The sequence below is a fragment of the Podarcis melisellensis genome (genome assembly GCF_964234715.1).
Source record: "Podarcis melisellensis genome assembly, chromosome: 4".
Lineage (NCBI taxonomy): Eukaryota > Metazoa > Chordata > Lepidosauria > Squamata > Lacertidae > Podarcis > Podarcis melisellensis.
Window position 1 is genome coordinate 85248137 of NC_138531.1, and position 144179 is coordinate 85392315.

The 144179-nt window shown below is 43.3% G+C and overlaps 3 protein-coding genes and 2 long non-coding RNA genes across 13 annotated transcripts in view; 2 read left to right on the plus strand and 3 right to left on the minus strand.

The window, feature by feature from the left end:
* Window positions 1-17790: 17790 nt before the first annotated feature.
* On the minus strand, window positions 17791-101226 carry YAP1 (Yes1 associated transcriptional regulator). 8 transcript variants are annotated; one of them, XM_081909917.1, is made up of 9 exons: window positions 100455-101216; window positions 93164-93408; window positions 65534-65649; window positions 61066-61179; window positions 48270-48463; window positions 46033-46080; window positions 25433-25563; window positions 21896-22008; window positions 17791-21333 (listed from the first exon to the last, which is right to left on the minus strand). In XM_081909917.1, the coding sequence occupies exons 1-9, from the start codon at window positions 100779-100781 to the stop codon at window positions 21095-21097; spliced, it is 1527 nt and encodes a 508-aa protein (XP_081766043.1). In that variant the 5' UTR covers window positions 100782-101216; the 3' UTR covers window positions 17791-21094. The 8 variants fall into 8 exon arrangements, with proteins under 8 accessions (XP_081766043.1, XP_081766044.1, XP_081766047.1 ...); XM_081909918.1 differs by having other exon boundaries at window positions 48282-48463; window positions 100455-101205; XM_081909921.1 differs by lacking the exon at window positions 61066-61179 and having other exon boundaries at window positions 100455-101224.
* LOC309369385 lies at window positions 60391-66496 on the plus strand. The gene is made up of 2 exons (XR_014168077.1): window positions 60391-60653; window positions 65537-66496. It is a non-coding gene; the product is annotated as an uncharacterized lncRNA (long non-coding RNA).
* Window positions 101227-104890: 3664 nt separating the features above from the next.
* CFAP300 (cilia and flagella associated protein 300) lies at window positions 104891-116104 on the minus strand. Its single transcript, XM_081910128.1, has 7 exons — window positions 115952-116104; window positions 115491-115572; window positions 114278-114350; window positions 112796-112962; window positions 111049-111221; window positions 110192-110258; window positions 104891-105358 (listed from the first exon to the last, which is right to left on the minus strand). Exons 1-7 carry the CDS (start codon window positions 116062-116064, stop codon window positions 105227-105229), a joined length of 807 nt encoding a protein of 268 aa, XP_081766254.1. The 5' UTR covers window positions 116065-116104; the 3' UTR covers window positions 104891-105226.
* On the plus strand, window positions 105366-109725 carry LOC309369391. Its single transcript, XR_014168084.1, has 2 exons — window positions 105366-105850; window positions 109195-109725. It is a non-coding gene; the product is annotated as an uncharacterized lncRNA (long non-coding RNA).
* A 15508-nt stretch (window positions 116105-131612) lies between the features above and the next one.
* Window positions 131613-144179, minus strand: part of CEP126 (centrosomal protein 126) — a 24873-nt gene continuing 12306 nt past the window's right edge. The window contains exons 6-12 of one of the 2 annotated variants that reach the window (XM_081909594.1): window positions 143038-144179; window positions 140613-140774; window positions 137251-137375; window positions 136603-136690; window positions 135426-135635; window positions 134028-134092; window positions 131613-131843 (exon numbers count right to left, since the gene is read on the minus strand). The exon at window positions 143038-144179 is cut by the window's right edge and continues 857 nt beyond it. In XM_081909594.1, the coding sequence (XP_081765720.1) occupies window positions 131748-131843; window positions 134028-134092; window positions 135426-135635; window positions 136603-136690; window positions 137251-137375; window positions 140613-140774; window positions 143038-144179 (1888 nt within the window). In that variant the 3' untranslated portion in view covers window positions 131613-131747. The remainder of the gene's footprint in view (window positions 131844-134027; window positions 134093-135425; window positions 135636-136602; window positions 136691-137250; window positions 137376-140612; window positions 140775-143037) is intronic. The other variant, XM_081909595.1, reaches the window with a different exon arrangement.

Below are 144179 nucleotides of genomic sequence, written 5' to 3' on the forward strand. Positions count from 1 at the left end.
TCTGGGAGAGGAGTCACATATTTTCGTTAAAAGTTCTTTGATAATTTTGGGGGTGATGCCATCTAGACCTGGCGATTTCTCAGTTTTTATTTTGTCTGTTAGGTCTAGAGCTTCATCTCTTGTGACTACACTGCCTCAGTTCCTCAGATTCCCCTCCTGCAAAAATTAATTCAGTTAGTTGTTAAGACAGATGCAAAGAATTTGTTAAGCTTCTCTGCAATCTCCTTTAGCACAGGTTTGACTCCCTTATCATCCAAAGGTCCAACTATCTCCTTAGACTGTCTCCTCCTTTTTGTTTGCATCCATCTGTCTCGAGAGAGATAATGGAGTGCGCTTCTAGAAGTGAAGTCAGACCACTGCATTAACGGCACCAAACTGACGTCCCTGGGGTCCAAAGGAAAACAGAGCAATACATTTCGTACTAGCTTGGTTGCAGGAGTTGCAGGAAGGAGGTTTGCAAGGCGCCATCCAACTGTCTTAAGGACTCCACTCTGGATTTGTGTAGGGTTTACTTCTTAGCCTTTTCTTGTGAAGATATCCCACAAGACAGTGGAGCGGAAGGTCTCCTGCTACTAGTATATTTAATGAACATCTTGTTGCTGGTCTTAATGCGGTTCTGCTCTCCTTTTTTTAAAAGAAGATGTATAGGACTAATCTTTTTTAAAAACAACAACTACAGTATATGCCATGGGGAAAATTAACACCTTCAGACAAAGAGGGATATTTATTTAGGTTTATTCATAGGGAGTTGGGCAAATACATCCTTACATGGGTTTAACCTCACAACATTCTTGTGAGGAAATGTAAACTGGGGGGTCTACTTTGGTCTATGCTGTGAGCCTGAGCTTGGGTCTCCTTGGCATACTGTAGCTTCCATGATGACAAATAAAGGTGATAATGGCTGCTAAAGCTTTCTCTGGACTTTTTGATGAGCAAACTCTGACTTGGCCAAAAAATTAATTTTGACCAAGTGGAAATTATTTGGTCTACTGTCTCCTCCCTCATCAAAGTTAGTCAAAGCTGATGAGTATATTTTTAGTGAACTTTTGTGAAGCATATCAATTGCAGCCTTCTCCATTTTAACAGTTTCCTTACATTTTAAGAGCAATGCAAACTGTCCCTGCAGCTCAAACACATTTGTAGGTGGTTTTTGTTCAACAGTGAATAGGTTTCCTTAATTGAAAAAATATATAATTTTCCTGTCAATTTTTATTTTTATCATGCAGGAAATGTATGACAAACATAAGGCAGATTTATACATTTTCCAGACACCTTCCTTCCATGACATTTAACAATATGATTAGATGGTGATGTCACTTAGGAACTGGGTTGGGAAAAGGAATTGAATACACAATTGCATCCTGTACATTTCAAGCCACACCTATACAGACCCACCCACATCATTCAGGAAATTGTGTTTCATAAAAGGACAGCATGATACTTACACATTCAGCAAATGGGACAAAAAGTCCATGTGGGCAAAAAGGATGCATTGGTAAAATGTTAATTGAGTAATCTGGTAATCAGTTTTGCGGATCTAGCATACACGTAGATATGGCAGTGAAAATCCACCATAATGATTCCTCTGCACATTCTGCATGTCTACAATAGCATTAATTTAATAATCTACCCAAGGAAATAAGTGAACCAAATGCTATCTGTTAGTTTCGTTTCACAAATAATGACTTCAGGCTGAGGAGAAACTGAAACTAACATTATGTAATCAGTTCAGGGGACAGAAAAGAAGTGCTGATGTTGAATCATGGCAATTCTTTTCCCTTTCTCTTTGGTTTAAGTCATTCTAAAACGGCTGCTTATAAAAGGGCTACCATTCAATTGATGTAGGGATAATTAGATTCTTTGTGGCGAAATGCCCCAGAGCTTTTTGACTAAACCTTCATTAGTAGATCCAAGTAACAAGATAAGTACATATTTCTACATAAAGTGTATATTTCTTTGTGATTATACTTAAAAGACACACACAGAGAATGCTCTATAGCTTCCCCTTGTTACATCAGTAATAAAATAAACAGGGTTCGGTTAGGAGACTTTCAGGTAGTTTGCTTCTGTATAGTAAGACAAATGTCAGATACCTTAATGCTAAGTCACCAAAGATAGCCACAGCCTTATCCATGATAACTATGGCTGGGAAGTTGCTCTCAGCATAGAAATGTACATGCATACTTGACCATATGGAAGAAAAACGTCAACCTTTGTATGTTGCTGACCTCATTGCTCTCAAGGTTTTTGCATCTCACTTTAGAAAATGCAAACGGAAAACTTGATAAGCTGTTGTAAGTCTCTTGAGCCAGGCTTGGATCAAACATCACTGGCTCATAAAACACTACCTCAAAGGAGAGGCAAGCTTCTAAATCCCCTGAAATCTTTGCTTCAGATAAAAATCCAAGCCAGAGGATTCTACTCATCCCTACCAGCACTCACCGTCCCCAACTCCTCAAACTCTGCTGTTCCCTGTCAAGCATGCTGCTACCCAGTGTGTCATGTGTGGGGGGGGGGAGAGATGGAGGGGCATAGGTGCCAAATCTAGGGGGGCAGGGTCACTTGCCACCCTTAATCTTTTTTTTCCTGGTGACTCAGCACCCTTAATATTTTCTCCCCAACCTGCACGCCTTCCCGCCTCCCTTCCTCAGTCTGCTGCCTCATAGTTGGATGCCACATGCCTGGGCAGCGGCCATAGAAGAGGTGGGCACCCAGCTGGAGGGAGGCAGCTGACCGAGGGAGGGAGGCTGAATGAGTGCCCTGGCCATGCTGCCAATGCCCACACTGCCACTGACCCCTATGTTTTGTTCAAGTTGGCTTCACTGGTGAGGGGCAGGCCTTCCTCTAACAGCTCATCACAGCAATAACTTCCTAGTATCTCCTGTGCAGCCTCTCTGTGTGTGCTTGCCATTCCCACCACTACTTAACAGGGCAGGGGAGAGACAGAGAATGCGTGTGTGTGTGTGTGTCCATGTGAGAAAGGATTAGCAGGGAGGAATTTTGTCAAGAGCTGGAGTGGATGGGTGACAGCATTTTCTGAAATCCCCAGATTGACTTGAGGAAACAATGGGAGTTTCTTTCTGTATCATTTCCAAGTTAATCCAAGGAGGGATTTGGAGAGCTTGCTCCTCTCTACTCAAAGCCACTTTATGCCAATTTAATTATTAGGGATTCCCACCAAGAATCCACTGGTGGGGCTGCTTCAAATTCTTTGTTAGAGATCCCTAGTCATCTGAGAGAACTACCATTGTCAAGGTTCCCTCAACAAGTTTAGACAAGACATTTAAAACAAGTTTACGCTTCTATGGTAAATAAACCCTGAACCGCAATCTCCTGGCTGCCTTTTGTATGTTGACAGATTCTCCATTTGTCTGGTAACACAAAGGTGGTTGGAGTTTGTGAGGGTAAAAACTCCCTTCTTTGTTTATAGCAATGCTAAGGAAATGTCCAGTCCTTCTTGGACTGGACTGGTTCCAGAAAACTCTTTGTCGGCAATTTGTTAAGGTCCTTCCACGTAATGAGTTTCCAGCACAACTCACAAGTTATTTATTTCTTGTACCCAACCAATGTTGTAGTAACATTAGATTTTCAGAGCAACGGATTTCTGAGATAGCTCTTTTTATTTGGTGCGTGGCAGGAACATGAATCTAGACTTCCCCCCCCCCCCAACATAATGGCATACTTCTCCATGTGTAGATATGCACACCCACACAGATCTGTAGCGCTTAGAAAGTCCTAGTACAAGAGAACTCAGCTAGCACTAAAAAAAAAGTGGAGACTGAAGCAACACCCCATAATTTTGTAAAATGCAGTATTTTTATTAACAGGCCATTGGGCTATGATCATTCAAAGGCAAGTACCGCACAAAGTCTAAAATATAGTAGGCGTGTGTTTTGAAAACAGATGGAAAAGGCTTCTAGTTACAAAACAGAACAGCAAGTTTACACAATTAAGGAAAATGATATATATTCGAAGAGAAATATGTACTAAATCCCAAGGACAGAATGTTCCTTGCTGCCATGGGCTTGGGAGGGGGGGGACTTTGGGTATTTCTTTTACACAATATTGACAAAGTTCACGAGGGCAGAGGAGAGTCTCGTTGGAAGTTCATATGTGTCGGAAATCTGATAAACATCTTAGAAAGATGGCCATCCCTGTACAAACTCCTGGTGATAAGAGTGGAAGCAAACCTGGAAAGAATTCAATGACTTCTGCCTGTTTGACAGAACTCCCCTTCCTCCCTGCCCCCCACTCTGCTCTGGATGGTTGGGGCGCAGAGTGTGTAGGGAGATTCCTCTAGAATGCAGGGGTGGGAGCAGGGAGGGCAAACAGGCAGAAGTCATTGAGTTAATGGGATTTTGCGGTTATTTTCTGCCTAGCATTCGAGATAAGAAAACTGAGGAAGTCGATACCAAGAGGTACATCCTGGCTACTCGGGGTATTCCCTGATAGTAGTATTAACAGAATTAGGAGTGTCTGCCATTAAAGGGGAAGGGGAACAGAGCCATTAACCAAAGCGAGGCAGCTGCTTCAGGCACCAGATGGAAGTGGGGATAGTGGAAGCATTTTCACCTTGTTCCTCCTGAGGCCATGTGGCATGACAGACTTTTTGCCCTGAGGTGTGGTGCAGGATGCTGAGGTGTGGTGCAGGATGCTGCCCCGTTGCTGGTGCGGAAGTAAGGTTTAACTACTAGGCAGGTCAGTTTCTGTATCTGTTTAGGGGGCAGGATGTAACATCCTTTGCCTCAGGCAGCAAAACATGTTGTGTCAAAAACTCTGGCAAAGGAGAGAAAAGAGCAGGGAGTACTTGCATTTGGAGCCAGGTACTGGTAGTTGATAGGACGTGGGTGGCGCTGTGGTCTAAACCACAGGGCCTAGGACTTGCCGATCAGAAGGTCAGTGGTTTGAATCCCCGTGACGGGGTGAGCTCCCGTTGCTCGGTCCCTGCTCCTGCCCACCTAGCAGTTCGAAAGCACATCAAAGTGCAAGTAGATAAATAGGTACCGCTCCGGAGGGAAGGTAAATGGCGTTTCCATGCGCTGCTCTGGTCATGCTGGCCACATGACCCGGAAGCTGTACGCCGGCTCCCTCGGCCAATAAAGCAAGATGAGCGCCACAACCCCAGAGTCATTCGCGACTGGACCTAAGGGTCAGGGGTCCCTTTACCTTTACTGGTAGTTGATAGGGATGGGGCTTACTGACCCAGCTCTTGTCTAATTTGTACCTCAGAGTTTCTAGTCCTTATGCCAGGAAGGATAGTCTCCAATCACCCTCCAGATTTTGCTCTGCTTTTCTTGAAAAGGGATGCAATCTTTCAATCTGTTCCAATCTTTCACTCATTGGTTAATCGAGGGTGTGTGTGTGTGTGTGTGTTTCAATTGGTCAAAAATAACCCATCATCATGAGACCAAAGACTCTCTTGTCTTTTTTCTGTGTGGCTAAACTGATCCTTGAAAGGTCGGTTTCAACTTTAAAACAGGGTGTGGATGTGCATTTTATGGCGCCAGGAAGGGTCTGCACTATACTGCTTTGTTTTAGCACCACCGTGTGGTGTGAAAGAATAAAAGGAAAAGGAAATTGCTGGCTAAGATGACTTTACCATTTAGAACATGAAACTTGAAACCAAGAGTCACTGTGTCATAAGAAGAAAAACAGGTTCTCCTTCTTCTTTGGCGATCAAGTAAGATTGTCTTCCATGAGCACGGTCTTAACAGTGAGTCCATAAGTGACTGTGGAGGCTAATTCTGGATCCACACGTCCTTCCACAGTGGGGACCTAGGTTTTCGAGTGGGAGTTGATCATGGTGAGGGTTTGACAAATGTGCCTTTCTCTTAGCTCATTGCTCCTTTTCACCCTGAGTTTGAATGTCTTCAAAGTCCATGACACCTTTGGTAAAGGCTGTTCTCCTACTGGAGCACTCACAGGCCAGTGGTTCCCTGTTATCAGTGCTTATACCACATTTTTAAAGATTTGCCTTGAGAGTGTCTTTAAACCTCTTTTGTTGTCCATCGGTATTTCATTTTCCATTCTTAAGTTGGGAATAGAGTAGTTGTTTTGGAAGATGATAATCAGGCATCCAAACAACATGACCAGTCAAATGAAGTTGATGTTGCTAAGTATAGGTTACTCCTCAATGAGATCCATCCCCACAATGGTAAGGTGATTTGAAGACAGATCAAAAGAGATTGTCAGGTGCAGATAGTAGCTTACTATCACAAGTGTTTCACCCTTTTGCTAAGCAGACAGGAACAGGATGACCAAAGATAAGCAAGGTAAGAATTAGGTAGGAAAAACTGGATTATAGAAATTGTAAGGTAAAGGTAAAGGGACCCCTGACCATTAGGTCCAGTCGTGGCTGACTCTGGGGTTGCAGCGCTCATCTTGCTTTACTGGCCGAGGGAGCCGGCGTTTGTCCGCAGACAGCTTCTGGGTCATGTGGCCAGCATGACTAAGCCACTTCTGGCGAACCAGAGCAGCACACGGAAATGCCGTTTACCTTCCCGCCGGAGCGGTACCTATTTATCTACTTGAACTTTGACATGCTTTCAAACTGCTGGGTTGGCAGGAGCTGGGACTGAGCAACGGGAGCTCACCCTGTTGCGGGGATTCGAACTGCTGACCTTCTGATCGGCAAGTCCTAGGCTCTGTGGTTTAACCCACAGTGCCACCCACGTCCCCAATAGGAATCACTCATTTCACAGCCCCCTCCCATATACACTGGCATGACTTGGCAAAAAGATATTTAAAAAACTAGGCTCAACGGCTAATTAGCTCTCCTAGCTCATTGGGACTCTGCACACTTTCACTTTACTTTAGGGATAGGTATACTTTCTTCCCCCCTTCTAGTGAGGGTTTATGGCAAAATTGTCATGCCTATGCTTCTGTAGGTCTTTAGAATAGTTAGGGAATCTTTTACTCTTTAATCAAGGTGTGTATGTATAGTAATTTGTTACCTGCTTAGACTGTAACTTTGCTTTCTAAAGCAGCATTTTTATATATTCTGTTCCATTTTCTATAATAAACCAAGCTTTCTTTATTTGTGTGAGAGCTTCTTGTGGGCATAAGATTAAGGGTTAACACGCATCCATAACAAGCGCCTGTCATAACGCCAGCAAAAGATCCTAAACCTCTCAGCAGTGTTTATATGAACATACACGGGGGTTGGCTGTGCACAGGTGAGTCTAGGTACACACTCGTAACAGCCATAGACAATTGTTCCTGGATGCTACTCGGAGAATCTCCTCTCCCCTAATGCAGGTCTTCCTCAAGTATCTGAGGAAGCTAAATAAATTCCACCACCCAACAAATCATGCTACCTTCAGGATCAGAAATGGCATTCCTTTGAATACTAGTTACTGAACAGCGTCATTCCTTCATGTGCAGCTTCTGGGCTAGTTGACCACTGTGGCAAACAATATTGAACTAAATAAGCACCTTATCTGATCCAGCAGCTTAGCCCTTTAGGATTCTGCTTTCAGTTTCTGTTTTGAAGGTGAAGGAGAGTTGGGCAAATGTATTCCCTCAACGTCTTTCTCATAATCAGGGCCATAGCTGTCAACCTTCCCTTTTTTTTTTTGCGGGAAATTCCCTTATTCCAGCACCGTTTCCCGCTGCTTTCCGCTGCTATCTCGGATTGTTAGATATCCCATAGACTGTCCCCGGGACAGGTGAGGCTGCTGATCCCTTATTTTCGAGGCTGCTGATCCCTTATTTTCAAGGCTGCTGATACCTTATTTTCAAATCTGAAAGTTGACGGCTATGATCAGGGCACATTGACAAGAGAAAGGGCTTACAGTGCCATCCTCTGCATGCTTGCTCAGAAATGAGCGTTCAGTGCAGCTTGATCCCCAGTTAGTATGGTCAGGGTGCAATATTTAATATAATGGGACTTCAGAGTAGATACAGCTGGGATTGCACCGTTAAACTGGTAGGGAGTCTCCACATTAAAAAAAAAAATGTTTAAAAGGTGGTAGTATTTAGTATTTAGAGCTGGACCATAAAGGCGGGTGATCGCCGAAGAATTGATGCTTTTGAATTATGGTGCTGGAGGAGACTCTTGAGAGTCCCATGGACTGCAAGATCAAACCTATCCATTCTGAAGGAAATCAGCCCTGAGTGCTCACTGGAAGGACAGATCCTGAAGCTGAGGCTCCAATACCTTGGTCACCTCATGAGAAGAGAAGACTCCCTGGAGAAGACCCTGATGATGGGAAAGATTGAAGGCACAAGGAGAAGGGGACAACAGAGGACAAGATGGTTGGACAGTGTTCTTGAAGCTACGAACATGAGTTTGACCAAACTGCAGGAGGCAGTGGAACACAGGAGTGCCTGGCGTGCTCTGGTCCATGGCGTCATGAAGAGTCAGACACAACTAAACAACAAGTATTTATGCTGTCATCAGTACCCAGGATCCAAAGATTAACAATGTGACTTCCTTCTTGCGTGGACCACTTTTCTAAGTACTACACATAGGAAAAGCAGATAATGTACCTTGTGAACTGCTCTGAGATCTTCAGAGGAAGAAATAATGATAAAACACTTTAAAGACCTACTTTCTGCATTTTCCCTCTCATCATTCTTACTTACCTTCGTTCCCTATGCAATGGCTTTCCATGCAAACAGCCTGCCGCTGCTCTGATTCATTCAGCAATTTCACAAGCCTGTGTGACCTTCGAGCGCCCAATCCTCCCTTGGGAACCAGCTGATTAAAGAGAAGAGTGACTGATTGTGTTCCTACCCAGCTGTCTCCCAGGAACGAGAAAGACAATGTAGGAGAGGACTGAGCACAATATTGCCATTGTTAAAACTTGCCCAACTGTAGCAGTGGCTTCTCAGGATATAAATGGTTGCAAGTTTCCTTAATATTCTCTATAATGATCTTTGAGAGATTAAAGGCCAGAACATGACTGGCTGCACCACCAAGCAAGAATTCAGAAGGGTGCTTGAACAGCCACTGTGCAGGTGGAAATATCATAAGCAGCGATGCTATGAGCCTATCAAGATCATCACACAGGTGCCACAGAATGGGGTATTAGACATCAAGACTAATAGCCAGTGCTGTCAGTAGCCGCATTAGGTAACACACTAGTTCAGTGTTGGATAGATGGTGGCAGAACAGGAGATACCGGACGTTTTCTCATTCCAGCACTCAACTCCCAGCTGAGTTCAATTCCAGGATCAGCTCAGTTGAGGAGAAAAGCACCTCAAGGATAGTGTTTTTTTTACAACCCTTGGTAATTTCAAAACTGGATTGCTGCAATATACCCTAGGTGAAACTTCCCTTGTGGAAAATGCAGCTGGATGGGTCTATCAGCAAAGTTCTATACTGGCTGCCGATTCTCTTACCAGGTCAAGTTTAAGATGTTACTATTGGTTTGCTAGCAATTCATGGATCGCCTTACCCCATATAGTGGTACCTCAGGTTACATACGCTTCAGGTTACAGACTCCGCTAATCCAGAAATAGTGCTTCAGGTTAAGAAATTTGCTTCAGTTTGAGAACAGAAATCATGCTCCAGCGGTGCAGCGGCAGCAGGAGGCCCCATTAGCTAAAGTGGTGCTTCAGGTTAAGAACAGTTTCAGGTTAAGAACAGACCTCCAGAACGAATTAAGTACTTAACCACAGGTACCACTATACACGGCTGTTTGATCATTTCAGTCTGCAGAACTTGCAATTTTTTACAAGTGTGACACTATCTCTGTCAAGAGTTTGCGATGGGCTGCCCCATTTTTGCGGCAGGACCTGAGCTCTAAAAATCCCTGACTGTTGACATTAGGCATTACTATGCTCTTTCAGACACCTGTTAAAAGTCTCTAATCACCCTCCCTAATTAAAGCCCAAATTTAATCTATCGGAAACAAGTAACATGACACACTCACCAACGGTTCTCCTATGAAAATAGGGACATCTCATTCCATAATGATAATTTTACTATTTATACCCCACACATCTTACTGGGTTGCCCCAGCCACTCTGGGCAACTTCCAACATATGAAAACATAATAAAACATTCAACTTTAAAAACACACCAAAAACCTTCCCTATACAGGATTGCCTTCAAACAGCTCAGGGGTCGAATAACTCCATACCCACCAACATTTATCCAATGAAAGTAGGGAAAATAGGAAAAGCAGGACATTCAGGGATCAAATCAGAAACTGGGATGGCTTCTCTAAATCAGGGACATCCCTGGAAAATAGGGGCACTTGGAGGGTTTGCCATTACCACTCCACAATTTCTTGTACAGTATTGGCAAAAACTTTTCATGTGATTTAAGTTATATCCCCACACAACAAAAAAGGCAATTACCAGGCATGGTTTGCAATGTGCCAGCCAGGCCTAGAAGCCTTAGTTGCTCCTCTGTGTGAAATGTACACGCGTATGCACCAGCTGTGTGTGTTGCGTTTGCACTGGTACACAGAATAGTCTAGTTTATGGGATGGCGGGGGCAGTGGGCAGACGATCAGTCAGTCACACTTTTGGTGTGTGCGCTTGCCCCATTTTCAAGGTGTTGTTTCATCAGCTTAAAAGGTCAAGGGATAGCTAAGGTGGAAGAAACAAGGATATGAAATACGAATCCATGCCTAGGACAGGGTTTGCCAAACTTTTTGGACCGGAGGGCACATTTGGGATTTTTGAGAAAGTGCTGTGGGTGCCAGGCATAAAATGGCTGCCCTGGGGTGTGTGGCATAGCACGAAATGGCTCCCCTTTTCTGAGTCAGACCTTTGGTCCACCTAGCTCAGTGTTATCTACCTGGACTGGCAACAGCTCTTCATGGTTTGACAGGGGACATTCCCAGCCCTATTGGGGTCAAAACAGGTGTTATGTATTGAAGTTCTCACCCTGGCCACCAGGAGTATCATGTATATAGTTTTCACTCAGGTCCACGTCAGTTATTTTAGGCGGGAAGCCCTGGGTTGTTGTTGCTACAATGTTGACAGCCGGCTGCCTATAAAAGCAGGCCGGCTGAGCTGTTCAGTTCTGTCCCAGCTTACAAATAAAGAGCTGCTTTGGAGAAATCGCTGTGTTGTCTGCTATGTCTACCCACTATTCAACAACAGGGACCTTCTGCATGCTAAGCAGATGCCCTCAAGTTCTTTTTGTGGGCTTTCCTGCTGGGCCTCTGAGGGAACAGGAAGCTGTCCTAGATCGGCCTTTAGAACGATCCAATAGGGCTTTTCTTATCTTTTTACATAAGAACCTAAGGAGAGCTTCCTGGATCAGGCCCAGGGCCTATCTAGTCCAGCATCCTGTTCTCACAGTGGCCAACAAGATCCCTGTTGGAAACCCTACATCTTCTGAAGGCACACTAAGGGGTGCAGTACGTCTTAGGAGCTTGGTTAATAATAATAATAATAATAATAATTATAATAATAATATCTTTATTGTCATTGCCCCTTCTCGGGTATCAATTATAGTGGTACCTCGGGTTACAGATGCTTCAGGGTACAGACACTTCAGGTTACAGACTCCGCTAACCCAGAAATAGTACCTCGGGTTAAGAACTTTGCTTCAGGATGAGAACAGAAATCGCACAGCAGCAGCGGGAGGCCCCATTAGCAAAAGTGGTACCTCAGGTTAAGAACAGTTTCAGGTTAAGAATGGACCTCTAGAACAAATTAAGTTCTTAACTAGAGGTACCACTGTATAGGTTTGGGAGACACTTGACACAAATAAAACCTAATCAGTTCAGTGGGAAAGGAGGAAAGTTTGTTTAAAGTGGCAGCCTGTCTGAAAAAAGCAGTAGCACTAACAGCTATGCCTGGTTAGGCCAACGTGCCCAGACCTGAAGTTTCACCTTTGGCTGTTTGTTCATGGAACGTTTGGTTCACAAAAGTATATCTGAAGGGAAGGGCGTCCTCCTGAAATATGTTGTTGCCCATCTCCTTTTGTCAGCTGTGCAAGAAGGGGAAAAGCAAATAAATGGAAACATAGCTCAGTAGGCGGCTCAGAGGGTTAATGTGCCTTAAAACCGCTTTGGGCAAAGGCCTGCCTGGCAAAATCAAAAACAGGCTGAGCATGTCTTTAAAGCACAACGCAGGTGTCAACAAACCCATGTAGGGGTTTGTGGACAAGCTGAGAGCCTAATGACCCTTTTGGCCTTCCACCATCTAAGTGTCCTCCCAGATGGCTTTGCACATTAATTCATTGCAATAGGTGCCTGCAATCTGAACGAGGATGTTGCAGACCACGGCTTTATCAAATTCCCAGTTTCTCCTGCTCTGTGAATCCAACCTGCTGTTGCCTGGTCTCTGGCTAGGTGCATAACTTCCTGTTGCGCATCCCTGCCCCATCTGAAAAAATAAATCTGTTGTACCTGTTCCACTGGAAGACAACCAAGCTTTCTTACACAGTGACAATACCTACAGAACCCAGCCCTTTCCTGGATTTGTGGTTTCTAGAACAAATGTGTTTCAAGTCAAGAGGAAAATGCACTTACTGCAGTATAGCTTCCTGAAACTTCGTACTACAGGGATGTCAACCAGTGGCCCTCTAGCTCCCCTGTTGATGGGAACTGGAGCCTAAAAACAAAGAAACCAAGCCTTATGAGGAACGGTTTAGGGAATTGGGTATGTTTAACCTGGAAAAGAGGAGACTCAGAGGAGATATGATAGCCATCTTCAAATATAACCTTCCTTGGAGGTTTTTAAGCAGAGGTTGGATGGCCATCTGCCATGGATGCTTTGGTTGAAATTCCTGCATTGCAGGGGGTTGGATTAGAGGATCCTTGGGGTCTCTTCCAACTCATTTTATGATTCTGTGAACATCTGGAGGGCTCCAGCTCTGCCTTAACAGGACGTGTGAGAAGCAGCCCTTTTCTAGCTGAAGTGGCTCCTTGGGTCACTTGGTGGGACCTTCTATCTCCATCAGTGACATATAACAACAACAACAACAACAACAACAACAACAATTTATTATTTATACCCCGCCCATCTGGCTGAGTTTCCCCAGCCACTCTGGGCGGCTTCCAATCAAGTGTTAAAAACAATACATTAAATATTAAAAACTCTCCTAAACAGGGCTGCCTTCAGATGCCTTTTAAGGAGAAGATAGCTGCTTACTTCCTTCACATCTGAAGGGAGGGCGTTCCACAGGGCGGGCGCCACTACCAAGAAGGCCCTCTGTCTGGTTCCCTGTAACCTCACTTCTTGCAATGAGGGAACCGCCAGAAGGCCCTCAGCGCTGGATCTCAGTGTCCGGGCTGAACGATGGGAGTGGAGACGCTCCCTCAGGTATACAGGACCAACACCATTTAGGGCTTTAAAGGTCAGCACCAACACTTTGAATTGTGCTCGGAAACATACTGGGAGCCAATGCAGATCTCTCAGGACCAGTGTATATAATATAATCTTGCCATGTAATCAATGGCAACCAACCCTGATGGCTTTGTTCTGCCTCCACCATTGGAGGCAGAATGCTCCTGAATACCTGGACCCGCAGGTGTGCAGAGTTCTGTTGTGCTCAGGTCCCATTTGCAGACTTCCTAGAAGAACAGGACAAGATGGACCGCTGGCCTGATCCCACAGGCTCCTTCTTATTTCGTATGTCATACTTCAAGCTGCATTTTCCATGGGTTCCCCTCCTCCCAGTCAGAACACAACGAAGCAGAGCACACCCTAAAAGGCAGTGTGCTTTTTGACAAAATCTCTCCCGCTATAAATCTGGAAGCCTTCTTGGTACACGGCACGGCCGTCCACTTGAAAAAGCCACACATGCTTGTTGTGTGTGTTGAAATTTTTTAATAGCCCCACACTTCTTGCCAGGCCTGTCAGCGAAGCAGCAAGTTTTACAACTCTGTTGCTGTGCAACCAGATAGATGTCAGCTTGCTAGTGTGCTCTGTTTTGTCTGAACCAGAATTCTTGGCAGAGGCTGTCTGGCCGCCCCATCCCAAATTCAGCCTTGAGCTTCTTTGGTCGAAGCGCCTCTGGATAGGCGCTTCCAAAGCAGGAAGGACCTCATAGGAGGCGGGGAGTGGGGGGATGGGGAGTGCCAGTAAAGAGGTCCAGAGTAACTAGGTTTCCACAAGAGCTGCTCTGTGCCAGCATGTGGAACATCAGCCTAGTCGACATCTGGCCTGCAGGTGCCAGGCACCTCTGAAAACAGAATCACTTGATAAACCAAACATCTGGAAGTCTCCCTAGAAAAACATCTGCATCTCCAAACACAGTCATCTCTCTCTCCCCCCCCCCTTAATAGTTATGTTAAAACCCAATTCAAATGCGGCAAAGGAAGTCAGGAATGCAGAAGAAAGAGCATCTCACATTTTTCTTTTAAAAGTTACAAATTCTGTGCCTAGAATTCATGGTGCTATGTCATTTGCATACATGTAGTTATCATATAGTTCTTATTCATAATTTGAAGCCATGGGGAAGAATGGGGGGGAGGGTTTGAGGAAGCGGATCCTATGTGGAAATATTTTTTAAACTTCTTTCTCAATTGCTTTCCAAGGCTGGAAACTTCCCAAGGCAGTTTTCAATAATAAAAGCAAACATACCATTTCGTAGAATAGTAGAATTGCAGAGTTGGAAGGAATCTCAGCTAAAACAGACATGACAGATGGCCACCCAACCTCTGCTTATAAAAGCATTCCAAATACCGTATATTGTTGTTATTGCTATATTTAGATTAATACAATATAATACAATGCCAAACACTGAACATTTGAAGTGAAATAGCCTGTTTAAAAGGTAAGGTAGCTACTGAAAAATGCATTTACGAACTTAGCCAAGTCCCCAAAATGTAGGAAGATAGGAAGCTGCCTTACACTGATTCAAACTGTTGGTTCACCTGTCTCACGATTTTCTACACTGGCTGGAAACCAGAGTTTGAGAAGTCCTGATTAAGATTGACAGGCAACGGCCCTGCAGGGTTTCAGGCAGGGGTCTCTCCTAGTCCTATATGGAGTTAAGTTAAACCAGGATGAACCCAGGAGAAGCATGTGAAATTAACAGCCAGATAAAACAAATAGGTCACAACTGATGGAGCCAGTTGTATAATACCTCTAGATATGACAAATAAAAACAGAACAAGGAATGATTGCAGAAACCTTACAGGACAGACATTACTCAGATAGGGCACATCCTAAGTGATTATGTAGCGCAAGTAATGCTTCTGAGCTGGGCATCTCTAAAACTGCCCACAGGAGCAAGAGCAGAGGTATTCCTTTTGCTGCAGATGTGTTTACTTTGAGATTTCAAACAGGGGTGTGGTCAACAGACTAAGGACTTGGGAGAGGCACTTTTTTCATGCTGCTTCTTATTCCAAGTTAATGAAAACAAATGTCACCATAATCTAGGGTGTTAGTCATGCAATTGTCGACAGTTTTATTTAGCCCCGATAAGGTTTCAAGTTATTTAGGGCCTTCCTGCAACTCAGCCGAATGTCCCGCTCCCCTCAAAAAACACACCAATATCAAGGCTGATGTCATAAACGTGATGGTCAACCACGTAAGGTTTCAATATGACAAATTCTGAAAAGAAAAAAATAGATCTTAGATATTGTCTAATCTAACGGTCTCCAAGAGCTGGAAATCCACTGCAGCAACATCCCTGAAAGGCAGACATCCAACCTTTGCTTTAAAAAAATCTCTAAAGGCAGTGGCAGTCAGTCCTACTATTGAAGCAGCACATACTGTCAAGAAGTTGTTCTTCGCAGTACTGAAGAGTTGGAAGGGACCCTGTCTAATTCCTTTTTATTGTAAAAGTTACTGCTCACAATGCTGGAAAATTGGGCAGGGTGGGAGTGGGGGAATCCCCATACTGGAAAAGGCCCAAAACAGGCGCTGCACAGGAGATGGTCAATGTTTGTAGCTGCAGGTGGTGGTCTGCTCTGCAGTCCGTGGTCCAAGGAGACAAAACAAGCCAGCTCCACAATGCATTGGGCTGCAGGCTTGCACACAAACCATATGCCTGGCTGCCTGCGGCAGGTAAGGATTTCCCCCAGCAAGGATGAGAGGAAACTTTTCGAGCCGCTGGCTACTCTTTTCTGGTAATAAAGAGCTAACCCAAGTGGATTGTGTTTTGGTCAAAGGCAAGGTGCCAGTTCCTGAAAGCTGAAGATGCGGGGAGAGGAGTCTTGTGCTCAGGTTCTGCTCATGGGTTTTCCACGGGCATCTAGTTGACCACCGTGCGAACAGGCTGCTAGACTAGAAGGGCCACTGGCCTGATCCTGCAAACCTCTTCTTACATTCTTATTTGCAAAGCTACTTGGAGCTATGTAGCATTGAGGGCTTCACATGGGCTGTAGCACACCACTTCAAGGATCCCGCCATGTACCACTAAGCATATGAACATATTACATATAATATTCAAAAGAACTGCAAGATTGAAGTGGGGAATAATTTAATACTACAAGTATTTAATAATAATAATAATAATAATAATAATAATAATAATATTTATTGTCATATTAAGTATTGTCATATTAAGTATATTTAAGTATTATATATACAAGTATTACACACACACACAAATTGTTGTAACCGGCTCTTGGGCTTTCTGATGAAGGGCAGGTAAGAACTCAAAATAATTATGATTATCAGCCTTCCTGGATCAAGCAGTCTAGTCCAGGACTACATTCCAACAGTAGTCAACCAGATGCCAATGGGAAACCAGAAAGCAACACGTGAGTGTAACTGTCCTCTCCCGACTTGCGAGTCCGTCAGCAACCGGTATTCAGAGTAAACCACCAATATGAGAAAATACAGCGGACGCTCGGGTTGTGAACATGATCCGTGCGGGAAGCACATTTGCAACTTGCAGCGCCATGTCTGCGCACGCACGGGTTGCGATTCTGCACAAGTGTCGAAACACAGAAGTAACCCATTCCGGTACTTCCAGGTTTGGCACAGTGTGCAACCCGAAATCGCGCAACCCGAAGCGCCTGTAACCCGAGGTATGACTGGATACATGTGTCCCAGGTATTAAGCGTTCTGAGGAACACTGACACAGACTGAGAATTGGTAATTAAAAAGGGAACGCTAGACTGCCCATGCTTGAAGATCTGAAGTCTTCCTCCAAAACCATTCCCTATTGAAACTATGTAATGCAATAAAGGAGAGGACTTATTCAGTGGTGGCAACCTGCTTTCCAGCTGCTTCCCCTTATTAATTTCAGTAGTGCAGTTTTAGAGCTTTTTGTTGTTTAGTGCCATGGAATCTATTGAATTTAAAGTATGATATAAAAAAATACAAGCAAAACTGGGAAACGCGCTAAACATTGTTTAATGCCCCCCCCAAACGATGTTACGAACATCGTAACCCTTGGACTGAAATATGGTCTTCTGCTGACTTTGCTGGTATCTGCTGTTCACACCACACGGTATGAGGAAAATTCCGAACACGGCACATATGCGCTGCTAGACGAGGATGGTTTCGGGGGGGGGGGGGATCTTAATTTTCTTTTCCTCTCCCCCCAATAAAATACCTTTATTTGTTGCAAAGTTGATTTCTGCCACCTGTGGAGAAAACATTGGCATAACGGCCAGAGTTTTACTTGTCCTTGGTCAAAGAGACCTTATCCAAAGACTTGCATGTGTGCATGTACTGCCCTCCCCCCCCCCCCCAGCTAATGAGGCTGGGCTGGCTGATTGTACAATATAAAAATGGTGACTGCCAGCAAACAGTTTATAGAATTTGACAAACATGGATATGTAAAATTTGATTGCATTTTTATTTAAAAAAGTATTAAACGTCTAACGATTCTGCATTAGCTGTAAAGACCTGGTACAAAATTCCTCGTGCCTCTGCATTACGGTATGTTTAAATGTGGAAAAACCAAACAAGACACTGTAAGCGCAAAGTATATATTTATATCATGTAAAACAAAAAAGCAATGGGGAAAAAACGTATTACATAAAAGAAAATGTAACAGAATTTACTACGGTACCTAACAGAGGCATGCTCTATAAAGAAAATATAACATTCATAACTTTATATATATTTGCAAAAGTTGAGTTTCAGAGTTCTCTAATAGAAAACATTTTAAAATATGGAAGTTTTTCACCCTAAAGTGTCGTTTTAGACACGCACACGCACACCTGCATCTTGTATAAAAAAAATCCCACTATGATTGCAAGTGAAGTCGTTTTAATATGGATTCTCCAGATGTGCAAAAACTAAGTTACCGTTAATCACTCCAAAATTGTCTTTTCACCTTTTGCATTGCTTGAGCTCCAACACTGATTGGTACAATTTTTGATCCATATGATTTATAGAAACAGTACACATTCCAAAGAAGTTATGCTGTCAGACATACACAAGAATTCATAAGCTTCCATTGCAATCTGAACATAACTGTACTTTAAAAAAATCTCGAAGCTATAAAGTTAGGACAGTGATCTGTTTAAATATATACACCAATCAATACAAAATACTACTCATAACACTTTTCTTACTTCCTTTCTCTTTCTTTCTTTCTGTATTTCAATACACACACAAAAGCTAAGCCACTCTGTCAAGTGATCAATCTGAACAAAAATCTAGACTGGCTTGTTTTTCTTCTCCTGTTAACGGTACAAATAATCTCTAAGGCACATTTCCCATCGAATGAAGAGGCTTATAAGGTAACTTGCGTTAAGTACTACATAAACGGTTTAGTGTTAAGAGAAATTCAAGAATTCCCAGTTTTATGTCGGTACCTCTCCAGCAGTGCTACTCGAATACAGTATAAGCTGTGTAGTGTATGTACAGCAAGGAAAAAAATAATAATTAAAAAGTTCCAACCTTAAAGCTGTGACCAAGAAAAGCAAACAGAAACTGTTTCTGTGCACTTCTATGCAATACCCAGGATAGGAATTCAGCAATTTCTACTTGAGGCTCAAAACAGATATAAGTGGTCCTCCAATATCTGGATATAAATGAGCTCACCGAAAAGCAGGAACGCTCAATGTCCAACTTCTCTTCATTTATACAACTGCTAAAGTCCAATTATATTTTGTGTCAGTTTGCCTTTTGAAAGGATCTTTGGAAAAATGTGGGGAGACTAGGAATAAAGGAATCCTCTTAATGGGAGTGTGATGTGTTCTTACAACTATGTCACAAGTAATGACTTAGGAGTTAACATGATGTTGCGGAAGGGAGCCATTGAGCCTCTTGGCCAAAGCTTCGCTTTTAGGTTTCATCCCACACGTCAGCTAGGGAGTGGGATATAATGAACCTAGGAGATATTGCTGACATTAAAACTTAACACGCAAAGTTTCAGCCTGAACGGTCTTTTGATGGCCAGGTTATAAACCCTTGAAAATAAGGACAATGAATGAATGGGAATGTTGAAAGATCCAGATGGTACTAGCTGGTGCCAACGCATTACGGAAAAAACCAAAACTTCATAGCTTATACTGTAACATTGATTCATGCTCATTTTGTTCACTTAAAAATACTCTTTGGAAAACGTCACAATTCCTACAATCAACTTCGAGGACAATCATTTCTGGTAAAAATAGTTCATGGTTTCAAGATGTACTCGGCTCCTCGACTTCAGTGCTAATCTCTACTACTAAGATACACTACTACTTGCTCACATTACAATCTAACACATATCTTTACAATCTTCTATATGCACCATGGGCTTATTCGTCAGTATGCTTCTGAATGCACCTTAACTTTTAGTGTTCATGTTGCTAGTGTTGTAAACTCAAGATGACAGTGCAGGTGATATCATAAAACTAACTATACGAAAGCATCTCAGTTTTTATCCATCAGGGACTTTAGAATCTCAAGCCACCAATTTCATCAACATTTTAAAAAGCTCTCTCAAAAATGGCAAGAGCTGTCCCGTGATGAAGAACCATAGTATACTTTTTTTTTTTTTGCTGTGTTTAAAACTCATGATATAAAAGCCATACAGGTTGGTCACTTTTAAGCGGTAGTCCTAAAAACATTTTGATGGATGTAAATTCCTCTGAAATTATTGGCGCGAATAAGCGTATTTAGGAATAGTGTTCAGTAGGAGTTCCAACTTTTAAAATTTGCTTTGAATTCTGGTACAGGCACAAAAGATAAGCCACCGGTCCTTTAGTCTAATAATACATTCAAAGCTATCTTTTAAAAAGTTATAAGCAAAACATAGAACTATAGATATTCACTGGCTATCTGGCTATACTAGTTAGGTATAAAAAAAGTCAACCATTTCAGACTTAAATAAGACTAGGTGAAGTCAGGAAATTTAGTTTTCATTATTTAAAAATATGAAACAAAAACCACAAAACTGAAAACAGTTAACTTCTTAACCTACTGCTATATATATATATTTAAAAAGAAGGCCTAGAATTTGAAAAAAAGCTAAAATAAGAGGCAACAATCAAGATTCTAATGATTTTTTGTGTAAAATGAATCAATTATGGTGCCATAAAATGTGAACAAGCTAATAAAGAGAACTTTTAAGTAGATAATGATGGGCTTAATCCAATAGAAAAATCACTGCTGTGCATATTTCATTCCTTTCAACGTTGATCAAGCAGCCATAGTGTCTGATGGACTGTGCCCAATAGTAAGATCTCGGCCTTCTTCTGATCCTTATCTCCAAATCCGTATTGACTTCTATTCCATCAGATACATCATTTTTGGCTTACTGGACCAGTAAGTCATGTTTGGGTTTTTTTGCAGCTTGCCACAGGCAAAAGAGCAAAACTCCAAGCAAAGCATAGCCAGCTGCAAGAAGGGATGTGCAGAGTTGAATTCATAAAACATCTGCATTATTAGATAAAAGGGCATACAAAACAGATAGCAGGACAAAAGGAATGGCAGTCATCATCCAAAACAGGGCCCTCGCCACTTTCCCATCCTTCCCTCTCTCCATTATGACCATGTGGAACAGTAGTTGCAACAGCAAAAAAAAAAAAAAAGAGGATAAAACAAAACATCTAATTCTTCAGAGTCAACTGTGAAAGAGGTCAGCAGTAAAACAGCAGCGTTTGGACAAGGAGGAACAAAACATTGGATGAAAAAGAATCTGGAGTATTTTGTTCATTTACTTGTTTTCCTCTCTGATCATAAGCCAAGAAGCCGTTGCCGTACAGGCTTGTTTTCAACATCAGGTACGTGTCTTATCTCCTTAGATCCTTCCAAGATTTCAAACTCCATCTCCCTGAGGCCCCTATAACCAGGTAAGAAAACTTTCTTTATCTAGCTTGGTGGCTGCCAATACGGATTCCATGTCATTAAGGATGTCGGAACTCAAAGCCTCCTGTAGGCTTGGCATCAGTTCCTCTCCTTCTATATTCATTGCATCTCCTTCCAGCGTCCCAAGGTCCACGTTTGTCCCGGGAATGGCTTCAAGGTAATCTGGAAAGCGGTTCTGGTGGGAGGGTATGTTGCTTTGGTTGATAGTGTCACCTGGATGCAGAACGAATGCAAAACAGGAACATCACATTCACCGAAAGAATGATATCCCGCTTTATCACTAGCCGAAGGAGTCTCAAAGCAGTTAACATTCTCCTTTCCCTTCCTCCCCCACCAACAAACACTCTGTGAGGTGAGTGGGGCTGAGAGACTTCAGAGAAGTGTGACTAGCCCAAGGTCACCCAGCAGCTGCATGTGGAGGAGTGCTTAAAAAATATTTTTAAAATATTTAAGCAAACAAACAAAAGCTAGAAGCAAGATTACCTACTGTAAACCTCCAGCAAAGGGTCAACCCACCTCCCTCCAAGGCAACTGCTAATTAATTAAACTGCTCTTATCATTAAAAACTTTTACATGTTCAACTGAAGCCCACCCTCCTGTAACTTCAACCCATTGGATCTTGTCCCCTGGAACAGGGCAGGGCAATGGCATAAGAGAATTCTGACATTACCTAGAAGTGCAGTTTTTTCTCTCTCTTTCTCTGTTACTAGTCAGGCACGCTACCAAAATTGGAAAAAAAATCTCAAAATTTTGATTAGAAGGAAAGAATGCAAACCTGTATCCATTTCATCGACACTGTTGAGGAAGTCATCTGGAGTTCTGGGGACGCTGTAACTGCTCATGCTAAGGCCACTGTCTGTGCTCTCATCTCTCGAGTGGTAAGTTCCACTGTAAAAGGGAAATCATCTTAGTTTTATTTTTTATTTTTTATAATAATGTTTAATGATTTTCAAAACATATGACATACAACAAACAACAACAAAAGAAAACACATATATCTCAAAAAACAAAAACATACAAATAAAATTGACTTCCCCATACCTCCCTTCTACCGCATCCTTATTTTTCCATTTTTTTAGCAACCCTTAAATCAATTTTTCTAATTAACTCTCTTTTGGATTTTCTTAAGCTTAACATTTACAGCTGTAATTCTCTGTTTCTTACCCCTTAACATCTTATCAATCCACAATTTTACAACAATTTTTAAGATATACTTTAAATTTTCCCCAGTCCTCCTCCACTGTCTCTTTCCTCTGGTCGCGGATTCTGCCGGTCATCTCTGCCAATCCCATATATTCCGTCACCTTCGTCTGCCATTCTTCTAGAGTAGGTAGTTCTTGCAATCATCTTAGTTTTAACCAAGAACACTGAAGCACTCATTACCCCAAAGCATAAAGGCAAGTTTAATTCTTCTCACGTTTTTTAAAAAAAGACATTAGAAAAAAAAAGAAGTTTCTTTGGCTTCTCGGTTCTACACATAATATTCAATCCTGCAACAACAAAAGCACATGTATCCGTGCCTAAATCTAACCCTGAGAAGGGTTCTAGTTACAGGTAGGTAGCCATGCTGGTCTGCCGCAGTTGAAACAAAATTAAAAAGTTCCTTCCAGTAGCACCTTAGAGACCAACTGAGTTGGTTATTGGTATGAGCTTTCGTGTGCATGCATACTTCTTCAGATACACTGAAGCAGAAGTCAGCAGACCCTTATAGATAGTGAGAGGGTGGTGAGGGGTGTTACTCAGAAGGGTGGTGGGAATGGGTGATTGGCAGATAGCTGTGGTAAACCTGTTGACGACTGTTAACAACTGCAATTGGTCTTACAGGAAAAAGCAAGGGGGGAGATGGCTAAAAATAGCTTTATCATGTATAATGAGATAAGAATCCAATGTCTCTATTCAGACCAGGTCTCTCCATGGTTTTAAGTTTGTTAATAAGTTGCAATTCAGTAACTTCTCTTTCCAGTCTATTTCTGAAATTCTTTTGTAATAAGGCAGCTACTTTGAGAGCTTGTATAGAATGTCCTGGGAGATTCAAGTGTTCTCCTACTAGTTTCTCTGTCTTGTGAATCCTGATGTCAGATTTATGTCCATTTTTCCTTTGGCGGGTTTGGCCTGTTTATCCAATATAGAGAGCTGAAGGGCACTGTTGGTATTTGATGGCATACACAATGTTAGAAGATGAGCAATTAAATAGTCCTGAGATGGTATGTTTGATGTAGTTGGAGCCAGTAATGGTGTTGTCCAGGTGTATGTGGCAGCAAAGTTGGCATCTGGGTTTATTGCAGGCTCTGGTACCAGTGTCCATGTTAAGTCTGGTTGTTGTTGTATTGTGGGTGAGGAGTTGTTTAAGATTGGGTGGCAATGAAAGGTCTTCCTCCCAGAGAAGGGGAAATGTGTTTGGTAATTGTTGTGGGGACACAGGTCTCTTCCTGGGATCCTTAGGATATGCCAGCACTTTATGTATTTCCCTAAAAAATAATTGATATTTCACATATTCCAGACCTAAGTAGCACCCCCTCCAATTTAAAAAAAAGTTCCCAAATGTATGTATAACACACTTGAGACATGCGGAACACAGATTTCAAGTAACAAAAAGGCAGGTCCCTACAGGCCTGCACCAGACTCTCGGAATGCTCAGGCTTCAGGATGCTGTAGCAGAAGGAAAATGAGACCAAGTCAGTGTGGCTTGGGAGTTATTTAACAAAGTGATTCTACTAGTGCAAGGCCTTTAGGCTCCCCTTCCCTCTCATTTCCCATTCTTCCCCTAAATCTGTTCTGGGTTCCTCCCGCTTTCTGGTGCAGATAGGGGGACATGCGCGGAGAAGATGGACGGGAAGTTCTGTTGTGCACCCAAACGTCCTTGCACTGGTGGAAGCATTTGGTCGGATGCCAGCCGAGAAGTGGGCAATGTGCTTACTTTTGCTGCATAGAGCGGACAGAGCCAGTCTGCTGGGATACCCCCTCCCACAGGACTCTAAAGAACATATTGTGAGGCTGCCACAACTCAGTGTAGCCCCACTTACAGTGATGGAATGTGAAAAGCTGCCCAAAAGCCAAGCGGGAGAAGGAAGGAGTAGGAGAAAAGCATGCCATTCCATCCTACATCTCCCAACTTTCAAATCCTTGCTTAGAGCCACCTGACAAGAGAGAGGGAGGGAGGGAGGGAGGGAGGGAGGGAGGGAGGGAAAGGAGGTGGCAGAAAGAGAGAGAGAAAAGGGAAGACTCAACATCTCTTCGTAGAAAAAAAGGTCTGCTATCCCTGAACTAAATAATGCAAAAATGGCTTGTAGACCTTTCAACACACACATGAAATGCTGTAAGCTACAATATCCACATTTATGCTCTGGAGTTATTGACCATAGCAGGAGTACATTGTAACATAGACCAGCGACAGAAAGTCTGCATTTTCAGTCGTAATAAATATAATCTGCACATCCTGTGTGTGGGAAGGAAGATTAAGGCAACAATTTACACTGTCCTGGCATCTGGTACTGGCAACGTCCTATAGTCAATGAAATCGATTAGGCTGTTGAGACACCAGGAAGTTCTACTGAAATATATGCAAATGTGGTTATGACTGAGAAAACTTAAATCAGGCCTGTGAATGTCATGTCCTCGGTGTAAGACATCAGGAGAAAACTTATATACATATATTCCCAGTTTTTCTGAGCTCCTGAAATCTATATATTTACCATTTTCAAGCATATCTTTGCAACAATGAGGGCTAGGAACATTTTTAAAAAATTAGATGCACAAAACAGTTCACAAGGATCTATCTGAACAGGCTGCACAAATGAATGCCCCAAAAAAACCCTGTTAGCCTGTAAGCTCTGCAACTTGATATGTAAAAACCTTATCACTGTTTCCTCTGTAAATGCTACAAAAGATAAAAATAGAACCAGGGCTGCTGCAGAAACTCCTTAAAGTGAGCCCAACGTTAGATTTCATTGCTAAACTTTTGAAAAGCTTTTCTGAGTCAGTAATTCTAAACGGCTGTTCATCAATTGACTTGCACCGGGGCAAACATGTTATGACTTTGAAGACGAACCCTTCCTACAAGTCTGAACAGTTGACTTCCTCCCGCAGGAGACAGCTTTTAATCCTCAACTTAAAAAACAAAGCAAAACAAAACAAAATCTGGACTTTCCATTTAAGGAAAGATTCATTTACAGCTGTGGTTCTTGGAAAAGACAGATGTTCCAAACAGACAATTACATGCACCAAACAGAATCTTCTCTCTCTCTCTCTCTCTCTCTCTCTTTTTTTTTTTTTTTGCAAAGCAAAACCACCAATTGTAGTTACAGCTACTAACCTGTTAAGAAAAGGATCCGAACTATTTGTGGTCATTGTTCTCAGTTCTTGAGACATTCCAGGAGAGGACACTGGATTTTGCGGAACTCCATCCTGTTCCATGCTGGGAAGCTGACTGCGAAGAGCCAATTCCTGCCGACCAAGTTGTAGCCGCGTTAGTATATTCTGTGTACAAAGTTCAAAATCCATCGGCACCACTAAAGAACAGGCAAGAACAGGCATCCACACTACGCACAACCAGAAGGCTGCCCATTTCACCTTTGTTTCACATTGTCCCAGCACACATTTTAATGCAAATCCTGCAATAACAATAACAATTATGATTTTATTAATTATATGCCGCCCATCTGACTGGGTTGTCCCAGCCACTCTGGGCATACCTATGTAAGACTACAAATACAATTCCTCCCTCTAGTCTACAATTCTGCATCTTGTCTCAGAGCTGCATTTGGTTCAGAGCTACACATACATATTCCAAGTAAATCTGATGCAAATTGCCAAGGGAAGGCAAGGAGATGGAACTGTGGAGTCAACAGGTTCTAACGACACAAAATACGGTTTAGCAGTGGAGGCACAGATTCATTATGATTTATTCACTTCCATAGGCATGTCTGCCTATTTAGCCAATGGCAGGCAGGCAGGCTGCGGCACTAGCACAACCCTTTCCCTTAAAGAGGAGATATTTCCAGGGGGCTCTGAGTAATTTTTTTCTCTGAAAAAAAATTTGGTAGGCCATGAGTTTGAGAACCTCAGCCCTAGCCACTCATTGAATGGCTATGTTATAGGAGCCTGGAAGTTAAAATTGCTGGGGTTCTGGTTTAATAATTCCCACTTGAAACAAATGTGGAAAATTTCAAGAGCAGCAGCAGTAGCTTCAGATGTTGCTCAGTGATTTTCTAACACCAATTCCTAATGTGTACAATATCCTCTGTTTTTAGTATTTTCGGGAAGGGGTCGGATCTTAGGCCGCAGTACTCATTATTCTGGGAGAAACTGAACTCAGTGGGGCTTACTTCTGAGTAGACATATATAGAATTGCACTGCTGGGAAATGTATGGTACGTTTTTATTTCAATACAGTACTTTAAAAGCATATTGGAAAGGTTCAGATTTTTGTCCTTGTTTCAAAAATATATACTATTCTATATATAAAAAGAACTGAAAAAAAACCTGGCTGAAAACTATTTTTATTTCTTCATTGCTTTAAAAAAAAAACTATGTCAAACTTTTCTAACGGCCCTTGGGAAAGAAAGAGACTTAACACTCATTGTTAGTACAAAATTCTAATTTTGGATATTGAAAAATGAGCCAAAACAATCCATCAACCCCTTAGAGAAGCTACTCTTAAAATGAGGTTAGCTTTTTGAAAACTATCCAGTTGGTCTCTTAAAGGCATTTAGCTGTCTGTTTTCCTCTCTCTAAAGAGTCAGAAGGTCTACATAACTTCACTGCTAGTCCCTAAATGTGAAATCCTTAGCTTGGTTTTAAAAAAGGAGGGGAATCAAGCGTCTTCTAAACATTTCCTTCACTCAAAATTTCATTATCTGGCATTCCACAGTTCTGGCTTCTTGTACATTCATTAATAGATGCTACAAAAATCTGCACAAATGTCACAAGTAAAATACTTCACAGGATCAAATCCCCATGCTTCCCTCAAGCTCAGCCATTAAATAAGCAAGTGTTTGGCAGTGGGCAATGATAAAGCCCCATCTGAGCCACACCAGGAACCAAATTAGAACTCTGGGAAAAAATCTACCCCAACAGCGAAGAAGTGAGCCTTCAAAATATGACTTGCTGTTTGTTTTTGGGGTAGCTGACAAATCCAATTCAAACCCTCCCCCCTTCATATTTGCTTTAAAGGGTGGAATGCATTGCATATATAACAACTGCTATTTTTTAAAGTCCCTATCTTAGTAATTAATATGTGTGATTCCATTAAACTACTGTACTGTATCTTCCTCAGTTTGTCGGTGTCTAGTTTCACTCAGTTTTTCCAGTTCAATTTAATCAAAGGTTTTTCTATAGCCACTTCTGCATAGAAAGAAGGTAGGCGAAGTCAAATTTCCAAATAATGTGTCTGAAAGATTTTGGCTGCTGGAACATTTGCTAAAAGGGTTCTCTATTACAGTAACTCTGGATTCTTTAATGGTGCTGTTGTATATAAACGAACAAATCATTTACTGCGCAGCCAAAAACCAGGATTTACCATTCCCAAAATAGTTTTCCAATATTGGTTGTGCTTTTTACATGCTCCACCATAGGTGGAGAGGAAAAATCACATCGGGCAGCCTGACATTTCCAGCATCAGAAAACAGTGGTATGATGTAGCCTATTAAGTTTTGATGGCATCGGATACCATCTATATAACACTTTTATATTTAACTTCTCTCGTAGTGAAGGAGACATTCTATCCAAAGCATTTATGGCAATGAACACATAATTTATATCATTCCCATAAATGCTCTGGAATCACAATTCTTAAATCTTTGTAGCACTGGATATTAAAAATTACTGCTCATGTTTGCAAATTCATAAACATACTTTCTAGGACTTAAGCAAGCTCCTTACATTTCCATTCCTAGTAACTTTTCACAATGGGGCACTGGACACAACCCATAGTGAGTTTTGCAGGAAGTGATCTCAAAAGCTGGCAGGAACCTCTTATATGGTTCTATTGCCATATTCTCTGCAGGAACAAGGATGCAAAAACCAAATGCAAAACATTTTTCTATCAGCATATAGCAACATATAAATTCTCACCATCAAGACAAATAACAGGTGATATTAGACGGGCTTTAACAATAAGCGGTCTTCGCAAAACTTAATAAAAACATCATCAACAACAATTTCCCTTGCTTATCCTTCACCATAGGGTCCCGGGGCGAGTTACAAAAACAACACAGAAATGCAAGTTTAAAATCAGTTAAAACAATTTACAACCAGAAGGAGAGATCCTAAAATCTCTGTTGTCATAGACCAGGATCAAGTCGTGCATCTTAGAATCATGCAACAAAAGCTGTACAATGAAGTTGCCAGACGTACCTTTGAGAGGAGAGATCTCCACTCCTTGTGGGCTTCTACAGAGAATGCCCTGGGCTACCAACCCCTCTACTTCGAGGGAACTCAGCGGAAGAGGTGGTCTTTCAAATATTTGGGGGCTATGTCTTTAGGCTATGCAACACTAATTAATTTGAGGATGTTGAACTGGACCCAGAAACAAACTGGTAAACTATTATAGATGTTTTGAAACAAGTTATAATAACAATAATTTATTATTTATACCCCACCCATCTGGCTGGGTTTCCCCAGCCACTCTGGGCGGCTTCCAACAAAATATTAAAAATACAATAAAACATCGGACATTAAAAACTTCCCTAAAGAGTTATGCAAGTTCTAAATGGGGTCCGAGCTCGTAATCTCGAATTTTGGATCAGCTGAAATTTCCGAGTCATTGTCCTGGGCAGCCTCAAAGGGAGTGTGCTGCAACAATCTGATGTGGAAGTTGCCATTGCATGGAATACTGTGGCCAAGTCACTTCTGTCCAAAGACAACCTAGCTAGTGAACCAGCTGTAGATGGAAATAGGCACCCCCAACTAGTGACAATGTTCGAACGATACAAGTCCCTTCATGCTAGTAGGAACCTGTTCCTTCAAGGGGAGCGCGACCCTATCCAGAACAAGCAGTCTACCCAACCTTTCAGACTCAAGAACGTGGAAAATGTAACAACCTCTTCCTTATCAAGATTCAGATTCAATCTGCTCTATTCAATAATTATCCAACAGGTGTGCAAGGAAGGGAGCTTTTCCTCTCAGAAATAGCCTCTGCAGAGGGGGGAAAGTGCTGAAAGCCTACTTCTCAACAGGAAGTGATCTAGATTCCACCTTGGTTGAAGGACTGGCCAAATGCGTGTTCTAGAGAAGTTTATACTCTATTCTGTCAAAGGAATCGTGAGATCACACAACAGAATAAAGAAATTGCATATGGAATTGCTTTACAGAAATTGCATATGGAATTGCTATGTTTATCACGGCATACAGAATGCTAACCAATTCTATAAATAAGCCAACTCTAGGTATGTATCAAACTTTATTTTACTTTTTATGTGTCTGAATGCCGCAAGGAATACAGTTGCCAAAAATGAATGGAATCTTCCAAATTACTTTCAGCAGAACTGCAGAAGACTCTCATTTCCCATAGAATTGGATTATTTAAATTTGATCCAAAATAAATTCACCCCACTAATGCCCCTAAATTTCTTTAATGCTTTTTTCTAAGCCAGGCACCCCAAAACTTGGCCCTCCAGATGTTTTGGGACTACAACTCCCATCGTCCCTAGCTAACAGGACCAGTGGTCAGGGATGATGGGAACTGTAGTCCCAAAACATCTGAAGGGCGAGTTTGGGGGTGCCTGTTCTAAGCAGGGGCTCCTCTCTCATACTGGGGGCCTATTTGCCCTGAAAGCAGCTGAACAGAGTTTCAGGGTTTGTCTGCATTTGAAAACTAGCAGATTATTTCAGAGAAGGACTAAGGTTCAAGAAATGAGGCCTGGATTCTACAGGATCATGTTCAGCCACACCCTTTTCCAGCATCACTGGGCTAGTTCCCAAGTCTTACGACAACAAGCCAGTGATGGGCTAGTGCTAAAAAAAACTGCTCATACCAATAGTCTACTCACATGGCCAGTAAAAGCACTTTTCATTTGAAAGAAGCTCTGACCTCACAAGCCAGTTTGCAGCTTCCATGTTTACACACTGCTCATGCCAGGTAGTTTAGCACATGTCAGCCACGGGCATTTTCTCTACATCTTCATCCATGCAGACAGAATGCTAACAACTTCTTGCAAAACTACAATCAGTGGTGAAGTCCTAAGACTTTCTCCTGAAACAAAGAGGGTGACCCACTTTGGTGTCATGGTGCAAATACTTCACAGATGCGGAGTATATACTTGAAGCTAAATTTCCACTTAAACACACAGCTGCTCCCTTGAAGCCCAGTTTTTCATTCAAACAAAAAAAGTGTTCCTGGCTTTTGAAAATATTTTTAATAAATCAAGTGTTTCAGATTTAAACACGAGGGACTGAACATAACTTATGGACAGAAAAATAAAAGAACTCGGCAAAAGCTAAAGAATCCCACAACAGTATCAGTTCCTAAATTCTCTTGATTTCATCACACCACATGTATTCAAAATCCTAGACACGTTTCCTCTATGTTTTAATTTACTCCATATCACACACCTTACCTGTTCCATTGTAATTTGTTACTGGCATGTTTCCTGTTTTCCATCACAAGAGAATCAATAAAAATCACATATATGTGAAAAATTAATAGCCACAATAGCTACAACAATTAGGGTGGATTTGCTTTTCCAGTGAAAGCTAACCAAACTCGGAGCTGGTGCAGAATCTTGACTTAGTCATAGCACCAAACTATGTTTGTGCTTTGAGGAGGTGAGTGCTCCTTCACGTCCCCCACTCCTGGCAAATACATAATTCAAGCGTTTAGAAAAAATGCCAACCTATGGTTTGCCTCAAGCCAGGCCAGGAGCACGGAGTCACCACACGCAAGCAAAGGAAGCGTGAGGCTTCTCAAAAGATTGCACACATACCACCAAATTATGGTTTGGCAGCACATGAGAACAATGTGAAGCTTGCTTACCCATGAAAATAGCTGCTTATGTGAATGGACTAACATGGCAGGAGGGGATTCATGAAACAGCGCAGCTTCTCTTGAGCAGTTAGAAAATACATTGCCTGCAAATAATTGCTCACACAAGTGATCTGCTCTGTGTGTTTTTCCAGTCACAGGAGGAGGAATAACAATCTACCAGGAGTCTTTCTGTAGTTATACTATTCACATGAATGGACCATTCACATGAAACAGGCCGTAGTTAACTTCTGCCCATTTCACAATGTATACATGCTTGTGTCAGTCAACATCCTGCTTTGAAGCTAGCTACATAGGACTCACTTTCTCCCTGGGGGGAAAAAGAGAGAAGAGAGCCTTGTTTATTTTTCTGAAGCACTACCTGTACTTAGCCATTTCTCTCTCTCCCTCCAGAAAATAACTTCTTAGTGTTAGATTGCATCAAGCAACTCCTTCATCAGTTCTGAACAGCCTAAAAACTGCTCAGCAACCCAGAATGAATAGTATGTGCTTCTGAGGTCTGGCAAAGGCTTTGAGCCACATTGGGAGAAGATGGAACACCATGACATCTGACTCATAATCACTCACTCACACACTTATTAAAGCTTTATTATTATTATTTCACCGGGAAACTGAACACAGAAGGACTCAGTTTTGAACTGAAGTCCTGAGTGAACACACAACCTCACTATTCACAACACCACATGCAATATATGCAAACATATTGGGTGGAATATGGATAGACTTCAGGTCTGGGCTTTGGCGCATTCGCTCCAGGTCCATGGTTTTAGTAACAAGTAAAATTTGCCTAGTCTGCAGGCCCACAGCCAGATGCAGGCAAGCAAACAGCATTTCAATAAAAAGGTTGTCAGAAAGAAGTCCAAACACTTTAAGATAGATGTCGACCCATACTGGTTTTTACAAATGTGAATTCCTCCTTTCAACTAACCTTGGTTAAAAGCGTCAGCTACTTCACAACAGGACAGACAAAAGGGAATTACTTTTTCACACAGCACATTAGATTATGAGTGGCTGTGTGTTATGATGATTTTGCTATGAGAGGCAGTTGGTGGGGAACGTGACCAAAATACTACTATTGCACTTGTGGGCTTCCCACAGGCTCCCAAATTGCCACACTAGGAACAGAATGCATGGCTAGACGGGCCTTTGAATTCATCCCAGAACAGCTGTCACCTTCCATTTGAAGCACATTATTACAGGGCAGGCGATGGCGTCAATGTCGTTTAGTCCAAGAGCTAAGCTACATATTATGCAAATCGATGTGGTGGAGTCCTTCCCGGATTGTACTACTTTATAGACTGCAGGTAGGATATCGTATTTTACAGCTTTAAATGAGCTGCCGCCGAATTGCCCATTACATCCAAACTGGCCAACTGGTTTATTCTTGGGAGTACATACCAAGATATGAAAAAAGGATCAGGTAGGGTCTGTTGCTGATCTGCATCTCCAGCAATAAACATATTTTAGACCATACACTTTCTTAAAAGTGGTGTGAGTTTAACACAACTGATATATAACACTGGGCAACAATTTTTTACTTTTTGAATGTTGTCTAGATTTCTACAACTGATTTAGGGTATTTTTGCACTGCTGAATCAGGAAATGGCATCCGTTTCTCTCCATCAGGTCAGGTTTTTATGCTATGTTGATTTGAAAAAAAATCAGATCTTGTGACAAAATCAATTACATTTTTGTGGCATTATCAGCTGATTTTTGTCAACACATATCATCCTAAATATGTTTTTAAGAGAAAAAAAATGTTTTTCCAACAACATATATTGATTACCTGATAGAAACATTGATTCCTGTAAACTGAATGGTGGGCATTCATAAAGGTAAGTACATGTAAATTGCATGTTGCTTCACCATTTTTCAAACTTCAGGGCTTGAACTTCTGTTTCTTGGAACTCCTGGAATGCTCAGCGGCAGGGAGGTCTCTCTTCAGAGTCCAACAGTAGTCAGCCATCGTGACTGCGTCCCAGCAACCCTGATACCTGGTCTCCATCTCTTTCATGTCTTGATGGAATCTCTCCCACTGCTCGTCACTCATTGAACCCAGGTTCTCAGGAAACCGGTCCATATGTGAAAATAGGTAGTGCATCTTGACGCTCATGTTGCAGCCCAGGTTTCTGAAAGCAGTCAGCATGTTGTTGACAAGTTCTGCGTAGTTTCTGGCCTTATTGTTGCCAAGAAAGTTCTTCACTACCAGAACAAATGCCTTCCACACTTCCAGTTCCACTTCGTTCATTGAGTTTCCGAACTCTGGATCTCTGATGAGCTGACGGATCTGAGGACCATCAAAGATGCCAGCTTTCAACTTCTCCATGGTCAATCCTGGAAAAGCCTGGCACAAGTAAGTGAAGCAGTCACCATCCTTGTCCAGAGTCTTGGAGAACTGCTTGATTAAGCCGAGCTTGATGTGCAGTGGTGGGAAGAGTATTCTGTCTCTGTCCACCAGAGGGTCGTTGATGACGTTCCTTTTTCTGCAAGGCACCAATTCCTCCCGCACAGGCCAGTCCTTCTTCCTGTAATGCTGAGCACGGTCCCTACTTTCCCACATGCACAGAAAACATGGGCCAGACTGTTGTCCCAACAAAAAGTTCACCATCTTCAGGTCAACACAAATAAACCACTTATGCTGATCATAACCAATTTTCTCCAGCACATACTTCACCCCTTCATAGTTCTCCTTCAGTGTACTCAAGTGAGCCAGGGGTTTTGATCCCCCAACTTTATGCTGTGCCGCACCAATTTATGGAAGATTTCGAGGTTTTATGACTTCAAACTGATCCCTTTTCGACATAATCACCCAGAACTATTGAACCTGAATACTTCTTGTCATTAAAATAATCATTTCCAATCAAAACAATTATTCGACATGGCATTTTACCCCCACCAACTTCTTCTAAAATGCTCCACACAAGCGTACATGTGAACGAAAATGTAAAAAAAGACCATAACTCAAAAACTTGACCTGATTGAGCAAAATCAATGTGATTTTTGGATTCAGCGCATCAGATTCGACCTAAATCACCTGAAAAAACGCAGACAACAAATTTGTTGTTGACCAGTGTAATCTTTCTGTATTGCATTGTTTTCCTTGATAGCTATTTTCAGTCATATGGAAGAGCCTGTTTTACACACATTATTATTATTCCCCTCCCCAAAAGGACCGTCCTCTTAAGGGCACATTTTAGCCATTTTGTTTCAAGGCTCAGTAGCAAGCACAAAAGGCTGCAAGCAAGGCAGCATGCAAATGTAATAGTATGATAGTAAGCCCTGCTTAGATCCTGATCGCTGCATCACCTTGCTTGTATAGACTGACAAAACATGGACTAAAATGCAATCCCACTGATGATGTACAATCCAGGACAGACTAGCATAGATTAGCAGAATGCATAATGGTCCTCAGCTAATACATTTGGATTCCTCTCCATCCACTGCATGTTGCAAGCATTTTGATACGGTAGACTGTAAAAAAAAAGTGGGGGGTGAGGCTTATATTGGAGATAACTTGAGAGCTATTAAGGTAAGCAGGCCAAGCAACTGCAAGTAGAGCACAAAATCTTCAGGTCACTAACCAAACTGATGTAAGAAGAGAAGAAGAAGAGTTTGGATTTGATATCCCGCCTTTCACTCCCTTTAAGGAGTCTCAAAGCGGCTCACAATCTCCTTTCCCTTCCTCCCCCACAACAGACACTCTGTGAGGTGAGTGGGGCTGAGAGACTTCAGGGAAGTGTGACTGGCCCAAGGTCACCCAGCAGCTGCATGTGGAGGAGCGGAGACGCGAACCCGGTTCCCCAGATAACGAGACTACCGCTCTTAACCACTACACCACACTGGCCCTCCTTCAGAGAGTGTGGCAAGGAGTGAGTTTACTTTCACTGTAAAAACAACCACCACTCTACACGATGACTTCCACTTTAAGATTTGACACTGTGTGCTGCAACCCAGATTCTATCCCAGGCGGGTATTTTTACTGGGGTGCAAAACTGACTTCACTCTTCTAGCTGTGGCAGCCCTCAGAGTAAATGTGTGCCAAGCCTACACCAACCCATTTCCATTCGTTTGAGGTCAATGTGCACGAGCCCAATAGCTTAAAAACGGAAAAAAAATTATTTCTGCAAATTAATGGCATACATTAACGTGGGAGGGGAAGTGAATCACCGATTTTATAACACTAGGCAAGGACAGGCACCATCAAAACAGGCTGCTGCAGAAGAGGTGGTGCTCTGTTTCAACGTTTTAAAGAATCAGCATTGGGTTATTTTGCCCATCTGCTTGCCCTAAGGTAGGATATCTTACTTACCTAAGCATTCAGCAGACACCTGCCAGCTCAGCCTGTTTTTTCTTTAAAACTTTCAAGGAAAGGTGCTTCCTCCAACTTACCTGGGCAATTAATTTTGTTGCCGCCCCCACCCAGCTTTTGTTTGAACCTTTAAAAAATCGATCCCCCTACAGTTTCAAAGTTACTTCTTGACCCATACGACCAGTGGAATGGATTAACAGTTGTTTTAGAGTTGTCTAACCTTAAAAAAAAATTAAACAAACCCTGTCAACATGCTTCTTTAAGACTTCTTTAGGGAAAATATTTGCTGGAATTCATAACTTGCCAAAACCTCTGTATGCTGCTTGTGGGTTTCCTCTGCGTTCTTTCAAACAACTTTCTTCGATTAGCCAGAATGGGTCATACAAGAACCAAGTACTTACGGCAGTATTACTTTCCTGTTGATCCAGGTAAGAAGATATAAGGAGCACTAAGAGGGAGAAGGGATTGGACCACTTTGGCTCCCGACACATGAAGCTGGGTAGGGAAACTCATGACTAACTTATTAAAATGGGTAATCATTTGTGTAAGATTACGTACCGTATTTTTCGTCCCATAGGACGCTCCGTCCCATAGGACGCACCTAGTTTTTTTGAGGGGAAATAAAGGGGAAAAAAATTCCTTTATTTCCCCCCAAAAAACCAGGTCGGGGAAACCGAACCAGGTCGAGGAACAGCGGGATGGCGGCGCTGCGCCTCCCTGCTGTCCCCTGAGCTTGTGGGGCTGGCCGATGTCTGCCCGGCGCGAGGGGCGCTCTGTTTCAGGGCGCCTTTTGCGCCGGGCGGCAGGCTGCTATCCGCAGCATGCGGAGCCCTGCGGGGAACTCCTGTAGGGCTCCCCACGCTGCGGATGTCTGCCCGGTACGGCAGGCTATCCGCAGCGTGGGGAGCCCTGCGGGCTGCTTAGGCTGCGGATGCGTTCCCGAAGCGCCGGGCGCTCTGCTTTCAGCGCACCCGGCGCTCCGGGAAGCAGGCTGCTATCCGCAGCCTAGACAGCCCTGACGGAACTCCCGCAGGGCTGCCTAGGCTGCGGATGTCTTCCTGAAGCCTGGAGAGCGAGAGGGGTCGGTGCGCACCGACCCCTCTCGCTCTCCAAGCTTCAGTGAAAGCCTGTATTTGCCCCATAGGATGCACCCAGATTTCCCCTTCATTTTTGGAGGGGAAAAAGTGTGTCCTATAGGGTGAAAAATACGGTAACTTGAGGGGTAGTCATTGTGGTGCCTCCCTTTCCCGATGTTGCTGGACTACAACTCCCATCATCCAAATTTCAAGATATAATACAATAACAGTGAAAATGCTATTAAAATCATTATATGGATGTGCCATTTCCTGTCTTCAAATTCACAGACAATGAAGCTTATGGATCACTGGTGGCCCAGGGTTCAAGATTTCAGAACCTCTGACCTATTTTTTCCCCATGCAATATGCTTCCTCCCCTTCTCATGGACAGATGATGAAGACTATCCTGTGACATGAGAACTAGACTTCTTGTGTTGACATAGTAGAAGAGGATGGCTTGACTTTGTGGCAGTTTGAATAAAGCACACGGCAGAATTCCTACCTTTCCAAGGAAAATATAATATAAGCAGTTAAGTTAAAAAATAAATAAATCTTGGGTTTATGGTAAAGCTTGTGTCAGGGTTTCTGGGAGAGAGGAGGAGATGACAGAGGAGACGGAGAGCGAGTGGGAGGAGGGGCAGAAGGATGAGGAAGAAGATGACGGAATTCTGAGGGAATCCACGAGTCTGAGCAGCGAGTCAGAGGATTCTCAAAAGGGGGTTACCTTAATCAAGCAAAAGGGAGGAGAAGGGAGAAGCGGAGAGGAGCCCAGTGGAAGACAGACGCAGCAAGAGGCGTCTCAGCCGGAACGGAGTAAAGGGGGTGGAGTCGTCAGCCTCTCGGAGGGAGCAGGATTAGGAGAGAACAGAGAAAGGGGGTTGGAGCAAGGTGTTCAGCCGGAAAGGGTGGAGAGCAGAACAAGGGGTGGTGTAGCGGTCGAAAGAAAGGTCAGCAGCAACGTACGCGCGCCAAGTTCAAACGTAGAGGCGCGCGGAAGTGGAGAGAGCTCAGGGGAGGAGCCCGGCCCTAAAGCCAGAAGGAGGGGGGAAGAGGCGGCAGAGGATTCAGCCTCAGGCGAGTCACGGAGAGAGGGAACCCAGGGGGGCAGGAAGACCCTGCGGAAAAGAAAGGAGAGGAAGAGGTGGTCTAGAGCCAGGCTATTAAGTTGGTGTGGAAGAGGGGAGGAGTCAGAGGGGACTTCAGCGGTCTAACGTGACAGACGTACGGCCACGATGCTGAACTGTACGAGAAGCAGAAATCTTCAATAAACTTTTCCTGTAAATAAACTGCAACGGAGTGAGGTCTCTTGTGAGCTGGGACCCGTCCTGGGTGGCCGTGACAGTAAGTCCCCTCTCTGAAAGCAAAAAAATTTTTTTGCGAAGCTCACGAACGGGAGCAGCCATGAGCGCTGAGGAGCAGCTGGTTGCACTGCGGGATCAGGTTACCGCTCTCACATCGGCAGTCATTGCTTCGCAGAAGAAGAATGACGACTTGGAGAAGACGTGCCAGGATTTGCAGGCAAGGTGGGAACACGCGGACAGGGCGGGGGCCCCAGGTTCCAGAGCGGAGGGCATTGCGCTTGGACGGAGGGGGGGTGCCCTGGTTCCGCATTTTAATGGCAACTTGCAAGACTATCCCAATTTCAGAGCGGACGTCGTATATGCACTGCATTTACTCCGTCACGATTTTAAAGATGAGGAGGAGAAAGTGGGGTTCATTGTTTCGCACCTGCATGGGGAGGCCAGGGCTTGGCTACGCAATCTGTGGCGCGAAGATGGACCGGCCCGTCGCAATTCAACTGCGTTCATCAAAGCGATGGATTCTTGTTTTCAATCCTCTGTGGATGTGGACATTGCGCGCCGTCAAATGCACGGGTTGAGGCAGGGGAAAGCGACTGTGCGCCAATACCACTCTAAATTTTTTGCATTGCTCACCGCCTTAGATTGGCCAAAGGACAGTAAGCCGGTCAGAGATCTTTTTTGGGAGGGATTGAGCCCCCCCATCAAGGATGAGATCGCTAGGGGGGACAGACCCCAGACCCTAGAAGACGTGGTGCAACGGGCTTTAGCTATTGGAATTCGACATGAGGGACGTCCGTGGCACGAGGAGGACGGGCCCCAAGCGCGTGCGCAAGCGAGGACTCTCCCTTTTGTGCACAGGGATTTCAGCCGTGCGCACCCCTCGCCAATGGGGAAGGACAGCGAGGAGCCGATGGAGATTGGTGGTGCTAGGGCTCAGAAGCCGTCCCAGAGCCCTGTCCCTGGTGCAGCCAAAGCGAAGCCTCCTAGAGGAACCAGGAAGTGTTACATCTGTGACAGTGCGCACCATATGGCGAAAGAGTGCCCCCAGAGGCTCCAGAAGCACACTGCAGCACTGGCAACTGTAACAGCAGAGGTGCAACCAGGGGAGCAGCTTCAGGGAAACGACAGTGCCTGGCTGGAAGCAGAGCTACTGGGGCTCAGCCAGGCGGATCTGTAGACAAGCCCCCAGCATCACTGCAGAGCGTGGACCCTTTGCCTCCCAGACCGGCAGTTCTGCTCACAGCAACACTCCAGTTGCCTGATGGGAGACTCCTCGAGGTTCCAATAACGATCGATTCGGGAAGCAACGCCGACTTCGTGGGACTGCAGTTCGTTAAGCAGCACAACATGGCGCTCCTGCCTGCAACGACGCCTCTAAACGTGGTCACGGTAGACGGCAGGAAGTTGCTGGGGGGGCAAGTGGTGCAGCAAACCCCTCCCATGATGATGCAGATTGGCAACCATCGAGAACTTATTAGTTTCAATGTCACCCACTTATCGGACACACCCATCGTGTTAGGCATGAGTTGGCTGGAGAGGCACAGTCCCGCGGTTGCGTGGTACCAGCGGCAGATCACCTTTTGTTCATCGTATTGTGCTCAGCATTGCTTTCAGACCGATCAGGGAGGAGAAGCCGAGCAGCAGTTGCATCTGGGTATGGTGCAAACAGTGCCTCACAAGTACCAGGACTTCTTGGAGGTTTTCTGTGAGAAGGAAGCTGACAAGTTGCCGCCTCACAGACCTTACGACTGCGCGATTGATTTAGTGCCAGGGGCGCAACTGCCTGCTGCCAAGCTGTACTCCATGTCGGAAGACGAGATGCAAGAGCTTCGGGAGTTCATAGACCATAACCTCAAGCGAGGTTTCATCCAGGAATCTAAAGCAGCGGGTGGCAGCCCTGTGTTCTTTGTGAAGAAGAAAAACACGCCCCAAAAAAGGCTTATAGTGGATTACAGGTTCATAAACAGCTTGACTAAGCCCAAGGCTTTCCCCATGCCCAAGATTGACGACCTTTTAGCGACCGTCAGGAGGGGCAAGATTTTCACCAAGCTGGACCTACGTGGAGCTTACAATCTCATCCGCATCCGGAAAGGAGATGAGTGGAAGACCGCCATGTTCACCCCTCTGGGCACATACGAATACAGAGTCATGCCTTTCGGTCTCCAAAATGGCAGCCACGTTTTTCAAGCATTTATGCACCACGTGCTAGCAGGTCTCCTCTACAAGAAGTGTGTCTGCTTTCTCGACGATATCCTGATTTTCTCGGAATCGCCGGAGGATCACGATAAGGACGTGAGGGAGGTCCTGCAGAGGCTGAAGGACCACAGGCTGTACGCCAAGTTGGAAAAATGCCAGTTTGATGTCAGAGAGGTTGATTTCCTTGGCTACAAGTTGTCCGACGAGGGACTGGCCATGGACAGGGCTAAGGTTCAAGCGCTGTTGGACTGGAAAAGCCCTCGAAATCGGAAAGAGGTCCAGAGGTTCATCGGCTTTGCCAATTTTTACCGCAAGTTTATTAAAGGTTTTGCGAACGCGACGGCGGCTATCACTGACACCCTCAGTTCCAAGAAGAAGAAGTTCGTCTGGACCGAACAAGCGGAGCGGTCCTTCCGGACGCTTAAAGGTCTTTTCGCCTCCGAAGAGCAGCTGCTCCACGTGAATCCCGGCAGACCCATGCGGGTAGAGACCGATGCGTCAGACAGAGCGGTTGGGGCCGTTCTTTTGCAAGAGGATTCACAAGGCAACTGGAGACCGGGTGCGTTCTACTCCCGGAAGCTCAGCAAGACGGAGCGCAATTATACCATATGGGACAGGGAGTTGTTGGCCATTCATGCAGCTTTCAAAGCGTGGCGACACTTCTTAATAGGAGCCAAGCACACGGTGCAAGTCCGCACGGATCACAAGAACTTAGAGTATTGGCGGACGGCTAAGTTACAGACCCAGCGACACATGCGCTGGGCGGAGTTCTTTGCGGATTTCGACTTCAAAATAGAATACATCCCAGGAGACTCCAATGTTATTGCAGACGCGCTGTCCCGAAAGCCGCAATACTTGGAGGAAGCAGCTCCAATCGCAGCAAAGCACATTTTCGCACCGCAGGCGTGGACGTGCGCTACCATCGCAGTCGACCTGGACGCGGTGCGACGCGCGTTGCAAAGGGATCAGTTTGCACAGTCCAAGATGGAGGAGCTACGCGGAGGGTCGCGAGACAACGATGAGTTCCAATTGCAAGATGGACTTTTGACTCGTAAGGGTGCCCTTTACGTGCCCACCGACGATCTTCGAGCCAAGGTTCTGCAACAATTGCATGACGCCCCTAGTGCAGGCCATTTCGGCAAAGAGAAGACGATGGAGTTGGTGGCTAGAGACTTTTGGTGGCCCCAGATGAGAGGAGAGGTGGCGGACTACGTCGCCAGGTGTGATATCTGCCAGAGGTCCAAACCAGTGCACCAGAAGCAGGCGGGATTGCTAGAACCGCTGGAGACACCGCAGCAACCGTGGGAGAGGGTAGCGTTGGACTTTGTTACGGACCTGCCCAGCTCCAGAGGTAAGACGGCGGTGTTAGTGGTGGTGGACTTGTTCACCAAGATGGCGCATTTCATCCCTTGTGCCAAGGTGGCGACGGCAGAACAGACCGCAAAGCTCTTCATCGATCACGTCTTCAGAGTGCATGGACTTCCGCAGTCCGTCTTGTCCGACAGGGGGCGCCAGTTTGTTTCCACTTTCTGGCGAAAGCTTCTGGGCATCTTGCACGTCAAAATCAACCTGACATCGGCGAGACATCCACAAACCAACGGTCAAGCGGAGAGGGTCAACGCGATCATGCAGCAGTACCTGCGGTGCTACGCCAACCAGCGACCTGCGGCGTGGGTGGACTATCTGCCGATGGCTGAATTCGCCTACAACAACACGAAACACGCATCCACCGGGGTGACGCCTTTCTTCGCGAACAATGGCCGTCATCCCAGAACCTTCCCGAGATTTGCGGCACCAGGAGGGGGGGGGCCTCAAGATGCCGACCAGTTTGCAGCGGAGTTGCAAGAGGTGCACGAGGAGCTGCGGAGACATTTGGAGCTGGCAAAACAGGCGTATAAGGTGCAGGCCGATAAGCACAGGAGGGCGGGAGAGGACATCCAGAGTGGGGACTGGGTGTGGTTAGCAGCCCACGCGATGCCGGCCAGGTCATTGGCCAAGAAGAAGTTAGGACACAGGCAGCTAGGGCCATATCAAGTTGAGGCTAAGATCAATCCGGTGGCTTTTCGTCTAGCCCTTCCGGAGGGTTCCAGGGTGCACCCGGTCTTTCATAGGTCGGTGCTCACTCCCTACAAAACCCCACACAGGTTTCAAGAGTCAGGAGCACTCCCAGAGCCACGTAGGAGGGCGCCTGAGGGGGGGGAATCGCCAAGACCAGAACCTCTTAACGAGGTCACAGAGATACTGGACTCGAGATGGGGGGAGGAGGGAGTTGAATATTTTCTAGCCAGGGAAGGCACTCCGGCCTCTGCCAATAGCTGGGTGCCGGGTTACGCGTTGGACGAACCCCTGTTGAAGGAAGAGTTCCATGCACTTTTTCCGCACAAGCCCATGCCCGAGGAGTATTTTGATGATTGGCTTTTCACGCCCACTTTGTCAGACAGCACGTTCGAGGGTTTCTCCTCACCCGAGGGCCATACGCCCGAAACAAGCCCGACCAGGGATCCGAGACTGGGGGGGGAGGAGACAGGCCCTTGTTGGTGGGTGGATCAGCCAAGGGAGGCATGGAGTCAGAGATGGATGGTAGGTCCTTGGCAGGCAGCGCCAGGAGAAGCAGTGATGGAGGAAGAGACTGTGAGGTCTGTGGGTGGGGAACCCGAGTTCGAACACACATATACGGAGATGACAGAGGAGAACGTTGAAGTGGACAACTTGTATCCTGAACCGACCCCGGAAGAACCACGTTTTCCTCAACCTGCACCCGGCGAGCGGGAGGGGGGAAGGGGGGGCTTCGAGGGGGGGATGGATGTCAGGGTTTCTGGGAGAGAGGAGGAGATGACAGAGGAGACGGAGAGCGAGTGGGAGGAGGGGCAGAAGGATGAGGAAGAAGATGACGGAATTCTGAGGGAATCCACGAGTCTGAGCAGCGAGTCAGAGGATTCTCAAAAGGGGGTTACCTTAATCAAGCAAAAGGGAGGAGAAGGGAGAAGCGGAGAGGAGCCCAGTGGAAGACAGACGCAGCAAGAGGCGTCTCAGCCGGAACGGAGTAAAGGGGGTGGAGTCGTCAGCCTCTCGGAGGGAGCAGGATTAGGAGAGAACAGAGAAAGGGGGTTGGAGCAAGGTGTTCAGCCGGAAAGGGTGGAGAGCAGAACAAGGGGTGGTGTAGCGGTCGAAAGAAAGGTCAGCAGCAACGTACGCGCGCCAAGTTCAAACGTAGAGGCGCGCGGAAGTGGAGAGAGCTCAGGGGAGGAGCCCGGCCCTAAAGCCAGAAGGAGGGGGGAAGAGGCGGCAGAGGATTCAGCCTCAGGCGAGTCACGGAGAGAGGGAACCCAGGGGGGCAGGAAGACCCTGCGGAAAAGAAAGGAGAGGAAGAGGTGGTCTAGAGCCAGGCTATTAAGTTGGTGTGGAAGAGGGGAGGAGTCAGAGGGGACTTCAGCGGTCTAACGTGACAGACGTACGGCCACGATGCTGAACTGTACGAGAAGCAGAAATCTTCAATAAACTTTTCCTGTAAATAAACTGCAACGGAGTGAGGTCTCTTGTGAGCTGGGACCCGTCCTGGGTGGCCGTGACAGCTTGGATCCAACAGATTTGATTCTCACACACATTCTGAAAAGGATGCCAAAATGTGCAAACCGCAGGAGTTGAAAGCCCTGACAAATGTATTCGAAGGCAAGCAATTTGCTCATGAAGCCAAACTTGAGAAGATGGAAGAAATTACAGAGCCACTAAAAGGTACAGAACTGAGAATGGAGGTGGCAAGGACAGAACACAGCAGACAACACAGTGTAGTTTTGCTTTGGTTTCTGTCACTTGTCTGTTACACCGAAGAGAGGAATTTATCAAAAGGTTCTCTCAAGCAATTTCAAGCGCACCTTTAAATATAAAAGCTGAAAGTTTCATTAGCTAGGACCAATATATGGAACATACAGCCTACTGGGATCAATGTTTCATGTCTTGCAGCTTTAAAAACAACTGCAAATATGAAAGGTATATTAAGAGTTCTGCTAAAAAGGAATACTTTGCAGGAGAAAGAACTCACGTGGATCAAATTTTCTTTTCCAATCACGATTTAATCAATCACTCTACGGAGCTAGGAAGTATTTCTTCTCAGATGAGACAATTTTGGATGTTGTGATCTTCCTTTCTTCTATATCACCTTGTTCACAATCTTATCAAGAACTTAGCAGGATTCTAAACATATCTCTAACTTCTGGTACCGCTTACAGCACACAGAGAGATAACCTATCAATTCTATGATTCTATCATGGCCATTATTGCATAGTGGATCTTGTACTGGATAGCTTAATATATGAATTCCAACAGGAGAGGAAGCTGCGCTTCAGATCTTGAAGTGGCTCTGAAAATGTTAGTCCAAAATCTTTTTAAACACAAAATGCTAAATCAACAGGATCTCACTAAAATGTAGAAATTGGAGTCAGCACCACTAAGAATTGGAGTCACAAACAGAAGCAATGCTGAGCAAAACATAGCTCTAAAACCAACAGAAATATCAGGCTGATTCTAATAAAAGCAAAAAACCTGATAAAGGGTATCAGCGTTGCTATGTTTTTATGTGAAACAGCTTTGTCCCAATTCTCACAGTGAAAGAAGGAAGAAAATATCGTGCACTTTGCTTAGTGATGCTCCTAAGCTTTACAAGAGCCTGCCATAGGAAGTTTAAATTGGCCAAATCCAACAGCTTGCCCTGACAAAGCAAATGAATGACAGTCAGTCATGAGTTTCTGATAGAAGGCAGCTCTGAGTGTACAAGCTCTGGTGGTATCAACTTCCAAGCAATAAAGGCCTTGGTAGATTCTCCAGAGCTACCAGATGAATTTATTGAGCCAGATTCTACTATTTACTAGAATCGGATTATTAAAAACAGCATGGGGTGAGTAAAGAATAGTACTGAGGTTGAGTATGTTGTTCTGCACACAGAAAAACAAAACTTCATTGCCTGACGGCAGAGCAAAGCCCATAAACTGATGAGATAAAAACAAACTACTGGGTTGAAGCAGCAAGCCAAACTGAGTTGGAATGCCATGTGATGACACATACAAGTTCATGAAGACAAAACCAGTGTGCTGTAGCAGATGGAATGTTGGCCTGGGCCAAGGAGATCAGAGTTTAAAACCCAGCTCAACTATGAAGCAAAGCAAATGACGTTGGTGAAGCCACTAACTCCCAGCTCCATATTTCTGAGAATTTTTTGTTTAAGGGACAACCACATCTATGTCATCCTGAGCTCCTTAGAACGAGGGCACTTCTATGATGAACAGAACAAAGTTTTCAAGAGTTCAGCTTGCATGATGTTGTGTCGCCTTGCTCCTGCTGTAGCCTATTAAAAAATAGCTTTACTCAAGGCTCTGCGGCCACCGCAAGAAGGTAAAAGATTCCAGGCCTGCATCAAGCTGATGTTACATCCTTTTCACTGAGCAGCTAAATTATGAGGCATCTCAGCTGCCACAAAGGATTTTTGAGAGATATCAGATTTGTATAGCAAATCTAAAAATGAGGGGAAAGGCTGTTAAAATAAAAGCACCTACCAATCTTGATATTTAGTTCAGCTTACTCAATAACTGAAGTTTTATGGCTGTGTGTCAATGTTGAGGTGAAAGGAGCTAGAACACTGTTAGAGGAGGAAGATTTGCAAGACTGACTGGGAGTCATATTGAATAGTACTGATGCAACACAGACTCTTGAAGTTGGAACAGAAATCTTGTCTTTTCTTCCTACTGGAACATTTTAAGAGTGCTGAGGTCTCAAGTACCCAAAAGAGAACTTTACAGCAATACAGCTTTGTTTTCAGCATTATTCCTGGCAGTGAGAAATGCTATCTGGGAATCACAGCATCATGTTTGAGAAAAACACAGAGCAAGCAAGACGGTGTATTTTATTAAGCCAACTAGAGCTCCTTTTTCAGGCATGCTGAGGTTACTGGCAGGCTGTGGTTCATAAAATACAAACAGCTTCATATAGCCCAAGCACCTTGTACAGCTGATCTAAGTTAAAAAATGTTTCTTATCTTGCTGAAACATTTGTAGGAGCCTACCTGACGTTTTGGAGAATTTGCTGTGCTGGGATTGATATTCCGCAATGCCTAAGAGTAAAAGAAATAAGATGGGTAAGCATTACTCCTTTTTTCTTTTCTTTTCTGCTGAGCGTGGTTGGGGTAGCTAGGCTGATTTGACAAACACATCACTCTCTTAGCATTCTGACGAGGCAAGTTCCTGAGACAGCCAAAGATGACAAAAGGGTAAGGGAGTTAAGAACTGACAAAAGCTGCTGCATAATGGAACAAGACGCTTAGGGGTGCTTACAGAGCACACGAACACATGTCATTTAACAGATAGGGGACATCAAGGTAGAGAACACGGTCTGGCCTGAAGTTAGTCAACTTCTCAAGAGGAAGTTACCAAAGAAGAAATCCAAAATTAGAAGCTTTATCTAAAAGCATGCTGGCACGGCGGCATATGAATTTGTTTGAGGATTAATAGCAAAGCAGTTATAGGAAAAGCTTAGACTATTTCAGCTGAAAAGACCCTTCTTTTTAACTTGTCCAGAGAAAAGTCATCATCAGTTTTGTTTTTAAGGAAGTGACACACATTCTGCAATAATCCAGTTTACACAAAGTAGTTGTGCCTGCAAATATTCCTTTGGTGCAGAATGTAGTGCGAGAGTTAGACTCCAGAATAAGGTCAGTTAAAGCAAGAGGCGATGAAGTCAAAAGCCTGAGGAAGTGATCTCCCAAGAGCATGAAAATATTTCATGATGCAGGACCCATCACCCAAAGGGGAAAAGAAGTTTAAAGAGGTTAGGATGTCTGCGATGCCCCATAACCTTCACAAAAGGTGATGCCAGACATTTGAGACAAGGAGCTAATCAATAATTAGCAAAAGATCTAGGACAGGAAGCGCTGATTGAGAGCGACAGTTCTAGAAGGTAAGCTTAATTGTCTCTTTGGGGTTCATGCCTCCAGGGTTATTTTTAAAAAAGAAAAGCAAAAGCAGCAATCAGCCTACAACCACATTGGGAAAACCATTAAAAGCTAATTAAAACTGAAGTGAAAACACTCACAGTTTGCTTTTAAGAAAGTTAGGCTCTTGAGAATAGCTTGCAACATACACGTTGCCTAATGTGGATGAATTCTCCCAGCCCATCCTTCTGTCTCGTAAATCACAGCGAAGCTGTACATAATGGGATGCGTGTGTACCATTGGCACACTCACATCAAGAATCTTTATCCAATGCCAATATTTAGCAAAATGCTAGTGACAAATTTCACATTTGCTTAGGGGGCCAGGGGTGGCAGGGATGAAGCGGTTGCTCTTAGATGGGTACTGTGAAGTAAATCCATGATGCCCAAATCATGAATCCAGTGACAGAGTTCATAACCTGGAGTTCTCATGAATGGTTGATTTTGTCAAATCGCAACTCATAATTAACTCACCACTACAAGATGTGATGATGGAAACAGGTATAGATGACTTCTTTTTTTACAAAAAGGTGGGGCAAACTCTGAAGACGTGTCTATCAATGGCTATAAGCTACGGGAGCTAAAGGAAACCTCCATGTACAGAGGCGCTATACCTCCAAAAACAAGGATGCTAGGGACAGTTAACAAGGCCAGTATCTTCATGCCTTGCCTGCGAACTTTCAGAAGAACTTGGTTGGTTGCTGATGGAAACAAAGCAGTGGACTAAATAGCCCTACAGCCCAACTGCAGTTCATATGTCCTTATGGACCACTTTATTTTTACAGACACTGTGGGGAGCATTTTAACTACAAAGGAGTTGGGAGGCCTCAGCTCAACAAGGCCAATTCCATTTTACAGGCTCCGTCCTCTGTGAAGCTGGAGAACTCGATAGGAACAATTTTTCCATGCAGAGCATTAATAGCTTTTGCAAAGCATCCCAGCAGGTTGCAGTCCATGTGGCAGTATTTTAAGTGCTGAAAAGAGCGCCAATGCTAGGAAGCATTGCAGGAGAGGTGAGAAGGGAGGAACCCACCTTGCAACAGACGTATTCTGAAGAGGCAATTGACCCTGAGATACATTCACAGCTGTGATGGTCCTGTCTGCTTGCAGCAATGTCACTTTGCTTGGGCAATTTAGTGGAGGAAACCTTCCTTAGAGTGCATAGGTCTGAATGCTTACCTTCCACACGAAAACAAGGTACCTCTTCCTTCCTCCAAACTATTGATGCTTGCTGGAACTAGAAGTGGATGAGCACAGCGCCACCCACACATGCACAAGCAGCCATTTATGTTAGAGTGGAAGCGCTTGTCTAACCTGCGGCCTCACCTGCCGAAGCAGTTCTTGGTGTTTCAGCCGCAACCTCTCTTTTTCCATCTGCAGTTGCTGTAGCCTCATCTGCTGCTGTTGATTGGAGTTGCTGCCCCCCAGAACTCCACCAGGCGGACTTTGGGGGGCTATTGGGGGTGGCTGCTTCACGGGAGCACTTTGGCTGATTCTCTGGCTCATAGCTGTGGAGGCAAGAAATAGGGCAGGCGTTTTAAAAAGCAACTTGAAAGCCGCAGTTCAGAAAGCTATCCATTTGTGTTTCCAAGGTAGACATCCAAACTCGTAAAGTGGTACCTCGGGTCTACGAACAGCCCTGTTAACAAAATATTCAGGAAACGAACTCCACAAAACCAGAAGTAGGTGTTCTGGTTAGCAAACTTTGCCTCGGAAGACGAATGGAAGCCGAATGGTGGAAGGGCACCGGCGGCGGGAGGCCTTGGTCTAAGAACGCTTTGGTTTAAGAACAGACTTCTGGAACGAATTAAGTTCATAAACCGAGATACCACTGTACATTATTATGGCCCAAAATGTGATTGTGTAACAGGTTTCATGGATCATTCTGGCATAAAGGTATAAAATAAGTAGTGGCGAGTTTCATTTCAAAATTTCATTTCAAAATGGCAGACGCCACAGGCAAAGATATGGCTCAACTCAAGATTGTTGCTTATTTCTACTTGAGGCTGCTTAGATTCTGAAGAGGTGTGCATGCACACAAAAGCTCATACCAATAACAAACTTAGTTGGTCTCTAAGGTGCTACTGGAAGGAATTTTTTTATTTTGTTTCGACTACAGCAGACCAACATAGCTACCTACCTGTTACTAGATTCTGACAATTAGGCTTGACAAGGCTTGCTTCATTACTTTATCTATAAAGTCTCTACCCCTAATAGCTGCCCGCAGTTGAATACATTCATGTAGATCTGTGGTGAGCTCTGATAGAGCAATATTTGCAGTACCCCTATTCATTCATTCATTTTTGCTTTCTACCCATCTAGTCATTTCTACCCTTTTCTAAATTCCAGTGCTACTGAAAACAGCTGTTGTCGGAAGAGTTCCAGTTATAAACTGCACAAGCAATTTATGTGCAGTTTATTCAGAGTGCGGAACCAGGGTTTTCTTGGTGATAAAAATATTGTAGGAGATCTATCTCAGTCCATAACTTTCCAGTACGCATTTATTGTGGGTTTTTTATATATACTGAGATGTTTCAAGTACACAGTATATATTTATTATATTTCTATATCTCCCCATAACCACTGGGCAGCATACATAAAATGCTAAACATGGTTTTAAAAACTAAAACATTTAATTCTACTACAGAAGAAGTGTTGTGGGCTGTTTTCTATTTTATTTATGCTGTCCATTCTCTGAATGAACTGACAGGCCACTTAAGACTCTAGATTAACTTTCGTATCTCAGATATGTATAATTGAAGTAAACACTGAAGCACCATTCACGGCATCATCCCAAAAATATCAGCCTTATGGTTGATCTAAATCCAAACTTTGAGGAAGGTGTTCAACAGAATGGAGCATTGTAGTACATTTTCTCATCACATCTAATGTCAGAAGTTTAAAAGGAAGAAGATTTGCAATTATGGGTGGCAAATGGTAAATATAAGATGATTCTGAGATGAAATAATCTGAATTTAAAGCAGCCTCTCACTTGTTAGTATGCATTAACTCAGAGAGCCTCTGTTCTGAACACCTAGACATTGTAACTAGAATGCTTGTGTACCTTTCCCCGTTTCATTTTCTTTTGCGTTAAATCATGGGCAAATTGTATACAATTGCTGCGTGCTATAATCACAAGCAGAGGTGGAAATGGAAAAGGACGAAATGTAAAACTTAGGAATCAACAGCACAAAATAAATTCCTGTTTGAAAATACAAATATGTCTTTTTTTAAAAAAAGAGAGCGAGAGAGATAGAGAGAGAGAGAGAAAGGAAAAGGAAAAGAAATGCTTTTTGAATGTCACAATGCTGAAGAAAAGGACAAATCCTAAAACAACTCAGTCTTGGGTTGTGTTTTGGGATGCACCCACACCCAGAACTTTTACCAACCAGGGATCACAGAACTGAAGTCTTCTCTTAGCTGATAGAGACAATGGATTTAGATAATCCAGCAAACTTCACAGTGAATTCCACAACAGGAGGCCCTGCACTGCTTGAAAAGCCAATTCTGAAATGAGGGGGAAGTTAAAAACTAGTTGCTCATACTGTACAAAGAGTGGGCTCTTTAAAAATAAAAAATAAATAAAAGCCTCAATATGCATGTCCAACTTTCCTTGTGTGCATCAAAAGCAGTTGTTAAAATCATGGTCATAAGACAGTTTTATTTTGATGTATTTTAAGTATTTGGTGATCCAAATCTCTCCCTATTGCTGAGAACAACCATCTTCCCATATATTTTCAACCAGAACAGTCTAATAAAAGGGGAGAACAAACTGAATTCAGAACAGCGACGGCCTGGAAGACAGAAAGCAGGACGCCGAGATGACAGTTCCTCCCTAGGGAGGCTCACTTCACAATTTGGTTTACATCAAGAGCTCTCAAAGTCAGTTTAAACCAACCAAGCACTTGGGCAGCAAGGCTGCTATTCCGATTACACGTTTTAGCCAACTGGGCTGCTCCTAGGTCATAGAAACAAAATACATTTGACGATAAATATAGGCTCATGTAGAAATTGTGCCAGTTTCCATTTCGGTTGTAAATAGACAGCCATCGGCCAGCTCCACTGGGCTGTAGATCAAACCCAGGCTATTTATAGGCATGTGGCAAAAAATAACCAAACACTTTCAATTCCTTGAACATATTCTCAGCCAGTTCCAAGACGCTCAAATGATTAGCATTTAAGAGCGCAATTCCTCCAGGAAAGATCTCCTACAAGAGGCAAAATAAAAAGCAACAGGGTGAGAGTGGGGGGCTGGAGGGCACACGGGTACTTCTTGGCCCTGCCTCTGTAATTCATAAAATGGAAGGAGAGGGCTGCCATGATTTTATGAAAAAAGGCAATGTCCCCAACACCTTCGTGGTGCAGAAGGGACACGTTGCTTAAAAAAACCCAAAAACACCCTGAACGAATATATCCAGGCTTATCTGAAATCTACCAGGGTTCAGTCTGCAAATGGAGCACATAAAGAAAAATTATACAGCTAGCCAGGGCAATTAAATAGCTAACCATGGGTCCAGCTTTGGAAAACACTTTTGTTTGTGCTATTAAACATCCTACACTTGGCAAGCAACACTTTTTATTGGGGCAGGGGGATAATCTATGACCAATCAAAGGAAGAGATGTTGCACGGCAAAGCCCATACAAATAAAGGCTTAGCTGTGCAACCTTCATAAAGGTAAAGGTAAAGGGACCCCTTACTGTAAGGTCCAGTAGCGGACGACTCTGGGGTTGCAACGCTCATCTCGCTTTACTGGCCGAGGGAGCCAGCATACAGCTTCCGAGTCATGTGGCCAGCATGACTAAGCCGCTTCTGGCGAACCAGAGCAGCACACGGATACACTGTTTACCTTCCGGCCAGATTGGTACCTATTTATCTACTTGCACTGCGTGCTTTCGAACTGCTAGGTTGGCAGGAGCAGGGACCGAGCAATGGGAGCTCACCCCGTTGCAGGGATTTGAACCACCGACCTTCTGATCGGCAAGTCCTAGGCTCTGTGGTTTAACCCACTGCGCCACCCACGTCCCTATTAAAAACTAATTTCAAGTTTTTACGTACCTTCAACTCCACTTTGGAGGTTCGAGAAAGACATCTAATGATCTTTAAATATTTAGCTCATTTTTAAAGTCTGCCCAGACGGAGAAGGTGGGGGGGATTTAACCAGCTTCCTGTTCCTTACTTTCATGGGTATCAAGGAAGCATTTAACTATGAGGCTCAACACCCACAAATGGGGCAAGTAACAAAGACCTCACAGGCAGACGAGGAACAAAAATGTCTTTATTTCAAAGAGGAAAGAGAGGGATTTAGGAGGAAAGAGGGATTTGGAGCAAGGAATGAGGGGAACAGCATTTTATAACACATACCATTTAGCTACATTGTTTTTCTTAACGATCACACTTTAGTAAGTTAACGTTTTAGGACAGAATACAGTCTCTTCAGTTTTTCTACTCTACATCTGCAACTTGGATGAAGTTTTAAGAATGTTCTATAATCAGTAGGACTCAAGATACTAGTAATACCCCACCCCTTTCTTTCTCAAAAGCAAGGACTGTGTCGTTCTTGGTCGTATTGATTGGTTATCTTTACAGAGAGTGGGACAAAGGGAATGCAAACTTTTATTTTATTTATTCAATTCCTATACCACCCTTTGTCAGAAGATCACCATATTTAAGACTATTAATATTCTCTGCAATGCAAAATTCAGCAATATCTTGCATTTAATGCAGGCTGCATTTGCTCCTTTCAAAAATATGGAGCAAACGTAGGCAGGACCCTGGCATTTTTGCTTCTTTTACATAAGGCTCTCACTGTTTGTATAAATCAAGTAAGAACTGGTCCCCTTGTATTCTCCACAAAGGAAGAATAATAGAAGTTATGACTAAGCTGTTTAACTTTGAAGTGTCAGCATAGTACACCAACTTCAATTGGCAAATCTGCAATTTTATTTTGCATTACAAGTATACTATAACTTTCCATTAACTTTGTTTTCATCCTCACATATGAACTGTGCATGGAACCAAGAGCAATTAAAATGGAGGGGAACTCTTTTGTATAGTATTTCTGGGCCTGAAGTTTGCAAGTGCCTTTGTGCATTCATTATGTTTAAACAATACCTTAAACAACATTTTTTGCTTTTGAGGGCAAGCCTGACCCAATGCAACTGTTCAATCCTTTGCACTGTGGTAGGAAGCAGCTTGGATGGGTGGAAGTCTCCCTCTGTCCAGCCCCAAACCTTTGTCCATAGAGTAATGCTAGCATCTCTACTCCAGGTGCAAGATGGTGGAAGAAGCAATGATTTCCATTGCAAGCCAAAAGCTCCTGAACAAGGCATTTGGGAGGCAGGGAGGGGCTGATCTGGCCCTGGATCCAGAGCCAGCTGCACTGGCATAATTTGACAGCACTGAGTCCAATCCATACCTGATTGCCAGGCCAACACTAGCTTTGGTGCAGCTGAGTAGGGTTTTGCTTCACTCACTTTTCACACCAGCTGATGTGAGTGGCAGGACCAAGATGCAGCTACACCATTCTCACACACACACACACACACACACACACACTGCTGCCCAGCTGGGATTAGGATTAATACCGTGTGACACGGAGCTACTTCTTAATTTGGGGAACTTGAAAGCACCAATTTTGTAAGTGTCAACTCCCTCTTGCATCCTTTGAACCACAAGCCGTACAGTCGTACCTTGGTTGTCGAACGGAATCCATTCCAGAAGTCCGTTCAACTTCCGAAAACCAGGGCATGGCTTCCGATTCGCTGCTGGAGCTTCCTGCACTCGATCGGAAGCCGCGGAAGCAGCGTCGGATGATCAGCTTCCAAAAACACTTGCAAACCGAAATACTCACTTCCGGGTTTGCGGTGTTCAGGAGCCAAAACGGATGAGTACGAAGGCATTCAACAACCAAGGTACAACTGTACTTTAGAGGTACTGTTCTCTGAATGTGAAGTACTCCTGTTGAACGATGAGGGGTGTTTTCCTGTTCTGAGTACGTGGTTCTAGTCACATGCTGCCAAACACGCATGCTTGCCACTTCCCTATGGTTAGATTCTACTCCAACGCATAGCTGTCAACTTTCAGATTTGAAAATAAGGGATCAGCAGCCTCATCTGTCCCAGGGACAGTCTATGGGATATCTAACAATCCAGGATAGCAGCGGGAAGCAGCAGGAAATGGCGCTGGAATAAGGGAATTTCCCGCAAAAAAAGGGAAGGTTGACAGCTATGCTCCAATAATGTCTTGAGATAGCAACAGGCTGATCATGCAGGTACAACTCATGCCCATGTATCCTAGTCTCTGACGTTGTGCACGTACCATAAGCATGATTCCTTCCTTCAAGGAGCAGGATGGGATCCAAGACAAAAGGAATTATCAGTTGTGCTTTTCTGGTAATGAGAAGCCTGGCCTTGCTCCACTCACCTTCTGGGCCCTCAAATTGTCATGAGAATTGAGCAAGTGTTACCTCTTTGTTCACCCTACCTAGTTATACTTCAAGAGGCTCACGTCTGCTGCTACTTCACTTGGAGAGGCTTCCTATAAAGACCACATATACTGTAAAATGGAGAGGTTGCATCTTTCTCCAGCCAATGTGTCAAGAATTTATAAAGAAGGTCACTAAATTTTGAACGGTTTATGTAAGACTACCTACCTAAACAGCTGAAAGGGTGAACAGCTGAATCAAAAAGAAGCTGGAATGTGTAAACAAGATGCTTCAATTAATTACCAGTGCTTGTATTCCAGTGAGAACAATACAGGGAAATGAGGACCACTTCGTGATCCCACAAGTTGGCAAGGAAGGGAAATTCCTTGGTGGCCGAGTCTCAGTGTGTTTGATTTCTTTTGTTCCAAAATGCCTGAACAATTGGGCACATGCTACTTGCTTGCTTTATTTATTTCTTTCTGCATCTTATGTAGTAATAGAAGCTTCCTGTGGATGAGGGTTAATTTCTGAGTTTTGCTCAGAAATTACATTTATTGCTCCTCCTTGGTGCTTTGTTTTCAGTGTTCACAATGGAAAGCAGACTGCAATGAGAGTCCATCTATTCTTGTGAAAAAAACATTTTGAAGCCTCCTAAATCACTGAGTTGTTTGTTTTTTTAAAAAATCTACTTTTAGCCTAGAGTTGCTAAAAACACATTTCTTAAAAGGGAGGAGTGTGAAACAGGGCATTTTGGTACCTCAGATGGAAAACCCACATTCCCCTCAACTTAAACATGGTGCTCAGTTTACGAAGCAATTCATCTGCATGCTCTGAACTGGAAAGAACAACAGATGAACCAACACACAGTTGTTCATTTCAGCGGGTTTTGTACTGGACATCTATTCTACAGTTACATCTGCAGAACTCCATACCATAGGTCACATCATCCAAGCGTCAACCAATCACCAGCAGCAGATTATTATTATTTTTGTATTGGGGGGGTGGGATTATCATGGGGAGATCCTGATCTGTGAAAATTGATTCTGTTTGATATGTGGGAAGGAAAGTTAAGATTCAAACCACTAATTTTGGATTTTCATATGCGCTGTGAGCCAGAAGGGGAAAAGGTCAGGCGAGAGAAGGGTGCGAGCAGAACAAATTCCCTTGGCACAGACATTTGAAAACTGAAACGCAGCCATCACTACCACGTAGAACTTAGAATGTTTCAAGGAAGCCTCCTTTCTCTGTTCAATAGCAGACTGTCTCCCATTTGCCATCGCCCTCAATCAAAGAAGCCCACATGCTTGTGCTTCTCTTTCCCCTTCCCCCTTCAGCCGAGCTCTTTAACTGAAAAGGCCTGGAACAGATTAAAAGTTCAACCACAGAATAATTTATTTTTTTTAAAAAAAATCTTCTGGCGTGTAGTCAAGTCTGTCTGCACTATGCATACACACTGGGCCCAAAAAGGGAAACTATGCAGTGAAAAAATAAAACAGCTGTATGCCTCTCTTTTTTGGATACTGAAGCTTTTGAGTTTAACTGATGCAGCGCTTCACATCTTAGGAAATGATGGAATGCTTAAGACAAGTAGTTGCACTGCTCGGAGTGAGGAGACACCACTATTCACAGCAGATTGAGTGTGTTTTTTTCCAGCTTGTGACCTTTGCTCTAGCTCCTTATTCCAGATAGCCTTTAACAACCCTTGCAAGTAAGAGGTGGGGGGCAGGCGGGGAGAGACAGAGATCAATGCATGGGGGAAAGGAGCAAAAAACGAAACACCCCCCCCAACCCTTTCCTTCTCAGATCATCAACACATGGCCCAGACATGACACTTTGCAGATCACTCGTTCCTGGGAGAAGCAGAGGTTGCCTCGACCCTACCAAACATGGTTTGGTTCTCACAGTAACACAGTTCTAAGAGCTGCAGCTCTAAAATCATTTTGGCATGATCACCAAAAAATATTTCTGAGCTGCCAGTACTCAGTGTAGTGATGGGCAAGTAGCCATTCAGTGTGCCTAAATAGCAACATGCTTGGTCATGATTTCTTCCAGGTAACCAGGCAAGGAAAGTTTTGCAACCTAACAGTTGGTTCCTCTTCTGCTGCCTTTCAGGTCACTGCTGAGCAACACAGCGTGGACCAATTTAAAATTACAAGGCTATTTAAATCAAATCACAGGGAAAGGGGCCAATTCATATCAAGTTCCCCATCTTTTGAATCATCTATTTCTTGAACAACTATGAATTTTAATTGGTTACTAATACAGTTAAAACCTATCTGCTTGCCACTAAACAGAACATTTTACTACATAGGCGCACTGTTAACAGTTGTTCTGTTACAAAGCCCACTAAAGATATAAATCCATTAAGAGGAGTAATTGTGAAATTACGAGTTTCCGTTTGGCTTTATATACACATCCAGGCACTAAACAAGATCATTTACAGTTAAGTGCTCCAAACTTCCCAGAAGTAATGGCTGGTAATATTTTCATGGTATGGAAAGTGTCCATGCTAGTCTACATTTTCAGTTCACACAATAAATTATTCCACTTTGGAGCTAGCTATTTTAGTGCTTGACCTTAGGACAATTTTTTTAAAATTTTTTGCCTCAGGTTCATCTTTTGAATAAAAAATAATCAGGCTTTTAACTCAGTGTATCTAGTAAGGCATACTTTCTGCAGGGAAGTGATCTGGGGTGTTGCAGAGTGTAATACAGGCATAGGCAAACTCGGCCCTCCAGATGTTTTGGGACTACAACTCCCGTCATCCCTGACCACTGGTCCTGCTAGCTAGGGATGATGGGAGTTGTAGTTCCAAAACATCTGGAGGGCTGAGTTTGCCTATGCCTGGTATAATACCCTGAAGCACAAATGTTGTCATTCGTGAATATAATAAAAGGGGAACAAAGTACAGTACAAAAAAAGCTTTACTGCATCTGTGAGCAAGCACCCTGCTTTTGAAATTAAATAGCTCTGAAAGCTTTTGCAACATACAAAGCTGCCTAAAACTTGACAAGTTATTTCTAATTCCTAGCTGACATTCACTCTTCAAGACGTACAGCCAGTTTAACTATAACTGCAATTATTCAACCGGCCTACAAAGACCTTCCAAGTGACACAAGCCAATGGCAATGGTGGAACAAAAAATGGTTTTCTGACCACTATCTTCATTCCACCTCCATAAACACCCTAACAAACCATCACCAAACAATCACAGGTACCAATCAGATTACAGCTCCTCCTATACAGCCATCCTGTGAAATCATAGCATTTCTGGAGAGTGTGATGCTTGGTATGTGAATTCTCAAGGGTATCAGCTTATTTAAAAAGAAAAATGAAAGTGATGTGGCATGAGCCTTCAATGGTTTAAGATTTCCAGCAGGGGTGGTGGACAGAAAAATGCATACCATGATGTTTTTGATACTCTTTCCCCATACTATGCAATGCCATTTCAGGAGTGGAGGGGGCATTAGCACCCTTTCCCCTCCCTTGTTCTCCCCATTTCTTCTATCTGGCAATAAAGCGGTTAGGCTGAGGCTGCCAGGCAATCCTGCACTTGACCTCCAGTAGCGCTGAACTATCTACAACAGAGCAGGACGGCTTTGGGTGCGTGGGAAAGGAGAAAGACATCTCTTCTTCCTTCCCTGCTGCTGAATGGTCCTCTTCCCCTAAGTTCTTAGACATCACTGCAATGTTGCTGCTTTATCCTAGCTGGAACTCTGAACATTGTACTATTTCATTGTGGTTCATCACTTTTTCTTAAGTTGCATAGCACCTCAAATTTACTAGCTGTTTTGGCAGTCTGGTGTCAGAATACCTCTCATACTCAACTGGCCCAAGATCTAAAGATGAAGAACAGGAAACAAATAAACAAACAAACAGGGCAGGGCACTAGTATGGTGTCTCACTGACGAACTCTTGAGCTCCCTGATCTTTTGCAATCCTCAGCCTTCTTCCTCTCCACAAACAAAATAGGGCTGTTAAACTTTTTGCCTTAGTTAACTGTATCATGAAGAGTCAGAAGGCGTATTTAGCGCTGAAAGGTGCAATTCTAACCCTACTTACCCGGGAGCAAGCCCCATTGAATTCAATGGGACTTACCACTGCGCGGCATGGTTAGGATTTTGCTGTAAAACATTAACACACAAATACAAGGAGTGAGATCTAATACAGGAAAAACAAGAGCTGTCGAGTCTTCCAGCAGTGTGCACTTGTGAAGTTAATGCACCTCCCTGAAGAGGCCCACAGCTGTTGATAGGTCAAAAGCCCTGTGGAGCTTCAAAGCCTTTTGTACACCTTCAGTCTGACCTACTCAGTGATCTGCACATTATTTTCGTTTCACTGCACTAAGGCCAAGACAAAACTTCAGAAGCCACAAGTATCTACTTTCTTGCCAGTATCACGCCTCTTGTGTGGTGCTTTATAAGGACATCTGTACAGGTATAACATTCTAAAATAAAGAACCAACCAACAGAGTTACTGCATTTTTAAAGAGTATCTTAACTTCACATATCCTGCTTTCCTTTACAGAAATACCCAGCAGCTTCCCTAAGAATCCAATATCCCTTCCAAGTACCAATGAGGCAGAGACATGTTCAGCTTTAGCAGTGTGGCATCACCACAAGCCTTCAGCAGAGCATTCACTGGCCCTAGCTGTCTATCACACATTAGTGGTCCTGTGCATCCATATTTAACATTATTTTCTCTTATCCAATATTATTATATCCTTACTAACCAAAAGAAATTAATAAACAGGTACCCAAATAAGCCTATATAGTATTTCGTGGAGAAGTTTCCATTAAGGCCCAAACAAGTGTTTTAAAAGACAACATGCCCATTTTTAGCATTCTTTTTTTTGGTGGGGGGGTGGAAATATTGTTTATATGAATTCCAACCATTTTCAAAACTGCAATCCTAAATACTTACTAGTGAGTAAATCCCACTGGACACAGTAGGGCTTTCTTCTGAGTAAACACGCACAAGATTTTTCTGTGTGTGAAACTGAAAAGTTTACTTTCAAGTCATTAGAAACCGCTCCTTCAGGAAGCTGGTTCCAAGTTTTGATTTCCCAATAAGCTACAGGAAGATAGAAAATGAAACCAAAAGGATCACACACAAATTCTAAAGGAATTGACGTGTGGGGGGGTATCCAAAAGGTGGCGCTTTGCCCTGGATCTTAGGCAGGTCAATCGAAAAATCATGTTTTTGTAAGAAAAAGATCAACAACTTTTGGGGTGTCCTGGCTTTTACTTTTTCAAATATGGCAGCTCTATAAATGGCCTATATAAAATTGATCACCAAAAAGCATGGTCGCAAACATGGTTTGCAGTCCTGTTACCCACCCACTCCCTTCCACTCCCCAGCCCCTGACAAATAATCCCTTATTCACCAAGTATTTCAGCATCCTTCACAGCTGTTCAGCCACCATGCATTGTAAAAGGGCATAACTGGATCTCTCAACCATGCCAACAGATAAGAAGAGACAACACTCATGTCTTGCTAGATTTGGAACAAACATTACAGTGCACCCAATTCTTTGCTATAAACAAGTTTCCAAAGCTTTATGCATTATGTATCTGCTAAGGGGTTCTTCCCATTGAACATTACAGCAAACTATAGTGCAAGGTTTATAACAATGCAAGTTATTAAACAAGTCTTGCTGGCATAGCAAAGAAAAAACAATGATGATTTTATATTAATGCAGACAATTATATGGCAAGTACTTCTACTGCCAAGTAAACCCATGAGTGCAACAAAAACTGGAAACCCTTAAGACAAAGATCCTATAAAATCCTGAACCTTGGCATTAAAGCGGTTTTCACCTGTAATCTAACCTTGGATGCAAACAACTGGCTGAGGCACTGTGACATCACAGAATGTTCACAACAGTCCTACTTGCTGAGAAGGGAGAGTCACGTGCTTGCAATGTTGTTGCTGTGTAAGGAGTGGAAAACCAGCCATGGAAAAGCAAATGCATGCATTGATTAGCATAAGGGACTGAATCAGAGGTGCTTGGAAGATCAAGTCCTGAGAAATTGAGGGGGATTTACTTCAAGGAAAAGTAAAGGCTGAAAAGCTGAAGTGGAAAGAGGACTCATGAGGCAGATCAGCTGTCCCTAATCCTTTTAGTGTATAAAGCGAGTGTAGATAGAAGCTTGGAGACCAAGCCATGAACTAGAATAATTCTGGGTCAAATTGTTTCCCTGAACTAAGCAGACTAAGCCCTCTATGGACATCATTAGGCTAACCTTACAGAATCGTTATAACAATTGTCAGCGTAAGTAAAGCATGTCAAACACTGTAAATATGCAACATATTATTCAAGGAGCCTACAATACAAGAATCTGAGGAAGGGGTGGGAAGGAGGCTGCAGAAAACTCAAATGTGGGGGGCTGGCGGTGTCAATGAGAGGAGGACACTGGGGGGAAATCTATCCCACTGCCTAGGGACGGGCGTGTTATGTGTTAACAGTGGGCAGAGGCACAAGACAGTTAAAGAGACATGAGGTACGGAGATAGGTGGGGGTGAATTTTAGAAATTAATCTGAAATACTTAGCCAAGTCTTTGGCTACAGGTAGCCAGTAAAAAGGGAAAAAATATATGTTATATTTACCTAAGTACAAAAGTGTCTTAAGGGAGGGGAAACAAAAAAAAAAAAAAAGAGAGTCTTAAGTGAGAGGAACTTTTACCAAAGCGTGGGTCAAGCCTTGGATCTAGCCAAGATGTGGTCTTGTTCTTATGGTTTATGTAGTAAATTTCTCCATCCTGGGTCATGGCTTGTTCCCATCCATCAGGGAGCGGGCCTGTAACACAGAAGGAAGCAATTCATAGTAGGCTCTGCTTTGCCCCTACTGAAAAAGTTAGCCAAAAATGATTTACACAGCACACATGAAACTAATAGTTTCAGTCTCTAGTAGCTCTGGAGGTGTGGGGGACAGAGAAAGATGCTGTGTTATAGTAACACATTTGTTTCGCGCATCTGGAGTGAAAAATCTCTACCCCAGAGTTCACCCTATTTTTTATTTGCTCAAAATTTGCCCTATTCCCAAGATTTAACGCAGGTGGTGGTAAATACACATGCAGGAGACCAGTCTCTGGGCCCAAAGTCCTTATAGTCCGTATGTATAAAGCAACTATTTCTGTCTTTGTTTCTCCTTTATCACCTTTTAGGAGCAGCTGAACATTCAATATTCCAGAAGCGTTTAGGATCTACTTTTGGCTTCCTTTGTGTCCTTGTTTAGTTTTTCTAAACGATTCTCCATATGTTGCACTTCATTTTTAAAGAATGTGAGGTGGCTGGCAATTTGTGGAGTCATTAGGAGGGTTGCAAAAAGTGTTACGACACTGTAGCAGGCAGGCTATTAGGAGCTCCTGTATTTTCTCCTGGACTCAGTGCGGGCCAGTATGGGCCATACTAAGATGGACTTGGGCTGAGTAGACCACAGTCATAGACTCACTAGATAAGATGCCCTGCCAGATACTTTCTCTGTTACTATCTATAGAATGGAAACAGTGATACCCACTTCTTTCAGGACTGACAAGAGCATAGATGAACAAGAAACCGTGATGCATTTTGTACACTAAAATAACTATGTAGACTGTTAATCATAGAAGCATTTGTTTATTGGCGGGAAACAGCAATGCTCTATTTTTCTTCACTGTCCCATCTTAATGAGCAGTGAGCTAATGTTCAGCATCAAAACATCACAGAAGCACAACATGCTCCACTTATCTCCAATGCAAATTCCAAATACGCCCATTAATTATGTAAATGTATGCATATGAAGTAGAAAGTGAAGAGGGTTAACTAATAGGCTTTCAGTGTTGCTCATCCACTGAGCAGAGAGAATGAAGTCTTAAGTTAGGAAGGACCACCCAAGATAGCACATATGGAGAGATTTGAAGAGTACGTTAAAGAGGAAAGTTTATTAGTAATACATTACGCTGCCTTTCCACAACACTCAAAAGGAAGGGGGTAAAAATGGTATTTCACAATAACTCAGATACAGCCATGCCCATCATCTTTGCACCTCCAGTTCTTATCCTCCCTCAGCAGCCTGAAGGTTCCCTTCTCTCTTTCCTCTTATTATCCATTGCTGCCTTTTATGCCCTGAAATCCCTCCCAGATTTTCTAGTGTCATCTACTTCCCTTCAAAATCTACATTGTCCATGAAGCTGTTCTTGACCCTCCATTCACCCGGTTTCAACAAAATCTAAGTACCTGTTCTTCCCCATGTTTTAGACTGTCAAGAAACATCTGGATGAGAGGATCCAGTAAGGCATGTCAAATTTGAAGGCTGTAGGAAATGGGGTTCTGCAAGGAACTCCACTGGGACCAGTGCTTTCTAACTTGCTTTAAAAAGGATTCGGAATTAGGAGTTTGCAGTGAAGTAATCAAGTTTGATGATGATGCTATGGCTTTGTACTACTACTTCCATCATTGGAAGCAGTATGCCTCTGAAAGCCAACTGCTAGGAATTGCAAGTGAGAAAAGTGCTGTTGCTGTCATGTCCTGCTTGTGGGCCTCCCATAGGTCTCTGAACACCAACCTCTGGGGATCATGAAATGTAGCGGGCTATCACACTCATATACCACTTGTTGGCTTTCCATGGGCATCTGGTTAGACACTGTGAGAACAGAATTCGGAACTAAATTAGCTCTTGGTTTAATTCAGCTGGCTCTTCTTATATCCCCCTGTTCTCTTTCAGCTGTCAACTCTTGGACTGAAAGCCACCCGGGCCAGCACCTATTTTAGCTCATGCTGCAAAGCACTATGTACATGGACAGGAAGTATTCTAGCAATCAGGATTTCTCGTTATTTTTATTTTTAAAAGATAATGGCCAGGCCAAGATTACTTAATAAGTTGCATTGCTAAGGATGAATTCGAACACATCCAGTATTTTATCCTGGACACTCCACCAAGATTTCCACAGTGCATACATTGTAAAAACTCCCACCTTCTTCAAAAAATGCATAGGTGTGTAATAAAAGAAGGCACAGGGAAACAGAAACGTAGCAGAAACATGGTTTGCTCCTGTTCCACTTTCAAAGCAGCATAAATCCCTTGCATAAATAGCGTAGGGCCGTAGGCAAAGCAGAAAGTATGCCACGAAATTTGAAAACAAGTTATATTTATGCCAGCTTTTACTAGACCAGACCCAATGGTGGGTGTCTACCAACAGGAGTTTGCAAGTGCAGGAGGTATCACTGGCTGCTGTAATATTGCCCATTTTTGCCACAAATTCTGCTCGTTGCAAGTGGAGACGCAGAATCACACTGCAGAAAATGAGTGGACTACATTTTGTCATTGTGGTTGCAGCTACATCTGGGGTAGTTTAACACTGTTACGACTCCTGTCCCCTCCCATTCATCCCAATACCCATGTGTCATACTCTTTCCATGTTCTTTGATACTTGTAAGTATGTCACTCCAGGCAAACCACTTAGTAGCTATCATTATTAACCCAAGGAATTAGCAATATGCATTACTGTACACACACAGACAGACTCAAGACTACAATGAAGCCTTTTAGAAGCATCACCACTTCCTAACTGAGGGCTTTGAAATGGAAGAAAAATCATAACTTTGCTGCCCCCTCCCCGCCCCACCTTTTGAGGGATAGAGTAATTGACTGTTTCTCGATTTGATCTTTTGTTGTGGCTGCAAATGTGCCTCCCCTGCCACCACACAATCAAACACAGTACCAAATGTGAACCTCTCCTCTTTTCTAACAGATCCATGGAGTCATTGCAGTAGTTCTCCCCCAAAAAACTTCCAGTTTCTCTCTCATCCATGCCCAACTTCCCACTTCAATCATCACATGAAAAATTGCAACCACCATTATTACTTTTGGTAAACTACAAAAATTAAAGCTGCAGAAAGTGACGATTCCTACATAACCTGAGCTCTTAAAAGTCACCATCCAATGTTATGTGATCCATTTGTAATCTTTATTAAAGCCATGCAATTTCACATCTGAGAAGCCAGGTGTTCAAGTTCTAAAAATGCAGTTGTGTAACTCAATAATATACAAAATAATAGGTAGCACAGAATTCAGAGCTACAGTACCCGAGAGCTTGTTTAGATTAGGGATGGCGAACCTAAGGCCCTCCAAATATTGCTGGACTACAACTCTCATTGTTTCTGTCTATTGGCTTGCTCAGTGGGTCTGATGGGAACTGGAGTCCAACAACATCTAGAGGCCAATTGGTTTCCCACCCTTAGTTTAGATAAAGCAAGAAGTGGGTATACAATAAGAAAAACAATAGCTTTGCTCTGTCTTTCCAACAAAGAATCAGCAAGGCACAGGGAACTCATCTTAACACTGCACCTATGTACAATCACCACAACTGTTCCCCATCTGGCATTCAGACAGCTGAAGGACTAGCATAGGTTAAGGGCATGGCACATGCATGGCACATGTCTCAAGAGTTTAGAGCAGATTTCCCACTTCAGTGAACCTCCATGAATTGGAAAGTGACAGAAAGTGCAACAGGAGGGAGCCAGACCTGGCATTTTAATTAGTGCCATGTTTTAAAGTAATGCCTGTAGAGGAGGACCATTGGCTTTTTTTGAATGAGAGATCGAATGTCATAGGCAAGAATGGGTTGTGCAGTTACTGAGCCACTTCCCAAAAAAGGGATTGAACAAAGCAGTGTTGACTTTTTCAAAAGGTTTTGCATGAGCCAAATGTTAGGAAAAACACCATGAAATCACACCAGATAGGAGAGAAATACATCATGATTGTAATAAAAATGAAGGCAGAAAAAGGCAGAAAAGATTTAAGAGGACGAAAGAGAAAAACAAGAGAAGGGGTTATGTTGACTAACATGTAGTAACTAGAGCAGCATATGAACTTTGATACTGTTTAAAAGCAGACTTGAATATTTCAAAAGAAACAGTTGCATCTCACGTCTCTATCTTGGAAGTACAGTGGGTCCCTTGTTAATTATACAAATCTGTATTATTTTTAATTGGGTGTTCTACCTCCTCGGTGGAAGAACCAGTATATAGCAATTATATGGGACATAAACTATTTAGGAATTGAAGTATATGTAGTAATAACAGACTGCAATTCAGCAATGCAGAATTTTTCACTGTGAAATACTAAACTGCTTGACGCAACTTCATTGAAGATTTTGTTGAATTCTCCTTACCAGTTGCTGAATTCATGATGCTCTGTTGCACCGGAGGACTTGTGGGAGCTGTAACATTCATCTGAGAAAGGAGGGCCTTCCTTGGATCCTGCCATGTTGTTGTCTGATCAATGTGACTGAGGCAAAACAGAACGAGGAATTTAGACAACATGCTATTGCAATACTCAAGGTTACAAGTAACTGGAAAAGGAAGCACCAAAACACGAGGCCACACAAAAGGAGTATCAGATGATTTGTTCTTCACAAAGAATAGCCCCAATCATTGGAGGCATGGGCTAGCATCTAAAAAAACTGCATAGTTCAACATACCCAACAGGCGTTTGGCTTAAGTGCTCCACCAACAGCAGGTACCCATGGCACATAATGAACTGTTTTTGAAACAGGAGCATCTTGTAATACAAATTTGTGGTATGGCATGGGAGGGTCTGCTGTTTAAAGGCCAGAAACAATCTCACAGGAAAGTCTGCAAGAGGGGCATGTCTAAAGTGGCTCTTCAGACCTCCGCCATATCATGTTGGTCTGCTTTCAAACAATACAGGTTCCAGCTGCTTTGGCGTTAGGACAAAAATTGTCAGGGGAGTCGGCTAAAACTAGAGGGCTACACAGGAGACAGGATCAATTCTGAATGCAGTCAGCTGAGGGTTGACCATCTTTGACATGTTTCCATGCTTCCAATGGTAACTGGGGGTATAATTAACATTCTTATATAAAAAGATTTTTCCAAATATAAATTTAACCATGATGGGGGGGGGGGGCAAGTAACTGTTTATAGATATGTGTCCAAAAAGAACAGTATTATTTCAGATGGCACAAAAACCTAACTATTTTCACTGTGGCAGGGGGAGGCTAGTCACATTTCACCTAAATATTAGTAATGTTTTGTTGTTATGCAACTGCCCAATTACAATGAATCTGCTACCAACAAGGCAAGCTAACTCATGCATAAAAGTAGCTTTCTCCCAACCCGCCTTTAAAGTGTGTTTTTACTACCTGCTTCATTTCCACTTCCTCAAATCTGCTTACTCAGAATTCCAGGAACACAAACAGCAGAGAAATGCACTTGGGATTAGATATCAGACTGCTCTAATGAGCCAGTTGTCATTCTTTGGAACATGTGTGTGCCTGTTGCATCACAGGCAACGCGCCTGAGAAGGCCAGGAAAAGATGACACTAGTGTACACAGACACAAACTAAGTTTCATTTCCTTGCCTCCATTCTCTCTCTCTCTACACACACACACACACACACACACACCTTTTTTTTCCTTTTGTCTAATCAGCATAAGCTTTCTTTCACCAAATGCTTTTGGGCCAATAGTAACGCTGCTGCAACCCACAGTCCTCTGTTCCATTTAGTACATTTCTGATTTTTAGCCATTTTGGGCACACATTTTAAGTAAGCCCCACAGGAGTGGAAACAAGACAGCATGGTTCTTCTTGAACTTTTTTGTGCTTTAGATAACCATTTTAGTTTGTAGTGGTTTGCAGACAAGCACATTTATTTATATCATTGGTTTTCAGCCAGTATGCCATGGCACTTTGGGGTGCCTGAATGGTGGTCAGGGGTGCCGCGGTAAACACTGGCCTCTGTCCCTCTTTCTTTCCTTCCCTCCCTCCTCTGATGCCCTCTTTAGTCTCTGCCTCCCAAAGGCTTGCATGGCTGTTTGTTGCAGCAGCCCTGGCTACAAGCTCCCCAGGCCTCTGGGGCTGGCCAGGGGGTGCTTCCCAGGCCCCTGTGGGGCAGTGTGAGGAGGCACCTCTCTTTGGGGTAAGGGGGGCAGCTCAGAGACCAGGGGCGGCAGCTGCGGCTGCCCAGAGGACTCCCAAGGAGAGGGGAGAGGAGGCTGAGGGAACACTCCACAAGAGAGGGTGTTCAAAGAAGGGTGAGGGGCTGCCAGCTCTGCAGGCAAGGGGTGACATAACTGGGCTCCTGAGCCCCACAGGGATGCCACAGAAAGAATGTAGATTGTCAAGGGAGGCGTGAACTCAAAAAGGTTGAAAAGCTCCGATTTATATTATTACTGCCACAGAAAGGCCACTCAAAAGTTGTTCATGTATTGAACACACTGATAAACAAAAAGTACAAGCACAATTAGGTAGGGTAGTGGGCATGTTTGTGCACATCTGGCAACAGATAGATTTGTCAGACAAGTCACTGCTACTCAGAGCCAAAAACTATCCTGGCCAAAACTTTCAGATTTACTTATTTATTTAGCTATTTCAACATGGTCATGCAGACTTCTGAGTGCACAATGATCTTTCTTAGTTCAGCTTTAGATAATTTCATGTTTAAGTCTTCATGAAAAGGGAGTGCCGAAAGTTTTAGATTATTTTTCCAATCCTCTTTTAATAAACATCCATTAAAATAACAACTAATCCCCGCCCGCCCTTCTCTCTCACACACACAGTGGAAAAAGAAGCGCAGATCACAATAAAGCTTTTGAAAAAATAATACTAAAAAGTTAGAGCAGCTGATGAAGCTAACGTACATTTGTGGCAAAACGTATCAGCAATTTCTCCCTGATCCTCTAGAGCCAAATTAAATATTTTGGACTGCCTGCTTTGTGCTGTTTACAAAGAGTTTGGCTCCCACTCCTTTAGTAAAGACTGTTCTTCAGAGGCAAATCTCTGGCTCCCTACTCGGCTTATGTCTCATGTTACAGTTTCCATAACCAACTTCTTTTAGAGAGGAAAGAACAGAGCATTGAGAGGTTAAGAAGTTTCATGACTTTTGAAACAACACATTTATTCAGCAAGCAAGAAATAAGTGCTAGGTAGTGGGCCTTAAAACACACTCGGAAGAGATGACAAGAAATGCATAGGGAGAAAAGCAGGCATATACTGTACTCAAGCTATCGTTTACCACTATTTCTAACAACTGAAGAGTCTTGTGGAACCTTGAAGACTAACAAATTGTTTTTGGCATAAGGTTCCATGGACTCAATCCCACTTCATCAGATGCAGGCTTGAGTCCATGGAAGCTTATGCTATAATAAATAAAAAGGTAAAGGGACCCCTGACCATTAGGTCCAGTCGTGACCAACTCTGGGGTTGCTGCGCTCATCTTGCTTTATTGGCTGAGGGAGCCGGTGTAAAGCTTCTGGGTCATGTGGCCAGCATGACTAAGCCGCTTCTGGCGAACCGGAGCAGCGCACGGAAACGCCATTTACCTTCCCACCGGAGTGGTACCTCTTTATCTACTTGCACTTTGATGTGCTTTCGAACTGCTAGATTGGCAGGAGCAGGGACCGAGCAACGAGAGCTCACCCCGTCGCGGGGATTTGAACCGCCAACCTTCTGATTGGCAAGTCCTAGTACTCTGTGGTTTAACCCACAGCTCCACCTGCGTCCCTTCGCTATAATAAACAGGTTAGTCTTTAAGGGGTGACATTAGACTTTTTATTGGTTTTGCTACAAGAGACTCCCAGATAAGTTGTAGGGGTACCTCTGCAGCTAACTGCACCGGCTTCTCCCCTTTACAATGCTTTGTTGGGCAAATCAGGTTTCAGTAAACAGCATGGAGGTCAACTACGAAACAGTACAAGTAGCTATGCTCAAAATATTGACCAGATTAACTGGGTTCTCTAGTTCCTGAATAGTAACCATCTCTTATCAAAACGAGGGACACGAGTGGTGCTGTGGTCTAAACCTCTGAGCCTCTTGGGCTTGCCGATCGGTCAGCGGTTCGAATCCCCGTGACGGGGTGAGCTCCCGTTGCTTGGTCACAGCTCCTGCCAACCTAGCAGTTCGAAACTGCAAGTAGATAAATAGGTACCACTCTGGCAGGAAGGTAAACAGCGTCTTCGTGTGCTGCTCTGGTTTCGCCAGAAGCAGCTTAGTCATGCTAGCCACATGACCAGGAAAAACTGTCTGCGGACAAACGTCAGCTCCCTTGACTAGTAAAGCGAGATGAGCACCACAACCCCAGAGTCGTTCGCGACTGGACTTAAGTGTCAGGGGTCCTTTACCTTTACCGTATCTAAAGGTCCATTCTCAACTGACCTTTATTCCAACCATATTACTATTTGTTTATTTTTTTGGTAACATCGTTTTTATTCATTTTCATCTTTAAACTATCAACACGGATACACACACACACACACACACACACAAAACCACACACATTAGAGTGTTTGACATGCAACAAGTACCATATATACTCAAGTATAAGCCAACCCGAATATAAGCCAAGGAACCTAATTTTAGCACAAAAAACTGAGAAAACCTATCGACACAAGTATAAGCTAGTTCACCACACCACAAACCTGGTGGTGGCAGCAGCGGCGGAGGAAGAACAAGCAGCCCAAAAGGGCTGCTTTCGGGCTGCTCATTCTGACGCCGCCCACCTCGTCCCTCCGCCGCTGCCTCTGCCTCTCGCAAGAGCAGGCATAGGAAGAGGCACAGCGCAGAACAGCTCCTGTGCCTGCTCTTGCGAGAGGCGGGCGGCAACGGTGGGACCAGCGGCGAAAAAGGGCTCCTCTTGGGCCACTCGTCCCTCCGCCGCCGCCCACCTCACTCGAGTATAAGCTGAGGGGGGCTTTTTCAGCATAAAAAATGTGCTGAAAAAGTCAGCTTGTGTACATGAGTATATACGGTACATAGAATTAAAAACAAAAATGAAGCAAGAACACTCAGATAAACATTTCTGAATAAATCAACAAAGTTGTGTCAAAAGTGTAGATAACCAAAATTATTAGTCACTACATACAGTGGTACCTTGGGTTACAAACACCTCGGGTTACAAACACCTCGGGTTACAGACTCTGCTAACCCACAAGTAGTACCTTGGGTTAAGAACTTTGCCCCAGGATGAGAACTGAAACCACTTGGTGGCAGCGCGGTAGCAGCGCAGCGACAGGCCCCATTAGCTAAAGAGGTACCTCAGGTTAAGAACAGTTTCAGGTTAAGAACAGACCTCCAGAACGAATTAAGTTCGTAACCAGAAGTACCACTGTGCAGTATTTGAAATGATGTTTTGTAATATGTATTGCTTAGCTTGGTGACCATAAGTAAAAGTTATTTTGTATCAGTAACAATGAGAATTTATAGGAATGGGGAGGGTACTGTTTTACCATATCCCTTGTTATTTGTATAATCAATAGTCACACCAGACTACATAAAAATGGCCGTGTTTCTTTTGGCCTCTTGCTACGTCCAGTTTTTTGCTGCTACAGCCTGCAAACAAAGAGATAAGGGGGGGGGAGGAGGAGAAAAGCTTGGGGTGCATGCTGATGATAAGCACCCACTCCCCACCTCTGCACACTGTGTTCACCTCTGGTCTGTCATTAACAAAATATTTAAATAAAGAGACTAACTCACTGAGATGATTTTTCATCTCCTATTCCAGCTCCTCCTAGTCCTCTCTCTCTCACACACACACACATTGTTTAGGCAAGGCCGTAACAAAATTATGCAAGTGTAAAAGCAAGCTGCAGCCTGACTCACTCACTTTCTTAAAAAAATGTGCAGAGGACTGGAAAACGCTGCAACTTGAATTGGTTGGGGGCACTGATTATCTCTTTGCTAAACTTTTGTGACCTTCTGAATGTTAACAATTGGTGGAGGCAGGAGAAAAAGGATTAGCAGAGGAGTGTAGCTCCAAGCAAGTGGACTACAGTATTTTTTCCCCTGGTTGTCCTGCCACGCCTCTCCCTCCCCCCCCCCCCCCCGCTGCCAGAGGTGGGACTTAGCAACACACACCGATTGCTCTTTGAATGCTTATTGGCCAGAAACTAAAAACTGGTCCCAGAGATACAGAGCTGATTTTATCAATGAACCTGTGAGGTAGTGGAGGCAGGGGAATCAGCAAGAGTGTTGCTTCTGGCTGGCAGACTAGCCAGTCTTGTTTGATGTAAAGATTCACTTACCCTGAGAGTGGAAAAAAATAAACAAGGGTGGGCGAGAGGCAGGAGGGACTGAGCTCTTCTGTCCTTGGGGTTCTGGGATTTCAGGGGTAGCTGTGCCCACTTGCCCAAGCTGACCACCCATCCTTGGCCAGAAGAATGCCATCTCCGCACTTTCTTCTGACCACAATACTGGAGAAAACCAGAGGGTGCTGACTCTTCATCCTTGGAGGTTTTTAAGTAGAGGTTGGGTGGCCATCTGTCATGGATGCTCTAGCTGAGATTCCTGCATTGCAGGGGGCTGGACTGGATGACCCTCAGGGTCCCTTCCAACTCTACATTTCTATGATTCCATGATTGTAGGAAGCCTTTCTCTGAGTCTCCCTCTGCCCACCTATATGTGTGACAGAGTATCACTTCTTTTCATATCCCAATTGATTTCTTCATAAATGCTTACCCCTTTGTATTATTCCTCCTCTTGCTTGGAGCAGAAAATTCTGGGGAAGATTAGGGCACACAACCACTTCTACAATCAAAGTTGCATTGCTGTGTCAGGGGAGATATGCCACCTGTTGCATTCCACAGCCCGGCAGTTCTTTTTCCTGTATATGAATCCTTTGTATTGTGGGTTTTTGTTTTTAACCCAATGACCCCATTTCCCTTTATGGAAACAAGCAAGCAGTATAGGCTGAATCCATGAAGCAGAACGCTGCAAAAGATGGCTTTGACAACAGAATAGTTTTTTAGCTCAACTCCGGCTCTCCTTAATTTTCTCACCAGCAGTCAATTCAAAATAATGCAATGGCAAGGCTGGCATTTAAAATGCTCAGCAGGCTGACTGCTCAGATTTATGGCCCACTTACCAAGCCTATGTTTGTTGTGAAATTGTTATTTATAAAGTCACATGCTAGGGCTTGTTCCCAAGCTTGCTAAACCTACACGCTTAATTGACTCTCCGGACAATGCTTTATTGTCAGCTAATCTTTCCACAGTTCCTCACACAAAAATGTATGATCTCTTGTTTGGGTTACGCTGTTTGCATGTTCACTCTTGTCTATTTTCAGAATTGTCAACACAAAGTTGCAACTCATTACAGTGAAAATATATGAATGAAAGACTACAATTATTAATGCCACAGCCAATAGGCAGGAAGTCAGTTTTTATCACACTACCAAATGTAGCAAAATAGACATTGAGGAATTCTCAACCGAAAGTTCATTGACGTATTGATAAGCACACCCCTCTATCTAGAGTTGTGAATATCTGGAAGCAAAGATTAAACAATTACACTTTAAATATTTACTATGCCTAGAACAGGAAAGGCATCACCTTTAAAATAGCTTGGAAATCATTACCCTATTTATAACCAGGGTAGTAAACCTAGGTTCACAAGGGCAAAATGAAGAAACTTATCTATGGCACAATTCCAACTAAAGTTAAGCACTAATGGGCTCTTTTCCCTCTCCAAGAACTAATGATTAACAAGTTGCATATTTATTACTTCATTGTTATTGGTTGTTTTTTTAAAAAAATAAAAGTTCATTTTCCCCCAAACTACATTAGAACAAACATGCCATTTTTGTAAAAATAATAATAATTGGAAATAACAAGAATTTAAACTGTTGTTATTGTCACTGGGTGGGGGCATCTCAATAACTCAGAAAGACTGTACATTCACAGCTCCTGGGATGGCCTTGGGACCTTAAATGTAATTCTGCCTTTCTTTACCAAGAGTTCAGGGAATGTCGATACCTGCAGCACACACAGCTAGGGATAGATAAACTGTATTTGCAGGATCACGGGCCGCGCTGATACACTTGGCAGAGAACAGGAACAAGGCAGTCTGAAGTCATAGCAGTTTGCAGCCAACTGGGGGTCAAGCCAGGAAAAGAGAGATGACAAGGGGCGAAATGAGAGCAAAGGAGAATAGTGACTGGGCTGCAGGAACGAGCACAAATGTAAGAGAAATAACTGGACTGGCAGAAGGTGTGCTGAGTAAAGCAACCAACAGGTAGATGCAGCACAACAAGGAGAAATCAGAAGTGAGCTTAAAAGGAGGATCCTGCATCAGAGGCCAGAACAATAGGTAGCAATAGCAAGGAGATGATGACTCCTTGAATCAAACTTGAGCACTTGTCTTACTGGTCCACAAGTTTCATAAGAATAGAAAGAAATGCCACAACCACTTCAATTAGTGTATTGCAATGAGTACTTGGGCACAACGTCACCCAGTTTTCCCTGAGTCAGCTTGAGGAACAATGAACAGACATTCTCTTTGCCACCTTCAGGATTGCCCAGTTAATAAGACTTCCTAGCAAGCAATTGATCCTCCCGTTTCCCTAGTCAATCTGGACTCAGGGAAGGGACTGAGATTTCTGGGACATGGTGATACGTGATGGATTTCCAAGGCACAACCTGCATCAGGGAATCCTAGTGTCTCCATATACTCCTTCTTCAGGGTATCACTGCCCCGAAAGAGGAAGGAATTGATGCCGCACAGGGCCTCCCAACTCCAGCAGGCATAGAATGCTGGATGCATGCAACGTGATGAATTAGTTCTGGAAATGGGACAGGGGAAACTGCTTTAAATGATTTTAAAAAAAACAAACTTACACCAGTTACCATTAAGGCACTTCAATTTTAAAAAAATCATTGCAAGTCAGGTTACATGCATACCCATTAACCCTGCACATAGATGAAGCCATGAATTGTCAGACAATTTTGCTTTTTCATACAAGAGAAATGCCTGGCGTTCTCTGGTCCACGGGGTCATGCAAGTCAGGTTACATGCATACCCATTAACCCTGCACATAGATGAAGCCATGAATTGTCAGACAATTTTGCTTTTTCATACAAGAGAAATGCCTGGCGTTCTCTGGTCCATGGGGTCATGCAAGTCAGGTTACATGCATACCCATTAACCCTGCACATAGATGAAGCCATGAATTGTCAGACAATTTTGCTTTTTCATGCAAGAGAAATGCCTGGCGTTCTCTGGTCCATGGGGTCACAAAGAGTCAGACACGACTAAACGACTAAACAACAACAACAACAAGAGAAAGAAGGGTGGAGCAAAATGTCTCTTGACTAATGTCAGATCCACGCCAAGGGCCAAATAAGGGAAGCACATCCCTGTTGGGTCTGCTGGACTCCTCAGTAGAGTTTAATACAATTGACCATGGTAACCTTCTGAATCACTTGGGCTAGGATAAGCTTCAGGCACAACATTATTCAGTTCTAGTACTTCTTTGCAGGTCTTTTCCAGGGCATGCTGCTGGAGGGGTCCCGTTTGATGCCACTGACACCCCACAAGGACCAGTTCTGTTCCTCATGCTTCTTAACATTCCCAGTGGAGAGGAATTGTACAGGGATCTGGGCTGTGTTGTCAATGTGCGAATAACTCCTGGGCAAGGCTTTTTTCAGCCAGAACTCACCGGAACTGAGTTCCGGCACCTCTTTGGTGTGTTCCGGCACCCCGTCGCTGGGGGCTGCATGCCAGAAGAGGCGGGTAGCATGGTGCTCTGTGCTGAACAATGGAGGCTGCAGTCATCAAGGCACTTTGTGTTGTGCGGAGGGTGCTGCAGGAGGCATGGTGATCATTGTGGCATTGCTGAGGTGGCACAAGCAGGCAAAGAAGAGAAGCTTTTTTAGGGGCGATCTCAACAACTTTGGCACCTCTTTTTCTAGGGGGGAAAAAAGCCCTGCTCCTCAGGGAGTTCAGTCAGTAGAGCATGAGACTCTTAATCTCAGGGCCATGCGTTGAAGCCCCACATTGGGCAAATGATTCCTGCACTGCAAGGGTTCGGACTGAATGACCCTTACGGTCCCTTCCAACGGTATACAATTCTACGACATGCACCTCTTTTTCTCCATCAGATATCAGGGAACCTGCCAAAGGCCATCTGGAGGTGGTAACAGACTCAAGGTGGGGTGAAGTTTAATCCAGAAAAGGTGCTCCTTTTGAAGACAAATGCAAGACTTTGGAATAAGGATTCAGCCTGTTTTGGATGGGGCAGCACGTGTGGCATGTGTGGCAAGTGGGTGCCTTGAAGAGAGAAACTGTTCATGCATGCCTGTCCCTGCCAAACTTCCTGAAAGTAGTAGCAACAGCATGATGGGAAACCCAGTACACTCTGCTCAGAGAAGAAACATCTCCTGCTTTGCAACCACATAGTCACAAATTACCACACCAAAATTTACTTCAGCTTTTCAAAGTTCAGCAATTAAATAAGCAAGGTTAACTAGAGAAAGTGGTCATGCACATCCTTATTTGGACAAGCCCAACAGTAACATTTGACTTATTAAGATCATAGGGTCAATTGACAAGTATGACCAGTCATGAATACTGCTGTACAGAAGACAAAATCCAACACCCTTCAGCTCAGTAAGCCTGGTTTGTGTTGCATATTTGTTTCAGAAGGTATATTCAGACACACGCAGCTATATGCAATGCCCATATGCCCATATAAAAGATTGTGTGTACTCTATGTGTTTGCCGAAACAGCTAAATCTTGCCTACACATACACACTTCAACATGCACATGCCCCTTAATGTTCTGTTCTTTAACCTCAGAATTGGTGGTAAATATTGCAGAAGTTGGGTATGTAGGTGTAGATATGTTTACATGTAACAGCAAAGCGCAGGGAGACAAGACCACTTCCACTGCCTCAGATTCAACGTAAACAGTTTATAGTTTATGTGCCTACTCTACAGAAGTTAATAAGCAACACCATGAAGCTGTGTGCATGCACACACACACACTGCAAAAAGCTACAAACTGCAAGGTTTACTGAATTTAAATATTTAGTTTGCTTTTCATATAGTAAAAATGGAATGTAAACTTTGTGTTTTGTTTAGTCTTTCTAGAACAAGAGCACCATTAATTCAGCCTTACCTTTTGGGGGGAGCGCATATATATATATATATATATATGCAGGTTTTGGTGTCCTCGGGTGTCTTCCCGTGTAAAAGTTGGGGTGTCTAGGCGACGTTTCGACGAGGTCTCACTCGTCATCTTCAGGCTGGTGCTTTCGGCTTCTTGTTACTGGAACAGAGCTCTGTTCCAGTAACAAGAAGCCGAAAGCACCAGCCTGAAGATGACGAGTGAGACCTCGTCGAAACGTCGCCTAGACACCCCAACTTTTACACGGGAAGACACCCGAGGACACCAAAACCTGCATTCCTGTACCCGTGAAAATCTACGAAAGCAAATATATATATATATATATATATATATATATAGTAACTTGCAGAGTGGAAAGAAAGCAACTTATGATAATTAGGATGCATTTATATTATTGTAAAACAACCTGAAAACTTTGTTATTAGCCTACATGTAAATACTGTAAATATTTTTTAACTTGATGTAACTGATACGGTTGCTCCTCCAATAGGAAGAGTTCTAGTAAGATGCCAAAGCCTTGGGCAGTTTACCATCCCCTTATGAAAATTCAATTCTCAAGGTTCGTTGGAGCAGCAGAGACAGAGAATTGTATCCAACACTGGCCATTCCCAAGAGTAGACTGACTGCAACTGATGAATGTGACTCACTTGGATCCAATAAGTCTAATCTGAGTACAACTTAGTAGTTGGATATAGCTAGCAGGAATTTATGTCTATTTGCATTTGACTTTGCAGTAGGGTACTTCTCATGATCTGAGTCACAATCAATTATATTCTGTACTCAGAAGTACCAGCATTCTCCAAGCAAGATGTTTGAACGCAATAGTAGGAGCATTCTTCATAAACTACATGTTAAAAAATTAAAGTAACGATGATGTATTAGTGAAGGAACACCCACCTAAAAACCACTCCAACTGGTTTGTCTTTATGTTGGAATCTCTTCCTTCTTCTTAAGCAACTTAATGCTCTAAATTCTGTGGCCTCTGGCAAAGACACCATGCATTAACTCAGACCCTAACTCCCAACACGCACACAGAAAATATTCCCAAATGAATCTCAAGATGAATAGAATTTTATAGGAGTTCAAATCTAGGCCAATATGGCTGCTGGGTATTAAGTTTCATACTCCCTCAGGTTAGTAGAACAAAGGCGGGGTGGGAGTATTTCTGAGGTCAGCCATAACAGATCAATTGAAATATTTGCTGGAGGAAAACACTAAGCTGTGGCTCAAAATGAATAAAAAAGCAATCCTCCGAAGCCCTTTGTACAACATGATGTATGATTTTCTATTTGGGTTTCCTAGCATATCCCTTACCTGATGCAAACGTAAAAGCTGGGGCGGGGAATACTTAAAGAGACTGAATTGCTCTTTCCTCAACTCTGCCCACGTGACCTCTCTAGTTATTATTTCAGCTAAGTTAACTTGCTTTGAAAGTTATTAACCTATTCCTCCCTACTTTTTGCTGGGAAAGCAAAGAACCGGAAGCCATTTTAAGAGAGCAAAGTTTACATAGCAAAAGTTTTGAACTCTTCCTTCAGCAGAACTAAAGGGTGGAGGAATCAATTAAGATTGCAAGTCAATCTCCACCTTGCTCAGCAGCTCTGCATAAACAGGATTCAGGTTGCAGCCCCGAGGAAAGAAATGTAGAAGAAGAAAAAACCTTTAAGGTACTAATTGATTGTTAACAGTAAAAGCTAAAGAACTGTCAACGCTGCTTTAGAAAATTAATTTCAGCATGGATTCCTACAGATGGGAGATACTTGCATGTTTAAAACATTTTAGTCAGCTCTGATGACGAGCCAAAACTGCTAGCTTCCAGTTTTTACCCCTCTCCCATCAAAAGTTGAAAGGCCTTGCCATTAGTTGACGCACCTCAGGGAGCAGAGTTTGAGTGTCATAAGATAGACCTGACCCCAAGAAGCAAAATCCAGCAGAAAGCACTCCTCCAAAATGAACAGAATCTGTATGAGAACATAAATCAAGAGACGGTTCTGCTCAAGTTAATGGGGAATATGAAGATGCTGCATTATGGATTTTCCACCTCAGGTATCAAATCTATTAAGGTAAATGATGTTCAAACAGAGTACTAGAAAGACCTTGCAACTTGCATAGGGTCAACGACATCCCAGAGTAGAACTGTCAAGCTTGTTTATATTTGATAATTGGGGGGGGGGGGGAATACTCTTTGCCATTTTCATCATTTTACTTTCAGTGTGTAGCCTTCAGTAACTTGGGTACCTACCCCTGCAAGATTCCTGTTTGTGACCTTAACACAATGTATAGGTTTTGGAATCCTATGCTACAGGATGTGATGATGGCCATATATTTAGATGTCATGAAAGGGAGATTAGATAAGTTCACGAATAAGTCTATTGGTCATGACTATGGAGCCTCCATTTCAAAGGGTGTATATCATCGAATCCAAGTTTCCAGGCAAAAAGGGTGGAGCTGTTGCTTGTGGCTCCCAGAGGCAGCTGGTTGACCACTGTACAAAGCAGGATGCTGAAGTAGGTGGAGCTTTGACCGAATAAGAAGAGTGCCACCCGATAAGACTACCCCTTCCTCAACAATCCTCATGGCCTGCTGTGTGTTCAACAGTGCTAGTCACACCAAGAAAGTCATGAATGGTGGTGGCACAAGAGTTCTATTGGCTGTTCTCCAACGCTCTTCCTCCCAGGTGTTTGCCAAAGCTCAAGCGGGAATGTTTTCTAGAGGCAATGTTTATTCTGGCAGGCATCTTACGTCCAGGGATGGGCATGGGGTTATCAGCAGTGTTTTCCGTGATTTACAAATGCTTTTATTTTCAAATGTAGTAATCTACCTTTACCTTATCAGATTGAATTTCTGTGTTTTCTTTCCCACTGTCTCCTCTTACCCGACACTCATACTCAAACTATACCAAACAAGTTTGCAGCTGATGCAATATTAATGGTCTGCATGCCTTCTTCCCCACCAAACATGCACAACTTTATCCAATAGACGATCTCAAGATTTTATCAACTTTAGTTATATCTCAACTTAATAACCTTGCCGTTGTCATACTATTAGCTTGTCCAATCCTCTTAAGAATTTTAATGGCTATGCTTTTCCGAAAGACCACAATTAAATTCAAGTTTATTTGCCAAAGGCAAGTGGTATGAATACCAATCTGAAGGGCCAACAACTTTCCTAAGGTCTCTTAAATGTATTAAACTGCAAAGTTCAGTGAACAATTTGGTTTTGTAGGAGGTGCCAGACAGCTTAAAATGAAACCCAATACTGTATGGTGGTTAGAGGGTTGGACCACAGAAGTTCAGATTTGGATCCAGTTAGCCTTTTATTGACATTCTCATCCAGTTTATAGTGGGGGAAGGATGGACTGAGACGTAGCAATGAGATGAGGACTTGATTTGTCAATGCTTTTGCCCATTTCAAAGTAGCTTTCCAATAAAAGCTAGCTTCTGACTAGGTCATTCCCAAGGCAGTACAAAGACATAAATTCCAGTATGTGTCTCCAGGATCCAAAACTCTCACCATATCCACTGGGACAACCTTTGAAAAGCAGCATTCTAATTATTTGGTAAGTGGTTTCCCTCAATTTGAAAGGCTTCTGTGTATCTATTGTTACTGAATTTTATGGCTGAGCGTTATTATTGTATTTATATAATGAACTGCCCTGAAAACACTAAAGATACAGGTTAGTAATTTAATACAGTACATTTACTTCTTCCGAAGTACTGAAAACTGGCCAGTGCAAATATACTTTTAAAAGAACTTTTACAGCACAGGTGAATGAAATGCTGTCTTCTCTTGGGACAAACCAAGTCCTGGACATGCCTGAACTATATCTTTTAGTACAGCCAAAGCATAAATGTTTTAGGTGCTTATTTCAGATAAATGGATGGGCTCTTAAGTACGCCAAGGGAGAGCCCTAGACTATAGCAGTGCCTAGTTCTATACCACGACTAGGACAGACAGAGGCATTGCACACTTGGAGGTCTCTGTTCCTCAAGAAAGGAAGAAGCGATGAAGGAACAGAAGCATAACAGCTCCTCCCTTTTGGCTGCTTGCATTTCAATGGTTGTTTGGAGAAGAGCAGGAAGAGGAGTCATATGTGGCTGTCAGGTAGGAAAACCCAGCTCTGCCAAAACACACCAAGGGAGCCCTGCCTCTCTTTTTGGAAAATCTGGTTCTGTGCGCACACCTGCATTAATTCCTGTTCTTCAGAAAACAAATTCCTGTTATTCCTGAAAGATGAAAGACGTTTCCTTTAACAAAATGTTTTAAATGAGTCTTCATTTAATCAGCCACTTGCAATTACATTAAATGGTTGCCAATTGTGAAATCAATGCAGGACAGGAAATGTTTTAAACAAGACTTGTACTGTTAAGCATTGGTCAGTATAGCTGAAGCAGTCAATTTCTATTTAGGATATAGCAAGTCTTCAGTTTACGCAGGGGTAAATTCTGGGGGCCCTATCTGAAGCCAAAATCAATGTATAATCAGAACACACTGGGTGCAATGGCAGTTGGCATTGCCAAAGTGTTTTTTAATGCCTCCTTGTTAATGCTGCTAAACAAGTTTTGCCAATTGTGTAAAGCTAAATGTGTGTAAGTTGTGAGCTTACTGTATTAAGGTTTCCTGTGCGAAAATAGAGGGCGAAATTATCATTATCACTATCTAAAACAGCAGGCATGTCAGCTTCAATAAATTAAAGGACCAATGAGACAATAAATTAGCTCCATTTCTGTGCTATATCCATCTCTTTCTAAGATGCCCCTGACAAGGGAACTTATCCAAAATGCACTGGGCTTTTAAATAAATTGTTTGTGACACTCCTGAGAACTCACCTCTTTGGGGTTTCACCAAACAGCTGAAACCTCTATTTTCCATCTAGCTGAAAAATATTTTGCCAAATTCAGATCCTTTGCTTTTGGAAAATTAAGTCTTCAGGTAAGTGACCTCGATTTGCTGCTATACAAGGAACCAAGCAGATTTGTCTCATCTTTACAAAGACATAATGTTCCAAATTTATATAAAAGTTCTATTTAGTTCTGCAAATGACAGTTCCTTACACCAGGGACCCCCAAATTTTGCCCGGTCTTTATAGCCAAGTCAACATTTTTGGTCCCTGGAGTCCCTTCACTTCTGCACAATTCTACGTATGTTTACTTAGAGGCAAGACTCACTTCATTCAATGGGGATTACTCCCAACATATTGGAGCATACTGTTTTGTTTCCAGCTTCACACAGCGAAACACAGTGCAAGTTCAAGAACTTGCAAAATAAGTTTGCATAGCATGAATTTCAAAAAGGACATTTATTTAAATATTTTCCTTTGGTAATTTAAGATGTACCGTGAGACATCACATTGCTCATAAAACCATAAACCAGATGAGAACTAACTGGTTTAACTACTCTTGCTCTCTAGCCACGTTGGGGGAGGGGTTGAAGAAGAAAATAATGAGACAGCAGGGTGAGGGGTTAGAGGAGCAAGTGCCATGATTTATAACCAACTCTTGTTTGCCTCTTGGGGAGGTCAAGACCTGAGCAAATAAAGGTGCTTCCATGGCAGCCGTATAAAGTTGCTAGAAAGCCCTCTGCTATAGTATTTGGGCAGCCAGAGACATGAACAAACAATTTCCGTTCTTTAAAGGAACAACATCCTGTTTCACAGTTGGAAGTTTTGATTTTCCTGTACAGTGGCCTTAGGGCTAAAGTACATGAGTTGGCAGCAGACTAGGGTGGGATATCAATTTTTATAGCAAAAGAGAAATGTGCAGGGAAGGGGGGTGAGCCCCCCCTCCCGAACCTACAATTTAAATCTCTCCAAGTGAATATCAGAGCTTCTTTGAGGGGGAAAACCTAATGCGAGTGGTTTTAGCATCCCATCAAACATTAACTCCTTTTGTTTTGGGGCAGGCCTGGGTTTAAGTAAACTCATTTGCAGCAATTGCTTATAGTCTAGCCTTGGAGCAAATGTGAGGAAACTATGGCCCTACAAATGTTGCTGAAATACAACTATCAGCTCCAGCAAACATTTTTCCATGTACAAGACATCCCCATGTATAAGACAACCCCTATTTTTTTTAACCCTAAATTAAGAAATGGGGCCAGAGCCAAAGCCTGAAATTCGAACCTGGGCCACCCATGCCAGAGCCCAAACCCAGGCTGCCCGAGCCAGATCCCAAACCCAGACCACCAGTGCCAGAACCAAAGCCAGGGCTGCCCGCACCAGAGCTAGAACCCAAACCCTGTGCATTCACCATCCATGTAGAAGACAACCCCCAATTTTTGACTTTTTGTTTTTAGCAAAAAACCAAAACACTGTCTTACACACGGAAAAACATGGTACACCTTTGTCCTGCTGCAGCGACTATTTTATCAGTTTGTTTTATATCAGTTTGTTTGCGTTTTAAATACAATGCAAACTGCCTTGAGAACTTTTAATTAGTAGGTGGGTAGAAATACTCCTAAATAAATAACTAAAATCATCGTCACCTTAATGAAACAACTCTTTAGCATGTATTTATTTTCACTTATCAGCCACCTTGGAGACCTGTTATCAAACAGGAAGGTAGGGTTTATTTTAAATGAACAGAAGTACACCACCACACGCTGCCATTGACAGAAAAATCAACACTTGTTTCCTAGGACTGCCCAACTTTGAACTATGATATATTATGTTTTTGTGTTTCACCATGTGACCTATATGCTCATAAGTATATCTGCTTAAAATCCCTCCTTTCCAATCTTCTTTTTCCAGCAGCTCTGCACGTAGCAGAGCACTCACTCCAAGGATGTTATCAGTGTTTTGTTTTTTAAGCTGCAGTGCGGTATTTAGCATGTCACTCTTGCCTTCAATGCCCACCCACCAAGCTGCTAGCGCTCCCTTTCTCTCATAGCTTTGCCTCAAGAAGACTAAGGCAAATAGGCAGACACTCCCCCAAGCTCCCTAGATAGGACAGTTATTTTGCAAAGCTGCATTCTCCACACCAGCATTTCAACACCGATTTCTCTCAGCAAAATTTAAATTTTCGGATTACAGATATCTTTTGCTCTATTTGTATCCAACAAGAACTTTAAAACACAAACATTTGCCTGGTGCCTGCTGATTTAAAAATGTTTGTGATTATTTGGCAACTGCTACACAGTTCCATTCCATTCCAGAAGTCAGTTAGACTTCCAAAACGTTTGGAAACCAAAGCGCAGCTTCTGGTTGGCTGCAGGAACCTCCTGCAGCCAATTGGAAGCCGCGAAAGCCCCGTTGGACTTTCGGCTTCCAAAAATAGTTCGCAAACTGGAACAGTCACATCTGGGTTTGCGGCGTTTGGGAGCCAAAACGTCCGAGAACTAAGCTGTTCAAAAACCAAGGTACGACTGTATTCTTGCCATCAGAACTGAAAATACCAGTAAATCAAAGTCTCATTGTGTCAAATAGATCCTTGGTAGCAGGACTATGCCACAAATATTATTCTGGATCTCCAAGTAGTATTCCAACTCTGTGGCAACTGGGACCCCTTGGATCCCCAATTTTGTATTTCACTTCAGGAATATCAAGGCAGTGAACATTGGAATTCCCAAATAATATCCTATCCAGGCCTTTGACAAATTATTGTCTCAGCCCAGCCAACCTCACAGAAACATTACACAGCTGAAACACAGCTCCTTATTTGCCCCCTTGAGCACCTTGGAAGAAAGGTGGCAAACACAAATGCAGTCCTCTTTTTTTTTGGGGGGGGGGGTACTCAAGGGTACGCAGTACCAGCACCCCTTTTTGTTCTTGTTAAAAAGTGTGGCACTTACTCTAACTTCATGGTGAGTAAAAAGCACTGCACAGATGCGTATGTGCACCCTCATGTTGCATCCGGACAGAATAGGAGTGTGATCATAAGAGCAATATGATATGATTTATGCTCCCCACAGAGAGGTGATGTTTAGAAGCCACATGAGAATTTACCAGTATCACCAAGACACTAGGTTTGGTGGCACAGTCAGAGCTCAATGCACTTTGCATACAGTCTATACCAGTACTCATCTTCTGCTTTCACACAATCCAGTACTACGTACAAGTAAGGCACAACAAAGAAGTCACACTAGAGAATTTCAACCAAGTGTGCAAGAAATAAAAGGAAAGGCAAAAAACAGGGTAGATGTGCAAGCTGCCCAATAATTGCCCATCACACACACACACACACACACACACACACAAAGGATGAAATGGCAACAGTTGACACAAGACCAATTAGCAACACATTAGTACTGAATATATGGGAAAGTCTGTCCATTTTGAGAACTACATGAATCTATGTGGTCAATACACCCATAACAAAAACAGGAGCAATGCTAAAAGTGCAATTCATCTGCCTATATCTTCAGACATGCCTTCAGAATGAATGGGATTTGCAACAGAAAAAAAAACATTCAGGACCGGATTGGTCTATGAACACCATACCAACTCAACTGAGCTCAGTTTTTAAACCGAGTTGCCAAATAAAGTTTTTCTCTGGTCACTTTTAATACAGTCAAGTCTGTACATTTGTACTCATCATGATTCTACAGTATGGTCAGCTCAATTTAAATTTTTTACTTGTATAGTTATTAAAGTAAGGCACATGGGCAATAACTAGTGGACAACATTGTTTGCTTTGGAAGGAAGGGCAGGATATAAATTTAACAATTAAATTAAAATGCATGGTCAGTGTAGTACCTGACTCCCTTCTGAATTAGCAGAAGCAGGACTGTGTGAAATAGTAAAGTCTGAAAAATGAATAAATCATTAGCTTGCTCAGGTTAGAGAATCAACAATGTCTGGTTGGTCCAAGGCATCTTCCCATTTGTTCCTCTAGTCCAGAAATGTTTATTCAACCTGACAGTTGTTCTCCATGGACTTTCTAACCACCTAATCCTTTTTATAGGAGGATACCATTATCCGATAATGGTAGACAGTGGTAGGTAATGCGGGAGGGCAGTGGAAGACAGGAGTGCCTGGCGTGCTCTGGTCCATGGGGTCAAGAAGAGTTGGACAAGACTAACCAACAACAACCATTAACCGAGTTACTCGAATACAAATTTCCGATTTATGTACATAGCATAAACTGCCCCCAGCGACAGTCTTCTGTCCTTTTCAGATACAAACCTACAATTTTTGCATTTTGATTTTATGAAGTTATTGTGCAACAAGCCATTCTGTTTTCTTAAAGGGGCGATTATCACACATTTTGCCTTTGGCTTGCCCAGTTCATACACTGAAGGCATAACACACCTAGCAACCTCATCCGGGTTAAGTTTTAACACTCGGGTTGTGTCAACATCCCCAATAGCACCCACAGATACAAATTGAAAACTTGTGGCAAGTTCATTCAGGAAGCTATACAACAGCTGAAAGAGAAAATAGGAAGTTGTTGACAAACTCCTTGGAAGAGCAGTTTCCTGCAGAGAAAGTTAACTACAGAAGACAGCTGGGGTGATCAGTAACAGTTTCCTCAGCATGCGGCATGATTAATGAGTGTTGCAAGAGTCTGTACAGGGAATAGATGCATGAGTCTATGACGTCAAACCATCCAACTTACTTCTACTCTAGAAGACACCAGCAAAAGCACACCTGGGGAAAAAGCAGCCTCTTCAAGATATGGGTCTGCAAATCATCATCTGCTGCTAATTAGAGCTTGCTTTTTTGTCTTAAAAGATGAAGCCAAACCCCCACTTCATAGTTCACTGCAATGTCAACTTACAGCTGGCCAACAGGAAGCATTTCAAAAGCAACACAGATGTCTGTTCTGCTTGCCATTTGCATGGTACACGGGCCCATTCCAAACACTCTTCTGCCAACACCCAGACACTAGAGGTACAAGCCCCACCAAAACGAATGTGAGCTCAGCAGGACAACATTTCATGGATTGCACTCTTAACTACCAAATAGTGAGCCTTGGTTAGCCATTCCCGCTTTTAATTGAACCGTAGTTGCGACCACAAAAACAGTTCTCAAGAAGGTTCGCTACCAAGTCTAAGCCAAAACTGTCCAAGGCTCCTTAAGCCTAAGAGCCGCCTCAGGCAGGCAAGGGTTTGTGGCGTCAACAGAAAGCAGCCAAGCGCCTTGCTCTTCCTGTTCGACCACAACTCCATCCTGTCTGAATTAAAACTTTCAAAGCTTCGGCATCCATGGGGTGTACACACTGACCTACATCAGCATACTGGAAAGATGAAAAAGATACAATACGTGAGGCTGTACCGTGGAGGAACAGGAAGCTTCCTGTTGTAACTGCAACACCCAGTAGTAGCTTTCAGAAATAAACGCTAACACCTTGCAACATTTGCTCAACAAATACAGTGGTACCTCGGGTTAAGTACTTAATTCGTTCCAGAGGTCTGTACTTAACCTGAAACTGTTCTTACCCTGAAGCACTACTTTGGCTAATGGGGCCTCCCGCTGCTGGAGCACGATTTCTGTTCTCATCCTGAAGCAAAGTTCTTAACCCGAGGTACTATTTCTGGGTTAGCGGAGTCTGTAACCTGAAGCGTATGTAACCCAAGGTACCACTGTATGTCAAAAAAAGGAAAGGTGAAGCTGGTGAAGTTTCACAGACACGTGATTCCCCCCCCCCAAAAAAGGCTGGCCCTTAAGGAAAGTGGATAAGTTTGCTACATGGCACTCCCCCACTAGGACCAGCCAATACAATGGCTAAAATATGCAGCCTTCCATTTTGCACTGTTTCCTGGTGCAGTCAAGGCACACAAACACATCCGACTTTCTTCTAGCAGCTCTCTGGCCCTACCTTAACTTTGAGAAACTCTGATACAAAAGCCACATCTGCATACTGGAGGCAAAAATAGCAAACAATAAACCAAAAGATGCCTTGGGGAGCATGGAAATTTGAGCAGAGAAGCAGCCGAAAGAGGGGTTACCCTAAACTCTTTAGGCATTTTCACACAATGCAATTTATCCCTCTGAACTACTTTTCTACCCACAGGGGGAAAGATACTGTGCAGCTACTCTGCTGAGAGCAAAGCATCCAGGCACTATTTGAAAATGATGGCCAGGAGATATTTTATTTCTCTCCAGTAGTGTCATGGCAAGATTCACTCTCTCTCTCACCATTTAATAAATGTATTAGACTAATGTGGGATTAACTGAATGACATTAAGGAATTCATATTTAGAATTCATAACGAATGATACTGAGTTGACGGATGTTTTGAGTTATACAAGTTAAGAACTAACTGAACAAAAAAATAGAATCACAGAACAGAATCATAGAATTGTACAGTTGGAAGGGACCCTGAGAGTCATCTCAACTAAAGCATTCTTCTATGGAAACATTTTTAAATTATCCTTATTATCTAACTAAGTGAGATAAACCTATTATCTATCAGGTTAGTCAAAATATGAGGTGCAATCTACTGCAAAGCTGTCCTGCACACTCCCCATTAAAATAAATGATAAACCAAACATGGCATTCCAATGGGAGTGTACAAAAAGGAACGTTCCAATGGGTAGTGCTAAGCTCTTATAATCGAAGAAAACTGTATTGAATGTGTAGCATCCAATGCATATTGAGATGTTATTAGCCCTGAGAATCTAGTGGTTTCAAATCAAATAATTGCTTTAAATCAGTGTTCATTGATTCAAAGAGTTTTATTCCCCCAGACCTTACAATTCACGCTGTAAAGTTCTGATTCTTTTGACAACAATTTCCAAGAGTCATTTAAAGCACTATCAACATCATGATAGCTGGCTGAATACAGTAGTATTAACAGAGATTGTCACATAAGAAGTATTTTGAAAAAAGTTTAAAGAATCCCACTGAACCTGATACAATATTCTTTTTTCAGTAGTAATACAATAACATGTTGTTTTACACATAAGTAGCACATCAGACACAGGTTGGACCCATTGAAATCAATGACTAAATTAGTAAAGTCCACAATGGGCTACTCTGAACAACCGCAAGTTACAGCATGTTTAATTGGGAGCCATGCATTAAAATTTTAAGACTTTTCACATTATTAATAGGTTTGTTTATATTAAACATGTTTTAACCCATAATTTGGGATCAGTAGGTCTGCTGTCATTAAACACATTTAAACCATATTACTGGAATTGCAAACATTTTCTCTCAACTTGTCTGGAAATATTTCTGTATAGATTATTTGCATGCCATTTTTTAACATAAAGTTACTTGTGTGATTTACCGTAAGATGCTTCAGCTAGAAAGATAACTGTGGTGCTATTTCTAACAAGAGAATTAACTTTATACATGATTAAGTACTGTCACCTGCCTGTTCGTTCATGTGCCATCACTGTTTGTCATGAGCAAACAAACAAGCAAACAAACAAATAGTTAATTACACCACTGTTTCTGGATTTCATTTCAGATGCAAAGTGACAATATCTATAGCCCATTTTTCTTCCAAGGTGAAACCAAAGACAGGATACCCTTATCCAGCTACTAACCAGTCTCAGACTTGCTTATCTTCAGCAAGTCTTGTACATGTTCAAAATCATGCCCTAGGACCAAAATGACCATGTATCAACAATTAAAAACTGGATACCAAGTGTTACCTGTCTCTAGTACAGATGATCATCACCAGTTATGACACTGCACTGGCAGACAAGCAATACTCCATGCTAACTGTTCATTTACTTATAACTTAACAGCATTTACAAACACACAAACTGCATTGATTTCTGTTCTGCCAGAACAAATGAAACAGGCTGTTAGGTAGATTAATATGGTGCAGTAGCAGCTAGGCCAAATTGTACCAAAAACTGGAGATTATTTCTAAACAGTTGCTTTCCATTTTAACTTTCGTCTGTCCAGCCAGCAATCAGGTTTCATTAATTCTGACGGTCTTTTTAAAAAGCTACTAATGCTGAACTTGTACCGATTAACATTCACCAAAAATCAAGGCTAGAGCCATGCATTGCAGGTGTTCCCAATCTTGAGAAGAAACAGTACTTTTTCTAAACAGTACTTTTTCTATCCCACGCTGACTTACATTAGGCAATACTGTTTTTTCAAAGCACACCTCTACCCAAACACTTTTTTCCAGTAGGAAAGCTACACACTTCTTCCTGAACTGTGCAGGCTTTTTTCAAGCAGTCCACAGGGAGCAGCAATGAACTGTTGCTGGATCTTCCAGCAGTAATGCAATATTAAACCGCTCTTGGTCAAATGTGAATCCTGAAGTCAGAACAGGAAGCCAAGTATCCGTGAAGAGCGTCCACAATTAGGTTTCAAGTGGAGTAACAGAAAATAAAAAGAACCTCCATATAACATATTATTTGTCTGCTTGCCTCGTCAGAGAAGCCATTTTCTCCAGTAAAGAGGGCACACAACCCAGCGTGGGAGAGCCATACATGTTGGTACCATAGTGCTGCTTCTGGACAGAACTGCAAAAGCTGTACACACAGCTCTGTCACTTTCTCTAACATTAAGGACTATCCTGTGCTAAACACCAATCTGTGCAGACTTCCACTACCAATCCTAATTGATTTGGCACCAGCGACAATCTCATGGGCAGAATTTGGAAGAGGTGGAAGTATGAAGGAACAAGGAGAAGGAAAGGCAAAACCTCTAACTCACGTGATTGAGAGGCTGATTGTCAAGATTAAAAAGACTTGCTGTAGTTTAATGTGAGCAAATATTAATTTTAAAGTGCTCACATGTGCACATTCTCTCTTTATATATATTCTGTGTTGCAGACAATGAGAATATTATCAGTTGCATTTCTATCAGCTGTGGTTTCAAAAAAAATACTACAGCTTTAAGATGACTTCATGCATTTATTTCTGCTAAAAACAGAACTTTCAAAACAAGTTATTCTTTAAACTTTAGGTAACCTAGGTTACAAAGTAATAAGAAATCGTTTTACACAGAACAGCGGGTCTGGTACATCTCCACAACACACAAAATCTATATAGGAGTGTCCATGTTGTTGTTCTTCGGGCCTAAGCAGAACTTTCAGAACTGTCCTCAGATTCTCCCAAACCACAGCAGCACCCAAGGAAAAGCAGAAAGAAAAACAATTTATTAAGCTGTTTAAAATCTCCCCAGATCAGCATGTGACCCAGCAGGGAGAGGTTCAAAAAAAAGCACAGCCTTTATTTTCCTTCCTAACAACCTGGTTTGTTTCTACTCTTTCCCCCCTTCAAGACACATCCTTCACAGCTAGCAGCTCTTTCAATCATTTACTTTGGATGTCTGCTTGAGAACAAATGATCTTGCTCATGCAGATGAGTTTGCCAGACTTGTGTGTACTTTCCAGTCTCAGGCTCTTTATTGTCCTTATGGAAACCTGACCCTTTGAAACAGATACCAAGAAAAGACCAGTGAGAGAGGGAGGAGATCACTCAAGGAGCAGGAAGACTTTTCTGTAGCAATAATAAAACTGTCAAAAAAAATGGCCATGATCAAACCGTTCCTCTGCTTTCACCTAAATCTGCATAGGTTGGAAAACCAGTTACACAAAGGCTGAAGTTCGTTTTTCTCCTCTTTTTAGAGGCAGCTCATTTTTTAAAAAGGAATTTTGCTGAACTGTCTACTACAATATGCAGTTTCCAAGTCCTATATTCTTGAACTGAATTAGATAAACGGGGTGGAAATCAACACTACTTCTACTCAGGGTAAATTGACTGAAGTTAGATATGACTAACTTATGACTAGTTTGGTTAATTTAAAAGTGTCTGCTCTGAGTAGGACTTGGCTAAAAAGAACCCATATACTGCAACCCTGAAAGGGAAAAAATCAATAGGAAGATCTGCTAGATGCTTGGGGTAAGGATCCAGTGGATTTCTGGCTGAACTGGGAGGCAGCCAGGCTACACCACTGTAACTTCCCCAACCTCGGTTCAGCTGGGGGATACATTGGTTTGTCTCCCCACATGCGGGCAGCCTGGTAAGCCCTGGAAAGGGGCCGTGGTTGGGGCAGGACCAGAGAGGGGAAACTCAAGAGCGAATACTAAGCACATTCAGTTTGGTCACGTGACCTGGCAACCCAGCAAAAAGTGGGGTGTAACTGAAACCCCGTTTTAAAGGCTTGTTTTTCTTCTGCCAGGCTTAGCAGAAGCCCCACTCCTGAATGGAATTTGGTACTTTTCCCTGGCTTGCTGTACACCAGCATCTTGTGCATTTGCTTCCAAAATGCAGTTGAGTGGAAAATAATTACTGCTAAAATAATATGAATTGAGAGGATGCCTTATACCTTATACTTATTATGTTTTTGTGTACCCCACCCTTAGACCATTTGCTATAGGTAGTGATTTGATAGATATAGATAGATAGATAGATAGATGATAGATAGATAGATAGATGATAGATAGATGATAGATAGATGATAGATAGATAGATAGATAGATAGATAGATAGATAGATGATAGATAGATAGATAGATAGATAGATAGATAGATAGATAGATAGAGATAAAGCCAGCCAGCCAAATCAGACCATTGCTCCATCTAACTCAGGATGATCTTCCCTAACCGGAAGCTACTTGGGGTTTTTATGCAGTACTGTCTCTCAGACCTAACTGCAGGAATCCAAAGATTCAAGCTGGAACTTTTTCTGCTACAGCCTTGCCCCATGGATCCAACAATGCAATCTTATTTTAAATACTTCAAAATCTATATGCCGCCTTTCTTCCTTACGGCAGATGTCTAAGGAGGCCAACAAGAAGAATTAACGACTACAATCCTTAATTTTTCTTAAGGAAAGGCAATGGAAAATCTGATGAGATGATGCTGTAAAATGCCCACACGGTCTTAAAACACAGGGCTGTTATTAACGCGCACTAGATCCATGCACCGACTTACTCTTTACTCCCTTGAACACTGTCATTTTCCCCAATAACTACCTGGTGTTTTTATATTGCTTACTGCACAACAGCTTCACATTCATTATCTCAGCAAGCCTCACAAGCACCCTGCAAAGCAAGTCAGTTTCATTTCCATATTATGAGCCAAGGCTTGCTGAAGGTCACCAGACAAGTACAGGCTAAGGAAAGATTTTTCGCCCAGTTCCTGTGCTTCACAGTTCACTTTCTTAACCACCATGACATTTTACAATCGGTATGGCTGTCACAATAAACCATGGTTTATCGTGAAAAGAATGAACTGCATTAGACGGGTGGGATATAAATTTCTATATAAGTAAATATGTTTATGGGACTAGTAATGTTAAAATGATAGGGTCTGTTCAGGACAGATTAGTTGTGCATGACAAGACATGTGTTAATGGAACTTTCAAAACCAGGCATCCATGAGGTCCCATCTTGTCCTACATTCTAGAGGTATAGAAATATGCAGAGTCAGCCTACAATCAAGTGAACATATGAACTTAAAAAGTAGGGATGGGCAGACCTATGGCCCATAAATAGTTAAACATATCTACAAAATCATAGCTTTTTTTAAAAAAAAAGTGCTCTTCATTATTCCAGAGAAGTTGTGGTGGCAAAAATACTGAGTTTTAACAAGGGGATGAACCTGCCCCCCAACTCACACTTTTGCTGTTCATGAAAGCATGAAACTACCTTATCAGCCCACTGTTACTGTCTCTATTGACTTGCAGTGACTCTTCAAGATCTCTCACCTCTGCAACCCCAAGGTCCTTTCTAACAGAGACTCTGGAACCTTTCCGTTGTGAAACATGTGTAACAGAGTTACAGCCATTCCCACACACTATCAAAAGTCTTAAAATACTATGCGTTTATGCAAATTGCTTAATTGCATAAAGTTAAAAGTACTCAATTATTTTAAAACTGACAATACAATTTTCAGCATGACCCCACACTGTCAAACAAGGATATGGCCTTCAGATGAAGCACAAGGTATTAATTCTACCAGTTGTTGTTTTTTAAGCACAAAGATTTGTTGCCGCCGCCACCTCCCCTTTCCCGGTAATTGTACTTACTTCAAAAAATATCTCTGGCCAGAAGGTGTCTTTGCCATCTCCCAACCCGGTGGTAGAGGAACATCATCAGGGATTTCAAAGGATGACTGGCGGAGATGTTGAGAAGAAGGTGCTGCTCCAGGAACTATGCCGGAAGGGGTAAGCCCTCCTGGAGAAACGGTTCCCAACTGCAGCGATGCTGGAGAGGAGTGGGCACGGACATGCTGAGGTGTCAGAGCTCCTGCTGTCCCTGCATCTGTGCTGGCCTGCAGAGTTAAACAATTCCTTAAGTCTGTGGTATAGCCAGGTACTCATTATGTCAGCAGCATGCTCGAGAACCCCCACTTTTCATCTAGAAACAGTTAATCTGCCCCAAGGACAGATGAACGCACAGGGCAATGAGACTTCCAACAAGTAGGGTAATAACCAAAGCTAATGTTGAAATGGGCATAAGTCAAAAACTGAATTTTATTATTTCATACACAGGTTGTTTTTTTAACTCCGTGACTGCAGCTGCAGGATTGGAATTGGACCAATATCTTTTGTGGAGGAGAAAGCTTTATAACCAGGTGAGGAACTTGGTGTCCAGCAACAACTGGAGTAATATAACTCCCATCAGCCCCCAAAAGTCCATCAGTTGAAGAGTCACAGGCTTCTTATCCCTGCTTTATAAGAACGTTTCTACTGAATGGTTTTGTTTACATGTACATCTTTTAGAATTTTCATCTCTTTCTAATACCAAGTTCTTGAATCTGTCTGCTCTGTCCTCTACCACTGCCCGCCCCCCGCCTCCATTGCTGTCCCACATCTTTATCAAGGGCTTCAGAGACAGCTGTGAAAGCTGTTTAAATGGTCTTACAAAATGGGACAAATGAGGTCCACATTGCAAACAGTAATACATGTCTGGTTTTGCTAAAATGTGTTCCAGATGACAAAAGATTTGGGGGGGGGGAGAGAAAGCATGATTTAAAGCAGGGCAGGGCAAATCACTCTTTTTCTCCAGGCTAACTTTTCTCCTATTACTGTATCTCCGAGGCAGAACTTCTCAATGCTGCCATTTTAGAATACAGCTGGAGATACAATCCTCACATCTCTTCTGCAATGTGATAGGATTCTACTATAAGTTGAACAGAATGGTGTCTCTTAAACTGCCAAGATACACACACACAAAAACAACAACAGAGGGCCAGCCAATGAAGTTGTACCCACTGAAATCCACACACTTCATTAACTATCGATTCCAATCGGTTGACACTGAGCATGACTAAGGTGGATATTGCCCAGAATGGTGTTCAGTGGTCATTGCGTGTTGTTAAGGAACTTTGCATTGCATTGCAGGCGGGCTGGACAAGATGACACTTGAGGTCCCTTTCAACTCTACAATTCTATGATTCTATTATTTAGGACATTGGCTGCAGCTTGGGAAACTGGAGACTGGAGTAGAACAGGTAAAAAATATGGATGATTAGTTTGGGCCGGGCTTCTAGTATTTCAGCCAGGCCTGATCAATTCTGAAGTTTCCTACTGAATCACAGGCTGATGTTGCAGATCCCCTAATCTCTTCTGCACCTTAGGAAGGCTATGAATCCTGAATTTGCACAACTCACGAGAGTTTATTAACCTAGGCCCCAGCCTTAGACTGTAATCCACACCCAGCAACTGCCAAGTCCTTTACCATCAGCCTAAGTAATTCTCAGTTTGTGTTAACATGCTGAATTACTGTCCACCAAGATCTGAACACATAGACATGAAGCTTTTGACAACCACAGACACCTAGACACACAGATAGCTTTTATGCATTTTATGGTGCATATAGATGTATATCTGCAGAGCTTTAAGGCCCAAGGCATGGAATTAAGTACGCAGTTCAATGTGAAACTGTTTAGGCAAGTATTTTAGCCTTTTGTATTCAAGCAGCACACATGGATTACACTATACAGCTATCTCCATATGGGAGGCAGCTCAAACGCAGATTAATGCCAGTTTGCAAATAAGTAAACCATGATAAAAACCACTCTCGTACTTGAAGCTAAAGATGGTTTCGGTACATAGCTAATAACTTTTCTTCTGCAATTGTCAAGGGAGTTTGAGATATTGGACCTACATGGAAAGTATGTGATAAGCCTGTACTACGTTAAAGTTCAAAGGCAGCAAAGCAATCATCTCTACTTGCAACTCTACAACTTCAAGTCTAGGCTTTTTTCCATTTAATATCTGTCAAGTGAATTAATGTTTGGGTAAGAGCTGTGTGCCAAGGTTCAAGCAGACTTTTTTTTTAAGCCACACACAAAGCCAAGCCCCTTTTTAAGAGAGGTTTAATAATGGAAAAGCTGACATAATTGGTCACAGAAATATCAGAAGCAGTTGCAAAATAGTCACTTCTGCTGGCTGAATAGATGACAATAGCTTATGATGAAGACTCAAAATATACTTCTCATATAAAAAATATTTAAGAAAAAGAACCAATTCCAACTCCCCTCGCCCTCAAAAAAAAAACCCCAAAAAACCCACACAGGTTTTAAATTCCATCTTGTCTGTTCTGATATTTAAATAATTATCCATAGGCTGAACTTATTCAGAACCCAACATCTCTTTTTCAGACAGCTTTTCTCTGAAAGTGCTTATGGTCTGCAAGACTATGGCCTCAACACCTGGATTCAAGCTTCAAGACAGCAAACACTCCACATTACAGACATCAAAGTGTCAACAGTACAAGGGCAATACATCCAAGCCCTGACATTAGGAAGGTTCATGCTAATGTCATAGGAATATGCTGCAATCTAATGCTCTTAAGGCACAAAACTGACACAGTTCTACATTTAGAAGTTTTGGGACACTCACACAACTCCCCCCCCCCCTCAGTACACTAGTCAATAGCAATTACGAGATCAATGTCCTTTTCTGAGTGATTATTTTCCAATATCATTTCAGAGGCTTTAAGCCTTCTTCTTGCAGCAAAGGCAAGAACTCTGCTTAGGCGACAGCTAAAAATATTGGTGTGGCGAAAACAGGCCTTGGAATGATATGGGGGGGGTGCCTTATCTAGAAAGCACAAAATTCAAGGCTTCCATAGCTCCAACTCCTTCTCCTAGCTCAGAGAGAAATGACAGACTTTCCACAGTCCTGGGAAGAGGGAATGGGGGGATAAGTGTGGTGTGGTGCTTAGGGGAGCCCATCAGGACCCGGAAGACCAGGGTTCAAATCCTCCCTCAGCCATGAAGTTCACGGGGTAACCTTTGGCCAGTTACTTGTCTCTTAACCCAACTTACTTCACAGGGGAAGGGGGGGAAATGAGGAGGAAAGAACCATCTGCACAACCTTGAATTCCATGGAGAAAATGTGTGCTATAAATGTAACAGTAAATATAAATCATTAAAAAGACAAAGTGCAGGGAATGCAATATGCAAGTGGGCAAGACAGGGGAGTTAAAGCCCCCTCCCCCACAAACTCCCTTAAGTTAAGGAATAGGGGAAAAACGGAGTTGCCGCAAGCATCTTAGAAGGCCTTAGAGCAGGGTCAGCAACCTTTTTCAGCTGTGGGCCGGTCCACCGTCCCTCAGACCATGTGGTGGGCCGGGCTATATATTTTTTTTGGGGGGGGGATGAACCAATTCCTATGCCCCAGAAAAAATAACCCAGAGATGCATTTTAAATAAAAGGACACATTCTACTCATTTAAAAACACACTGATTCCCAGACCGTCTGTGGGCCGGATTTAGAAGGCAATTGGGCTGGATCCGGCCCGCGGGCCTTAGGTTGCCTACCCCTATCTTAGAGGATGGCATAGTTCCTCCCTATTGGGATAAGGATTAAAAGTAGCTCAAAGGAAGGGATAGGAGAGAACTGCTGCCATCACTCCCACCTCCCCCATTCACAAACAAGTGGCCAGGAAATCAAGCAAACAAAAAAAACAGATTAGAGGTGAAGAAGAGGGAAGCTGGCGGAAGGTAGGTCAACACTTTTTCACAAGCAAAGACAAAATGGAGAGGTGTGAAGGGGCATTTCTACTACTGCAGAAGCAGGTCTATAATAGGCAAAAGTGAAAATTTCCTCATAATGAAGAACTCTGGAAGAGGAATGGAGGTGGGATAAAGAGGATAATTATATGCTGGGAAGTGCTGTGGAGAGGAAGGGGGCCACCACCGAAAGGACTTCAGAGCGTAAAAAGAGGTTTCCAAGCTCTTGTAGAAAGGAAATTATCTTCCATCTCCTAACGCAAGGGACGGAGAGAAGGAAGTTTAAGCACTGCCAAACCACTGCACATCATTCTCCTAAATCCGACACTGTCTACTTGAAAATTTAGGATCATTAACAACTGCACTCCACCACCACAAGCTCAGAAGAACTGTGGAGGAAAGGCAAATGAAAAAAGTGATCACTTTATAACAAGAACCAAAAGCAAGGGAACAATATCCACCTATATAAGCACCAAGGCCAAGCACAGATTCAAGAGGATTCAAGATGAAAGTTGCATTTTGTGCTGCAGAAGGGGACTGAAGTTTAGGATCCCAAAATGAAAGCAGGGGAGAAAGCAAGTGCAGGGGAGAAAGCAAGATTCTACCCTATCTTTCCTCCTCCCCTCACAAAAGTGTCAAACTAAAACTGGGGAAGTCCAGGTTCAAACCCCCACTTGGAAATGACACTCTCACTGCCCAAACTTGGTCAAGTTACTGGCTTGGTCCTTGCCTAATATTAACCCATGGCTTAAACAAACTTGGGTTTCTTTGAATGTGCATGTTCAGCAGGTTAACCATCATTTGATTTCTAACAGCGAACGAAGCTGTGGTTGGCTTACCTTTTTACCCATGTCTGAACCCAACCACCATGGTTTGTTTGGCCAGCCCATGCCAGACACTTATGATGCTACACTGGCATGTGGAAACAGCCGCTGGAAAACAAGCTCTCCTGGGCTCCTTTGGGAGGAAGAGCAGGATATAAATTTAATAGCTAAAATACAAACCAAGCTTTGGAGGACAAGCAATGGTTTGTCTGTGAGAGGACTCACATTTGGCTGTACAAACCGTGCTTTAGCAATTATGTGCAAACTGTAATCACTCTCTTTCGGCTTAACTACTTCACTAGGTTGATGCAAGGAAAATATTGTGGTTGGGTAGAAAACCATGTATGCCATCTTGAGTTCCTTGGAGTGTAACAAAGTAATACAGTGGTACCTCTGGTTACGAACTTAATTTGTTCCGAAGGTCCGTTCTTAACCTAAAACCATTCTTAACCTGAGGTACCACTTTAGCTAATGGGGCCTCCTGCTGCTGCCACGCCACAATTTCTGTTCTCATCCGGGGACAAAGTTCTTAACCCGAGGTACTACTTCCGGGTTAGCGGAGTCTGTAACCCAAAGTGTTTGTAACTCGAGGTACCACTGTAAATCCCTACAAGAAGCCACAGGCTTGTAGCATAATTATGAGACAAATTCTTCTCCTCTTTCCTGAAAAACTAGGAACGGGTGTTGAATACCTCAGACAACTGCAAGGAAACAGAAAACTATGAAGTGCTTTTCATGTAAAAAATAAATAAATCAGTAACTGAAAGAATACACACACAAACTCTGTGTGTGTGTAGGCAACTTCCCAACTAGCAAAATAGTCATAGGCGGGTATTTACGTCTTTAAGTGTCAGATACACAGGATCAAGCTGCCTAGAAGTCACACCCTCTGACCTGGAAACCCTTTTCCTCAAGGCTCAGGGCTGCCTCACCCACAGCATTTTTGTACACTCAAGTAGGAAAAGCAAACACCTGGATATACGGTTGCACATGGGAAGCATACAAATGTTCATTTTGCTACAGAAGCGCCGTCTCTTCAAACCTTCTTAAGCAGGCCCTGAAAACCTATTTGTTTACTGTGGCTTTATGGTAATGAGATTGTGAAATATGTGGTGCTAGTTTACTGTGGCTGTACTGTAGTTTTAAGGTTTTACTGGGGACGATGGACTGTAGTTGTAAGACCACTTACTGTGTTTAATGTACTTTTGTCTACTTGCTACTTTCATTTATTAATTTTGCTGTGTATGCTTTACAAATTATTGTTCTATATCTGTTGGGTAGACCCATGTACCTTGTACGTTGCCTAGTGAGTTTATTTTTTTAAAAAAGCAAGATACAAATCTAATAAATCAATACATACCTGCATCTATTTAGCAATATATGGCAGCTTCCTAATGTGTACACATGGCAAAAATCCAGGTAAACACCATGCAAGTGTTCAGTTCTGAATAACCCCTCCCCCCCCCACAAGAAATACAAGAAAAGTGTGTGTAAAGGCTGTCATCAGCCATGAAGAGGAGGCAAGGCTACACTTGTTTTTACCTGAAAAGCAGTATGTAACTGCATCTGCCCATGATTCTTCTCCTGACATCCTTAACTCTGGTTTTCCTTTCCTCCCTTTATTTACCCTGTTGTGTCATCCGCTGTCAGCATTTAGACTGCAAGCTCCTTGGGGCAAAGACCTGCCTTTTTTCATCCATCTTACCTAACTAAACGTCAGTTGCAAATGTTAGATGATGATGATGATGAAGACGATCACAGGCGGCAGGAGACAATGATTTATTTATTTTTTAATCATACTCCTACCGGTATGGTGCAAGACAATCTGCACTGAACTCTGAAACACAGTATATCATTAACTTTGATTCAAGATTTCGTACACCCCAATGAAACACAGAACTCGGGTCATGGGCAAGGCTGCTCTACCCCCTTCACTTCAGGTAGCTTGACCCTATTGAAACTGAGATTTACTTCTGAGTAGACCCCTAACAGTGTTACACTGTAACAAAAAAACTATTCCCTATCTGGAGTTCATGGTGAGGTGCAAAGGAGGGAGAGAGAGAGAGAAAGAAAGAAAGAGGGAGGGAGAAAGAGAGCATGTTGCTACTATTGTTCTTAACCACTTTATTCTTAAAATACAGCCTTTTCCATGCAGCCCATTCAAAGGCAGCCGACAAAAGTTTATGGAAAGTGAGATTGGGGGGATGGGGTGTTTCAAGAAGTGGTGTGTGAGCAGAAGACAGCCCTTTCTCTACAAATAAATATAGATAATACAGCTTTTAATCCTACCCATGTTTGCTCGCTTTTAAATGATTCCCACCCATTCCCCGCCGCTGTTTTAAAGATAGATTTTAGTAAGCCGCCTTGAGTCCTTGTGGGGGGGGGGAGGAAGGAAAGGCGGGGCACAAACAAATCAAACTATTAATAAATGAAAACAAGGAACTTTTAAGAATATCATAATTACCCAAGAAAAAAAACCCACCCACACCCAAACAGGAAAGTTTCTCTCTCTCCCACCCCCAACCTCGCTCACCTGGCGGGAGTGGGCCTTGGGCTCGGGCGGCTTGAAGAAAGAGTCGGGCAGCTTCCGGAGCCTCATGGGCAGCGTGTGGGGGACGTTGGCGCCCTTGGGGTTCATGACGGCGTTGAAGAGAGCCTCCAGGTCCGTCTCCGAGTCGCCGCGGACGTGCACGATCTGGTGGCCGGCCGGGGGTGGGCCGGAGACGGCGGCGCCGGGCTGCTGAGGCGGCGGCGCCTGAGGAGGGGGCTGCCCCGAAGAATTGGGGGGCGGAGGAGGCTGCTGCTGCTGCTGCCCCGGTTGCTGAGAGGCCGACTGCGGGGGCTGCCCGGCGGCGTCCATGGCGGCGGCGGCGGCGGGCTCCCGTCCCCCCCGACTCCTCTCTCGCTCGCTCGCTCGGTCTCTCTCTCAAGCGGCCGCAGCTCCGCGCTCTCCGTCCCGCATCCCCCGCCGCCGGTTCTGGCTGCCCGCCCGCCCGCCTCCTCCTCCTCCTCCTTTAAAAAGTTCCTGCGAGTTTGCGCCTCCTCCACAGGCAGCAGCGCGACGCAGCCCCTCAAACCAACACGGCGAGGAGGAGGAGAAGGAGAACTTTATATATATATATCTCTATATATTTCGGAGGAATCTCGTCCCGCGCGCCGCCGCCGCCGCCGGATCCGCGCACAAACACCGCCAAACAAAAGTTCTGAGACGCGCCCGCCCGAGCCAGCTCCGCCCAGCGAGAGCCCGCCCGCGCCGAATCCGGCGGGACTTTAACGCAGCCCAGCCGGCGAGGGTGGGGGGGGGATGGATCCTCCTCCTCCTCCTCCTCCTCCTTCTCCCGCTGCTGGACTTCTCGCGCCCGGCCGCGCTGGATTTTAGAGAGAGGGCATTCTTTCTCCCCGCCGCCCCTTCCAGTTTTTTCTCTTCTCCCCCGCCCTCACTCCACTTTTTACTCTACGTCTCCCCCCCACAAACACACAGCACACCCGGCGTGGTCGGTGCGTTTTCTCGGTTTCCCGCGCCCGCCCGCGCGGCTGTTTCCCGTCGCGAATGTTGTCCGGCAACCGCGGGTTTTTTACAGGACTTCGCTTTAAAAGAAAGAGGTTTTCCATCCCTCCCACGGAGACGGGGAGGGGGGGTGGTTGGGTTTCCCCCTCCCTCTCCCGCACCAGAACGGGTGAGGGGGATGGATGAGGGAAGGAAACGAGACCCTAATCACAGCACAGGCTCCAAACCCCACACTTGGGGGGGGGGGAGAAATCAGGGCGCCCCTTCTTCCCTTGACAGCGGTGCAAGCTACTGCAACGCCTCCCCGTCCCCCAAAATGGGCTGCAGAAAAAGGCCAGAGCTCTTCTTCCTTTAGCCCCCACCAGAACCAGAGTCACAAGCACACACACACACCCTCCTTGACACGGGAGCTGGTGGTGGGGACGTGGGGAACAAGTGCAAGGAAAAGTTTCAGCCCACACGCAGACAGCACTGCAAGCCTCTTGTCTCCTGCGACGGTCCCAAACTTCAGGTGCGTCTGTTTTCGCTTTGGTTTGTTTCTTTTTCTGATAGCAGAGATTGAAGCTCTTCGGACCAAAGGCAGATGACCAGAGGCGAAGAAAGAGCCCTAGGCCCTTGTGCGTTTGTGTTTGGTTAAAACAGAGTTCTGGTGCAGTCCAAAAAAAAAGTTAGAAAAGGTAAAATAGTATCCCACTAAGTTTTTTTCTTTTCTTTCAGGGTAGACCCCCTGAAATTAATGAGCGTGACTTAAGTTGGGTCTGTTAACTTCAATGGATCTACTCAGAGTAAAACTTAGCTTTAGCAAAGTGGTACTTCAAGCTGACAGATAACTAGTGCTACACTTGACTTCACAGGCATTTGCTCACAAAACACAAATCCATCGCATTGCAAAGATGGCAATTAAAAATATGACGTTATGAATCAGCTTTGATTTATACAAAGTGATTTTTTTAAATGGTCCACTGAAACGCCTGTAATTTTCAAGTAGTCTGCAGGGGGCAGGAGTGTGAGAACCTCTGCTGCATTCTTGTCTAATTTACTGCCTGTAGTCCAAAATTTAGAATATGAAGCTGCGGTATACTTCAGACCATCTAGCTCAGAGTACTCTCTATTGGCAGTAACTCTCTGGGGTTTCAAATGGGGCATTTCCAGTCCCAGCCAGAGATGATGGGGATACAGCTGGAGACTTTATTATTTATAAATAATAAACAATGCATCCATAAAATGACTGGCTACTTGAGAAGCATTTTAGACAACATAGGCTTTTTGCAGCCAAAGCAGCAACAGGCTGTAGAAGCTGTATAACCTGCAAGCTATATTAAACATCCGAAGACTTGGGAATCTGCCATGTCATCACATGCAAATACATTGCAACTGGAGAGTGATGAGCTATTGATCAGAGAGGCCTGCTACAATCAGAATATTTTTTATCTATGTCATTTTTAAATTGTGATTGATATGAATGCTGCATTCTTAGTTTTAGATTTTATGATTTATGTGGAAATTGTTTTCTATTTGGTTGTGTACTTTTTGATGTGTTTTATCTATTGCTTATGACTTTTGTTATGTTGGTAATTATGTAAATCTTGAGCATTGTTTTACTATGGAAAGGCGGCATACAAATAAAATGATGATGATGTGAGTCCCTCCTAGTTGGGTGACATCAAGCCACTTACCCCACTCCTGGGCAATTACATCTTGCAAATAAAACATATTTGCAATTAATTATAAAATGGGGTTACGAAACCATCTGAACTCGCTCTTGGCCATCAATAGTGTCAGCAAAGCCATACAAGAAATCTTCCAAAAGGAAATTCCCATTGTTTACAAGCAAATGGTGAAAAGTTTCTTTAAGGAGTGTGGGTGGGAGGAGAAACTGCCTGAGAAGTAGGTCACAAACTAAAGCACCAAAATAAAGTTGTAATAAAAGAAGTACCATTGAAATCAGTGGAGCTTACTTCAGCATATAAACATTGAGAGTTACTACAGGCAATCCTGCCTTCAGTGTCCTTAAAGGGAGGGGTATTTTCATACAGAGAAACAATACTAAATAGTTTTGAGAAAATTACTACAGATTGTGCAAGCCTGAACTATCTCTCTTCGGTGAAGTTACCTACCTTACAGAGTTGTAAGGATTGCAACTAGAAAATGCTTGTGAAGCACTTTGAGCACTTGAAAGTGCTATACAAAAGCTACGTACTGCTATTGTTATTATTTATAATGATTAAAGGCCAAAAGGTTTTTATTTCCAATATTTATAGGCCACTTTTAACACCACACATGCTCACAAAGCAGTTTACACAGCAGTAAAAAAGCAAGTTAAAGTAATATGATGGTTAACCCCCCCCCCCAAAAAAGCTCAGTAAATAGGCTACAGCACAACTAGAGATGGGAAGGCTGGGGGGGGGGGGCTGGAAAAATTTGGGGGCAGTTTTTTGTTTTGTTTGTTTTTTCATTTTTCCCAAAGCCGTTTTTTTTCCGGGGGTGGAAATGAGGGGGAAAGCATGTGGAATATTCAAACTATATCAAACTGGTTTTTTTAATTTTTCAAAAAACGAAACGGCTTTGGAAAAAACCAGAAAAAACCTGGTCCCCTCCCCCCAATTTTCCCAGGCCTTCCCATCTCTAAGCACAACACAGCCTTTTGATCCAGAGCGGGTTAACCAAACCCATCATACGCCTGGGTAAACAGAAATGTCTTGAGCTAGCTACATTCCTGATGAGTCTGAGTTGCCTTCTGTGTCTCCAAAGCAGGCTTCCTCAAACTTGGCCCTCCAGATGTTTTTGGCCTACAACTCCCATGATCCCTAGCTAGCATGACCAGTGGTCAAGGATGATGGGAATTGTAGTCTCAAAACATCTGGAGGGCTGGGTTTGACGAAGCCTGCTCCAAAGGAAGGAGGTCCACCTCTGGGGCCAACCACAGAGAAGGTCCTAACCTTCATCTCCACATGGAGCAGCACTCCATGGGATAGTGAGAAAGCACTCCTCTTCCAAACTCAAAGCCTGGGCCGACTGGTATGGAAAGAGGTGCTCCATCAAGTGCCTAAGTACCAAGACATTCTCGGCTTTGTATTTTAACATCCATACCTTGAATTGGACATACTACAATATAGGCAGCCAGTGCAGATCCTGTAGAACAGGTTTTAAATGGCTGTGCCAATCAGTACCCTCGTACCACCATTTTGTGCTAGCTGCAGTTTCCATACTGTCTTCAAGGGTGCGTTAAGAAAAGTCATCAGAGCTTGCAAATTGGACTGACAGAATCACAAAATCCCTTTAAAAGTGCATCCTTTTATCTCAAAATAAGAGACTTCTTTCTCACAGGAATACGAGTTTGGAAATGTTACACCTCTTAATAGTTAGAAAAATATAGAAGGACGTTCTGTAACCCAAAACATGTTTAGGAAATAATACAGGCTCTTTTTTCAATCAGTAATTTATTAAGCTAGTTTTTTAAAAATATAAAATAAATAAAGTTAAAATGTATCAATGCAACAACCTAGTTTTAAAAAGAAAACTTTGTAACAGCAGAATATTAGTCAATACAGGAGCACCAAAACTTTTTAGAGAATATATTCTGAAAGTATTGGTATGGCCTTACAGTTTTCAACAATAATACAAATAGCATGTGTGCAAAAATTAATATCAGTGCCCAATGTCTAGATAAATAGATTTCACTATAAATAACAGAATCTTGACAAGTTATTATTATTTATTAAATATTAATATAACTCATTAAAGCTACACTTAAAAAAAACAACCCCTCTAATTATCAAATATATCTGAGAAGAGAGTCAATTATAAAAACAAGCTTCTCCAAAAGAGTGGTACAAAACATAGATGTGTCGTTTCAAAGGATTCACAATCAAATAGGCAAAATTCTGTTCATGGATGTTGGATGATGGGTAACAAAGGCCATGAGCATCCTAGAAGACGAAATATTTAGCATTAATATAAGGTACTAATGTGTGATACAAATTCATCCTGAACACTACAAAGCCTGACTTAAATGGGATTAAGCATGCACAGCTCTTTGGCTCTATTCTGTTTGAATTTGGCTTGTTTCAGTAAACCACATGCGGGAGATCAGATACTATTGGGGCTCATCACATCAGCTCTGCACTGCATGTAACCTGAAAAGATTATCAGCACAACCGGGCTGGAAGTGGCTTGGACTGGAAGTGGTCACTTGTGGTCACATTTCCCCTGCCCTCATTTCTGCTACATAGGCAACAGAGGCAGCTGAGGAGGAAAGAGAGGAGAGACAAGAGACTGCAGTTAATGGGAGAGTGCTGGCAGAACTAAGTCCAAAGCCAGAGCTGTCTCCATCTCTTAGCAAGAACTGCTGCATGAAAGGGGACCATGGAAGCATCTTTTCCAGGCAAATATCACCCAGTGGAGAGCCAGAAATATTGCAGGTGAAGTTGCTGTACTGTCAGTTGTGGGACTAGAAGGAGCGCTACTACAGCACTGATTAATGTCTTTCAACAGCAGGGGCAAAAATACGGAATTGGCATGAATATAAGCCTCACTTTCCCCCAAATTCCGTCCGTGAAAAGGTAAAGTGCAGCTCACGCTTTGCAGCCAGGAACACGGGGCAAACAGCGCCAGGAGCGCGGCAAAGCGGCGCCCACCCTGCGCGTTGTCCCCCGTCCTCTCCCACAAGGCCAGGAAGGGAGAGAGTGAGGAAGGGGAAAGGTTGCCGGCAACACAGCGTGGCTCCCCCTGTCAGGAGGCGCTACACACGAGTAGGAATCCGGCTGGCATGTTCTCTCCCTCCTGGTTGGTCATTCGGGAGTCTCAAAGACTTTCTCCAGCCCAAACATCACAGAGACTGATGCCTCAGAGGCATGAGCACACTTCAGGAACAGCAGAGTATGGGCAGTCAGCGTAACAGACTCAGGAGCGCAGCATTTTGGCTAAACTACTTTATTTACATATAATATACTTGGAGCGTTCTAACTCGACTCCTTCCTCATCAGCATCAAACAGGAAAGAGAGAGAGAGAAAGACAAGCGTCCTACATCACGGAACACAGTAATACAAATATCCTGTCTCCGTCACTTCCCACTACGTGGAATGAAAAATACACCGCCATGTGATAAAAACAATCCCATGACTGCAAGCACAGGGAATGAATCCTAAGACACACACACACACACACACACACACACACCAGTATGCAGCCAGGAGCAGCGAGGAATGGAGTGGTTTATATTTGGGTGCGGCTTATATTCAGGACAAAACAGTAAATTAGTTTTTAGGAGGGGAATCAGGGAGAGCAACGGTTCTGATCTGGGCTTCTTGACTTTGCAGGTAAGACCAAGTAGGATGAAGTGCCTCTTTGAGTGTCTTTTTAGTCTTTTTAGGCCCTATTGGCCAAAGGAACATTCTAAACAGATTACTAAGTTGCTCCTAATTATGGGTTTCCTCTACTACTATGCTAACAAATCTGAGTAAGTTTTTGCTACATACTATAATTATTCCTGATTATTTGGGACAAAACTGCTGCCTATTTACATCAGTTTCTTATTTCCCCACCTCCCACCCCCATGCACGCACACAAACACACACACACACACACACAAACAAACACACACTTTAAAATAGAAATGGCTATAGCATATTAAATACAGTAGTATAAAAATAAGTGGAGGGTGCAGCATTGGGTAAGGACATTGTGTCATGAGAAATAATAGTAGAAATACGACTGATCCTCTTATGGTGTTTTGCTGGATGGCAAAGGTCATCCTCTTTAGAGATGCCTTTCTACAACTCTTTTGGTAGCTCTATTAAGGATACTCATCTGTTGCCATTTTGATTAACAATGCTGCTGCTATTTTCATGGCCTTGTCATGAAAATGTTTATGTTTAGCTTATGTTTTGTCTCATGGCTTTTATACCTTTTATACATTTTGCAATAGAAGGTTCTGATATCTTATTATCAGGTTTGCTAGTTGCATTGGACCTTTTGGTAGAGACAGAGTAAATTAAATTAAAACTGAACTTCAAATCTGCAAGCTGTCCACATAGAAAATGCTGGTCCTTCAGGCACATTGGGTGCTGATTTTAGCAGTATCAAAATCAAAGTTTTGCTTAGGGAAATGCAAAATCTATAGCTGTAGAGGTACTCTGTTTTTGCAAAACCAAACCTCAAATACTCGTGTTATCTTCTAACCCTCATATCAACTGAATCTGGAAACCCAGCCAGATGGGTGGGGTATAAATAAATTATTATTATTATTATTATTATTATTAATAATAATATTATCATCATTATTATTATTATTGTTATCTCTTACTGAATCTAACTTAAGAGTTTTACAGTGTCTCACAATTTCTAAAGTTGTTCTTAAGTTGTTCTTAAGTTTTTCTTAGATGCATAACCATTAAGGTGTGCAACTCCGTTTTCTTATCTTATTGACATGCAAACTACAAATAAGTGACTATCATTCTCTTTCCTTAGGGAAGTAAACTAAGGGCATTTTCACATGCTACTTAGAAAGGCAGATGCTAGTCCTTAAAAAAGGAGAAGCTGTTTCATTGAATGGGTTTTCTTTATCAGATTGGCAGCATTTAAAATTCTATAGGTCTGCATTTTATTTGAGGCTACCTATATTGAAATCCAGTTTGACATGGAAGCCATAAAAATACCTTGCTCTTCCCCATAGCGGAATACTTTTAAAACCATAGGTTAAAATGAAATTCTTTGTCTGATTTGCCTTTTTGAGAAATGTGTTCAGTCTATGTAAAGTCCTTGAAATTCTGGTATCTGAAGATGTTTGTGGCCAGGCAAAATAGAATTTCCCCCCTACTTACTGCATTGTCTATTGCCCAAGGAAGAAAGAGGGCAAAAATTGGAAACGGGTGCACAAAATTTGCATATTCTAATTTATATGTATAAATGCAAAGTTAGAAATATTGGGTTGGGTCCATCTAATTCTACTCAGAGCAGACCCACTGAAATTATTTTCAATATGTCTGCTCTGACTAGGACTATCATTGAAGATGCCCAATATAATTTAAACAGAGGCACCATCTGCACAATACATTTAATGCAGTATTATACCACTTTAAAGAGTCATGGCTTCCTCCAAAAAAATACTGGGAACTATAGTTAAGGTTCCTGATAATTGTTAGACCTCTACTCCCCTCACGGAGCTATAATTTCCAGAGTTCACTGGGAAGAGATATTGATTGTTCAACCACTCTGGGAATTGTAGCTTTGTGAGGGGAATAGAGTGCTCTGCATGCAACAGGTACCAACTTTAATCCCCTGGCATCTGTACGCACAGCTAGGAAAGACCCCCCCTCTCTCTAGAAAGCCACTGTACGGCACTATAGACAATACTGAACTAGATGGATTGATGGTCTGTGTTAGTATAAAGCAGCGTCATATGTACTTAAGGCTCACAGTACTATAAATGATAATAATGTTCACAGTGGATTGAAATCTTGAGAAATGGGTTGGATTGATGATTAACAGAATGATGAGCCAAACATCATTATATAGCTATTATACAGTCCTATTCATCAAAGTTTCCATTGAATTATAAAAGAATCTATCATTTTAAACAGAAAACCTTTTATCATCCTCTTTGACTGCAGGTGGGTGGTCAAACATTTGTTACATGATTTGCACTCTGGGACTAAGGTTAGATTCTCAGCTGCTGTTAAAAAATCACATAGCAAGAGTGACCAAGACAGCTTTCTTTCACCTGTGTCTTATTTGTCATTTTCTATTTCTTATTTTCAGATGCAGACTTAGATACAATGACTCATGGCTGGGTTCCCACAAGCACTTAATGACATTGAAGAGAAATTAATTGAAGAACAACTCCAAAACAGAAGCAGGACAGGACAGAAATGCAACTGTATCCTTAAATCGATTTTCTGATCATAAGCAGAATACCCAGTTTAACTCGGAAGATTGTTGTGTAAATAGAAAAGGTTACGTCCAAATCTGCAACATCCATTTATACAATCACATCAAAATGGTCCTCAGATTTACAAAAGTAAGTTGTAGTAATGGATGCTGTAATATATTGGATGGCAACATAGCTAAAAGGACAAATACCCATCGTAGTTCTCATTCTTAAAGTGTTATGTAAAAACTGAGGAAAAAATAATTTTAAAATCTTGCAGAAAAATCCTCATGGTTCAGCAAAAGTTATGCACTTTTCTGTCTCGTTGGTGTTGATGGGAGTGATCCTAGCACATGTTTATCTCTCCCATTTTGGCCATAAGAAGTTTGTTTCAATGTCTAAACTAACATGTTAACAAGATTTAAAGGGGGGGAAAACAATATAACAATAATTTCTAATAAATTTTATGTCTTTTTTTGACAATGAGAAGAAACATGGTTTGTCACCCAAGTCAAATCATGGTTTTGAAATGTTCTAAAAAATTGAACTAAAGTAGTCAATAGATGCACAATTTTGTTGGATGACTTCTCAGCTATTTGTAAATATTTTTGTTCATTATTTTATCTTCAACAGGTCTTTGAAAGATTATTGTTATCGAAAGTTGCATTGTTTTGTGTATAACTTTTCCTGTGATTTTTTTTTCCTTAAGTGCTTAGTGTTATAACAACAATTTCACCCAACAAAATCAATGGGATGTAAAAGTACTTTGCTGTGGCTTGATCATGCCCAAACAGTGTTTGCTTGACTGTCTTTTTTCATAATTTGCTTGAAATTTATATCTGAAAATATTTTTGGTTACATGATTAGTACCCCTCTTCCTAATGAAATACTTACATAAGCGCAGACTTTAAAAATGGTAGATATTATTTTTATTTCCTTAGTTTCAGAATCCTTTTGAACACTGAAATTCAAAAAAGTATAAACTGTTTTAATAATGACACCTGGAACAGTCAGAACTTAGAAAGTCCAAGACAGACTGTGTGGATTGGCAGCTAAAGAGTTAATAGAACACAAGATCATATGAGACCTTCAGGGTCAAAGAAGGAGCAGTAGAACAACAAGTAAAAACATGAAACATAATAGAAAAAGAGAAAGGAAAGCTTCCAGAAGAGAGTGGCTAGCAAGTGGGTGGGAAAATATTGCAAAATGTCATGGCAGCCAAGAGTGAACGCTGTCTTCCTAAGGGTGTTACAGCTTTAAGCTGTGTTGGGAGATCTGAGTGGAAAAATGGAGGAAAAGGTGGAATTAAGAAATGAAAAGGAAAGGGAGGAAAACGACTCCAGAAGATTTTTAGAGTATGTTGTGAACCCCTTATTCCCAAGCTTCTTTTTGGACTGGTGCTCCAACTAGCCATGGCAAGGGTGGGAGTGGAATTCTGTATGTTGCTGCTCAATTTGCAGGTTGCTAGAATAGGATCACACTCATAAACCTTATTGGGTATGCTTTCTACCTGGGAGCCAGCTTCTACCCATATCTTCTGTGGACAAGGTTGTTTCTTATAAGATGACAAGGAATAGACTAGGCATTTATACTAGCATTGCAAATTTGTTTCCTGCCCAGCCCTGCTTAGATCATATATATGATGCCATTGCAAAGCTGAAACCTGCCCCAGAGCACCTTCCATGATCACACCAACAAGTAAAACAAGTCAGTAAATCAGATTCACATTAAAAAAGCAAAAACATAGTCACCTCACAAGTTCTTTATATAAAGCCTTTGTGGTTTCTAAGTATGGACCAAGTTCATCTTCATATTGACAAAGAGCTCCTCCAAGGCAAAGATGCTTAAAAAGACAGAAGAGAAATTCCTCGCGGTCTAAATGGCTAAATAAGTCATAGTGGTCTGAATCTTCCAGTAGAAGTACCTATCATGAGACAAGGAGGAAAGACAGTGTAATATGGATGATGTTTTATATATTATATTACAAAAAGACACTATTTTGTATTCCCAGTGGTGTATGTGTGTGTGTGTGTATATATATGCAATAAATTTGGTAATTAATTTGTGTATAGTTATAAAAGGAAAGTATGCAGTGCTGCAGCAGGGAATCTAGGCCACAATCTGGCCCAATCACTGACCAAACTGCACAGCTGCCATCAGCTTTGAAACATATGTCAACAGGAACTAGCCCCACAAAAAAAAAGCCACCAGTTGCTAGAAAACATTTTTTTGCCCCTGGAAATTCAGTGTCCTCCACCACGATTAAACAGAGGCGGTTCTAGGGTGGTGTCATAGAATGGCTGGATGCAGAGTAGTAGTGGGAGGCAGCAGCTGGGGGATTGATGGTGGGATAATGTGTGGTCAGAGGGAGAAGAGAGAAGACTGGGAAGAGGAGGTGTTGGAAGCTGAAGAGGCAACAGGCTTTAGTGGGCAGGAAAGGCTGTGGCAGAGGGCAGTCCAGACTCATTGAGGCAGGAGGGAGGGAGGCAGACAGAGATGAGGCAGACTGCTGAAGAATCCAGGGAGTCTCCCCCTCCTGCTGCGACCAGTTCCCCTCTCCCATCTCCCAGAACACGCAGAGAAATGAGAAGTGTGGAGCAATGAGATAAAAGGCGACGGAGCATCAGCTTGCTGTGGACGGAACCAGGGAAGGAGCCTTAGAGAGTGGTGGGAAGCAATCCTCGCAGCGGCTTCATTAGGGCAAGACTGGGAAGCATTGCTGTGACCACTAGGACTGCGCTGTTTTGTTTCTCTGAATAAAGAGTTAACATCACTGACATCGGGTCCGGACAGGTGGCACGACTGGTGTGGTTGCACTAGGCACTGCAGGGGGTGCCAAAAAACCCCGCTATAGAATGGAACATGAGAGGTGGGGGTGCTGAATTTTAGCATTCCACAGGGCCCAAAATCCGCCACTGGCTTAAGTCCATCAACATCTAGAAAGCCACAGGCTATTCACTGCTCTAGCACATCTTAAGTTATCAGTCTTCCTCAAGAGCAATGTCTATATACCAGCCCACAAAACCAAGGGAGGTCACCATCAGTCAAGATGCAGTAGCACGTCCTAATTTTATCACGACGAGCTTTTTTTGGACATAGAAACACTTCCTGAACCTCAAGCAGGTTTTGACTCTGCGGAGGCAAAAAGGAACTGAGCAAGTGAATTTCTTGTTCTGCACCACAATTGGTCAAAGGGAGGAGTAGGAGTACGCTCCAAGCATAAAAGGCTTGTATATTTCACAATATGTAATAAAACTGGCTGCAAAATGCAGTTCTCTGAAACTACATGCTGACATCTGAAGATGATAGCAAAATTGAAAGAAAATTGAGAAAAGACACTTTAGTGCTGTTTATGAACACACAATCCATATGGAGGCTATCAATATTAGCTGTGATAACTATGTGGTTGCCCTGGCAAGAAAAAGTGATTAATAAATGATAATTAAACTATAAAATAATAATAGACAGAAGACAGATGTTAACTACACTTGTACTAACCTTTCTTAACTCATCAGCAATGAGAATATCATCGTGATATTCATCAAAACACTTTACAATACTTCCACTTTCTCGAACAACCCCTTTACAGTATAATCGGTCAAAAAATGACATGGAAACTTGCTTGCACAGAATATTCTTGACATCAATTTTTCTCACACTGGTATCTGAAACATATGGCAGAAATCAAATGAACAATCACAATAGCATTTACAAATCTCCAAGATTATATTTTCATATCTGAACAAAGTGGCTTAATACTATCAAGGTTACCTTTTAATTTGGAACATTTTAAACCTGTTGAAATGTTTCCCAACTTACTACATAAGAAAAATATGACTACCTTTAGACCCAGTGTGGTGGAATAGGGATAGAGTTTGGTTAAGAGAAAGCAAGATAAATTCCAAGACAATTACAAGCAGGTCACAAAGCATACAAAAGTTGGCAAAACCCCCAACTTGGTGTAGAATTCTTCCCTCTTCCCTAATGTCTAGTCCAGCACACGGTGAAGATATTTTAATGTGAAGCAGCCAATGAAATGGCGCAGGCATGACGAAATGTGAAATGTTGTGACGTGAGGACACAGGGTAGGTGGAACTAGACACTTTGGGATGGAAGGGGGGGTTACACGGATACACCATTTTCAACAGCATTGTCATGTTCTTTGTAAGTACTGTAGTTCAATTCCCAGTAGGGTGGCCTTTGTAGATCACTTACAGTATCTCACAGGCTAAAATGTTGCCCTGAGGAAGAGCAGTATGCAAATGTAACAAGCACACATTGGGCATGATCAGCTTAGAACTTCTTAGAACTTCTGTTCAGTGGACTGGAATGAACAGGAAATATGCAAGTGTTCTCTTGCCCAATTTTCAATTATGAAATAATAATGAACAGCTCATATAAAATTATTTATTCAGTAGTATCAAAGCTGAGGAAACCACAAAAAGGAAGTAATAAAGATGTCAATGCAGAAAGAGGTACTTTTACTCAGTCTCCAAAAAAAAACTTAAAGGCTATCTGAAAAATAAATAGATCAGGAACTCTTTTGAAGAGACTAAGATGAAAGGGAAACAGCTGACAATGCATTAATGTCTGCAAATGCAGGCGATAATGTTCATCACATAAATTTAATACATTTTACATCACCTTTCAACGGTAAACAGATCAAGAAATGTTTTAACAGACCACAAGCAACAGTAGGGATTTAAATAGGGATTTAAACAGTAGGGATTTAAATATTGAATATTGTTACTTAATATTTAACAACCTTCTAATATTGTTCATTGTCATTTTATGAATGTATCTTCATGCTATTTTGGTATAAGCTGTGTTGGAAGGATCTGTATCCTTAAAAGCAATATATAAATAACCGCTACCAATCACACCATCATTAGAATCAGCAAGTCATTTTGCAGAGGAAAAGGAATTATCACACTGAAAACAGATTTGAAAGAGAAGTTGTCCCAAAGTTGTTATTTTTACCTAATGTAGTCCATTGTCCAGAAGGGGAAATCAATTTCAAATTGCTGTTAACATCTGGATGATTAAAAAAGGCCTGGAAGTAGAGTCAATAACAATTGGCAGTTAAACAAATTCTATTATCCAATTTGATACATGTATCAAATAAGGTGGCTTTGGCTTGATTTAAGACCATAAAGGGGCCCTGCACCAGAGGTCCACCAGTCCTATATTCCCCACTAGCCAAACATATGTCTATAGGAAACCCCCAAGTAGAAGATGAGGAAACAGCCCCTTTCTGTTGTTGTTCATCAGTGATGTGCTGCCTCTGACATAGTCATACTAACTAGTAACCATTGACAGCTTCATCCTTGGTAAATTTGTCTAATCCTCTCCAAATGTCTGAAATTCAAGTTTGCTGACCAAATTGGGGTTTTCATTCATGAAACTACTGCTGCAAGTCACTCCACAGATAAACATCTGGAACGTGAGGATTTATGCCCATGTCTATTTATAAATGAGACAGGTCTGCCCAGCTGCTTCTGAGCAAACACAATCACAGTTTGCAAGTTCACACAGAGGTATGGTTCTTCCCCTTAACACACACACACACACACACACACACACACACACTCACACACACACACACACTATGGGAATGACCTGTAGAAGCACTCTTGTGAACAAAAAAAATAAGTATTGCGGAAAATGAGAAACAAGCTTTTTAAAAAATAAATAAATAAACATGTTGTCTTACTTAATATAATAGAAATCACTAAGTAGCATACATAAAAACAAGAAAAACACAATCACATTCAATAAAATATCCAAAAAACCAAAATTTAAAAATGCAAATGTATATCACAAATTAAACTGATCAGTCTACAAAACCAGGGTTGGAAACATGGTTGTATTTAAAAGAATGCATGCTGCTGTTTTGCCCTGTTGTGCTTCTAGCCATTTGATATTTTAATGCTGCTTCCGTTTTAGTAATATTTATTACACACCACTTTGAACATTTTAATCAAAATTCCAAAGTGGCCTATACATCTACAGACTACCTCAAAAGCTGGTGGACTCTCTCATTCACTGGAGGTTTTTAAACAAGAGGTTGGATGTCTATCTGTCTTGGATGCAACAGCTGTGATTCCTGGGGTCGGCCTAGATGACCCTTAGGTGTCCCTCCCAACTTCACGAAACCCACTTTTAAACTAATAAACCAGATTAGGTTAACTACCATAATGAAATCATCCCTCTGGTAGCCTTTGAAGTTCTGATCAAAGCTGAATGCCTGTGCAGCGATTCTGCCATCCATGGACCTGCGGAATGTAGAAAAAGAAGTCCGTCAGGCTTGTATTCTTCATGTAATAATAATAGGCATGAGGGGATTCGGCACTGGAAAAAAATGATGATAAAAGAATCTTTAACGTGGAATTTTATTTTATTTTTTTAAAAAGTGATTTAAGTTCTGGAGCAGAGGTGGATGCCAGCAACGATTTGCTGAAAGATTTCCAATTACAGCAGTGAAGCCTCTCGATTAAATCCTGATCCTGAAACGCACCTTGCCCTCCCACAGTCCTAAGGGCAGCCTCCAGTCAGAAGACTGACCCCCATTTTGCATTTCACCCCACTTGTCCCTCCCCCTTTCCTCCCCCCCCCGCCTGAGAAACCGCAGGAGGAATGGCCGCTTCTCCCCACCACTTGAGGAGGCGGTCTCGGATGTCCCTGCTCTCCAGCACTGGGAAGCTTTTTTGCGGGAGGTGATGGAAAGCGTAGCGGGTCTCCCCGCTTTCCTCCCCGTAGGCGGCCATTGCTGCTTCTGCAGGACGCGGTCGGTTCCCATGGCAACGCGCTCTCGCTGGCCGCTCAGCGTTGCACCTTTTTTTTTAGTCCCCCCCAGGAAACAAGCAGCCCGGTGACAACGGTTCCGCTTCTGCAACGCAGGAGATTAAACATCTGCAATCAGCTGGTGTGGGGGTAGGGAGCGGGGCGGCTGAGCTATTTTCTCCATATTTAAGTGGATGGATATACTTCGCCTTTTAGGAAGTTTTGGTCGCTCTCTCTCAATGTATATATGTGTGTGCGTATTTGTGTGTTGCTGTGTTTCCATTAGTCTTTAAGATATATATACACACGCCTGTTTTGGTTCGTCATTGTTATATATGTTTTACACAGCGAATAACAAACACATTTATTATGTCTGTGTATGTCTATTATGCTCACAATAGCACATGATGGGCACACTAGGCCACTTCCATTGGTAGAATTGGTGCTGCTACAGGTGTGACACCGATTTGTAAATTCAGAAACCTCAGAAATCAGGGAGCATATCTGTCAGGGTTTCTGGGAGAGAGGAGGAGATGACAGAGGAGACGGAGAGCGAGTGGGAGGAGGGGCAGAAGGATGAGGAAGAAGATGACGGAATTCTGAGGGAATCCACGAGTCTGAGCAGCGAGTCAGAGGATTCTCAAAAGGGGGTTACCTTAATCAAGCAAAGGGGAGGAGAAGGGAGAAGCGGAGAGGAGCCCAGTGGAAGACAGAGGAAGCAAGAGACGTCTCAGCCGGAACGGAGTAAAGGGGGTGGAGTCGTCAGCCTCTCGGAGGGAGCAGGATTAGGAGAGAACAGAGAGAGGGGGTTGGAGCAGGGTGTTCAGCCGGAAAGGGTGGAGAGCAGAGCAGGGGGTGGTGTAGCGGTCGAAAGAAAGGTCAGCAGCAACGTACGCGCGCCAAGTTCAAGCGTAGAGGCGCGCGGAAGTGGAGAGAGCTCAGGGGAGGAGCCCGGCCCTAAAGCCAGAAAGAGGGGGGAAGAGGCGGCAGAGGATTCAGCCTCAGGCGAGTCACGGAGAGAGGGAACCCAGGGGGGCAGGAAGACCCTGCGGAAAAGAAAGGAGAGGAAGAGGTGGTCTAGAGCCAGGCTATTAAGTTGGTGCGGAAGAGGGGAGGAGTCAGAGGGGACTTCAGCGGTCTAACGTGGCAGACGTACGGCCACAATGCTGAACTGTATGAGAAGCAGAAATCTTCAATAAACTTTTCCTGTAAATAAGCTGCAACGGAGTGAGGTCTCTTGTGAGCTGGGACCAGATCTGGGTGGCCGTGACAGTAAGTCCCCTCTCTGAAAGCAAAAATTTTTTTTTGCGAAGCTCACGAACGGGAGCAGCCATGAGCGCTGAGGAGCAGCTGGTTGCATTGCGGAATCAGGTTACCGCTCTCACATCGGCAGTCATTGCTTCGCAGAAGAAGAATGACGACTTGGAGAAGACGTGCCAGGATTTGCAGGCAAGGTGGGAGCGCGCGGACAAGGCGGGGGCCCCAGGATCCAGAGCGGAGGGCATTGCGCTTGGACGGAGGGGGGGTGCCCTAGTTCCGCATTTTAATGGCAACTTGCAAGACTATCCCAATTTCAGAGCGGACGTTGTATATGCACTGCACTTACTCCGTCACGATTTTAAAGATGAGGAGGAGAGAGTGGGGTTCATTGTTTCGCACCTGCATGGGGAGGCCAGGGCTTGGCTACGCAATTTGTGGCGCGAAGATGGACCGGCCCGTCGCGATTCAACTGCGTTCATCAAAGCGATGGATTCTTGTTTTCAATCCTCTGTGGATGTGGACATTGCGCGCCGTCAAATGCACGGGCTGAGGCAGGGGAAAGCGACTGTGCGCCAATACCACTCTAGATTTTTTGCATTGCTCACCGCCTTAGATTGGCCAAAGGACAGTAAACCGGTCAGAGATCTTTTTTGGGAGGGATTGAGCCCCCCCATCAAGGATGAGATCGCTAGGGGGGACAGACCCCAGACCCTAGAAGACGTGGTGCAACGGGCTTTAGCTCTGGGAATTCGACATGAGGGGCGTCCGTGGCATGAGGAGGACGGGCCCCAAGCGCGTGCGCAAGCAAGGACTCTCCCTTTTGGGCACAGGGACTTCAGCCGTGCGCACCCCTCGCCAATGGGGAAGGACAGAGAGGAGCCAATGGAGATTGGTGGTGCTAGGGCTCAGAAGCCATCCCAGAGCCCTGTCCCTGGTGCAGCCAAAGCGAAGCCTCCTAGAGGAACCAGGAAGTGTTACATCTGTGACAGTGCGCACCATATGGCGAAAGAGTGCCCCCAGAGGCTCCAGAAGCACACTGCAGCGCTGGCAACTGTAACAGCAGAGGTGCAACCAGGGGAGCAGCTTCAGGGAAACGACAGTGCCTGGCTGGAAGCAGAGCTACTGGGGCTCAGCCAGGCGGATCTGTAGACAAGCCCCCAGCATCACTGCAGAGCGTGGACCCTTTGCCTCCCAAACCGGCAGTTCTGCTCACAGCAACACTCCAGTTGCCTGATGGGAGACTCCTTGAGGTTCCAATAACGATCGATTCGGGAAGCAACGCCGACTTCATGGGACTGCAGTTCGTTAAGCAGCACAACATGGCGCTCCTGCCTGCAACGACGCCTCTGAACGTGGTCACGGTGGACGGCAGGAAGTTGCTGGGGGGGCAAGTGGTGCAGCAAACCCCTCCCATGATGATGCAGATTGGCAACCATCGAGAGCTTATTAGTTTCAATGTCACCCACTTATCGGACACACCCATCGTGTTAGGCATGAGTTGGCTGGAGAGGCACAGTCCCGCGGTTGCGTGGTACCAGAGGCAGATCAACTTTTGTTCATCGTATTGTGCTCAGCATTGCTTTCAGACCGATCAGGGAGGAGAAGCTGAGCAGCCATTGCATCTGAGTATGGTGCAAACAGTGCCTCACAAGTACCAGGACTTCTTGGAGGTTTTCTGTGAGAAGGAAGCTGACAAGTTGCCGCCTCATAGACCTTACGACTGCGCGATTGATTTAGTGCCAGGGGCGCAATTGCCTGCTGCCAAGCTGTACTCCATGTCGGAGGACGAAATGCAAGAGCTTCGGGAGTTCATAGACCATAACCTCAAGCGCGGTTTCATCCAGGAATCTAAAGCAGCGGGAGGCAGCCCTGTTTTCTTTGTGAAGAAGAAGGACACGCCCCAAAAAAGGCTTATAGTGGATTACAGGTTCATCAACAGCTTGACTAAGCCCAAAGCTTTCCCCATGCCCAAGATTGACGACCTTTTAGCGACCGTCAGGAGGGGCAAGATTTTCACCAAGCTGGACCTACGTGGAGCTTACAATCTCATCCGCATCCGGAAAGGGGATGAGTGGAAGACCGCCATGTTCACCCCTCTGGGCACATACGAATACAGAGTCATGCCTTTCGGCCTCCAAAATGGCAGCCACGTTTTTCAAGCATTTATGCACCACGTGCTAGCAGGTCTCCTCTACAAAAAGTGTGTCTGCTTTCTCGACGATATCCTGATTTTCTCGGAATCGCCGGAGGATCACGATAAGGACGTGAGGGAGGTCCTGCAGAGGCTGAAGGAACACAGGCTGTACGCCAAGTTGGAAAAGTGCCAGTTTGATGTCAGAGAGGTTGATTTCCTTGGCTACAAGTTGTCCGACGAGGGACTGGCCATGGACAGGGCTAAGGTTCAAGCGCTGTTGGACTGGAAAAGCCCTCGAAATCGGAAAGAGGTCCAGAGGTTCATCGGCTTTGCCAATTTTTACCGCAAGTTCATTAAAGGTTTTGCGAACGCGACGGCGGCGATCACTGACACCCTCAGTTCCAAGAAGAAGAAGTTCGTCTGGACCGAACAAGCGGAGCGGTCCTTCCGGACGCTTAAGGGTCTTTTCGCCTCCGAAGAGCAGCTGCTCCACGTGAATCCCGGCAGACCCATGCGGGTAGAGACCGATGCGTCGGATAGAGCGGTTGGGGCCGTTCTTTTGCAAGAGGATTCACAAGGCAACTGGAGACCGGGTGCGTTCTACTCCCGGAAGCTCAGCAAGACGGAGCGCAATTATACCATATGGGACAGGGAGTTGTTGGCCATTCATGCAGCTTTCAAAGCGTGGCGACACTTCTTAATAGGAGCCAAGCACACGGTGCAGGTCCGCACGGATCACAAGAACTTAGAGTATTGGCGGACGGCTAAGTTGCAGACCCAGCGACACATGCGCTGGGCGGAGTTCTTTGCGGACTTCGACTTCAAAATAGAATACATCCCAGGAGACTCCAATGTTATTGCAGACGCGCTGTCCCGAAAGCCGCAATACTTGGAGGAAGCAGCTCCAATCGCAGCAAAGCACATTTTCGCACCGCAGGCGTGGACGTGCGCTACCATCGCAGTCGACCTGGACGCGGTGCGACGCGCGTTGCAAAGGGATCAGTTTGCACAGTCTAAGATGGAGGAGCTACGCGGAGGGTCGCGACACAACGATGAGTTTCAATTACAAGATGGACTTTTGACTCGTAAGGGTGCCCTTTACGTGCCCACCGACGATCTTCGAGCCAAGGTTCTGCAACAGTTGCATGACGCCCCTAGTGCAGGCCATTTCGGCAAAGAAAAGACGATGGAGTTGGTGGCTAGAGACTTTTGGTGGCCCCAGATGAGAGGAGAGGTGGCGGACTACGCAGCCAGGTGTGATATCTGCCAGAGGTCCAAACCAGTGCACCAGAAGCAGGCGGGATTGCTAGAACCGCTGGAGACACCGCAGCAACCATGGGAGAGGGTAGCGTTGGACTTTGTTACAGACCTGCCCAGCTCCAGAGGTAAGACGGCGGTGTTAGTGGTGGTGGACTTGTTCACCAAGATGGCGCACTTCATCCCTTGTGCCAAGGTGGCGACGGCAGAACAGACCGCAAAGCTCTTCATCGATCACGTCTTCAGAGTGCATGGACTTCCGCAGTCCGTCTTGTCCGACAGGGGGCGCCAGTTTGTTTCCACTTTCTGGCGAAAGCTTCTGGGCATCTTGCACGTCAAAATCAACCTGACATCGGCGAGGCATCCACAAACCAACGGTCAAGCGGAGAGGGTCAACGCGATCCTGCAGCAGTACCTGCGGTGCTACGCCAACCAGCGACCTGCGGCGTGGGTGGACTATCTGCCGATGGCTGAATTCGCCTACAACAACACGAAACACGCTTCCACCGGGGTGACGCCTTTCTTCGCGAACAATGGCCGTCATCCCAGAACCTTCCCGAGATTTGCGGCACCAGGAGGGGGGGGGCCTCAAGATGCCGACCAGTTTGCAGCGGAGTTGCAAGAGGTGCACGAGGAGCTGCGGAGACATTTGGAGCTGGCAAAACAGGCGTATAAGGTGCAGGCCGATAAGCACAGGAGGGCGGGAGAGGACATCCAGGTTGGGGACTGGGTGTGGTTAGCAGCCCACGCGATGCCGGCCAGGTCATTGGCCAAGAAGAAGTTAGGACACAGGCAGCTAGGGCCATATCAAGTTGAGGCTAAGATCAATCCGGTGGCTTTTCGTATAGCCCTTCCGGAAGGTTCCAGGGTGCACCCGGTCTTTCATAGGTCGGTGCTCACTCCCTACAAAACCCCACACAGGTTTCAAGAGTCAGGAGCACCCCCAGAGCCACGTAGGAGGGCGCCTGAGAGGGGGGAATCGCCAAGACCAGAACCTCTTAACGAGGTCACAGAGATACTGGACTCGAGATGGGGGGAGGAGGGAGTTGAATATTTTCTCGCCAGGGAGGGCACACCAGCCGCTGCTAATAGTTGGGTGCAAGGCTACGAGTTAGACGAACCCCTTTTGAAAGAAGAGTTCCATGCACTTTTCCCACATAGACCCATGCCAGCTGAGTACTTTGATGACTGGCTTTTCACACCCACATTGTCAGATAGCACGTTCAGGGGTTTCTCTTCCCCCGAGGGAAGAACACCAGAATCAAGCCCGCCCAGGGGATCGTGCTCGGGGGTGGACACGGAAACCCCTTATTGGTGGGAGGAGCAGCCAGAGGAGGAATGGCGTAAGAGGTGGCTGATAGGTCCTTGGCGGGCAGCACCGGAGGAAGTAGCGATGGAAGCAGAGACTGAGAAGCATTTGGGGGAAGAACCCGACTTCGAATACACTTACACAGAACTGCCAGCAGAGAACATTGACGTAGACGACCTGTATCCTGAGCCTACCCCCGAAGAGCCGCAGTTTCCACAACCGGTCCCCGGCGAGCGGGAGGGGGGAAGGGGGGGCTTCGAGGGGGGGATGGATGTCAGGGTTTCTGGGAGAGAGGAGGAGATGACAGAGGAGACGGAGAGCGAGTGGGAGGAGGGGCAGAAGGATGAGGAAGAAGATGACGGAATTCTGAGGGAATCCACGAGTCTGAGCAGCGAGTCAGAGGATTCTCAAAAGGGGGTTACCTTAATCAAGCAAAGGGGAGGAGAAGGGAGAAGCGGAGAGGAGCCCAGTGGAAGACAGAGGAAGCAAGAGACGTCTCAGCCGGAACGGAGTAAAGGGGGTGGAGTCGTCAGCCTCTCGGAGGGAGCAGGATTAGGAGAGAACAGAGAGAGGGGGTTGGAGCAGGGTGTTCAGCCGGAAAGGGTGGAGAGCAGAGCAGGGGGTGGTGTAGCGGTCGAAAGAAAGGTCAGCAGCAACGTACGCGCGCCAAGTTCAAGCGTAGAGGCGCGCGGAAGTGGAGAGAGCTCAGGGGAGGAGCCCGGCCCTAAAGCCAGAAAGAGGGGGGAAGAGGCGGCAGAGGATTCAGCCTCAGGCGAGTCACGGAGAGAGGGAACCCAGGGGGGCAGGAAGACCCTGCGGAAAAGAAAGGAGAGGAAGAGGTGGTCTAGAGCCAGGCTATTAAGTTGGTGCGGAAGAGGGGAGGAGTCAGAGGGGACTTCAGCGGTCTAACGTGGCAGACGTACGGCCACAATGCTGAACTGTATGAGAAGCAGAAATCTTCAATAAACTTTTCCTGTAAATAAGCTGCAACGGAGTGAGGTCTCTTGTGAGCTGGGACCAGATCTGGGTGGCCGTGACAATATCTTTACTGAGAATCTGTTTGCAAAATATTGTGGACTTCTTTGACTTTTTCATTTGTTTTTAGCTTCGCGGCTAATCCTTAGCTGATACTCCATCTTGACTTTATGACTTGAACATCAAGCCAGATTTTTGCTCACTGTTTTGTGGCATTCTAGTTGGTCTTAATAAAAGTATTGCCATACACACACACACACACACACACACACACACACACTTGTAAGTTTAGTGTGGCAGCGCCTGCACTTTGGAACCCCCTGCCTATTGAGACCAAGCAGGTGCCTTCACTGTACTCTTTTCGGCACCTGCTAAAAACATTCCTGTTTAGACAAGCCTACCCAGGTGCTTAGAAAGTTGAGGTAATTTTAATCTGCATGAGTGTTTTACCTTTTGTATGTTTTGAAGCAAAAAATTCTGAGAGTTGTCAGAAGAAGGAACAGTTTAGGGTATGTTTAGCCTGGAAAAGAGGAGACTGAGAAGAGATATGATAGTTATTTTGAAACATCTAAAGGGCCGTCACATGGAAGATGGAGCAACCTTGTTTGCTCATGCTCTGGAGGGTACGACCCAAACCAATGACGATTCCGGCTAAACACCAGGAATAACTTTCTGACAGTAAGAGCTGTTTCACAGTGGAATGGATTCCCTCCAAAAGTGGTGGACTCGGCTTCCTTGGAGGTTTTAAAGCAGAGGTTGGGTATCCATCTGTCAGTCATATGTGAGAGTCCTGCATTGCGGGGGGGGGGGGGGTCTCAATGACTCTTGGGACCCTATGGTTTTCCCCCTTGATTTTACTGTTTTATCTTTTGTAAACCGCTTTGAGGTTGTTTGTTGTCTTTACAATCAAGTGGTGTATGCATTTTATGAAACAAACAAAATAATATACATAACGATTCGTCACTATGAAAATCACACACACTGTGAAAGCAATTCAGCATGCACAAATTAAATAACTATCGTACGAGTCTTCCTGATGAGTGTTAGTAAACAGTGGCAGAAGCATCATTATTATATGCAGAGTCATCAATGTGGAAGTGTTTCAGCACTTTCTGCATACACCGTCACCTGTAGCCTATTCCACCCCCCAACCTGTTCCTGATCATTACTACTAAGGGTGTATGCCACCGCCCTCTACCAAGCCCACTGCGCTCATCCCTGTCATTCATAACCTGTTCTGAATGAGGCAACAAACTTTGTTGGTTTCTTTGTATGTACTCTTTACCCCAGTTTTGTTTGACTGACACATACAGCCTGACTCAGTATTTCTCTCTCCCCATCTCCTCCTCCTCCTTCCAAGGGATTGGTAACATTTTAACTGGATTGATTTGGGCTGATGCTCAGTGGTATCAGTCATGCTAGCAAAGTAAGCAAAATGCCAGCATGACTAAGGGTTTTTTAAGGCAGCAATCCAATGCATGCTTCTTTGAAAGCATGCCTCACTGTAGGGATGCGGGTGGCACTGTAGTCTAAACCACTGAGCCTCTTGGGCTTGCTGATTGGAAGGTCAGCAGTTCGAATCCCCGTGATGGGGTGAGCTCCCGTTGCTCTGACCCAGCTCCTGCCAACCTAGCAGTTTGAAAGCACACCAGTGCAAGTAGATAAATAGGTATCGCTGTGGCGGGAAGGTAAATGGTATTTCTGTGTGCTCTGGTTTCTGTCACGGTGTTCTGTTGTGCCAGAAGCGGTTTAGTCAGGCATAGGCAAACTTGGCCCTCTAGATGTTTTGGGACTACAACTCCCATCATCCCTGACCACTGGTCCTGTTAGCTAGGGATGATGGGAGCTGTTGTCCCAAAACATCTGGAGGGCCGAGTTTGGCTATGCCTGGGTTTAGCCATGCTGGTCACATGACCCAGAAGGCTGTCTGTGAATAAACGTCGCCTCCCTCGGCCTGAAAGCGAGATGAGTGCCGCAATCCCATAGTCGCCTTTGACTGGACTTAACTGTCCAGGGGTCCGTTACCTTTTACTTCTGAGTAATAGGTAGTGGGATGATCTGGTGATATAAACGTTAAGCACAGTTAGGAACAGATTGATTAGAATTTCAGCTTTTTCCTGTGAGGTTGCTGGTATAGTTATGGCCATCAATCTGATCATCCCACGTAAGTGTGGTCATCATGGATTCGGGCATCATCAGAGTGGCACTGGAAGCAGTTGCAGCTGCAGCTGGCTTCCAGCAGTTACTTTCTTGCACAGAAAGGAGTTGGAACATTGTGTTCTATAAGAATAATGTATGGGAAGAGATATTGTAGAGCTTTGGAGATATAGATCAGATGCAAGAGGCTTCGCCCACTCAAGTCATTGTGTCAGCTGCCTGATCAGCCATTGAGTCAGGGTGTGTTCACTTCTCCAGCTGGTTGTTCCAGATCCTTAGGAGGTGAAAGGCCAAGGAAGGGCACGTGTAGGATGTTAGCAGGAAGCACAGGTGAGTCTACACCTGTTCTTGCAGGTGTAGCCTGCAAGGTGGGATTCAAGGAAACAGGAAATCAGTTTTTAATAGGGATGCAGGTGGCGCTATGGGTAAACCACAGAGCCTAGGGCTTGCTGATCAGAAGGTTGGCAGTTCGAATCCCTGTGACGGGGTGATCTCCCATTGCTCAGTCCCTGCTCCTGCCAACCTAGCAGTTCAAAAGCACGAAGTGCAAGTAGATAAATAGGTACTGCTCCAGTGTGAAGGTAAACGGCGTTTCCATGCACTGTTCTGATTCGCCAGAAGCAGCTTAGTCATGCTGGCCACATGACCCGGAAGCTGTACGCCAGCTCCCTCGGCCAGTAAAGCAAGATGAGCGCCGCAACCCCAGAGTTGTCCACGACTGGACCTAATGATCAGGGGTCCCTTTACCTTTATTTATTTGGTTTTATTATAATTGTTGTAAACTGTCTTGGGAAGGGTGGTTGAGAAATGAATGAAATAAATTAAAACGTCTTCTTTCTGCAGAAGCTGCTCAATCTGTACACTTCAAAACTCACCTGAGTTTCCGTCCTCCATCACTTACTTTCAGATATGCCGACCCTGAATTTACACCAGTGGCTATTATACGTTGCTTTGTCAGATAGAAGGGTGGCACAGAAAGTACCCCTACGCCTTATTGGCTGGGACCAACTGCCGTTTGGCTCCTTCCCTCTCCAAATTGCCCCCATAATTAGCTACTCCGCCTAGTCATGGTGCTTAGGCAACCCCCACTTACACCTTAAAATTACAAGTGAGAGTCAAGGGATGGGATTAAGTAGACCCCACCACCACCACATCTGATATGCATTCTAACCACATACACTGTCAGCCTTAATGTGATGGGCTTTATGCATGCATGTGGATGCTCTTCCACAAAAGGGTCCTAGGTCATTCAGATCTCCATGACTTCAGAGCTACCCTTGACCTTGTTAACACCAGGGCTCTGTTGCTTCCCTGTTGTGCGTCTTCTGCAGTTGTGGTGGAGGACATTTTGCCGCTTGTGGTCACTGCCTGCTTGGTGCTGACCCATGGCAGGGCCTTCTCAGGGGTGGGCCCCCATTTATGAACTGTCCACCCTAGTAATGTGCACCTATCTCCCTCGTTATTAACATTCAGGAGAAATTCAAACATGTTCACTCAAAAGATGATGGCTGGAAGAGATTGTTTCCAGCAACCTCGGCAGTATTCTCTGTGCGGATATGCGGTTGTATTAAAATGCTTTTAATGGTCTTTAACTGTTTTTATTTGTTTTATTGTTAATTCCACTGTTTGGCTGCTTTGCCACCCTGGGCTTCTGTGGGAGGTAGAATAGGGTGAAATAATAATGATAATAAGAATAATACTCTTCTTACACTCACACTTACTTGCAGATTTCACAGCTAACTCTTTGGACTAGTGGGGAATTGGGGTGGGTCACCTGAACTATGGGGATAAGAGGATCCTGCAAGCAAAGGGGAGGGACATGGTCTAATGGTAGATGCATGCAGAAGGCCCCAGATTTAATTCCTGGCGTCTCCAGCTACTGCTGAGAAAGTCCCATGCTTGAAACTCTTGAGCTGCTTTCAGTCAGTGTAGATGATACTGAACTAGATGAGTCAATGGCCTGACTTAGTACACAGAGGCCTTCTACGTTCCTATGTTCCAAAGCGTGTTCCTACTGCTTCTTTTAACTGCTGAGCAGAAAGCCCTGCAGTTTCTTTGTCCAGCTTTTCCAAAAATAGCTTTTATTGCGAAATCCTGTTTTCTTTGTCTGTTGTTTACACTGGTTCAAATAAAGTTTATGAAGTGTTATAAAACAGAGGGAACCAAATGTCATCCTCTGCTCAGTTTGCTAGGTCTTCTCAGCTCCACAGGCTTTTTAGGGAGGAGCTATAGCTCCAGGTGGCGCTGTGGGTTAAACCACAGAGCCTAGGGCTTGCCGATCAGAAGGTCGGTGGTTCGATTCCCCGCAGTGGGGTGAGCTCCCGTTGCTCGGTCCCTGCTCCCGCCAACCTAGCAGTTTGAAAGCACCGCAAAGTGCAAGTGGATAAATAGGTACCACTCCGGCGGGAAGGTAAAAGGCATTTCTGTACGCTGCTCTGGTTTGCCAGAAGCGGCTTAGTCATGCTGGCCACATGACCCGGAAGCTGTACGTTGGCTCCCTTGGCCAATAAAGTGAGATGAGCACCGCAACCCCAGAGTTGTCCGCCACTGGAACTAATGGTCAGGGGTCCCTTTACCATTGGTATGTGTTGCCCTCCACCCCAGGGTTGGTCAAAGGTGAATGCAGCCCTCATGCTAAAGAGACTTAGCTATCCCTGTTCTAAGAGGCTGTTGAAGGAATAGTAAGAAAACCCTTTGAAATGCTTTGTATTTTTCTAATGAGAAAAAATCATTCCTTGCAAAATAATGATTTTCCCTGGAGCCAGTTGAATACCAGGTAAATGACACACCTTCCTTCTGGAAGCTTCTCTTGTTCCAAAGTCAGTCTTTGAGAATCGGGTTTTGCAAGATACTTAGGACCAATACATGTTGTGTGTGTGTGTTTTAAGAAAGGCCTTTTACCCAGTTCCCTCCATTTAACCCAGGATAAGACCTTGAAATGCGGAGAGTGCAAAGAGATTTAATTGAACCATTTAAAAATAAACCCTCAAGCAAGTTGGCAGCCATTTAGGCCCTTGGAATGAATGAAGGTGTAATAAATAATATGCTCCAATCAGGTATCAGAATCTCAGTGCAGACATCAGCTAAAAATATATGCTCTAGCTCATGACTGATTTACTCTTCCTCTGCTATTCCATTTAAAAGGCATTAGATTGATGCCCTGAAAGTGACAAAAGTGTTGACTGAAAGATTCATATCACAATCAGACGAGAGATTAAAAACTCTGAAATCTAGGAACCTAGGAATAACCTGAGGGTTCTGAATAACCCTGACACAAAAGTAGTAAGAACATAAAAAGAGCCTGCTGGATAAGACCAGTGGTCCATCTGATTCTGCATCCTGTTCTCACATTGACCAATCAGATCATACCAATGGGAAGGATGTAAGCAGGACTGGAGCAAACAGCACTCTCTCATCCTGCAGTTTCTAGCAACTGGTATTCACAAGCTTACTGACTTATACCGTCTGGCCTTTGGCTTGGAGCCAATTTGATTCTCTCCCCCTCTTTCTTTTTTCTTTTCCTTTCTCCTCCTGCAATGAGGCTACATTTTAATATTTTAATGTTTCAATATTTTAATGTTGCATTTTAATTTTGTTTTTAAGTTGTATTCATTCAACTTGTTTTTATTATTGCTTGTTAGCTGCCCTGAGCCCGGCCTTGGCTGGGGAGGGCGGGTTATAAATAAAAATTATTATTGTTATTATTACTTCCACTAAAACTAAGTCATGCTTGGTTACCTTGCATTGTGCTTTGCCCTTAATTATTTTGATTTTCTTATGTTGTACAGTGGTACCTTGGGTTACATATGCTTCAGGTTACATACACTTCAGGTTACAGACTCTGCTAACCCAGAAATGGTGCTTCAGGTTAAGAACTTTGCTTCAGGATAAGTAGGTAAGTAGATAAGCTTGTGTAAAGCAACAAATAAACTTGATGATTATGAAGTCAGTTTGCAATAAAGAAGGTTTATAATTGGGCTAGAAGGTGCTGCATCACATTGAAGAAGCATAAACTTGAGTTCTGTGTCAATTTGCTTGATCAGCTTTTATTTGAGAGATATATCTCAGAAAGAATTATAATCTGCCCAGACATGAAGCATTTTTTTCCCCTGGAGCAAAACTAAAACCTATGCAGTGAATGTTGCATTGTAAAACCAACAACAAAATAAATGATAAGCTTTCAATCTATTTTCCCCTCAGAAAACTGCTGAAATACAAGAACATGAAATAATGGCATTAGCAGAGGAAAGTCCAGAAATGTTGAAGAAACAAAAAGCTGTAATATTTTTCACGTTTCAGACAATTTTCTCAGAGAGCAAACTATAAGGTCTCTTCACTGAATATGACAATAAGAAAAAAAAGTGTTATAGATTGATGAGTAGGTGCTGTGCTTTTTTTCTGAGGGGATGCGTGGGTGCGCATACTCCTAAACATTTTGTGAATCTTTGTACTTTGGTCCATTTACTGCATTTATTTTCCCTGATTTGAACTCTAAAATGGTGATTTTCTTGAGTCAAAAGAAGAGTACCCCTAAATATTATTTTTAGGGAAAAAGCACAAGTAGGTTGCAGAATACAAAAAAAGCATAAAGAACTATTCAGTGAAGATGCTGGAAGTGTGGTAAAGACTTGTGAGTTCTGGCAAAATTGACTTGCATGGCAAAAAGAGACAAATATGAGATTTTTTCATGATTGTTCTGTTTCTCACTCTTTTGAGTTGCAGACTGGAGAAAGGATAATAATAGATCATCTGAGAAGGTATCTGTTTTTCCTACTAGGAGACAACAATTGTACAGAACTGTGTTGTGTGTATTTGGAACGTATGTTTGCTCTTACATTATGTTGTAAACTATAATGTCATACTTGTAGTCTATCTGCCTCCTTATTTTGCTTGGGCACACGGTTAGCAACAGCACCAGACATTCTTGGGCAGCTGCAGGGGGTTGCCTGACCTATGGTATCCTTGAATTTGTTTTCCTGGTCTAGTGCTCTGAGTGGCTGGGTCCAGTTACTATTTTAATTTTCCCCAATGTATCATCAGCCTGCAGCATTGTAGAAAACTGAGCTGGCAGCTGTCAAGTGGTGTTTGAAGCATTGTTACATGACACTGCTGCCAGGACTCACCAACAGATTAGGAGCTCCACAAGAGGGCACTTTGTCCAGGGTCTCCTCAAATCTTTCTTGGAAAGCTAGAAATATCCTCCCTATTTGTAAGTCATTTTGGGAGCCTCTCAGTGCTATAAAATGGGATTTGCTTAGTCTAAAGTTTAAACACACAATAATCCTAAATGGGTGTGGTTCCATTTGTTCTAATTATTTCTCACATTGTTTACAGAAGACCAGGACAACCAATCCACATTCCCTCTTAGGAAACTCTTGTATCTTTGAAGATTACCATCAGTCTCTCCATAGTCTTCAATTGCCAAAAAAATGCCAGTACTTTCATGAAAACCCTTAAGCCGTCAGGGCTTCTCACTTTGTCATGCAGAGTCCTGGATTCCCAATTGCAATCCTTTCCTGTATTGGGATAAAACCTCTCACACACTGGTACATCCATTCTGACTCTACAATATATGTTTGTTTCATTCAGGAATATACCTATATGTAAAAAATGGCATGTTGAAATAAAAACAATTTTTAAAAGTGATTGAAACTGTAGGGTAAATTTCAGCAGTAAAACTTATGGGAGTTGAAACAAGTGATGTTCCAAAACCTTTCACCATTGTTCAGTTATCTTCAAGTTATTCAGTGAGCCATATCATTTTTCTTTTAGGACACTGAGCAGAGAGATGCAATAAGTAGCCGCTTGAGCAAACTATCATTGTTATGACTTTAAAGTATTGTTTTCTGAATCTAGGAGTAGAACCATTATGAAACTATTAACCTGGTTAGCTCTGCAGATAAAGAGAAGAAGAGAAGAAGAGTTTGGATTTGATATCCCGCCTTTCACTCCCCTTCAGGAGTCTCAAAGCGGCTAACATTCTCCTTTCCCTTCCTCCCCCACAACAAACACTCTGTGAGGTGAGCGGGGCTGAGAGACTTCAGAGAAGTGTGACTGGCCCAAGGTCACCCAGCAGCTGCATGTGGAGGAGCGGAGACGCGAACCCGGTTCCCCAGATTAGACGACTACCGCTCTTAACCACTACACCACACTGATTATCATTTTCTACAACATACCTTTTACAAATGTAGTAGAAATTTATTAGCAGTTAATGAAAGCAATAAAGTTAGGAGATGAACTTATACATAATTTTTAATCAATAGCAAAATAATTTCTTTTCTTTTTAATTAAAAATGTACAGTAAATTTATAAACAACAGCACTCATTTAAAAGTGAGGTATTCCATTCTTTTAAAAAAATACAATATATTTTACAATAAAGTGCATATAAAAAATTTATATTTTGCCCTAAAGGTAAACTAGGTAACAAGCAATCAATACTTGCGTTACATCTTTTATTTTGTTTGAGTTGTTTTTAATAGCATTTAAGGCATGTTGCAAATAATTATGTTACAAAGATAGCAGCTGAGAATATATTAAAATAGATCCCAGTTCAATAGCCTCTGTTAGACCAAATCAGTATCTTCTCTGCGTTAGGTTTCGAGGGTCACCTGATGCACTCTTGTATCTCTGCATGGTAGGGATGATGTCCATGTATGAGGGAGATGCGACCTGGAAGACCAAGAGAAAACACAACACAAACAGCTTAAAGTATTCTGACTATACATTATTATTATTATTATTATTATTATTATTATTATTATTATTATTATTATATACCACCATTCATCAAAAGATATCAGGGCACTTCACAGAATACAAGTAAATAATTAAATCAAAACAACAAAACCCCCTCTTCCTACAGACATATTTAAAAGGCTGTAAGATATTAATCAGCCAACAATAATAGACTACCTTGCTGTGATGGATAGGAGACTGAGTTCGCTTTCTGAACGAAGGTTAGATCTCTGTGTAGTGACTCTAACCGTATAAAAAAGCATTGATAGCTCCTGCAAACCTATCCTTATCTCCATCTTAGCTTGCTGATGAGGCACAGGTTCTCTGTACAGTTCTCAAGGCTCTCACCACCTCACCCTTTTATAGCCACTGAAAGAAGAACCACTAAGATTGTTATTTATCCTTAACAGTGATCTTCATGGTCTTCATAACTGCAGCCTGCAGTTGAAGAGGCTAAGGTTGGTGACTCCACTCCGGAACTGATGGAGCTAAGGATAGGTTCCGAGCAGTGCATGTTCGTTTTTGGAGATGCTGGATACCAGAGCCAAGACCCGGTGACATAGAGAACTGGGTTTCAAGCTCAAGTACAGATAGTCCTGAAGCAACATTAAGGTTTCCTGGATGAAAATACTGTAGCAGGCACCTTGTTTGAGTACAGCCAGTTATTCATTCACCAAGTGGGTTAGTGTAGCAAAACAGAATCTGGGTGCAACAGACCTAGAGATTGAGGGACTAGGCTCTTAGTGGGTCTTTGAGATTTGACAAGTGGCTGACCTATCTTCTGGGCCACTGAATCATAGAATTGGAGAGTTGGAAGCAATCCTGAGGGTCATCTAGTCCAACCTCCTGTAATGCAGGAATCTCAACTAACAACAACAACAACAATTTTTTTTTTTATACCCCACCCATCTGGCTGTTTCCCCAGCCACTCAGGGCAGCTCCCAACAGAACACTAAAAACAGAAGAAAACTTCAAACATTAAACACTTCCCTAAACAGGGCTGCCTTCAGATGTCTTCTAAAAGTCAGATAGTTGTTTATTTCCTTGACATCTGGTGGGAAAGCGTTCTACAGGGTGGGCGCCACTACTGAGAAGGCCCTCTGCCTGGTTCCCTGTAGCTTCACTTATTGCAATGAGGGAACCACCAGAAGGCCCTCAGAGCTGGACCTCAGTGTCTGGGCTGAATATTGGAGGTGGAGACGCATCCATGACAGATGACCATCCAACCTCTGCTTGAAAACCTCCAATGAAAACCACCCTCCAACCTCTCGAGGGTGTCCATTCCATTGAGAGGCTATGAGGATGACTGAGGCTTCTTCCCCACTTATCCTTCTCAAGAGTCTTGAATGGAGAGGAACAAGAAGAAAGCCTTAATTAAAGGAAGCCTTTCATCTAGGGCAAGTTAGCTGGATTGAATTCCTCCACCATGTTCAAAGTGAACCTTGGCATGGAGTACTTTACATTTAGAGGGGTTGCAAATAGTTATAGGAAAGAGGTGCTGAAGTGCTACTGGAGGATGTTGAATGTTGGCTGAGACAAGCATCACTCTCTGAGGTTTCATTAATAGCTAAAGAAATAGGCAGCTGAGTTGAGGCCTTTATGCATGTTGAGACCAACAGCAGGCTGGACTCTGCTCAGATTTACAGGGACTCAGTCTCGAGGTATAGAGACCAGGTTTTGGTCTGTTCACATATTGCAAGTCTGAGATGGATCTCCAGTTGCCTACTTTGCAGAGGAGCCAGTAACCTGGGGGGAAATTGGAATGGGGAAATGGCAGATGGGGAAAGTATTAAGTAATCTCTCCTGTCTATTCTCTGCCTTAAATTCTCGCATACCATCCTGAAATAGCTTTGTTTCATTTCTTTTTCTTTTTTTAAAAAAGGCATCCAGGACACTGTTACATGCATTAGCACACAGTTATTACAGGATATTAGACGAACACATCTTGCTGGATCAGATTAAAATCCATGTAGTCCAGCATTTTGGTTCAGACAGCAGGCAACCATATGTCTTTTAAAAAGTACAAGTGGATGATTATCTCTGCTGCATCTTTATCATAAACAAACAACATATTGTTCATATGCATTTTACAATGGAAGAGCAAATGGGTATGCTTACCAAAGGGGAAAGAGTCTGTAAAACATTTGTGGAAGATGGGATTTTTTTCATGGTTTCATGGACATCTAAAATGGTATAAAATAAGAAATTTCAAGTTTATGGTGGGGAAAAACAAGGTGTACAATAATTTATTCTTCCTTCAGATTGTAAATAATACAGACTCTATGCTACCTACAGTTTTTGTTCCCTTTGCAGGGCTGCAGAAGCATTAATTTTATTTCATTTTTTTTATTTCAAATTTGTAGAGAGAAGGTCTATAAATGTCTACAGTTCATGGCGGTATATGAAACTATGCTCAGAAGTGGTGGGGCATTAAGTGCCAGTTGCTGCAGAGCAATAACCCCTGCTTGGGGGCTTCCAAAAGGCACCTGAATGGCCACTGTGGGAAACGAGATATGAACTCTTCTAGTACAAAGCTCTTTTATGTTCTCAAGCGTTCAGCTCAGCTTTTTCTGGCTATTCCGTTTGCAGGCATGTAGTACTTTGGGATCCACAAACAAGGTGGCACCATAGCCAGGGGCACTCATCTACCAATTCCACTTGGTAGGCAACCCTTTCAGTATTAAGTCTGGCGGCCATCATTTGATGGGCTACCCTGTGGAATGAGGTAGCTTGTCCTCTGACGGGGTGGATTCAGAAGCAAATGACAAAGGATTCTGAACTTCTTATCTCCTCCTTCTGTCAGTATCCCCCGCCTAATCTCAGATCTGTCATAAATCAAAACAAAGTTTGAAATAGGTTGTGAGTAGCAAAGCATTCTGGTCCTAAAGCATGAGAGAGAGGCAGGAAGGATAGAAAATTGTTGAGAGCATACCTGTTATTGGATAATTTGTAAGATTTGAAGCAACTTTGGATGTTCTCTGTCTTTGAAAAGAATGGACTTTTGCTTGACCAAACAAATACCCCAATTATAGTTGTATGGGAGTCCTCATGCCTATATCTACCATCTTCACAGAGGCTCCAATCTGCTTTAAAGTGCTTATGTGCAAAAACTGGCCTTGCCATGCAATTATTGCATGCATACCATATGGCTGCAAATGGGGGCAACTATTTGACTAGGGAAATGAAAGGTAGCTTGTCACATTCCCATCTTCTGTACTGTAAGCTAAATAAAGCATCTAGGAACAGCAGTTCCACTATCGCATAAGCTTGTAACTAAATAATTATTATGCCACTGCATGGTATATTTGTTAGAAAACTAGGAGCCAACACAGTTGGAAGCTGAAATGGTTATTCTGGCAGTATTACTTATTTACATTTAAACTGCAAACCTATGTGCACTTACTGGAAGACCCACTGATCTCAGTGGAACCTACTACCAATAAGAAAAGCAGAGAGTTGCATTGATAGAGTTGACTACCCTGGTGAATTTCATAGCATGATCTGCTGACTACTTACTAAGTAGCTTTTGATTAATGCGGTCGAGTGACTGAAGAACTTTGTGCTCTTCAAATGACAATGCACTCATTCCTTGCCGTGCAGGTCTGTTTAGCACTGTAGTCTGTTTGTATGGTTGAACTGTGTCCAAATCAATCAAGATGTCACTTTCTGTTGCTGATGTGTTTGCTAAGTTTTCTGCCAGCATAAACTGTGTAGTACTGTCTGAAACTAATAAAAGAAATGTGTATTGTAGAAAAGGTTAGAAAGAAAACAAACAAAAAACTGGATTTGCTCCTGGGGTCAATTTAATACCCACCTTTTACAGCCTTTCTCCATTGCTAACAACATGTCTTTGTGCATCTTTCACAAATAATTTTATTTATATTTGTTCCCACAGAGCATCATGACCCTATCCGAGCAACATTATAATTGTGTTTGAGGACGCCCAGTGGTCTAAATCACTGAGCCTCTTGGGCTTGCTGATTGGAAGGTTGGCGGTTCGAATCCCCATGATGGGGTGAGCTCCCGTTGCTCAGTCCCAGCTCCTGCCAACCTAGCAGTTCGAAAGCACGTCAAAGTGCAAGTAGATCAATAGGTGCAGCTTCAGTGGGAAGGTAAACGGTGTTTCCGTGCTCTGGTTTCGTCAGAAGCAGCTTAGTCATGCTGGCCACATGACCCGGAAAAACTGTCTGCGGATGAACGTTGGCTCCCTCAGCTAGTAAAGCGAGATGAGCGTTGCAACCCCAGAGTCGTTCGCAACTGGACTTAACTGTCAGGGGTCCTTTACCTTTTTTTATACGCCTTTTCTGTGCATCCAAATATTCCCCCCACTTTTGATTCAGAAAGCAAATGACATAAGACTATCATCACTTTCCTATAATGTTTCTGTGAGAAATGGACACATGGCAGATACCCGATCTTTAAAAAAATTGCCTTTTTTCTGTGGTTTTCTTCAACTGTTCTTAAACCTTTTACCATTTCTCACTACCCGGAACCCTCTTGTGCATTAAGACTGTGTCTTTTTCTTTGACTTATGTACAACACCTTGTTGTTACAAGCTACAAATGGGAGTTTATATGCAAAATTCATATTCCTTAATTGGGAAGGACACAATACTTAGTAATGAATAGGTTTATAATAAAAACCTTAAAATAATAATTCATAGCAACAGTCAAATTGAAACATGCTGTATTACCTTCATCAGAATTACTGATGCCACCCATGGCTTGCACTATATCATTTGCACAATGAGGTGGTGCTCGCTTCACAGCTTGTGTCGTATTCTATAAAAAAAAGAATTTTATTATCAAACTGCTTGAAAAAATAAATCCTGGCATTTCATGGTCCAGAAGTGCTAATGTTACTCTGAAATGAAAATCAAATAATGAAAAAGCCTTAAAACACACACACACACATCTATAACATATGCTGCTGTATTCTGGAGGACATTAATCTGTGATAGTGGTGATACTGAACTACAGCAGAAAAATTTAATAGACTGTGATTATTAACTCTGATTCCACATAGTGCTCTGTGATAACCCATGAACAGGTTACACATGCAAGTATGTTCAGTATATAGCAAACCTGAACAGTTATTTGTGAAATGACTCCACCAGAGAGTTTCCTTTATAATGTACAGAATACCCTCTCTCTACATTCTGCCTTATCAGAGAAGTGGAAGCAAGAGGTCTAGAGATAACAGTAGAATCTCTTTTCTACTGGAAGTAACATTTTTATTTTCTTCAGCATATTGTTCATTTTTTTAAACTGTACGATACAGAATCCATTTCCCTAGGACAGCAATTTTTGGTATTTTTCAGTCAGAAATTTATCAGATATACCTGTACGACACTAGTGGGCTTCCATACTGCAGAGGCTGCCTTTTGTCTCCTCTGTTCTAAAAGAGCCTTGCGTTTATTTTCATTATTTTCAATACTTTGTTTTCGTCTTGTCATGGCAAAAGTAGCTGAAAAGGATAAAATAGCACCACAAAACACACACCTTGTTATATTGTTTTATACTTAAATTATAATTCTAGTTTCAATGTTATCTTTTGTTTATAAGCCACTTCGAACACATATAGGGAAAACATAGTAACAAATAAATAAATATGCAGAAAAAAGGAATACAGATGGTTAACTTGAGTTTACTTTTGGATTATATCACTAATGTTGAGCAAGATAGATGGCAAACCTGCTTGTATGGTACATATATGCTTCGCCTCATGGAACAAATGTACAATTCTGGGTGTGTGTTGTTTGAGAGAGATGTGGATCAGAAAACCCGTGCGAGGAAAACAACAAAAACTTCCTCCTGTACCATGGCTCTATTCCAAACCACTTCTATTTACTCTTTACAGAAAGACAATCCAATTATAGATCTCCCACCATCGCATCTAGTTTGGGCTGTAGGTCTGCGGCAGAGGGCTTTCCTAGTCCAACTATCTGAGATTCTTTTAGCAGGAGATGATGGGGACTGAACCTGGAATCTTTTGCAGGCAAGAATGTGCTCTACCACTGAGCTATAGGTCAACATTTGGGGTAGTTTATAACTACAGCTGCAAACTTTAATTGGTAGATTAATTAAATAGAGCTTTAGTTTATTGATGGGTGCGAATTCAAATCAATGGAGTGAAAAGTTAAGGATATATTTGTTAATTTAGTTTATTTTCAAATTAATTTTCCTCTTGTGGTAAAAATACTAAAAATTATACTAGTGCTGATAGTATAAAGGAATGTTTAGAAAAGACAAGCGCAAAAGAATTTTCATGAATAGAGCCCTCGATTAGCATGTGAGCTATAGAAGAAACCATTTCAGAATATACCAGCATACTCTAATTTATCAATATGAACTCTCAGTACTTAGGAAAGTTCCACAACCATACATGCCTATCCCAGGTACCCTTCTACATTACAGTGGTACCTCTGGTTGCGAACGGGATCCGTTCCGGAGGCCCGTTCACAACATGAAAAGAACGCAACCTGCAGCGGCGCGTCTGTGCACGTGCGGGTTGCGATTCGTCGCGTCTGCGCATGACATCATTTTGTGCTTCTGCGCATGCGGCAAAACCCGGAAGTAACCCTTTCCAGTACTTCCAAGTCACCGCGGGACGTAACCTGAAAGAACGTAACATGAAGTGGACGTAACATGACGTATGACTGTATTTACTCTCAAAAAGTTGCCAGTGCAGAAAATACAGAATTGAAACTAGGGTACAGACTCAATCCAAACTTCATACATGGCTCATTGACTAAAGATATTCCTTATCTATACATATATTACTGTATAAGCTTTATTATTCAAGATTCATTAAATTTGGCATATATATATATATATATATATATATATATATATATATATATATATGCTTTCGTAGATTTTCACGGGTACAGGAATGCAGGTTTTGGTGTCCTCGGGTGTCTTCCCGTGTAAAAGTTGGGGTGTCTAGGCGACGTTTCGACGAGGTCTCACTCGTCATCTTCAGGCTGGTGCTTTCGGCTTCTTGTTACTGGAACAGAGCAGGATCTCAGTGTTTGAGTTCCTATAAATACTGTTGAGGGGGTGTGGTGTATAGCCTCCAATGTTCTGGGCAGAGAGGAAGTTCCCAGGCTAGTGTGCCTTTTCTTCTTTTGTTCCTTAATTACTTGAGGGATATCTTGAGTGATTTCTTGAGTGATATCCTGAGTACCACTTAGGTGGGTCATTAGGTGTGGATTAGTTGCTAAAGTCTTTGTGTCTTGACCTCTTGAACTTTGTGAAGAGTTTTTCTGAGAAGATGGCTGTACTGCACTTAGTTGTGCTCTGGCTTGGCTTCGTGTATAGGGGCGAGCTGTGGTTTTGTGGCCTGTGTCAGCCAGATCTGTGTAGGGATTGCAGGGGGGTGCAGCATCCGGAGGTGCCACCATGGTTTGGCTACTGGATGGTGTCTGTAATTTATCTGTGGAGAGGGTCTGGGTTTGGGTCTGGTGTGGTTGATTGGTGATGGCGTTCTGTGTGCCTCTGGATCTGGTATGGCATGGCCCTCCTTCCTTATATCAAGGGCACTACAGATAAAATTAGCAAAATCCTCCATAAACACAATATCAAAACAGCCTTTTGCACCAACCAAAAAATAGCCAATATCCTCAGAAACCCCAAGGATAAAATCCAGTTGGAAAACCAAGGGGTCTATGAAATACCCTGCAAAGTCTGCCCAGCCACGTACATTGGACAAACAAACAGACGAATAAATGCACGTATCGCAGAACACAAGAATGCCGTCAAAAAAGAAGAAAAAACTTCCTCTCTTTTCCAACACATGAAAGAAACAGGACACGAAATTAATTTTGCAGATTCCAAATTGCTCTTTAACATGGAACATCACCACAAGAGAATAATCATGGAAGCCATCGAGATAGAGAAACACCCTCACAACATGAACAAGCGTGACGACACATCCCGCTTGCCAGACATCTGGAAATTAGCCCTCCCCACAAAAACTGACACCAGATCCAGAGGCACACAGAACGCCATCACCAATCAACCACACCAGACCCAAACCCAGACCCTCTCCACAGATAAATTACAGACACCATCCAGTAGCCAAACCATGGTGGCACCTCCGGATGCTGCACCCCCCTGCAATCCCTACACAGATCTGGCTGACACAGGCCACAAAACCACAGCTCGCCCCTATACACGAAGCCAAGCCAGAGCACAACTAAGTGCAGTACAGCCATCTTCTCAGAAAAACTCTTCACAAAGTTCAAGAGGTCAAGACACAAAGACTTTAGCAACTAATCCACACCTAATGACCCACCTAAGTGGTACTCAGGATATCACTCAAGAAATCACTCAAGATATCCCTCAAGTAATTAAGGAACAAAAGAAGAAAAGGCACACTAGCCTGGGAACTTCCTCTCTGCCCAGAACATTGGAGGCTATACACCACACCCCCTCAACAGTATTTATAGGAACTCAAACACTGAGATCCTGCTCTGTTCCAGTAACAAGAAGCCGAAAGCACCAGCCTGAAGATGACGAGTGAGACCTCGTCGAAACGTCGCCTAGACACCCCAACTTTTACACGGGAAGACACCCGAGGACACCAAAACCTGCATATATATATATATATATATATATATATATATATATATATATATATATATATATTTCTCGTTTTCTTCGCCCCACCCAACAAAATTTGATAAAGGAAGAACCTTACTGCTTGGTGGAGAAGCAAATATTGGATTCACTCTGACACCTGATTTAATACTGCCCATCAGATTGCCACCATCAATTGTGATGTGAGCCACATTAGGTCTAGTGGGTTGCAAGTCGCCATTATTTGAATTATTACAGAGTGTAACACCATGTTGTGAATCTCCTGAAAGAAAAGAAAAACACACAAGAAGATTTACAAATTATATAGTCAGGCTAACTTCACTCAGCAGTTCAGAAATTAGCCAGGAATGTGTGTGTCTTTTACAACCAACTGTATTATTTCACCCAATTGCTTTAAGGCATGTGGGGTGAAGTTGCAGCAAGACCTAAATTACCAGCAGATGATTAGACCAAATCAATGTATGAATGTGTAAGTTAAACATTCACTCAAGGCGCATCCAATCTCCCTTCATTACTGAAGTACCACAGGTTTAAGCACACTGTCCAGGACTCTGTTAGATGACAGCCAAAGCACTCAGTCATTAACAAAAATGAACTTTCACTTCATTAGTAGCAAACTGTTCTATCAGATAACAGCTACTAATATTATTATTGTTGTTGAATTAATAAATCACCTTTCAGATAAATTTACAGGCAATTTACAACCATAAAACAAAACAAGTGAAACAAGTAAAAATAAATTTAAATACAACACAACACACAAGGCAGAGACATGTTCCCCCCAAGCTGGCAAGGCAAAGTGAAGCAAAAGCATATTCAGTTGTTTCTGGAAACTCCAGATAGTGGGCACCTGTAGTATCTCAATAGGGATGCTTTTCACTTAACAGTGACAGCTACACCTGCTTCAAATTACTGTGTAGTGGGATTCTGATATTTTAGGAACTTCAGGGAGAGATCCTCCTGCAAAATGCAGTGGCCTACAAGGTATGTAGTGAGTAAGGCAGTCTCTCAAGTAACCTAGTCCTAAACTGCATAGGGCCTTATACAGTGGTACCTTGGTTTACAACAATAATCTGTTCCAGAGGTCCGATTGTAAACCAAAACAGGTCATAACCCAAGGTGCACCCCAATGGGGCCTCCCAAAAAAAAGGTGGGGTTATAATACAAAAAATGGGACACACACTTCCGGGTTTGATGTGGTTATAATCCAAAATGGTTGTCATCCAAAACGGCTGCAAACTAAGGTACCACTGTATGTTCATACCAAAACCTTGAACTTGGCTCTGTAGCAGATTGGTAGCCTGTGCAGATCCCAGAGGAAATGTGTTATATGCTGGTGGCAGTTTGCTCCCATAAGCAACCTAGGCAACATGTTGCGTGCTAGCTGTAGCCTCGAGACCATCCTCAACATCCCCACAAAGAGTTCATTGCAGTAATCCAACCTTGATATTACAGATGAGCTGAGATTTACAACATACTGGGAAATCTGCTTGCATTACCAGGGCTGATATCCTGCCCGCTGGCAGAGGAAGAGGGGAGCAGGGGGAGCGCACAGCCCCGGCAGCGCGATCCTGGTGGGGTGCCATTGCAGCTGCCCCCCCACCGGTGCTGGGTGCCAGGCCCCTGCGGGCAGCGCGCCATGCCGCGGACGCGCGCCAGCCCCCCCGCCTGTTCTCTGCCCCCCCCCCCAGTGTCGGAGCATGAAGCTCCGCCACTGATCCTGCCTGGACTGCCTCTAGTACCTGCTGCCACTGAGAACTCCTGTGGTTGTCAGCCTCTCCTTCCCCTTGCAAGTGGGCTAATCTGGTGATGTTGGTGCTAAAAAGTACTGGGAGGAAATGGCTATTTCATTCCATTTGGCAAGTCAAGGTCAGCAACACTGTGGGAGATAAATATGGCAGCCGCCAGGTGTCGAGCAGAGATAACCTACTTGGCTCTAGGCCCACTGCCAAATAAGCCTGCTTGTGAGGGGGAAGGAGGTGGCTGCAGTATTGTTAACATCAGGGAGCCCAAACAGTGGGAGGTGCTGGGTTGGGCGAGGGCAGCCTGCTCATGGCTCCTCCAAACCCAGAGCTGGGCTTGTTTATACATGAAAACGCATCAGGGATGGCTTGATTCAGCTCTACTAAAAATTCTAAAGGAGCTTTTATCCTCCAGTCAGAAAACGCACCGTGGTTTTATCCACTGTGGGTTTATCCACATTCATCAGGGCTGAGCTAGTCACACCTATTTGTAAATGTAATAATGGTCAGGGACTGACTAAAACCAGTAATGGGCAGAATACCACTTGTTAGAAACAATTTTTGTCTTGGTTTTGAAAGGAAGCATGTCCAGTCTAGTCTTTCTCTTTCAGTACACTCCTGCCCTTTTGTTATTTCTGACGATAATGTGAGATTGGCACAATATGCCTGAAATTAAACTTCTTTCAAAGTCCCTCTGAATGGGCCCTCTGTTATTAGTTCTGATTTTATCAAATATGCAATCTTATAAATCCTTCTAATTCAGTGAAAACACATAAATCTTACCAGCAGCACCATCCTTTTGAGCCAGTGCACGATGCACCCCTTGCCACAAAACTGTGATTTCTTCATCGGTTGGTGTGCGATCTCGACATAATCCATTTTCTGAGTACACAGAGTTTCCTTTTGGAAAGCTGTTGCACCGGGCAACTGCTTGACCAGTAGCCTTTTTCTTCCTCAACAGCTCATAGGTAAATATGCTATACGAAGGTCGCATAGTGGCCACCTGCGAACTGCAAGCAGTACCTGAAGATGGAGAATCTGTAGTATCCGAACATAAATCTTGACCTTCAGGTAAAAAATGACTGTTTTCAGTATCTGTGTGAGCTTTCCAAAGATTTCCTGACTGAGACACACTGTCTGCTGGATTTTCGTCCATTTTTTTGCCTGGTATGGGCTTACTTGGTGGGTGAGGTGCCATGATTTTGCCCTGAGTTTTCATAACCTTTGTGGCTTCGCTAGCAGATTGTGGTCGGATAATGGTGCCCTTTCGGTTTTTAGTTGTGAAAGTTGATGTGGCTTTGGCAGATTTGGGTCTTTTGATCAATTTCGTTCTACTTTTACATGGATTGCTTTTGGGATTTTTTAGTTCACAATTATATATTAGGGGTATTTCTTCACCTCTTGGCGCCATCCATGCTTGTCTAGCAACATGATATCCTTTAGATACAAAAGCATTCTGCATCCCATTATCTGAGTCTTTAAGAGTAGCAATTTTTGCAGATGCCTGAGAATTCTCCTGGAGATATTCTGGGAAAACAGAATTGAGAGTGCAAGCGGGAATGCTTCTAACATTAGTTCTAGAAGTGGCAGCTCTAATTTGAGAACCAGGTGATCTGGGCTGTGCATGAGGTATTTCAATGATATTTTGTTCTGAATGCTTTTCATCACCCACTGCTCTGTTAATTTCATCAAACCACCTAAGTTTTTTACAGTTCTTTTGCTCGGCATCTTTCCCTTTCATTTTTGCCAATTCAACACTGTCTCTAGGAATCACAGGCTGAGTCCCAAATCTGACCCCCCTGTTGACAACCACTGCCTTGAAATTGCTAAGTTCATACTTGGATTCTTTTTTCAATATGCTTTTTGGAAATTTCACTACTTTTTCTTCATTGGAGTTGTTCCCTTGTTGGTCAAGATCAGATAAA

Excerpts from the sequence above, each read along its gene's own strand:
- YAP1 (XM_081909917.1), bottom strand. The coding sequence starts at position 100,781 with ATGGACGCCGCCGGGCAGCCCCCGCAGTCGGCCTCTCAGCAACCGGGG. Across the intron at positions 65,650-93,163 it reads GGCCAGAGATATTTTTTGAA|TCACATTGATCAGACAACAA; the intron begins GTAAGTACAATT and ends GTTTTGCCTCAG. Across the intron at positions 21,334-21,895 it reads TGTCGATGAAATGGATACAG|GTGACACTATCAACCAAAGC; the intron begins GTTTGCATTCTT and ends TTCTGCATCCAG.
- CFAP300 (XM_081910128.1), bottom strand. The coding sequence starts at position 116,064 with ATGGCCGCCTACGGGGAGGAAAGCGGGGAGACCCGCTACGCTTTCCAT. Across the intron at positions 114,351-115,490 it reads AGAGGGATGATTTCATTATG|GCCTTTTTTAATCATCCAGA; the intron begins GTAGTTAACCTA and ends CTCTACTTCCAG. Across the intron at positions 112,963-114,277 it reads TGGACAATGGACTACATTAG|ATACCAGTGTGAGAAAAATT; the intron begins GTAAAAATAACA and ends CATATGTTTCAG.